At 42.1% G+C, this 144,179-nt stretch overlaps 4 long non-coding RNA genes and 3 pseudogenes across 7 annotated transcripts; 4 read left to right on the top strand and 3 right to left on the bottom strand.

Moving 5' to 3' along the window:
• Nucleotides 1-28,218: 28,218 nt before the first annotated feature.
• On the top strand, nucleotides 28,219-98,061 carry LOC139175799 (uncharacterized). 3 transcript variants are annotated; one of them, XR_011560576.1, is made up of 3 exons: nucleotides 28,219-28,386; nucleotides 87,043-87,107; nucleotides 97,921-98,061. It is a non-coding gene; the product is annotated as an uncharacterized lncRNA (long non-coding RNA). The 3 variants fall into 3 exon arrangements; XR_011560574.1 differs by lacking the exon at nucleotides 28,219-28,386 and adding an exon at nucleotides 30,030-30,072 and having other exon boundaries at nucleotides 97,927-98,061; XR_011560575.1 differs by lacking the exon at nucleotides 28,219-28,386 and adding an exon at nucleotides 30,030-30,072.
• On the bottom strand, nucleotides 32,942-34,103 carry LOC139153096 (serine/threonine-protein kinase DCLK1 pseudogene; annotated as a pseudogene).
• On the bottom strand, nucleotides 34,994-35,595 carry LOC139153095 (serine/threonine-protein kinase DCLK1 pseudogene; annotated as a pseudogene).
• A 2-nt stretch (nucleotides 98,062-98,063) lies between the features above and the next one.
• Nucleotides 98,064-116,643, top strand: LOC139175802 (uncharacterized). The gene is made up of 3 exons (XR_011560578.1): nucleotides 98,064-98,166; nucleotides 102,273-102,334; nucleotides 116,096-116,643. It is a non-coding gene; the product is annotated as an uncharacterized lncRNA (long non-coding RNA).
• LOC139175798 (uncharacterized) lies at nucleotides 111,403-122,312 on the bottom strand. Of its 2 annotated transcripts, XR_011560573.1 has the most exons (4): nucleotides 122,032-122,312; nucleotides 118,431-118,920; nucleotides 113,494-113,745; nucleotides 111,403-111,647 (listed from the first exon to the last, which is right to left on the bottom strand). It is a non-coding gene; the product is annotated as an uncharacterized lncRNA (long non-coding RNA). The 2 variants fall into 2 exon arrangements; XR_011560572.1 differs by lacking the exon at nucleotides 111,403-111,647 and having other exon boundaries at nucleotides 113,404-113,745.
• Nucleotides 116,649-118,917, top strand: LOC139175801 (uncharacterized). The gene is made up of 3 exons (XR_011560577.1): nucleotides 116,649-116,783; nucleotides 117,343-117,407; nucleotides 118,474-118,917. It is a non-coding gene; the product is annotated as an uncharacterized lncRNA (long non-coding RNA).
• A 4,441-nt stretch (nucleotides 122,313-126,753) lies between the features above and the next one.
• LOC139153799 (kelch-like protein 25) lies at nucleotides 126,754-129,105 on the top strand (annotated as a pseudogene).
• The last annotated feature ends 15,074 nt before the right edge of the window (nucleotides 129,106-144,179 follow it).

Genomic DNA, 144,179 nt, shown 5'->3' with positions numbered 1-144,179 from the left:
TTAATTTAATCTGAGAAATAGCTTCAACACCATCCAAAAAATGTCAAAAGATTCTCTGCGGTTTAACCTCTGAATAGTTTGCCTTAATTATCTAATCAGCTTAATGAAATAATGGAGATTAGGAAACAAGCCGTAAGGCTATTGATGTGCAAATTTAAAGATCCTTAAACCTGAAGTACAAATCATGTTTTCACTTCGAGACAGAGCATTATTATCACCATCACCAGGTTGATCAGGTGTAAAATCACACAAAAAAAATGTTCAGTGAATCAAATTCTCCATTGTTACATGGCAAAAAAAAAATTAAGAGAGCAAATAAGACATAGCTTTACCTTTTTGAAACTTTCCATAAATAAATAGCATATAAGGAACAATAATATTCATATTGTCAAAGTGAATAAAAATAATATTCATAAAGTAGGTAGTGTAGAATGAAAATTCTTGTTCATGGATGATATAAAAAGTGTTCTAAAACCCTGGGATTCTTTTTCAATAGACAATATTAAACTAGATGGCTAGTCCAAATGATTCCATCCTTGAAGAGGAGAAAGGCAGAAATGAAAACAAGCCATTTTATTATACTTTAGGAATTCTCTAGGCACTGGAACCCATTTCATAAGCTGCATAATTTTTTTCTCAAGAAGTGAGCAGGCATCACACTGCATTTGTGGTGGATTCTCATAAGAGGATCCACTCCAGTCAGAAGCCATATAAGTACATTGAGTGTGAAAAAGGATAAAAGGATAAAAGGATCCATGCTTGGGAAAAACTATATAGCCATAAAAATTCCACTTAATTTTTTTAAAAATATGAATCTTTATTGAAACTAGCAAACTTGAGATTATAATTCTTTTGCTACCATCACTGAAGCAATATCCTTTAGACCCTGGCTCATAGTCTACAAATTTAAGTTTCCTTGCCTTTTGTTGTCCTTTTTCCTTATTGCCTTGATATTTTTTCCTTATTGTAGTACTACCAGATGTTCTTAAATGAGGCAAAGATGGCTTTCTCCCATATAGTAACATCAATCTAGTTCTTGGGCTCTGGGACTCTGTTCACTGGAAACTATTTCACCATCTCTGGACATGCATCGCTGAGTGAAGAGGCCAAATTGCATGGGCCTCAGTACCGTGCCCAAAATGTTGAACTCATATTTGTCACAGAGTCGCATAGGCTCTGGGGTTACTGTGAGGACTACTCTGCCCTAAAAATGCTGATTCTCCTCACTGCACCTAGTATATCAATAAGTAAGGTGGTAGGAAATGTTGAATCCTATGTAAATAGTTGCTCCTATGTAAAAAATGCTGTCTCTATGCAAGCTGTATAAAAATAGAAGTCGCGCCTGATTGGCTCAGACGCTGACAGTTCTCTTTTGGCGGGAGCCGCAAAAGTATAAAAGGAGCGCCTTTCCTCTGTTAAAGTTAGACGCGTTCCAGCTGAATGTCACTTGTCTTAAAGAGCTGAAATAAAGGAACCGTCTTGTTAGCCTCCTGTCTCTGGACTCTTCACTGGCGACGTCGGACGGAAGAACCACGCTCTCACCATGAACAACCTTCCAGTTGGCCGGGCTCCTGAGTTCTTCGATCCGGAGAAATCCTCCTGGGACGCCTACATGGCCAAGTTCGAGATCTTCCTCGAAGCTGCCGGGATGAGGGACGCTGACACCAAACGGAAGCGGGCAATCTTCCTGAACTACTGCGGCTCAGAGATATTCGATCTCGCCCAGACCCTAACCAATCCGCTACCGGCCAACTCCGTCGCTTGGGACGTCCTGAAAACCAAGCTCGCCGCCCACTTCAAGCCCACGAAGCCAGCCGTCGTATTCCGGCACCAGTTTTCCAGAATGGGCCAGCTCGAATCTGAGTCAATAAACCAATTCACTACGCGTCTTCGTACGGTGCTGTCAAAATGTAAATTTGACAACCCAGAAGCTCGCCTCACCGATGCCCTCATTTTCGGCATGAAAAATGCTACGGTCCGCAACAAGCTCCTCACAGAAGACGAGCCTTCTCTCCGAGCTGTAATCAAGCTGGCACAAACCGCAGAAATCGCCGACGCTGCTGCCAAGGAGTTAAAGAAACATGACAAGCAGGAAGTCGTCACCCAGATCGACTCCAAAGCTTCCCGCGCCGAGGCCCCAGACGACCTCAGCTCACCTGCCTTCACCGAGGACAGCTGTTTCCTGCTGCAACAGGACCAGTCGAGACAACCCAGATACCCTCGCCCCGTCACCCCCTGCTCCGGCTGCCGAGGGAACCATCCGCGCCAACGCTGCCCTTTCCGGGACGCCATCTGCCGCCGCTGCAACCGCCGGGGCCATATCGCCGAAGCCTGCAGAGCCCCCTTGCCAGAAGACTCTTTTTCCACCCCGCGACCTCCTCGCTTCCAGACCCAAACAGTTCAACCGAGCGAAAACAGACTTCCTCGGTTTTCCGGCCACAGAAACTACTCAACCGTCAACTGCGGCTACGCAAGAGGTAAAACACATTTTTCCGTAAATAGCACGGCAACAAAAAACAGGAGCAAAATCATAATTTCGCTGCTCCTAAACAACAAGCTGTGCAACATGGAACTGGACACGAGGTCTAAGTATACCATTATGCCATGGAAAAAGCTCAAATTGTACATGCCTAGTCTCTCAAAATCTGCTCTTATGCATACTGCTTTAGTAATTAAGGATTTCCGGGGGGAATAATACCAGTATTGGGGAAGGTAAATGTACCAATTATGTTCAAGAATGTCAAATGTAACCTTCCTTTGATTGTTGTTGCAGGGGCTAGGCACTCTCTTCTGGGATTGGCATGGATGGATCCTTTGGGTATTGAAATATCTGGTCTTTGTAATGTCAAATCTGATGACATTCCCAACTTCTTGCAGGAATTCCCTGAGGTCTTCAGCTCCACTTTGGGGTCTTACAATGGGCCACCTATCTCGTTCTCTATTGACCCTAAGGTCCCCCCTGTCAGGCTCAAACCACGTAGGGTTCCCCTACCGCTTCTTCCAAAGCTTGATCTACAGCTTGACAAGCTTATAGGCCAGGGCATTTTAGTCCCCGTGGATCAAGGGCCTTGGGAAACACCCATAGTCACGCCTTTAAAGCCTGATGGCTCTTTGAGGGTTTGCGCTGACTATAAGTCAACGCTTAATAAGGCCCTCCAACATCACCCGTACCCCATTCCAGTGGTGCAACAACTTCTTCACTCCCTGGGGGAAGGGAAAGTGTTCGCCAAATCGATTTGGCGCAAGCTTATCAACAGCTCCCTGTCGATGAGCCTACCGCACTCGCGCAAACTATTGTCACTCACAGGGGGGCGTTTAAATGTACCAGATTGCAATTTGGGGTAAGCATAGCCCCTGGGATTTTTCAAAGCATAATGGAACGCTTGTTGTCAGGAATTAAGGGCACTATTCCCTATTTTGATGACATATTAATTTCAGGAGAAAACCAATCTCAACTCAACCAGAGAATCAGGGAGGTATTACATAGACTGCAAGCTAAAGGTTTAAGAATCAAACCAGACAAGTGTGTTTGGGGAACTAGCAGTGTGGAATTCTTAGGGTATAGGATTGATGGCGAAGGCATCCATCCCACTACTGAAAAATTAAAAGCCATTAGAGAAGCCCCAGAGCCACAAAACAAGACAGAATTGCAGGCATTCTTAGGCCTTCTAAATTTTTATTCTGTTTTTTTAAAGCAGAAGGCAACAGCAGCAGAACCTCTACACCGGCTGCTTCAGAAGGGAACTCCTTGGACATGGGGGAGAACTGAGCACGAAGCCTTTTCCCAAATAAAGCAGTTGTTATCTTCCAAAAGTGTGGTAGTTCAGTACAGCACTTTGCTACCCGTCAGGCTTACATGCGATGCGTCCCCGTATGGGGTCGGGGGGGGGGGTCTTGGCCCATGTCTTGCCAAATAATACAGAAGCCCCAATTGCTTTCTTTTCCAGGACAATGACTAGTACAGAGAGAAATTACAGCCAGCTAGATAAAGAGGCTCTAGCTATAGTGGCTGGGGTGAAAAAGTTCCATAACTACATTTTGGCAGGAAATTTGAGTTAGTCACTGACCACAAACCCTTGCTAGGCCTGCTAGCCCCTAACAAACCAACACCTCCGTTTATGTCTCCTAGACTAATCAGATGGGCATTGTTTCTTTCAGGTTACCAGTATGAGTTTATTCATAAAGGAGGTAAAGCCATCAACCACGCAGATGGTTTAAGTAGGTGCCCCATGGCAGAAATAGTTGAGGACCCAGCCCCATCTGCTGATGTTTTAATTCTAGAGCTTGAGGATAACCCCCTAACAACAGCAAAAGAGGTTGCTGACCACACTCAGCAAGATCAGATTTTACAAAAGGTGGTAAATTGTGTACTCAAGGGATGGCATAACGACTCTTTAGAAGCAAACTTAATTGAGTTTAAAAACAAAAGACTGGAACTGTCATATGTAAAGGGTTGTCTGTTGTGGGGTGATAGAGTAATTATTCCTGAAAGTCTAAGGACTAAAGTACTCACTATGTTACATGTGGGCCATCCTGGTATTGTAAGGATGGAGGGCTTAGCTAGGGGGCACTTATGGTGGCCGGGTCTGGATGCAGACATTGGGTAGCCAAGTGTGACCCATGCCAAGAGTCATGGCCAAATCCCCCCAAAACAGCTCCAGTTGAGTGGGAGCAACCTGCAGGGCCTTGGTCCAGGGTCCATATTGATTTTGCAGGGCCAGTGGGCTCTCAATATTTCTTGATAGTGGTAGATGCGTTTTCAAGGTGGGTTGAAATTATTGCAATGAATAATATAACCACTAGTGCTACCATTAAGGTTCTGCGCCATTTGTTTGCCACCCATGGCTGTCCTGACATCTTAGTGTCAGACAATGGGCCCCAATTGACAGCCAGGCAATTTGAATTGTTCTTGGACAACTTGGGGGTCAGACATGCTCTCATCTCGCCTTACTCGTCATGGGCTAACGGGTTGGCAGAACGGTACGTTCGGGTGGCAAAAGAGGCATTGCGCAGGTCAGGCCCTGGGGATGTACAACAGCATCTGGACCAATTTTTGTTAACACAACATATTACACCAAACTCCCACACACACAAAAGTCCTGCTGAAATCCTAATGGGAAGGAAACTTAGATCCCCACTGGATAGATTACACCCAAGGTATTGTACTCATAATTCTATGTATGTAAATCCTGAAAGACAATTGTACTTGGGTCAAAGTATTTTTGCAAAAAATTTTGATGGGGGGTTAAATTGGATGAAGGGAACAATTGTACAGCAAACAGCCCCTAAAACTTATGTGGTAAAATTGGATGATGGCCGAGTGTGGAGGAGGCACATCGATCATTTACGAAGGCGCATTGAGGCCTCCCCGGTACAAACCGCTAATACAGACTCTTCCCCCCTACTAGACTTTAACGCGCAACCCGACTTAATGGACATACAAATGGACTTACCAAGACAGGAAAGGTCCTCCAGCGATGTCGAGCCATCTTCGTCCTCAGAGGTCGGTGTTGTGCCTGCCCACTCAACACAGCAGGCCGGAACTCAGCCTCAGCCCCAACCGCACTGTGGAGGTACAAGCGAACCGACCTCCACCGTTGAAAGCGAGGACTCGAATGAATTGCGCAGGTCAGAAAGAACTCTGTGTAGGCCTATCCGATTGGAGGACTTTGTCACATGGCTGGCTGATTGACTTGTCTCTAACTAAGGAGGGAGGGGTGTTGAATCCTATGTAAATAGTTGCTCCTATGTAAAAAATGCTGTCTCTATGCAAGCTGTATAAAAATAGAAGTCGCGCCTGATTGGCTCAGACGCTGACAGTTCTCTTTTGGCGGGAGCCGCAAAAGTATAAAAGGAGCGCCTTTTCTCTGTTAAAGGTAGACGCGTTCCAGCTGAATGTCACTTGTCTTAAAGAGCTGAAATAAAGGAACCGTCTTGTTAGCCTCCTGTCTCTGGACTCTTCAGGAAAAGTATGGAGGCTTCTTGAAGTGGCATAATTTGTCAGGCCAATCCTAGTACAGCTCACCTGTTTGGAACCCACATTGCATATCTGACATCAACACAATTGAGAGAAAAATTGAGAAATATTTCACAAGAAGAGTCCTTCACTTCTCTTCCGACAACAAAATATCTTACTCCGCCAGACTTGAAACTCTTTGATTAGACAACTTACAACTCCATCATCTACCTTCTGAAACGATAGTTCATAAAACCATACACCAAAATGTCCTACCTGCTAGAGACTACTTCACCTTCAACCGCAAAAACACACGAGCACGTAATAAATTTAAATATCAACCACTTCAAACTAGACTGCAGAAAATACAACTTCAGCAATAGAGTAATAGCTCTCCCCCTTTCTAAGAGGTCTATAAGGGGCATGCATAAGCGCACCATTGTGCCTACCATCCCTCTTCTATTATCTTCTATCATTACTTTTTATCATTACTTATATAATGTTTTATTTATACAAATTACCATCCTATAATTGTTCGACACATAAAAATAGTAAATAGATAGATAGATAGATAGATAGATAGATAGATAGATAGATAGATAGATAGATAGATAGATAGATAGATAGATAGATAGATAGATAGATAGATCGATCGGAAGAAAGTTTAATTAAAAATCTTATCCAAATTATCAGCTCTTGGATCTGAATAGTTAATGATATGCTCAAACTAGGGGGTGATAACAGTAACTTCTTTGAGAATTTTAAAAACAGAACATTTTCAGTTCTGATGATTAACCTTGGAGGGTTTTTTTAATTTAAAAATTAAAATCTTTTAAGGAAAACTAAAAGCTGGATACTTCTGAAAAACAAATTATTACTAAATTCTACATAATTAGTAAGCTGCTAAAATTACATTCAGGGTTATTTTTGGAGCTGGACACAATGAGCCACAGAAAACCATGTTGCTGCCAATGACACATATGTGCTGGATTATGTACTTGTGTCCTGAAACTACATCACATATGTGTTTTTATGTGATCACTTTTTTGTTGTAGGTACCCACAACAATGGATAGCAGCCCCAAATCCTATAATACAAAGATTATGATTTTTTTAAAAATCTCAAACAAATAAAGGTTTTTTTAACTGACTTTTAATTTTAATTGCACTTTAGTATATATTTGATGCTGGGGAATATTTGGCTTTTCATCAGTGTGAATAAAAATGATGTGGATATAAAGTGGGTGAAGCTTTGAAAAAAGAACCTTTTTTAACATAATCTGAGACCCCTGCCAAATATGACACTTGTTACTAGGCTATAGCTGTACGGTTTCTGTTTAATCTGAATTATCTCTTGCATGTACCAGCCCATTCCAATTTGGCATGGTCTGCTGTTATCAAATTTCAAACACTATAATCTGCATCTAGGACAGCCTTTGGTTGTACCATCTGGAAATTATGAAAGCTGAAATCCAAAGTATATAGGCAGCACTCATTTGCCAGGGAGTTTGGGAGGAGAAAAAAAATCATCAAAGAAGCAGCCAACCACATAGTCCACAGTCTGTTCTTAGCCCACAGGTTCTTCCAGATCATATTTTAGCTCTTGTTTCTGCATAATGAAATTCTCCCAGTGCTAAACTGTACAGCTTTCTCAATTTCCAAGGTAATAAGATCCACAAATTGGGTAACTAATGAAAAACTGGATTTTATATTTGACTGACATATTGAGAGATAAAAAAAAATACTTTACTGCGACTGGAAGCAACAAGAATGGCAGTATATTGCATACACATTATACAGATATATTATTTATATATAAAGATTGTCAATAACCAAAGATTATATCGTATAATCATCTTTTATTATTCTTTTTTTCAAATATACAGCTTATACTGATTGAATAACCCCATAATTCCAGTTAGCAGGGCTTAAGGCTGTTACATGGAAAACAATTCTGTGTTTGAAAAATTATTTTCTTAAAGAAAAATAAATGAAATTAGTATATCAAAACATACATCTATATATAAACCCACAAAATGCATACACAGAGTGCTTATATACAAAGAGAAACATACAAAAGAGAACCCCTCCCCAAAAAACACATGAACATGCAAAATTGTTCCATACTTTATATTGTTTATCAAAGCAAATATTGTTTATTAAAACAAAAGATTTGTTTTTTTTAGTTTTTTTTAGTTTCATGTTTATACCTTGTGTTACAGTGACGTTTAACAATAGTGTAATTCTTTAAATTACTCAAATTAAGTCAAACACTATGGAAAATAGATTCACAGAAACTCCATGTATATTCTATTTATACGCCCATATATATGTATGTTTATATTATATTGCATTGTATTAGTTATATTTTGTTTTGTATGTGTTTTATTTGATAGTCTTTCAATGTGACGTCTAACAAATTCAAAACGATTAAAAGTATTAGACTATCAACAATTTTTTTCTCTGTTTACAGCCAACAACAACTGACCTGTCAAATACTGGTAGGCTCCTAGAGTGATTCAAAGCATAGCTGTGATTCAACTACTTGTGAGACAACTTGCCTTTATCAAATTTTCCATTTTTTAATGCATACAACGTAATCTACCAAGTATGGCAAAAAAGAGTTAAGATATATATACTAAAATAAATATAGTATCAATGGCAATATTGCAGCCGTTCTGTTGATTTCTTGGACCACACTAAGTGAATATGAGAAGACTGTACATCCCTATAGGCATATGTCTGGACATATTTTTGTCCAGTCACCCAAGAAGCTTTCACTGCCTTTTGCTGAATTACATTGGGAAGCTGTTTGGAAAAAATTAGGATTAGTAGTGGTCTAAAAAAAATAGGATTAGTATTTTCATTCTGTCAGGGTTTCAGGTAACAAGATGAAAGAAGATTCTGAGGCTAAGCATTCCTCAAAGTTCCATTTTATTAGAGATGTCATCTTGGCATAGCTAGGAAAACCTGAATTTGAAAGCTTCCAGGTTTTCCCAACTCAAAAGAAAGTCCAAGTCCCTGCCCCAGCCCCCACATGTCCATCTCAATCAGTATACCCAATCAATGCACCGTCCCAAATGGAGATGCCTCCCAATCATACCCCACCAGGTGCAGGGCAGAGTGGCCTTGACTCTCGAAGAAAGAAATGTTGTATGGCTATATATCTCCTCAACTCTACACAATGTGCACTGTATTAAATGTGGCAGGCATGAAGATCCAACACCCAAGATGGTTTCGGTTATGTTTGCAAGTTGTTAGAATAAATGTGATCGCTGATTGGAACAGGCGTGACCAATAAGAAGCCCGCAAGCGCAACCAATGGGAAGCCGAGGCGTGACCAATAAGGAACCTCTGGGCGCAACTAATAGGAAGCCCCGGCGCGAAGTCTTGAAACATTGTCACCAATCCCAGCACTGGTAACAAAGTATATAAGGTGCGGTTTTGGCCGCTTGTTTTTCAAATCACTACCTGCCTGCGAGCTGGTCACTTTAAATGTTCCTGATTATTAAATAAAGAGCTGTTATCCTCTTCATCGGCCTCCAGCCTCTGAGTTAACAGTTTCCAGCCCTGACATATTCCTCCAAATACTTAAATTATTAAATATTGATAACTTTCTTTTTTTTCTTTTCTGTTCCACTCTCACAAACTGCTCCTCCCTTCACATAGAAATACAAAATACATAAAAGAATCTTTGAATACAATCTGGAGTATATTGCCCTCCAGTAGAATGGAGAATATATCTGGTTCCAGTTTACAGAGACGAGAGGGGAGAAGCGAGAGCTCCGTAACCGGCTATGGCTCTAGTTCCATCAAGTACATCAGAAAGATGAAATTTCATTGCAGGACTTACCTCCTGTCTTTGTAAGCATATTGGCTTTTCTTTTCTTTTTGTATTTTTTAAAGTAATCTTTATTAAATATATACATTAAAATAATAGAAGGAAAAGGAGGAAAGAAAAAAGAAAAAAAACAAAGTATAGACAGGTAACATTTGAACAAACATATTGGCTTTTCATTGCCGTTGCTGGTGGAGCCCTGGGTATGTGGAGAGAGCTGCAAAGAGTCACGGCTGCCAAAGATTAGATGCAGTAGAAAAAAGATGACGACGAGAACTTGAGATACTAACAAGTGAGCCGAACGTATTGGAGCGGGCGAGCTGAGTGACAAGGGCCAGGGACCCCTGGAAAGCATCAGGAATAGAGAGAATCATTGAAAGCCTCCTGGGAGTTATTTCGAAAGTCTGAAAAGACCACTGGAAGACACTGGAAATTAGAGAGCAGTGAGAAGCCAAATAAACATCTGACAGCTGGAGCCCTGATTGGACAGTAGCCAGAGACAACCAGGGAGGAGGGGAGGACCACCGGGATGACCAAGAAACACCCCCTGCAGGGAAGTGGAATCGACTAGGTTATTCCATTCCAGGTGCCTAATGGATTGAGCTGGGTTTCAGAGGGTACTTGCACACATTCTAGTGGAGTCTCTGGTAATAGTTGCCCTGAGTCTGTGGAGAAAGGCAGCATAGAAATCAAATAAATATATAAATAAACGGCCTAGGCCTCAACTAGGGCTCTGGACCAGATTGCACCTTTGGCAGTAGATCCCTGAGAGTGAACCAAGAAGCTCTGGGAAATGAAATGCTAAAAGAGACAATAGAGCAGCATTGAAGATCCAGTAAATCTGAATCTGACTGACAACTGGTAAGAGCCTACGTTAAATTTAGGTGGCAAAATCTGTGCAGCTTATTGCCCTAATGACATCCACCGGATCTCACCCAGCCATCCAGTTTAGGGTGACTTTCTCCCTCCTTGACACAGGGGGAATTGATGAGCCCTTGAGGGATAGGCTGAGGAATTTAGTCAGTTCCTGGCAGATAAAGTCACTTAGATTTGGAAAGACTGGGTCTCTGACTTGGCAGTATCGACATAGATGACTGGGGCAATCTTAGTCCTGTTATATGGGAAGAGTTTGATTTGGCGACATCCGATGAAGTGGACAAGGCCATTAGAGCTGTGAGTTTTTCCATCTGTTTATTGGACCCATGCCCCTCCTGGCTGGTTTCAGCTAGCAGGGAGGTTGCACGAGGCTGATCCAGGCAGTGACCAATGCTTCCTTGAGGGAGGGGTCCTTTCCAGCTCCAGTAAAGGGACTTTCAATCCTGGGCCTAGAAAGTTTAGAACTAAGACGCCTTAAACAAGATCTAAGTATTGCCCACAAGATCATATGCTGCAACGTCCTGCCTGTCGGCGACTACTTCAGCTTCAACCACAACAACACAAGAGCACACAACAGATTTAAACTTAATATTAACCGCTCCAAACTTGACTGTAAAAAATATGACTTCAGTAACCGAGTTGTCGAAGCGTGGAACTCATTACCGGACTTCATAGTGTCATCCCCAAACCCCCAACACTTTACCCTTAGATTATCTACGGTTGACCTATCCAGATTCCTAAGAGGTCAGTAAGGGGCAAGTACAAGTGCACTAGAGTGCCTTCCGTCCCCTGTCCTATTGCTCTCCTATATCTCCTATACCTTTCTTCTATTCCTATATCTCTTCTTCTGTTCTTTCATTGATATGTTCTATTACTATATCTTCTTTTCTATTCTTTCATAGATATATATTTACTATGAGTATCTCCTCTATAACCTTCTTCATGTATTTTACTATGTGTATATTGATATATACCCACTGAAACCCTCATTGTGTATTGGACAAAATAAATAAATAAATAAAATAAAATAAAGAAGCCTCCCCTGGATCTGGCTATTTTGAACAACTTTTGTCCTGTCACCAACCTCCCCCTTTTAGAGAAAGTTGTTGAGAAGCTGGTGCTAATACCTCCTCCTGGTCCCCTCAGCTAAACAATGCCAGCTGGCAGGACCACGGGGAGGGCCTTCTCTGTAGTGGCTTCGGCACTCTGGAACCAGCTTCCCCTGGAGATTCATACTGCCCCCACTCTCTTGGCACTCCAAAAAGGCCCTACAAACACGGCTCTGCCGGCAGACCTGGGAAGACCATTGAGCACCGAAATCTTGCTCCAGCCTGACTGTTGTATAATTGTGAGGTGAATATTTTTGTGGTTTAACTTTTTGTATTGTATTTTATTGAGTACACTAGATGAGTGGCATATAAATGTAATCAAATCAAATCAAATCAAAGTCAATACAGGCTCCATGCACATAGAGGCAGACTAGTTTTTTCTTTCAAAGTTGTGATCTCACAACAATAATAATAACAATATGACAATGTAACAAATCTAATATTTTAAAAAAACATCTAAAAAACCCCCGTCATTAAAACCATACAACGCAAGCATACCATACATAAGTCAGAACAAGCAAATAAATTCCAGCAAAACTACTTTCCCAGGATTAGAAAACAGCCCTATCAGAAAACAAATACTCATAAATATGAAACAAAGAAAGAAAAATGCCACACTTTCATGAGAGCTGTGTCATTTAATCAAAATTACATGTAAAAGAACAAATTGCTATAGGAAGTGTAGCTGTACTATTAAATCAACCTTGTAAACTCGAGATTTCAGAAGATTGGTGTGATGGAATGTGTACCTGAAGGGTGAGGGGGGAGATTTCTGGCAACATAGAGCTTTTCCAGAATAAGAGATTGCACAGTCCTGAACTGGACTTTGGGGAAGGAGGGGAAGAAGTAGACTATTCAATGTCATTATTAAGATAGAGAGTTATAGCTTTATTTGGCAAGATTCTGTCCATTAGATATAAGCAAATAAAATATTGAATTTGATTGATCAACAGATAAGAAATTTTAAAATGAAATATAAAACCACACACCTAGAGTAAAAAGAGGATACTAATGGAAATAACAGTCCTAGTATCCTTATACACATCTATGCCAGCAGGCATGAGACTGTTGAACGTGGTTACTTTGTGACAGCCTCTATTATTGTCTGACTGTTGAAGATATGACACAGTTGTATGAGGTGGGCTGTCTGTCAGATGTTTTAAGTTAGGGTTTTTTTTTTAAACAGTGATATTTTATAGTGTTGTTTTATTTAATTTCAATTTCTCAGCTGCCCTGAGTCTCAGGAGAAGGCAGTCTAGAAATTGAATAAATAAATAAATAAATACATACAGCTAGTCATATTTATATAACAATCCTGATATTAATAGATATTAATATTTCAGTGCAATGGAAATGGAAATGCTTTGTTTATAGAAATGTTCCATCAATCTAGTTCTTATATAGAGAGCTAGTCATTATTTATTTATTTATTTATTTATTTATTGTTTGTTTGTTTGTCAAACATGTATAAGATAGTAGTAGTTTGCATAAACATAAGTAAAATAAGTAACAATAAACGAGGACGATGGAATAGTAAGATAGAGATGGTAGGCACAGTGGTCCACTTATGCATTCCTCCTAAAGCAGAGGTCCCCAACCGCCGGTCCGCGGACCGGGACCGGGCCGTTGGGGCTTTTCAGCCGGTCCGCGGCGCCAGGGCCCCCTCGGCCTTTCTGCACCACCAGCAGCGCTCCCCCCGCCAGCCAGCCAAGCCCCGCGCCCGCCGGAACCGGCTCCTCGCTCTCCCCCCGCCGCCCGCCGCGTTTGCAGGAGGTGGGGAGGGTTGGGCGGCCCGCCAAGGCCAGGAGGGACGCCGCTGCCCCCCCTTCCCTCTCTCCGCCCGCCGCTGCGCCTCCTTGACGCCGAGAGGAAATGCCGGCAAAGGCTTTCCTCAGCGGAGGCCGGCGAAGGTGGTATTGAATGTCGGGGGAGAACGAGCGGTTGCACGCGCTCCCTATCTCCCTGCTAGCCCACTCGGAATATTCAAAATAAGAAAAGCCTTTGCCGGCGAAGGCTTTTCTTATTTTGAATATTCCGAGTGGGCTAGCAGGGGGATAGGGAGCGCGTGCAACCGCTCGTTCTCCCCCGACATTCAATATCACCTTCGCCGGCCCCGCCTCTCCTGCAAACCCCCTTGCTGAGAGCCCGGGGCTAAAGTGCTCTCGCAAAGGTGAGGCGGGCAGGGCGTGCGCGCGTCATCGCTGAGAAGAACGGAGAAGGAGAGTGAGTGATAGCAACAGACAGCAAGATAGAGAGAAAGTGAGAAAGAGAGAGTGAGAAAGGGGGGGAGAGAAAGAGAGAGAACAAGAGAGAGAAAGAGCGTGAGAAAGAAAACAAGAAAGAGTGAGAGAGAGAGAAAGCAAAAGAGACAGAAAGAAAACAAGAGAGAGAAAGTGAGAAGAAGAGAGAGAAAGAGGGGGAGAGAGAGAGAAAGAGAGAGGGGGGAGAGAGAGAAAGAGAGGGAGAGGGAGAAAGAGAGAGGGAGAGGGGGGAGAGATAGCAAGAGAGGGAGAGAGGGAAAGGGGAGAGAGGGAAAGGGGGAGAGAGGGGGGAGAGAAAGAGAGAGGGAGAGAGAGAGGAGATAAAGGAAGAGGAGAGAGAGAAAGGAAGAGAAAGAAAGAAAGAGGGATAGAAAGAGAGAGAGAGTGAGAGATGCTCAGTGAGCCTTTCTTTGAAGTTGCCTTTCTTTCTTTCTCTTTCTTGCTTTGTTTCTTGCTCTTTTTCTTTCTCTCTTTTACCTTCCCTTCCTCTATTTCTTCTTTTCTTTCTCCTTCCTACCTTCTTCCCTTACTCTCCCCTTTCATAAGTTTCCTTGCTTCCTTCCTCTGTTCCTGTCCCTTCCCCCTTTCTTTCTTTCTTTCTTTCTTTCTTTCTTTCTTTCTTTCCTTCCTTTCCTCCCTCCATTTCTTGCTTTCCTTTTCCTTCCTCCCTTCTTTCCTCCCTCATTCCCTTCTTTCACTCCTTCCTCTCTTACTCTCCCCTTTCACACCTTTCCTTGCTTCCTTTGCACCCTTCTTTTGTTCCTGTCCCTTCCCTCTTTCCTTCCTTCCTTCCCACCCTCCGTCCATTCATTCACCCATTCCTCTCTTGATCGCCCCTTTTACGGCGCCGCTGACAGCTAGCTCCCCCCCCCACCGGGCCATGGAAAACTGGTCTAGCTTAAAGCCGGTCCCTGGTGCAAAAAAGGTTGGGGACCTCTGTCCTAAAGATCTCTTAGAAATGGGGAGAGGTCGACTGTAAACAGTATAAGGTTAAAATTTTTGGGGTGAAACCACAGAGGCAGGAGTGCATTCCAGGTATTGATCACTCTATTGCTGAAGTCGTATTTTCTGCAGTCAGGTTTGGAGGGGTTTACTTTTAGTCTGAATCTATTACGTGATTGTGTATTGCTGTGTTCAAGCTGATATCAGTGAAGTGCTAATGCTGTAGGTATCCTAGCAGACAGCTAGACTAAGTCTATGGAGAACGCCTATTTCAAATGGCTCTGTGTTGAACTTTACAGCTGCCATCAGCCTAAAATTAGCATGGATCATTCTTTTTTCTGCTGTGAGGAATATTATCCTCACAGTTTTACCTAAAATAGCTTGTGGGTAAAGCTTAAGAAGAATTAACACATCACTAGCATATGTATAATGAAATATAGTCTAAGTAGCCTATAGCAAGGGACAAAGATCTGAACATCTGAGTTTTCACTATAATTTGAATTTGAATATTGATGCCTACTTTCAGCTAATAGGTTTAACTTCTTTATACCACCCAAGATTCATTTTTCATTTCTTTAGAGTAGACAAAACAATTCAACACTTGTAAACACCTAATTTTTCAAGCATTTCTCTCTAAAGCAACAGTTTCAGAAAAAAAGAACAGATTTTAAACTAAATTCTTTATTGTGACTACAAGCAATTCATTAAAAATTGAATTTTAATGCATATTGCATAATGAAAAGATCTAGTCCTTTAGAGACTAGATGTTATGCGTTGCAGAACCTTTTCCTATTTATCCTACTCCTCTTATCTATACTTGAAATCACAAGCATATCAGTGAAAATACTAAGAAAGGACTGAGGAAACTCAGAGTCCAATGTTGTGTTTGGAAACTCATAGGTTGCCATTATGACAATAAAACAATTGGAGAGTCACTTTCTGTTCTTAAAGGAAAGTCAGGTTGTAAATTTAACAACAACAAAAAAGCGAAGAGTTTTTGAGTTTCTGCAAGATAGATTAGCATAATTCATTACATGGATTTTTTTTTCTGAGTATTTTGTATGGTTAGGAATGTAGGAAATTCCATAAATTCCATAAATTACATCAATGATCTCCTTAAGGATTGTCAATTATGAAAGATTGAGGTCAAAACTCAAATATTCAGCTGTCTGGATTTTCTGTAAGATACCTTTCAGAGATGTTTGTATATAAACTGAAGGAACATAGCAAGTCTTTGCAGGTGGCTTTAAATGTTAAAAAGAGAGGAAGAAATATCTTTGAGATAAAATTGTTCCATTCACATTTCCCAAACAATCCCTAAATGAAACCAAACATTCCTAAATTGAAATTATCAGGTGTTGGTTATTACCCTTAAAGCCCTACCTGGCTTAGGGCCAGACTATCTTTGAGACTGCCTCCTATCGCATAGTTCCCATTAACCGATAAGGGCCCATAGAGTTGGTTTTCTCCAGGTCCCATCAGCTAAACAGTGTCATCTGGCAGGCCCGCGGGGAGGGCCTTCTCTGTGGCAGCTCTGTCTCTTTGGAACCAGCTACACTCTTAGATCTGGACTGCCTCCACCCTATTAGGCTTCTGCAAAGCTGTAGAGACCCTGCTTTTCTGACAAGTCTGGGGTTGTTGATCAGATGGTATTTGATCAGGAAACATATATTTGGTTTTTAGCTGTTGTGAGTGTTCATTGTGGGTTTTAAATTATTCTTTGCTGATTTTAAGGGGTTTTATTTTGTACTGTTTTTAGGAGTCTTATATTTCATATTTAAGGGCTATTTATATCTTTGTATTTGGTTGTAAGCTGCCCAGAGTCCTTCAGGAGTGAGGTGGAATATGAACAAACAAGCAAACAAACAGAGAGTATTCAAGCTGTCTAATTGTAACATAGGTATGATTAATTTTTTTCTGACTATCAAATATAGAAAAACAATAATATTTCCTGCTTGGGCAGGAGGTTGGACTAAATTACCTACACGGTCCTTTCTAATGTTGTTAATCTGATCTGATTACAAGTGGGGGTGTTATTTGGCTAATTTGGTTCTTTCTACAAACTGGTTGTTAAAGTCAAAGCCACATTTTTCTCCATTCTGCCTGACAAAATTACCATTTTTCTAACTATAAGAGCATGAAAACAATTAAGCCAAATTTTTCTGTCCTTTTATGTCAGAAACTGAGATCCATCTAAAAGAAATCTCTTTACATACATACAGTAAGATTTTTTCCCCCAGTCTTACATTCCAAAAATGCAGCACTTCTTAAGAATTTTTATGTAACTTCCAGAATTTGGGATATCAAGATGCCTGGGAAAGTCAAGGCTATTTATCAAAGCTCCTGAAAGATTGAAAATTCCAATGGGGTCCTAGCTGATGCTGCTATGATTCACTACTTTTTTAAAACTTTGTTTACAAAATACAGCTTTTTAATATTTATTATTCTGAAGGACTAGTATGATGTATTTTTGGCATTAGTTGCTGCCTAATTCACAGACAATTTTAGACCAGCAGTAGTCTGCGTATTGCTGCAATTACATATTGAACCAGCTTGTTTGCTCTTGAACTTTCATTTCAGTTAATTTGCAACAACAAAAGAGTTTACCTTATGTCAGCCAAGCAAATAGTTTCAAAACCATAATTCAATGGTTTATGTTCTTACCATTCTCATATTATTATTATTGTTGTTGTTGTTGTTATTGTTATTATTTATTAGATTTGTATACCGCCCCTCTCCGCAGACTCATAGATCTGATGTTGTTTTTAAATTTTTCAATAAGTATTTGATAAATACATTAGCAGAATTATTTTAACAAACAGAATATTTGACATAAGAATTAGTTGTAGTTGAATATTATACAGTCCAATTTCCTATTAGGTCTTATTTAAAGCAATGTATAGATATTCTAACATTCTATAATTGTAAAATATCTAGGAAAAAGGCTTATCTATCAGATCAGTGTGTTTCCCGCCATACTCCAATATGTACTAATACAAATGTAATTTCCACAGGTTATTTACACAATCATGCACATTTTATTTTTGTTTGCTTGCACTACTTATTTTTCATTCCCAGGAAGGTAAAAAAAATACAACATTAATATCAAGTTGTAAAGGCCTGGTTTAATATTTGCAACATGCAAAATGCTGACAAAAACGTGTTTGCTTCCAGCTGCTCGAATATTATTAAGCAGTCCACTTTTCTATCTATCTATTTTAATGTATGCACATATAATTGTAACAATTTGGCTAGTTTTTCTTGTAGGCATAATTACAGCACTAAAACTTGTACTTAATCATGAGATAAGGTCAAGTAGAATGATAACAACAGTCATGCATTTTTCATTATCTTCTTATTTTCATTATAGTACATTTTCAATAACTTACTGTTCAAATTCATTTTCTAAGTTAATAGTGATGTTTCACTTATTCCAGCATTAGAAACCTTTTGATTATAGAGCAATTAACTAGTTATATTTAACTCCTTTTAGTTCAATTTTTATTAAGGAATTTTAGGTGTTATAGCAATAGCATTTAGACTTATATACTTCTTCACAGTGCTTTATAGCCCTCTCTAAGCGGTTTATAGAGAGTAAGCATATTGCCCCTCATTTTATCGACCTTGGGAGGATGGAAAGCTGAGTCTCGACAGCTGATCAGCACCCATTCGCCTAGCTACCCAGCCTGAGGCGGGGGCAACCCAGGAAGGAGACCGCGGGAAACACGAAGCAAATTGTCACCCCAGAAAGCGACACTGGTGAGGTTGTAAGTCAAGGACTTAAGAGTTCACTTGAATGATGATGACCATTCAAGCCACTCCCACCTGGTCACATGGCTGGCAAGCCACTCCTACCCAGTCACATGACCATCAAGCCACACACACAAAATAAGCCACACCCACACTGTGGCAGTAAAACTTTTGGCTGCTCATTACTGATTATAAGGATATATTGCTAACATTCACATCCTTTCCTCATACTAGCCCCTGGGAAGCTAGTTCAACTTCTGGTAAATGGATGTGGTATATCATAGAAACATAGAAACATAGAAGTCTGACGGCAGAAAAAGACCTCATGGTCCATCTAGTCTGCCCTTACACTATTTCCTGTATTTTATCTTACAATGGATATATGTTTATCCCAGGCATGTTTAAATTCAGTTACTGTGGATTTACCAACCACGTCTGCTGGAAGTTTGTTCCAAGGATCTACTACTCTTTTAGTGAAATAATATTTTCTCACGTTGTTTTTGATCTTTCCCCCAACTAACTTCAGATTGTGTCCCCTTGTTCTTGTGTCCTATTAAAAACACTTCCCTCCTGAACGTTCTTTAACCCTTTAACATATTTAAATGTTTCAATCATGTCCCCCCTTTTCCCTCTGTCCTCCAGACTATACAGATTGAGTTCATTAAGTCTTTCCTGATACGTTTTATGCTTAAGACCTTCCACCATTCTTGTAGCCCGTCTTTGGACCCGTTCAATTTTGTCAATATCTTTTTGTAGGTGAGGTCTCCAGAACTGAACACAGTACATTCCAAATGTGGTCTCACCAGCGCTCTATATAAGGGGATCACAATCTCCCTCTTCCTGCTTGTTATACCTCTAGCTATGCAGCCAAGCATCCGACTTGCTTTTCCTACTGCCCGACCACACTGCTCACCCATTTTGAGACTGTCAGAAATCAGTACCCCTAAATCCTTCTCTTCTGAAGTTTTTGCTAACACAGAACTGCCAATGCAATACTCAGATTGAGGATTCCTTTTCCCCAAGTGCATTATTTTACATTATTTTACATTTGGAAACATATCTAGCTATGTCCCAGCAAGGCTCCCACATTAAGGCTCAGCCATGACATAGTATAAAGGGCCCAAAGAGCTGCATGCGTCATCAGAGCCACAGGTTACTGATCCCTGTTTTAGTCCAACCCTTTGCTTCAGCAGGAGGTTTTTACAGAATCTTAGAATAGCAGGGTTAGAAGGGACCTTGAAAGAGATCCAGCCCAACCTCCTGCTCCAGCAGGAAACCTTCTATCGTATGGATTATTTGGGTGCCTCTAATAGAGAGGAAAATTGCTAGAAAAGATAATGAGTTTACTAAGACTATGCTGCCACCAGAAAAGAGAATGAGTTTACTAAGACAAGGCTGCCATGCAGAAGAAGGCAGAGATAAGGATTAGACTAGATGACTGTGAGATGTCTTCCAGCCCTAAATTGCTGTGCTGTTTCAAAGTGTCTTCTGAAGCCATGTCTAGTGGCAGGTTTGCAATGCTGCCTTCAGCGAAGGGCTCCACTCACTTTTCCCTACCGGTACAGGATCCTGAAGCCAGCGCAGGTGTGCCCAACATATGTGCATGCACCCCCATGTGAGATTTTGCTTTTGCGCATGTGCCCCAAATAATATCTTGTGCGGATGAGATTTTAGCAATTTTTGCCCTTTTTTTTTTGCTTCTGTGCAGAAGTGGAATCTCTCACGGAGGCTTGTGTACACGAGTGTGGTCGGCCCAGCCTCTGGAACCCATAAAAAACTGCTAACGGATTGCCTATCCCATCCATAACAGATGGTGCCCATCACTGACTTCCTTCCTCTTCTTCCTTTCTCTCTCCTTCCTTCCTTCCTTTCTCTTTCTCTGCTTTTCTTTCTTACTCTATTTCTTTCCAGACAGATGAGCAGTAGTCTGTTTTCCGAATTCTACCAGTTGTGCTGCTGAAGCAACAGGAACCAAATAGTACCAACTCTGTCAGATCCCAAGGGAAGGGCAGAAATCATATATGAAGAGGTGATCTTCTCTCTCTCATTTCTCTCTTGTGTGGGTATGCATGCCCAAGCAGGATACCCTCCTGGGCCAGAATGAGAGCGGCAGTGGGGACGTCAACTCCTCCTGCTGCTCCTGCTGCCACCACTGCACATTGAGGTGAATAGTGGGCCAAGCTGTGCAGAGCAGGAGACTCCAACTGTGCAGGTGGCAGCTCAGCACCACCCACAGTCTCTTTCATGTCAGCTCAGGAAAGAGGGGAACAGGCAGCAGCAGTCACTGCTGTTAGATACAGGAAGGGAACAGCTCCAGCTCTTTCCTATGCAGCTCAGTCTGCTTCCAGCTGGAGCTCTTCTCTCCCTCGGTATTCCTCCCCTTCTTATTTATTTTATTTTACTTATTTATTTGTCAAAAAAGTATAGTATTATAGTACATACTAACATAACATAACATAACATAAGTAGAACATAGTAATCAAAAGGATAATAAGACAGTAGGACAGGGGCTTTAGGCACATCAGTGCACTTATGCACGCCCCTTACAGACCTCTTAGAAAAGGGGAGAGGTCAATTGTTGATAATGTGCAGAATGTGCAGAAATGTCCAAGCTAACAAAACAAGGATGGGACAGATTTCTATAAAGCATGGGACAAATGGTACCATTGGTTAAAAGAATTACTTAAAAATTATACATCAAGAAAAATGTCCAACTAAAACAACATGTAAAACCAGTAAACAACGACATGAATCATAATACCAAATTGAAACGATAACATGTAAACATCGATCGACACAACTACAAGGAAACTGAATAAATAAATTTATAAATCACTGATAAATGATGGCACTAGCAACTACGTCAAATACATATGGATAAAACTTCAGGAAAATCTACACCACCTATAGGCTTAAACCACAGGGCGCAAAACATAGAAGCCCCAGCTCTAACGCTGGCCCCCCACACTCTTCTTACTACTCTTTTCTTGCTTTATTTTTCTATTCGTCCTCCTCTTGTATTTCTTTCCCTTCTTTCTAAATCCCTTTCCCTTTCTTTCCCTCTCCTTCTCCAATCACGCATGCTATATAAGTAAACTATAATTGCTAGAATGTACATTATATATATTCCCTTTATTTTTCTGTATCCTGTTTTTAATGTATATAACCAATATATATATATATATATATATATATATATATATATATATATATATATATATATATATATATATATATATAAAAAAAATAATGTAAGGTTGAAGATTTTGGGGTTGGGGGAAGCAACAACAGAGTCAGGTAATAAGTTCCAGGCGGTGACCACGCTATTGCTGAAATCATATTTTCTGCAGTAAAGTTTGGAGCGATTTACATTCAGTTTGTATCTATTACGTGCTCTTGTGTTGTTGTTGTTAAAGGTGAAGTAGTCACTGACATGGAGTATATTATGATGCATGATTTTATGAACAACAGTTAAATCAGTTCGGAGACGACGTAGTTGTAAATTTTCTAGATTTAGTATTTGAAGTCTGGAGGAGTAGGGTAATTTGTTACGTGAGGCGGAGTGAAGGACTCTTCTTGTGAAGTATTTCAGGACTCCTTCAATTGTATTAATGTCTGATATACATTGTGGATTCCACAGCGGGTGATGGTGGACATCTCAGTTTTCCCTCTAATGCCCTTCCTGGCTGAAAAGCACCCCTTCTTAGAAACAGAAACATAGAAGACTGACGGCAGAAAAAGACCTCATGGTCCATCTAGTCTGCCCTTATACTATTTCCTGTATTTTATCTCACAATGGATATATGTTTATCCCAGGCATGTTTAAATTCAGGTACTGTGGATATACCAACCACGTCTGCTGGAAGTTTGTTCCAAAGATCTACTACGCTTTCAGTAAAATAATATTTTCTCATGTTGCTTTTGATCTTTCCCCCAACTAAATTCAGATTGTGTTCCCTTTTCTTGTGTTCACTTTCCTATTAAAAACACTTCCCTCCTGAACCTTATTTAACCTTTTTAACATATTTAAATGTTTCGATCATGTCCCCCCTTTTCCTTCTGTCCTCCAGACCAGTGATTTTCAACCAGTGTGCCGGGGCACACTAGTGTGCCGTGAAACATGGTCAGTTGTGCCGTGGGGAAATTAAACATGGGTCCCGAAACTACGGCCTGCGTGTTGGATATGGTCCGCAGAGGCCATTTATTGGGCCCGCCTCCAGCCGCCTCCAGCCGAACATAAACATTCCCCTCACAATCCCTCCAGCTGTCTATCAGCGACAGGAAGATTGGAGGCATAGGGAACACTCACTGACCAATCACCTTCTAGGATTCATCCCGACCACTAGCGAGGAACCAATAGCAGGCTGCCTCTCATCCACACCCAGAAAGGTCCCAGCTGGGGCTGCTGTGCACTTGTCATTGTGTGGCCGCGCTGAGGCTGCTACTCCTCCCCATGGTCCTGATTTCTAATCCTGGTCAGGACTGGAGGTAAATGTTGCCACCACTAGATGAAGCCTCAGCCTCAGCTGGTTATGTTTCTCCTAATGTTGTATATTATTAACTATATGTATAATATGTACTGTGTTAGAGTGTCATTTTGTGTCATTTTGGCTGGTGGTGTGCCCCAGGATTTTGTAAATGTAAAAAATGTGCCGCAGCTTTAAAAAGGTTGAAAATCACTGCTCCAGACTATACAGATTGAGTTCATTAAGTCTTTCCTAATACGTTTTATGCTTAAGATCTTCCACCATTCTTGTAGCCCGTCTTTGGACCCGTTAAATTTTGTCAATATCTTTTTGTAGGTGAGGTCTCCAGAACTGAACACAGTATTCCAAATGTGGTCTCACCAGTGCTCTATATAAGGGGATCACAATCTCCCTCTTCCTGCTTGTTATACCTCTAGCTATGCAGCCAAGCATCCTACTTGCTTTTCCTACCGCCCGACCACACTGCTCACCCATTTTGAGACTTTCAGAAATCACTACCCCTAAATCCTTCTCTTCTGAAGTTTTTGCTAACACAGAACTGACAATGCAATACTCAGATTGAGGATTCCTTTTCCCCAAGTGCATTATTTTACATTTGGAAACATCAAACTGCAGTTTCCATTGCTTTGAGCTTTCTTGCCTGTTAAATCCTTCCCCACAGCCGGAGATGCTGGCCGGACGTGGGAGCCTTTTAACCACCATGCAAAGGTTTCCCTCTCCCCTCCATCCCTGTAGCCTTTGGAAGATGAGGGCTGGTGTTGAAAAGCTTCAAACAACCATGGGGGGGAGTCAAAAACAAGATGGTGATGTATGTTCAGTGCTGGAAACTCGGCTTCTGCAGATGTGCAGAAGAAAAAACCCCAGAAAGAAATGCAAAAGAAACCCGCCTCCCATTTTTTAAAAATGATAATGGCACCCATGGACTGGCACTGACTAATCTGGTTCAGTGATGTTATTGTGACATCACCAGAGGGTCACTACCAGTTTGGGCAAACCAATCCAAACTAGGAGGAATACTTGGTGTCTCTCTCTGTGTGTAAATACACATACAGTATTTTTTATTTATTTATTTTATTCGATTTATATGCCACCCTTCTCCTTAGACTCAGGGAAGCTTACAACATGTTAGCAATAGCACTTTTTAACAGAGCCAGCATATTGCCCCCACAAACCGGGCCCTCATTTTACCCACCTCGGAAGGATGGAAGGCTGAGTCAACCTTGAGCTGGTGATGAGATCTGAACCCCTGACCTGCAGATCTACACTCAGCTTCAGTGGCCTGCAGTACAGCACTCTACCCGGAAAATAATGTATCTTTTTGTCCTACATACACTATATTGCATACACTATACCAGTGATGGCAAACCTTTTTTTCCTTGGGTGTCAAAAGAGTATGTGCCCACGCTATTATGCCTGCACGAGTGCCCACGCCCATAATTCAATGCCTGGGAGGGTGAAAACACCTGCCCCCACTCTCTCAGAGGCCCTCTGGATGCCGGAAACGACCTGTTTCCCAACTTCTGATGGGCCCAGTTGGCTCGTGTTTTACCCTCCCCAGTCTCCAAAGGCTTCCCAGGAGCTGGGGGAGGGTAAAAACGCCCTCCTCCATCCATCCAGAGGTTCTCTGGAAGCCAAAAACACCCTCCAAGAGCCTCTGTGTAAGGCAAAAATCAGCTGGCGGGCAACTACATGCATGTTGGAGCTGAAATAGGGCAACAGCTCCTGTGCCAGCAGATATGGCTCCATGTGCCACCTGTGGCACCTGTGCCAAAGGGTTTGCCATCACTGCATTATACTATGTAGCATGTATGTACATATATGGCATATATACATAGGATTAAATAGCATATGTTGGATGTTCAGTAGTAGTAAATAAATACACAGGGAAATTGTATCTGGTTGAGGCCTTTGAGGCCAGGAGCAGCCAGGAAAGGCACCCCTTGGTGTGAGTGACGTCAAGTTGGCCATGCCCACCCACTCACATAACCATCCAGCTAGGCTCACCTAGCCATGACCACTCAGCCATGCCCACCCAATTACATGACCACCAAGCCACGGCCACAAAACCAGTACTAAAAAAAATGGAATCCTACCACTGCTTTAGAATGGATATAGAATATAAAATTATTAAATCAAATGTATTTGAATGAAGTAATTATTTTCTTACTGAATGTATCATATGCAACAGAATCTCAATTTGGACAGATTCTTATCCAAACAGCTATTACTCTGAATCAGTGGTGCATTCTAAATAATTTGGTCACTGGTTTTGTGCCTGTGCATGCGATGCTCCTGCAAATGCACAGAAGCATGATGGTGGAGCCTCCCACCACCAATACTACCCGTTCTAAGAACAGACCCAAACTGGGGGCAATCCACCACTGCTTTGAATGTAACTTTAAGCAGTTAACCAAATTTAAAAGCTACATGTTTAATTGTTAATCTAGCCAAACAGGAGGGTTGCTAAATGTCAGCAATATTCTTTGAATGGTTTGCAAATCTGGAATTCCCTCAATGTTATTTTTATTAATCATATTTGAACTGAATTATATAGAAAAAGCAGAAATATAAATCTTTTTTATAACATAAAAGCAGAAAAAGCTTTTATAAAGATTACCATTAATACTGATATATTTAATGTTAGTACCTTAATGAGCAATGCCATACTTAAAGCAATACAGTGGAACCCCGACATAAGAGCTGCTCTACTTAAGAGCAACTCGAGATAAGAGCTGGGAGGGGAGAGATATTTTTGTTCTACTTACAAGCCCAAATTCGAGATACAAGTGCCAAGGAGCTCTCTCCTGAAGCCAAACGCTAACTTCCGCGTTCGGCTTCAGGAGACAGCTGCGAAGCGGCGCGCATGTTTTAAAAGGTTGCAGCCGGCCTGGGGGGCTCGGGGGGGTGCTTGCAGCTTTCTTTCTTGCTCTTTTTCTTTCTCTCTTTTACCTTCCCTTCCTCTATTTCTTCTTTTCTTTCTCCTTCCCACCTTCTTCCCTCCCTCCCTCCCTTCACTCATTCCTCTCTTACTCTCCCCTTTCATAAGTTTCCTTGCTTCCTTCCTCTGTTCCTGTCCCTTCCCTCTTTCCTTCCTTCCTTCCCACCCTCCGTCCATTCATTCACCCATTCCTCTCTTGATCGCTTAAAGCCGGTCCCTGGTGCAAAAAGGGTTGGGGACCTCTGTCCTACAGGATTGGGTGGCAGAGAAGTTGAACATATGTAAATTTAAAAGTTTAAGAAAGTTTACAAGTTAAGTGAAAGAAACTTCATTATTCATTTATATGTACATGTACATTTCTTCATTAAAAACATGTCTTTCTGCATAATTTAGACTAACTTTGTGAGTTTTTTGAGGGCTGGAACCAATTAAAATTATTTACATTAATTCCTATGGGGAAAAGTCGTTCGAGATAAGAGCTGCTCGACTTAAGAGCCCAGGTCCGGAACGAATTAAACTCGTATCTCGAGGTACCACTGTATTATCCTTTATTATAAAGGAATGAAAATAATTAGAAAAGCATTTGTTTAAATATTTGCATCTTGTTTGTTAAATTGTTTTCCTACACAGCAATGCATTTTAAAATTCAATGAAAGTTCAATGAATGGGAAAGAGGTAAACATAGGAAAGCCAAAGAAATACGGAATGAAAAGTTACCATGTGGCTAATTAGACCTAGAAGTGTCTGTCTTCTTTCCCTCTTGGGATGGGGGTGGGGTGGAAGTGTGCATAATATTGAGTTCTGATTTTTAAAAAGGTTAAACCATGGTTAGCTTATCTGTTCTAGAATTCTAAAAATGTAGCCTTTGCATCACAGTAGATCCTAGTTAAAAATCTGATTCCAGAAAAGCCAAATGAAGTAAAAAATCCTTTCCAGCTTCTTTTTTTATCTTCCATAAATCTCAAGTTTATAGTTTGTTGAAATATAAGGTGCTGGTATTTAAAACAATTTATGGTCAGGTGTAATTTTCCAAGTTTTATTTGTAAAAGGGACAGGTAGCTTATAAACCAAGTCATAACCTTCGGAGCACAGGAAGACTCAAAACTTAAAGGTTATAAAACATAGTTATGTGTCTTTAAATAATATTTGTCTGAATATAAGGTAGAAAAATTCATCTAGGTTATTAGGAAATATTTCATTCTATGCATGTAAGCCAGCATCAGTACTTTAGCTGTGATTGGGATGATTGACCTCTATTATTTATAAAGATCTACATATTATCAAAAGCTCTCAAAGTTCCCTTATTTTGTTTTTGCTGTTTTTGTCATACCAACATCCCCAAACATAAAGGACTATAGGACATTAGCACCTCCTACAGGATTGAAATGTTTTAGAAAATATTAAAAAGGCAGAATATTCTATTTTTCTGGATGATAAAATGGAGAAATATGCTTTAGGCAGGAAAAAGACTCACTCCTAGTAGCAACTACTTTGTCAATGGTCCGTTAAGGAATGGGCTCCGCTCACACCTTTATCAATGGTCACTCTATTCTAACAAGCATCTACAGGAAGAACCATAACACCAATCCCAAAGCAATCTCGCCTGAAAAGATTACATCAGCTAAGCCTGGTAGGACACTTAGCCTTAAAGATAGCTAAGACCCCACCCCCTGGGAGTCTGACAGCCAATGGGATAAATTCTTTAAACAGGAACTGTTCTTACAGGAAACTATAAGAGTGGGGCCCAATAGAGGCAGTCTCAGTATCTCAGCCCTTCTCTTCTTCAACATATTTGAAGAAATGTAAGAAACTAGGCAAGAAATCATTATAATTATAATTACAATAGCAAACCTGAGGAAAGAAAACAAGGCTAATTAAGCAGAAACAGAAATGTTGAAATCCAAATATATCTAGGAGAGAAAAAAACGTTTCCTCACAAAACAACTTGCTCCTGGAGTCTTAAACCTACTTATTGCCAAAACTCAAATCATAGTTTTAAATATTCCAAAAAATTCAAGAACTCTGAACTCAAGAAATCTAAGTAAAAGCTCAGGTAGTGCTTGAATAACAGCCCGTGGTCTCGCTGTGAGAAATAGCTACTCAGAAATTTGCCAGCACCTGTGTGGCTTTTGTCTCTTTAACCACTCCCCACAGTCGTCATGGCAACCCTGGCTATAAAAGTTCTTCTGTGAAGCAGCTAGAATTGTGGCAAGGCAGAGAAAGAGAAAAGGTAATTTAGGGTGCGTTTGTGTATAGAAGCAAAGCAGCCAAAAAGTTTTGCTAGCAATGTTCAAACAGTAAAGGTAGAATATTTACAAGGAGAATGAGTTGGAGTAGTTGTAGCTGTGGGGAATAGTGGGTAAATGCTATGAGTATGCAAGGACTTGTGTGTATTGTCTATGTGGCAGTTGGTTCATTTGTTTCTTGAGCCTACAAAATTGGATACAGTTAAAATAAAATCTGATAAGTGGTGGCAGTAATGAAATATATAAAACAAAGTGCCATATTCAAAAAGGATAGCAAAGCCTCGGTGGCATCTGCACAAGTGGGACTGGATTCAAGGAATTATGTTTCTCTGTAAAATACAAAAATAAGTTTTATCTGCAAAAGGAAATGAATTTGGTCCTTGCAGAATTCAGATTTTAAGGCAATAATCCACTATCATAGTTGCAAAAGCTAGGTCACTCACTGGGACCTACACCAAACAAACCTGGATGAAAAGGCAGAAGGGGGAGATTCCCCTTTAAATGTAGAATAAACGTACTACTTTGTACAGTCTTGCATGCTGCATATGCCTGTAATAACACTAAAGTAGGTAAACCATCCAGAAATGGAGCTAAACCCAGATACTTGGGCAAATATCTTTATAGAAATGTTGAATCAAAAGTCAGTAAAAAAAAAAGCTTTCTTTTCTTAAAGAGTGGTTTGTGGGGGAGGAGACAGATAAAGATAAGCTGTAAAAGACTGAAGGAGTTTATATAAAAATCCAGTTAGTCGGAAAAAGATGTAAAAAAAGCCGTTAGCTTCTCCCCAAATGAAAGTAAGGCATTGATAGACTCCTTAGTTTTTATAACTGTGAAGAAAGTAGACATTTGTGAAAAAAATTGTAGAAGCCAGATGAAAAAAGGAATGTTTGCAATGTGTAAGCGCCACTGAATGGAATTTGCTCCCAACAAAATTAATGTTGCTGTAGAAGCCTAGTACATACTGAAAGTAAATTAGCCACCTGTGTGGCTTTTGTCTCTTAGCACTCTCCACTGCCGGCAAGCCAACATTGGTTATAAAAGCTGTTCTCTGAAGCAGATAGAGTTCTGGGTGGGCGGAGAAAGGGAAAACGTAATGTAGGGTGCGTTTGTCTATAGAAGCAAAGCAGCTACAAAGTTTTTCTAGCAATATTCAAACAGTAAAGGTAGAATATTCACAAGGACAATGAATAGTGAGTAAACGCTATGAGTATGCAAGGACTTGTGTGTATTGTCTATGTAAAAAAAAAGCTTTCTTTTCTTAAAAGAGTGGTTTGTGGGGGAGGAGACAGATAAAGATAAGTTGGAAAAGACTGAAGGATTTTATATAAAGATCCAGTTAGTCGGAGAAAGATGTAAAAAAGCCTTTAGCTTCTCCCCAAATGAAAGGAAGACATTGATAGACTCCTTAGTTTTTATAACTATGAAGAAAGTAGACATTTGTGAAAAAAATTGTAGAAGCCACCTGTGTGGTATTAATTGATTCAGCTTAATTTGAGAGCTATTACAGCTTTTGTCTCCAAAGCTGTTCTGTGAAGCAGATAGTGTTCTGGGTGGGCAGAGAAAGGGAAAACGTAATATAGGGTGCGTTTGTGTATGGAAGCAAAGCAGCTACAAAGTTTTTCTACAATATTCAAACAGTAAAGGTAGAATATTCACAAGGACAATGAATAGTGAGTAAACGCTATGAGTATGCAAGGACTTGTGTGTATTGTCTATGTGGCAGTTGGTTCATTTGTTTCTTGAGCCTACAAAATTGGATGCAGTTAAAATAAAATCTGACAAGTGGTGGCAGTAGTGAAATATACAAAACAAAGTGCCATATTCAAAAAGGATAGCAAAGCCTCGGATGGCATCTGCACAAGTGGAACTGGATTCAAGGAATTAAGTTTCTCTGTAAAATACAAAAATAAGTTTTATCTGCAAAAGGAAGTGAATTTAGCCCTTGCAGAATTCAGATTTTAAGGCAATAATCCACTATCATAGTTGCAAAAGCTAGGTCACTCATTGGGACCTACACCAAACAAACCTGAATGAAAAGGCAGAAGGGGGAGATTCCCCTTTAAATGTAGAATAAACTTACTACTTTGTTCAGTCTTGCATGCTGCATATGCCTGTTGTAAAACCAAAGTAGGTAAACCATCCAGAAATGGAGCTAAACCCAGATACTTGGGCAAAAATCTTTATAGAAAGGTTGAATCAAAAGCTGGTTAAAAAAAACCCTTTCTTTTCTTAAAGAGTGATTTGTGGGGGAGGAGACAGATAAAGATAAGCTGGAAAAGATTGAAGGAGTTTATATAAAAATCCAGTTAGTCGGAGAAAGATGTAAAATGGCCTTTAACTTTGCCACAAATGAAAGGAAGGCATTGATAGACTCCTTGGTTTTTATAACTGTGAAGAAAGTAGACATTTGTGAAAAAAATTGTAGAAGCCAGTTGAAAAAAGGAATGTTTGCAATGTATAAGCACCACTGAGAGGAATTTCCTCCCAACAAAATTAATGTTATTGTAGAGGCTTGGTAGATACTGAAAGTAAATTAACATTAATAGATCCTCATTTAGTAAAATAAATAAATAATTCAGCATCTATGGAAAAGAAACCATTACCATTGTTTGAGTAGACTGATGTTGGTTAAATCCAGGCTATTGAAACAGGGCACTACACAGGTGATAATAGTTGTCTAATTTAACACGTAATCAAGGTTTTCCACTTACTGGTGTTTGGACCCAGATAAAAATATTCAAAAAGGATGCTAATATAATGGGAGTAACCACAAGAGCCCAGACTAGGGCAAATATGAGGCTAGAGCAGAAGCAGAAATGGAAGATAATTGGGATCTTTCCCTGCCATACTGACCTAGTAGAAGAAATAGGATATTATAAAGCTGACAGGATTGGAGGGAAACGTACAGGGATAGCCCACTCCTAAATAGAAAATTCACTTAGGACTCTTACAAAAGGAAGGCTCAACATTAAAAATATTGTTGGTTAGCAGCAGAACAGGAAGGAAATGACATCCACATTCCAAATAAAATCAAGATTGCGGTTGCAAATTCATCCATATATACAAAAACAAATCAAACAAATAGTTCCTCAGAAATATTGCAATAGTGTTATATTAGAGTTTACTGGGTAGGCATTTGTAAAAGTGTACCCCATCATTGCACTGTTAATCAGTGAAACCAACAAAACAGGACATAATAAAGTTCCAACAGAGAGAATGCCTGTGATCCCTAGATTTCACTTTGGAATGACTTTGCTTGCATCTGAAAGACAGTTAACCAGAATTGTTGAACCAAGCTTGTGATGCAATCCTGCATCCACATCCCAAGGAAATGTACATATTTTGCAGTAAAACAAAGTAAAACAGTAAAAGAAAAATATACAAACTATGTTATGAGGTTGTAAATGTATGTTCACTGTACCACCAACTTTATCTGCTTAGTTGGAACATAGAATATGAATATGAAATTGCATAGCATCCCTATAGGATTCTTGTACAATTAAAAGAAGTGTTTAGAATTGAAAGAGAAAGTGGGAGGAGATTCTTATTATTTATTATTTATGATCTCGATATCAGTAATGAATCATATAGGGAAGGGGAGATAGTTAATTGTCGGATTACACGTAAGCCAAATTCAATAATATCCAGCCTTGTTTTGGCCAAGAAAGGCATTTGATCAATAACAAAATGCTTTAACTTCATTCATTTACTTCAAGCAATATTTCCCTGCTGAGACCAGAATCTAGTTTGGAAGTGCTGATGAAGCACTCCCTGGAAGGAAGATTATGGATCGACAAGGCTCTTGATAGAAAAAAAAAAAGTGCCTTGGATTTGCATCAATAATGTGTTAATGCTTTGATTTGAAAATGGAAATAAGTCATACCATCCTGGATAATTCCTGAAGGCAGACAAGTTGAACTAATATACATCCATATAGAAAAATTTGAAATTTGCCCAAAGGGGGCAGGGTACATGTAATATGTGTTGCAGACAAATTGGAATATCAACATTCCTTTATATGCTTCATATAGTAATTCCTCACATCCTGGGACAGTGTATCAGGCTTGTCAGTAATTTGATATAGTAATGGAATAATATTAGTGCAGTTTAATATTCATATATGATGTCAGCATGCATGAACTTTAATAATCAAATCCTCATAAAATATGAACTGTCAACTAAGCTTCCAAGATTAAAATTCTTGTTTGATTAATCTGCTTGACTGATCCCTGGTCCTTAAAAAGCAAAAGTTTGATGAAAACTTATTTTCTTCTGTGGATTAGATTTTTAGATCAGACACCCAAAGACCATTAAGTGTACTTAGGAGTAACTCTCAAAAGACTTCAGTAAATCTTATTCCAAGAGAAATATAATTAAAGATCAAAACTGATCCTATATAACTGTGCAGAAATGCAGAACACAGTATAAAATATTCCAAGCTTTGTCCAAGGATTCTTGCACAATTAAAAGAAGTGTTTAGAATTGAAAGAGAAGGTGGGAGGAGATTTATTATTATTATTATTATTTATGATCTCGATATCAGTAACGCTTAACTACTCCTGAATCAAGTTTGACGGCATCAGCAATATCAGTGAGAACCTGCTCAAATGAATGTGCTGTTATTTTTGTTAAACAGAATCCGAACTGCTTTGCGGGGCTTCTCACCAGTCCTGACAATTGTGACCAGTTTAGGTCTAATGAAATCCTTGTTCTCCTTTGACTCTGAAGGGCTTCCTTTGGCCATGGCTAGAGAGGGCACTGAACGGGAAGTTGAGGTGTCTTAACATTTACAGACCAATTTGGATTTACATTCTTTGTGTACTCCAGCTTCTTAAAAGGCTCTATTGAACCACATACATAGCTCTCTCCTTCCACAAGTTGGTCTAAAGTGGTGATCTTCTTTGCTCCATCTATAGTGTAGATGGTTCTCACACCCTGGGGCAGATTGACATTATCAGACAAAGTTCAGGTCAGGTCAGCCAACAAGGCTTTATAAGATCTAAAGTGATCAGGAGATATGGCATATACAATCCTTTTGAAATATCGGTCCCTGTTGTGATAGAAATTGACTTTTTTGGCTTTCTTCTTAGAACTGAGGGTGTGTATTTATTTATTTATTTATTTATTTTATTAATCAGATTTGTATGCCGCCCCTGTCCGCAGACTCGGGGCGGCTCACAGCAACAATAACACAATGTAAACAAATCTAATATTTAGTTAACTTTAAAAAAAACCAATTTACAACCAATCATACATACTAGCATACCATACATAAATTTTATAAGCCTAGGGGGAGGGAAAATGTCAATTCCCCCATGCCTGACAACAGAGGTGGGTTTTAAGGAGCTTACGAAAGGCTAGGAGGGTGGGGGCAACTCTGATATCTGGGGGGAGTTGGTTCCAAAGGGTCGGGGCCGCCACAGAGAAGGCTCTTCCCCTGGGTCCCGCCAAACGACATTGTTTAGTTGATGGGACCCGGAGAAGGCCAACTCTGTGGGACCTAACTGGTCGCTGGGATTCGTGCGGCAGAAGGCGGTCCCGGAGATATTCTGAGATATTGTAGGGTGCGGGTTCGGTAGAAACTGCAATAGGCACTATGGGTCAGGCTAGGGAGCCCATTCACCCGTGACCCTCGGCTGTACCGTTGTGCTTTATCACGCTCATCAAAGTGTTCCACCTCCATATCTCTCCCAAAGAACATTTTTAGAATTAATCTGTGCCTGGAGAATCTCAAGTCTTCAGCTACTGCAAGCAAGTGGACTTGTTTGCTGCAAAGGGGGTTGGTACCTCCAAAGACAAAGCCCAGCTTCCACTGCCACCAAGCCTGTCCTATGCTCCTCAGTTTAGCAAGCGAGGCTGCCCAGGGAAGAAAGCTTTTTAAGTGGCTTAGGCTTTGTTGTGCGACTTCGCCTGTCTCCTTCCCTCCCCCTCCGCCTGCTCTGAATTTGCTGCTGAGCCTTTTTTTTTATGAAGCCCTATTTCAGGAAGCCACCAGGGAATCAGCTGGACTGTGGGGAAAAGTGTCAAATATTTCCCCAAGCTCTGTCTGGAACACTTCAGGTTCCATTAAGTGTCGGGTGCAGAAACACCTAATCCTCTCTGCCACCTTGTGATGGAGGATTGATGTCTTATAGTCCAGCCTGCTGGGGCATGACAAGTGACAATGTGTTCTTTCATTTGTTCCAATTTAACAGGTTCTTAAACTGTATAGGTGCTCAGAACCTCCTACCCCTCCTTCTTATGTGAGACACATGTTTCCATTCCGTTGCTTCTAGTGCTGTACTAGGATTTTCTTTCTCTTCATGAAACAGATGGGGCTCTTCTGTTTGGACCTCTGCATCCCTAATGAGTTTCAGAGTGGGCACTCTCTCCTTGAGATTTCACACCTTTTCCTCCAACAGCGACACAAGCTTGCATTTGTGGCAGGTGAAGTGTTGACTTCTCTTCTGGCATGACTGTAAACATATTACATTCACTGCAGAAGACCATGTCACCACTCTTCTCTTCCATGTTGCTGTTATCTTCTGTGCTATCCCCTTATCCTTCAACTCTGGGTGATCACTGAGGGGCAAAGGCATCATAAGGTATTTGTTAAGGTCCACAGGCCATCACACCAGTCCTGACGATTGTGACCAGTTTAGGTCTAATGAAAGCCTTGTTCTCCTTTGACTCTGAAGGGCTTCCTTTGGCCACGGCTAGAGAGGGCACTGAACATGAAGTTGAGCTGCCTTAACATGTACAGACCAATTCAGATTTACATTCTTTGCGTACTCCAGCTTAATAAAAGGCTCTGTTGAACCTCATACATAGCTCTCTCCTTCCATAAGTTGGTTTAAAGTGGTGATCTTCTTTGCTCCATCTACAGTGTAGATGGTTCTCACACCCTGGGGCAGATTGACATTATCAGACAAAGTTTGGGTCAGGTCAGCCAACAAGGCTTCATAAGATCTAAACCGATCAGGAGATATGGCATATACAATCCCTTTGAAATATCGGTCCCTGTTGCAATAGAAATGGACATTTTTGGCTTTCTTCTTAGAGCTGAGGGTTTGTATGGTGCGGGTTCGGTAGAAACTGCAATGGGCACTATGGGTCAGTCTAGGGAGCCCATTCACCCGTGACCCTCGGCTGTACTGTTGTGCTTTATCACGCTCATCAAAGTGTTCCACCTCCATATCTCTCCCAAAGGACATTTTTAGAATTAATCTGTGCCTGGAGAATCTCAAGACTTCGGCTACTGCAAGCAAGTGGACTTGTTTACTGCAAAGGGGGTGGGTACCTCAAAAGACAAAGCCAGGCTTCCACTGCCACCAAGCCTGTCCTATGCTCCTCAGTTTATCAAGCGAGGCTCTCCAGGGAAGAAAGCTTTTTAAGTGGCTTAGGCTTTGTTGTGTGACTACGCCTGTCTCCTCCACCCCCTTCCGCCGGCTCTGAATTTGCTGCTGAGCCTTTTTTTTGATGAAGCCCTATTTTAGGAAACCACCAGGGAATCAGCTGGACTGTGGGCAAGAGAGTCAAATATTTCCCCAAGCTCTGTCTGGAACACTTCAGGTTCCATTAAGTGTCGGGTGCAGAAATACCTAATCATCTCTGCCACCTTGTGATGGAGGATTGATGTCTTATAATCCAGCCTGCTGGGGTATGACAAGTGACATCTTTACCCCTTAACATCAGATATAACTTCACTGCCCCGAGAGGAACTCTAGGTCAAGTGTGTGTGTCCCCCTATGAGTCAGACCCTGAACTACTTGGGCCATGAATTCCTGCACTGCATCCGAAACCACAATAAATTATTACAAGGCATATAAAAAACATGTATAAGAATCATTCAGGCCAGTAAAGGTTTGTCCTTTCTCTTTGGTGTCAAGAGAATCAGTAGTGTACCAGAATTTGTTCTTTCTCCTAAATGTCCCTGTTATTAATATACAGTGGTACCTCGGTTCTCGACCACAATTCGTTCTGGAAGTGTGGTTGAGAACCGATTTGGTTGAGAACCGAAACAATTTAAAATAAATTCCCCTCCTCAGTTGTCTCTCCCTCTAGCTTGCCTGCTTCTGTCCCCATGTGTGTGTGTGTGTCTCTCTCTCTGTAGCTTGCCGTCTTCCGTCTTCAGTTCTCTTGCTCGCCCCTGGCTCTCTCTCTCTGTAGCTTGCCGGCTTCCATCTTCAGTTCTCTTGCTCACCCCTGGCTCTCTCTCTCTTTCTCTCTCTGTAGCTTGCCGGCTTCCGGCTTCAGTTCTCTTGCTTGCCCCTGGCTCTCTCTCTCTCTCTCTCTCTGTAGCTTGCCGGCTTCTGTCTTCAGCTCTCTCGAGTGTTCGAGTTCCAAATATTTGTTCGGATTTCAGGGCAAAAGTTTCTTTAATTTCCTGGTCGAATACCAATTTGTTCGAACTGAGAAGCGTTCGAAAACCGAGGTACCACTGTACTTGCATTGGGAGAACAACTAACTGCCATATCTTCCAGATGTCATGTGCTCCATGAGCAATGAAAGCCAACAGTTGGCTGTCCCAAGTGAGCACTCAGTGGCTGATCATGTCTCTGAAGGCAAGGAATGGACAGACTGGTTCCTTCTTTTAATTGTAGCCAGCTATGCTAGTTCTGCATAGCTGCTTTATGCCAGCAGCAGAAAAGCCATTCAACATGGCAGTATCCCTGATGAGCTGCCCATAGAGGATTACCTTAGTCATGTCTTTTTTGGTGCCTCTTCCATGTTCATAGCACAATCCCTGTGGTATTGGGCTTTCCTATAGCTTTGATCTGCAGCCATTTTGAAACAGGAAAAAAACATTTTGTACTGTTAAGCTTGCATGTTTTAAAGTCCAGGGATTTTGGATATCTAATAGGGAAGAATCTGATTCAAAGCTGGTACTAGATGGGAAGACAAAATTGCCTATTTCTTAACATAGTTGATTTTTTTGCCCCAAAACAATTGCTAGAAGATAAATATTTTAGTGCACTGCTAGAGTCCAGTCCCAAGAATGGTTGGCCCCTTCTCTGGTACAAGGAAACAGAACTGATGTTGGGACAAATCAGCACCCAATGGCTCTGACTGACAAACTTTAGTGTTTCTTCCATCTGAACAGAAAGTATCCAGTAGGCCTGTTTGGTTAATGCTAAAGCAAGAACAAGCCTTTACAGGTAAAGGCTTCTAATGGAGTATAGCAGTAGAAATTCCTGTATACAAAGGATTTATGCTGATGATGCTTGCCATACCAGCTGTTATCTGTCTGCATACTCCAGGACGAGAAGGATTCCCCCTTTTGAAGACACGAGCGGAAAAGGCTGGCAAGCACTCCTCCACATGAAATCATTCCGTAGTTGAAACTCTACAGCCAATGCAATAACATTTTTTCTTTGAGAAAACGTTTCTTACCTTCTCATGAGAAGATGACATTAGACTTGGCATTGGGAATAGGGAATCCCCCACAACCACCACTCTCCTTTTCTTCTTCTTTGGGGCTTTTCGTTTCCTCAGTTCAAGAGGTTTCTGAGTGTTAACTGGACTGCTCCTCATGGGTGATCCAGATGTTTAATTCTGCTCCTCTTCATTGTTTTTGTGCATGAGAACCTGGAATAGATTCTGTTATGTACCCATGTAAATAAGTATATGTAAATAGTTTGTGCTAAAATCTGTTTAAACCTGCTCATCTGCATACCCGGCCGCTGATTGGCTAAACAGCGAGTGGGAAAATCCAAATGGCTATCAAAGCCACGCCTATAGTAAGAAAGCTCTTTAAATCGTGAAACCGCACTGCGCGCCTTGTCTATTTGTTGTGAACTTCAATTGTGTTACTTCTAGTGGTCACATTGTCACACAGGCCAGTTCCTAATAAAAAATGAACCAGGCGACTATGTGTCCTTTCATTTGTTCCAATCTAACAGGTTCTTAAACTGTATAGGTACTGAGAGCCTCCTACCCCTCCTTCTTATGTGAGACACATGTTTCCATTCCGTTGCTTCTAGTGCTATACTAGGATTTTCTTTCTCTTCATGAAACAGATGGCACTCTTCTGTTTGGACCTCTGCATCCCTAATGAGTTTCAGAGTGGGCACTCTCTCCTTGAGATTTCACACCTTTTCCTCCAACAGCGACACAAGCTTGCATTTGTGGCAGGTGAAGTGTTGACTTCTCTTCTGGCATTACTGTAAACATATTACATTCACTGCAGAAGACCATGTCACCACTCCTCTCTTCCATGTTGCTGTTGTCTTCTGTGCTATCCCCTTATCCTTCAACTCTGGGTGATCACTGAGGGGCAAATGCATCATAAGGTATTTATTAAGGTCCACAGTCCATCATTTGTATTTTTATCCATGCATTGTTATGATATTTAATTTGTCCTCCTAACATAGTCACACTCTTGGGTGTGGGGCAGTTCGAATATCCGGGCGGAGTTGATTCCAGAGGACCATTGGGACATTAATCAGAATTAGGTCCTGGATCCATGCAAAGAGTGACATCATTGAGACAAAGTTTCTTACTTTCCATTGAGAAAAGGACATTAGGCCTTCCATTAGAATATACCAAACTGTCATTTTCTAATTTACGTTTGAGGAATCATTGTTGTTTTTGGAAAGATAATTGAATTTTTCAGAATTGTTTCTTCACTACAATTGCTTCGACTATTGCTAAAGAAATAGTTGCTAACTTGTCAGGAGTGTGTAAGAGTTGCTGCTTGTTGCTGATGATTTTGAATGAGTGCATTGCAAAAAAACAGTGAGTATTTTATGGCTGACCAGGTCCAAGGATTTTGGAGGCCACTGACGTGTTGGTTTGCATTTCAGAGCTTGAGCTTCCTAAATTATTTCATCCACTGACTCTCCCTCAAATCCAATAGGGAACAATCTGACTCAAGACTGCTACCACAAAGGAAGACAAAATTCCCAGTTTTCAAACAAAGTTGATTTTTCTTGCCAAAGAGCTCCCCGAAGACATATTGTTCAGTGCATTACTAGAGTCCTGTCCCAATAATTATTTGTCCTATTCTCTGGTGGAAGGAGATTCAACTGTATGGGCCTCTGCATCCCTAATGAGTTTCAGAGTGGACACTCCCTCCTTGAGACTTTGCACCTTTTCCTCCAAGAGAGACACAAACTTGCATTTGTGGCATGTGAAGTTTGTCTTCTCTTCTGGCAGTACTGTAAACATATTACATTCACTGCGGAAGACCATGTGGTCACTCTTGCCTTCCATGTTGCTCTCACCATCGGCCAGTTCGCAGGCCTGCCCGATCGATCTCTACCCGCAGCTTCTGATGACGTTCCGCTTGATTTTCACCAGCTGGATGTTTTTTCCCATGTCCAGACATTCTGATCTGCTTATTTTACTATCTGGAGTACAGCCAAATGCCTCCTTCTTCCTTAAGGAAGATTTTCCCTGACGATTTCATCCCCTGGCTCTACCTCAAATCCAATAGGAAAGTATCTGTTTCAAAGCTGGTACTGCATAATACGTTTCAGAGTGGACATTCTCTCCTTAAGACTTCGCACCATTTCCTCCAACAGTGACACAAGCTTGCATTTGTGGCAGGTGAAGTTTGACGTCTCTTCTGGCGGTACTGTAAACATATTACATTCACTGCGGAAGACCATGTGGTCACTCTTGCCTTCCACGTTGCTCTCGTCATTGGCCAGTTCCCAGGTCTGCCCGATCGATCTCTACCCGCAGCTTCTGATGACGTTCCGCTCAATTTTCACCAGCTGGATGTTTTTTCCCATGTCCAGACATTCTGATCTGCTTATTTTACTATCTGGAGTACAGCCAAATGCCTCCTTCTTCCTTACGGAAGATTTTCCCTGACGATTTCATCCCCTGGCTCTACCTCAAATCCAATAGGAAAGTATACCAAACTGTCATTTTCTAGTTGTTAACTTGTCAGGAGTGTGTAAGAGTTGCTGCTTGTTGCTGATGATTTTGAATGAGTGCATTGCAAAAAAAAACAGTGAGCATTTTATGGCTGACCAAGTCCATGGATTTTGGAGGCCACTGACGTATTGGTTTGCACTTCAGAGCTTGAGCTTTCTTATTTATTTCATCCACTGCCTCTCCCTCAAACGCAATAGGGAACAATCTGACTCAAGGCTGCTACCACAAAGGAAGACAAAATTCCCTGTTTTCAAACAAAGTTAATTTTTCTTGCTACAAGACATATTTTTCAGTGCATTACTAGAGTCCTGTCCCAATAATTGTTTGTCTTATTCCCTGGTGCAAGGAGATTCAACTGGGTCTCTGCATCCCTAATGAGTTTCAGAGTGGACACTCTCTCCTCGAGACTTCACACCATTTCCTCCAACAGCGACACAAGCTTGCATTTGTGACAGGTGAAGTTTGTCTTCTCTTCTGGCAGTACTGTAAACATATTACATTTACTGCAGAAGACCATGAGATCACGCTTCTCTTCCATGATGGTCTCGTCTTCATTTTCCACTTTCCTTTTAACAAATAATTGTTGTTTTGGATAAGTCAGTGAAAATGATTAGAAATGTTTCTTCATTGCAATTGTTTTGACTCTTGCTAAAGAAATAGTTGTTAACTTTTTGGGAGTGTGTCCTATCTTTTAAAACACCAACTCTTTTGGACACCAATAAAATACTGGCTTGTACTTGAGAGCTTGACATTATTTATTTATTTTTGATTTGATTTGATTTGATTTGATTTGATTTCATTTCATTTCATTTCATTTCATTTGCATGCCGCCCCTCTCGGTAGACTCGGGGCGGCTAACAGCAATAAAAAAACAGCTTATGACTTTTGATGGGCGAACCGAACTAGCACAATTTGGGTCCATGCCAAATTCTACGGTGTACGGTATCCCGAACCCGAACCCGAATTTTAAAAGAATCTGTGCCAAAGTTCAGGTTTGGTTCGGGCAGCGTGGCGAAGCGGCGCTGCCATGTGGTCTCTGGACATCAAGGTATATGAAAGGCTGGGATTGGACATCTGTCCTGCTGATTATTCATTGGCCATCAGTATTCATGGCTTGCATTGGTCCCCAAGGACATCTGACCTGCCTCTTGCTATCCAGCTCCATTGTAAGAGATACTAGCTAGCGAGGGAATGTCTGTGTTACTGGGGAACTTCCAGTCTTGCAAAACTACATCTACTATCAGGGCAAATGCCATTTCCTGTATCCAGAGGTAGGGGGGCTCCTATTCCTGTCTGAAGAAAAGGTCTCCAGTGCGATCTGGGGAACGTCCAGTCTTGCAAAGCAACACCTGCTTGCAGGGCAACCGCCATTTCCTGTTTCCAGAGGGAGGGGGGCTCCTGTTCCTGTCTGAAGAAAAGGTCGCCAGTGGGGTCGGGGGAACTTCGAGTCTTGCAAAGCCACACCTGCTTGTATGGAAAATGCCATTTCCTTTATCCAGAGGGAGGGGGGCTCCTGTTCCTGTCTGAAGAAAAGGTCTCCAGTGCTGGCCAGATCAATTGCATTTGTTGATCCACTCCTTTAATGGCGGGAGCTGAGGCTTCTCCTATGGCACAAGAATCAAAAAGGGCTCACATCTATGGGCACCAGATGATGGTGCACATAGTTCTACTAGGAGGTTTTGGGGGCCCGTGAGTTAACTTATCAAGAGCATGTCATCAGATTCGCTGTTGCGAATCAAAGGCCAGATCAATTGCACTTGTTGATCCCTCTTTTAATAGAAGGATCCAAAGCTTCTCCTATGGCACCAGAATCCAAATGGACCATCATCTTCTCCTGGACACAAGATGATGGTGCACATAGTTCTACAGGGAATTTGAGGGGGTCTGTGGGTTGACTTAGCAGGGGGATGTCATCAGATTAGCTGTTGCTGTCCCCTGGGGTGGTCACAGGCCAGATCAATTGCACTTGTTGATCCACTCCTTTAATGGGGCTGAGGCTTCTCCTATGGCACAAGAATCAAAAAGGGCCCACGTCTATGGGCACCAGATGATGGTGCACATAGTTCTACTAGGAGGTTGTGGGGGCCGGTGGGTTAACTTATCTTTTTTTTTTCCCAAATATTTTTATTGATTTTTCATAAAATAGACAAACAAACATACAAACATTAAACACAAAGTGGGGATACTTTTTCCCCGCTTATCTTGAAAGTATAGATTCAAATACAGAAAAAGAATACATAATTAGATATATATTGAATGTTAAAAATTTGCTAAATTTAGGTTAAAGTTTTTCACATTTTTACTGATATATGTATAAAACCAAAATTCTTACTATATTACTTATATATAAACTAATTCTTATATATAAACTAGCCGGTGGGTTAACTTATCAAGGGCATGTAATCAGATTCAATGTTGCAAATCAAAGGCCAGATCAATTGCACTTGTTGATCCCTCTTTTAATGGAGGGATCCGAAGCTTCTCCTATGGCACCCAAATCCAAATGGGCCAGCATCTTCTCCTGGGCACAAGATGATGGTGCGCATAGTTCTACTTGGAGGTTGTGGGAGCCTGTGGGTTAACTTATCAGGGGGGTGTTATCAGATTCACTGTTGCTGACGCCTGGGGTGATCACAGGCCAGATCAATTGCACTGGTTGATCCACTCCTTTAATGGAGGGATCTGAGACTTCTTTTATGCCAGCAGAATCCAAATGGAGCCAGCATGTTCACCTGGGCACCACACGGTGGTTCCAGCTCCTGCCAACTTCTGTGTGACCTCAACAACTTCCAAAGCTTTTCTTTGTGTGTTAAATCATTGCTTTCTTAGAGTGCTCCGGTGACTCTTTTTTTTAGAGAATCCTTTTATTTTGATTTAAATCTCCAATATAGAAGTTGAACGTCATCTCACACAGTTCCAATCCTCTGTCCACAAACTACTCCAGCTCATAATTTTGTTACCCATAAATAGCCAGGCCCTAAGCCATATAGGGCTTTATAGGTCATATAAAGGTTGATATTTTTTAAAATAAGCTGGACTCAGGGATGGCTCTTTGAGGAAGGGCCTAGCAGCCTCCTTCAGCAGCTGCAGGAATAACCCCTCACTCAAAGAAGCGTGGACCCAGCCTCATGTAACCACCCTACTGGCTGAAACCAGCATAGATCCAGGAAACAAGTGCAGGGGCTCATCGCTCCCATGGCCTTGTCCACTTCATCTGGTGTCAGAGGTTCAAATTCATCCCACACAACAGGACTAGTAGCAGTCCCTCAAAGTTTTGGCTGAATACCCATGGATATAGATTATCAGCTTGCAAAACCCTCTTGTGTATTCAGTCACTGATCTCCCCCCATGGGTGAGGATTTTCATCCAAGCTCTAGCCTCATGTTCAGCCGGGGGTCATCAAAATGCACTCGGGAGACAGCCATAAAAGCATCTTAATCCCTCATCATTGGGGAATGCTCATTATTGAGGCCCAACATCCACTCAGTTGCAGTACCTTCCAGGTTCATGGTAACACATTGCACTTTTGTCATCTCAGTAGGGAAATCCTTCCCATATTCTTGTATGTGATTCCACACCTGGGTCAGGAAAAATACCAAAGCTTTAGGATTCCCATTAAAACTTACTTCCAGTGGAGGAACCTTTCAATACCTCCAGTGAATCACACACACCCATGCAGTGGGTGCATGGGTTTTACTGCTGCTGGTGTTCCTGCTGCCCCTGCTTGGCCTGGCTGGATTCCTGAGTATTCTATTTGTGACCCTACTAATTCTTATAGCCAACTGGGTATTCCCCTCCCCCCGATATTTCTTTTATTCTGCGCACAACACAGAACCACCATGTATGAAAGAAGATACCTTCCTTTTTTTCCCACAATAGTGGGTTTAAATTTAGATGCTTCTTCATGATCCTTGAAGGGGGCAAATGCCACTGATAGAACATTTGATTCTTGTTCTGTTTTGACACCATATTTTTATCTAGTAATTTGGTTGTTTTATTAATTCTAAGGCCTGCTACCACTCCATATTTTTTATTTCCCTTATTAAGGCCAGTCTTGTGTTCTGTGGGTCTTCTATAAAAATACCAGGTGATCAGTGTATTTTATATTCTTCCTTTCTAATTTTGGTTTCTTTAATAGCTGGGTTTGATTTAATTTTAATAGTGTCTCTAAAGGCAAAATAAAAAGTAAATGTGACAATGGGCATCCCTGATGAATTACTTCAATTATTTGAAATGGCCTTGTGATTATTATTATTATTATTATTATTATTATTATTATTATTATGTCAATACAATGCAGCAAACGAGACCACTATGCTGGATTTCGTATTTCATCACCAGTCGGGTGCTTCCCAAGCACCTAGGACGGTGTGATGTAGCGGCGAATTATGTTTGCAGATCCCAGTAAAGCAGCCTTTTGCAATTGACAGATGGAGATTTTGTCAATTCCAATGGTTTTCAAATTTCCGCTGAGATCCTTTGGCACTGCGCCCAGTGTGCCAAGTACCACTGGGACCACCTTCACTGGCTTATGCCAGAGTCGTTGCAGCTCAATTTTTAGATCTTTGTATTTCACTAATTTCTCTAGCTGCTTCTCCTCAATTCTGCTGTCCCCTGAGATTGCGATGTCGATGATCCATACTTTCTTTTTTTCCACAATCAGGATGTCTGGTGTGTTATGCTTCAGAATTCGGTCAGTCTGAAGTCAGAAGTCCCACAGTAGTTTTGCTTGCTCATTTTTGACCACTTTTTCGGGCTTATGATCCCACCAGTTCTTTGCCACTGGTAAATGGTAGTTCCGGCACAAGTTCGAGTGGATCATCTGTGCCACAGCATCATGTCTATGCTTGTAGTCAGTCTGTATGATCTTTTTGCAGCAGCTGAGTATGTGATCGATTGTTTCATCTGTTTCTTTACAGAGTCTGAACTTTGGATCGTCTGTTGATTTTTCAATTCTGGCTTTGACAGCATTTGTTCTAATGGCCTGTTCTTGTGCCGCCAGTATTAGTACTTCTGTCTCCTTTTTGAGTGTTCCACTTGTAAGCCATGACCAGGTCTTTTCTTTATCTACTTTGCCTTCAATTTTCTCCAAGAACTGGCCATGCAATGCTTTGTTCTGCCAACTGTCCATACGACATTGAGTTACAGTTTTTCTATACTGGTTCTTGGTTTGCTTCACCTTGAGAAGTTCGCCTTTGGCGTTTGGCTTCAGGACTCAGCTGGGAAGCGGCGCGGCTGTTTTAAAAGGTCGCAGCCAGCCTGGGGGGCTTCCCAGCACCCCCCCGAACCTGGGTTGGAGGTTCGGGGGGGGCTGGGAAGCCCCCCAAGCCGGCTGCGACCTTTTAAAACAGCCGCGCCGCTTCCCAGCTGAGTCCTGAAGCCAAACGCGGAAGTTTGCCTTTGGCATTTGGCTTCAGGACTCAGCTGGGAAGCCCCCCAGGCCGGCTGCGACCTTTTAAAACAGCCGCGCCGCTTCCCAGCTGAGTCCTGAAGCCAAACGCGGAAGTTCGCCTTTGGCGTTTGGCTTCAGGACTCAGCTGGGAAGCGGCGCGGCTGTTTTAAAAGGTCGCAGCCGGCCTGGGGGGCTTTGGGGGGGGGTGCTGGGAAGCCCCCCAGGCCGGCTGCGACCTTTTAAAACAGCCATGCCGCTTCCCAGCTGACTCTCGAAGCCAAACCCGGAAGTGGGGTTTTTTTTAATTAATATTTTTTTAAAAAATCGCGATATAGCGTTTCGCAAAGCTCGAGATCGCGAAACTCGAGGGATCACTGTATTAGATTTGTTACATTGTATCATTATTGCTGTGAGCCGGCCCGAGTCTGCGGAGAGGGGCGGCATACAAATCTGATAGATAAATAAATAAATAAATAAATAAATACTCTTTGCTGATCACAATTTTCACATGGCTTGGTATTATCCAGTTGCAAGATGGCCAAGTATCTGTAGGCTTCTGGCTGGTGGCACTTGATGTTTTGACCATTTGGCATTTCAATACCCTCACCTTCAGTGAATTCCCCCTTGTTCAGTGCCACTATGGCACATGTATCCAGGCCAAACTCCATGCTGATGTCATTGCTGAAGATTTGCACAGTGTTGGTTAGTGACTGTATCTCAGTTTGTATCTCTAGACAATCATTATCATTATCATCATCATCATCATCATCATCATTATCATTTCATTATCATCATTTTATTATCATTATTATCATTAATCTCCATTTATTATTATATTGGCTTTCTGGGAAGAATATATTATTTCAATCATTTGTTCAAATTCATCTCCAATTTTAATTTCTTTGATTTGCTGAATCATTTACATTGTCAAATGCAAAAACAAGCAACTCACAGGTCAGATCAATTGCACTTGTTTAATCCACTCCTTTAATGAAGGAATCTGAGGCTTCTCCTGTGGCACCAGTCTCAATCCCATTTTCTTCACCATCTCAGGGCTAATTAATATTTAGTACAGCCAGAATCCAAAAGGGCTAGCATCTTCCCCTGGGCTCCCCATAGTTCTACTGGGAGGTTGATTGAGCCCATGGGTTGACTTATCAGGTACTGTTCTCTCCCCTTGGGTGAGGGTTTTCAACCTTGTTCTAGCCTTGCATTCATCCAGGGGGTCATCAAAACGTACTCAGATGGCAACCATAAAAGCATCATAATACCTAATTACTGGGGAATCCTCATTATGGAGTCCCACCATCCACTTTGCCGCCATACCTTCCAGGGCCAAGGTAACGCATTTCACTTTTGCCCTCTCAGTAGGAAAATCCTTCCCCTATTCTGGCATGTGATTCCACACCTGGGTCAGAAAAAATCCCAAAGCTTTTCTTTGTGTGTTAAATCATTGCTTTCTTAGAGTGCTTTGGCGATACTTAAAAAATAAAGAATCCTTTTATTTGGATTTATATCTCCAATATAGAAGTTGAACGTCATCTCACACAAATGCCTCCTCTGTCCACAAACTGTTCCAGCTCATAATTTTCTTACCCGTAAATAGTCAGGCCCTAAGCCATATAGGGCTTTATAGGTGATATAATGGTTGGTAATTTTTTTAATTAGCTGGACTCAGGAATGGCTTTTTGAGGAGGGGCCTCCTTCAGCAGTTGCAGGAATAACCCCTCACTCAAAGAAGTGGGGATCCAGCCTCGTGTCACCACCCTACTGGCTGAAACCAGCCAAGAGGGGCAGAGATCCAGGAAACAAGTGCAAGGGCTCATTGCTTCCGTGGCCTTGTCTACTTCATCTGGTGTCAGAGGTTCAAATTCATCCCACACAACAGGACTAAGACTTGCTTCTATCACCTCAGTTGATCCTGCCCAATCAGAGTCCAAGTCCATCCGAATCTGAGTGACTGTCCACAAGAAACTGTACAAATTCCTCAGCTCTACCCTGTAATGGCTCCATCACTCCTTCCACACGTAGAAGAGAGCAGATGCAATAGAAGCAGAAAAAATGTAAACATTTTGCCACCCGTATCACCACTAGATAATAAAGGCTCTTAGAAGTGTCTGATCAGATTCAGATTCAGATTGCTTTCCTTCCAGCTCTAGACATCTCTTTTGCACTTCATCTCCCAGAGCTCCTTGGTAAACCAAGGAGCTCTCTTGAGTCCACTCCTTGAAGAGATCTCATAGGCACAATGTGTTCCACTGTCCCCAATGCAACCTTATTCCAGGCTATCACCAGGGACTCCACCAGATTGTGGGCAAGGGAGTCAGGTAATTCCCGAAGAACCCTCTGAAACCTTTCCAGGTGCATTAGGTGTCTGGGGCAGTAACACCTAATTGGTTCCACCTCCCTACAGTGGAGAGAGTCCAGCCTTAACAGGAAATGATCTTACCATGTAAAGGGAAAGATATCCATATACCTTAATATCAAATCAGTGCTCCACTGTCCTGAGAGAAAATCCAAGCATTTGTCCTCCCTCTTGCGTTGGACCCTGTACTATTTGGTTCAGGTCCATGGTTGTCATGGACTCCATAGACTCCTGCACCACTTCAGAGGATTCACCAAGTGATGGTAAGTTGAAGTTCCCCAGGACTATAAGCCTGGAGAATTCCACTAGCAACCTGGCTACTAGATATGGGAGGACCTAGTAGCTGGGACTAGCTCTTGCCACAAGGTGAATCTGGCCTACAAAGCTGTCTAGGTTTCCAGCCAATAGGAATATGGCAGGTATTATTTATATGTGAATAGACCTGCCAATACTGGACTCTACCAATCAGCAAAAGTTCTTAAGTATTTCTGCTGATAGAAAATCTTCACCTTTATTGCTCTTTAGACATTTAATAATAGGCTGTAAGTTTCATCCACTGGGGTGGAAGATCGTCCCCCGGGAGAGGAAGGATTCTGATATTGGAAAGTGCCATGGAGGCAAGACAGACAGTGTTATTAAGTCTGCAAACCATGCTCCATGGGGCCAATAAGATTGGATGATTTCTGCCCCCTCACTGATTAGTTTGCAAATCACCCTTGGGATCAGGGCGGAGAGGTGGAGTGCATAAAGCAGTCCTGTTGGCTAGGGCATGTGAAGGGCATCCATCCCCTCTGCCCCCTGACAGCAGAACCAGAAAAAATGGAGTGGCTGTGTATTTTGCTGGTTGGCAAAGGGATCCACCTATTTCAGATCTGGAGGAACCTCTGATTGATGGAGGTTAAACCCAGCCAGTCCGCCTGGACGTTGGATTCCCCCATGATGTACTTCACTGAGATGTATAGGAGGGGGCATCCCACCCATGTGCAGAGAGCTCTGGCCTCTTCCATAAGGGCCAGGGTTGGCCTGTTGATATGGGCCTTGGCTGCAGTGGTGTTGGTCAAGAGTAAGATGTGCTTCCCCACCATCAGCTGTCCAGTTCCTGGAGCGCATTGTGGATTGCATGAAGCTCCAGCAGATTTATCAGAAGAGCGGCCTCCTGCTCCAACCACAGTCCTTGAGCATCCATTGTTAGGGTAAGTCAGGACAGCTCTGAGAAGAGGGACCCTTTGCTCAGGGGAAAAAGGAGTCCACAAGAGGAGAGGTTGATGGACCTTCTAAGGGAGCAGGATCTTTGTAAGAGAGGTACCCAGCCAGATTTCTGGAAAGGTAAAAGGAACCATTGCAAGCCCCTGGAATGTAAGTGTGCCCAAGAGACAATATTGATGGCTGAAATTAATTTTTCCAGGAGTGTTGAAAGGGGTCTCAGGGTGACCCTATGTTGTCACATGACTATAAGTATTAGATCCAAAATGCTGTCACTCCTGGAATAGCAACACCCTATACTCCAGGAGTCCACAACAGCTCCCAGATGGCAGATTCAATTAGAAGGGGAGATGTGGATCCAGATAACAGTGGATAGGCATGGGGAGAGTCCTCAATGTTGCCAAGGCTCCAAGCACCTTGATTTATTTATTTATTTATTTATTTATTTATTTATTATTTGGATTTGTATGCCGCCCCTCTCCGAAGACTCGGGGCAGCTCACAACAAGTGAAAAACAGTCCAATACATAATCCAATCAACTAAAATATTCAAAAATGTAAAAAAACCCCATATACCAACATACACACACACAAGCATACCATGTATAAATTCAACGTGCCCAGGGGGAGATGTTTAGTTTCCCCATGCCTGACGGCAAAGGTGGGTTTTGAGGAGTTTACGGAAGGCAGGAAGAGTAGGGGCAGTTCTGATCTCCGGGGGGAGTTGGTTCCAGAGAGTCTGTGCCGCCACAGAGAAGGCTCTCCCCCTGGGGCCCGCCATCCGACATTGTTTAGTTGACGGGACCCGGAGGAGGCCCACTCTGTGGGACCTAATCGGTCGCTGGGATTCGTGCGGCAGAAGGCGGTCTCGGAGATATTCTGGTCCGATGCCATGAAGGGCTTTAAAGGTCATAACCAACACTTTGAATTGTGACCGGAAACTGATCGGCAGCCAGTGCAGACTGCGGAGTGATGGTGAAACATGGGCATACCTGGGTAAGCCCATGACTGCTCTCGCAGCTGCATTCTGCACGATCTGAAGTTTCCGAACACTTTTCAAAGGTAGCCCCATGTAGAGAGCATTACAGTAGTCGAACCTCGAGGTGATGAGGGCATGAGTGACTGTGAGCAATGAGTCCCGGTCCAGATAGGGCCGCAACTGGTGCACCAGGCGAACCTGGGCAAACGCCCCCCTCGCCACAGCTGAAAGATGGTTCTCTAATGTGAGCTGTGGATCGAGGAGGACGCCCAAGTTGCGGACCCTCTCTGAGGGGGGTCAATAATTCCCCCCCCAGGGTAATGGACGGACAGATGGGATTGTCCTTGGGAGGCAAAACCCACAGCCACTCCGTCTTATCCGGGTTGAGCTTGAGTCTGTTGACACCCATCCAGGCCCCAACAGCCTCCAGGCACCGGCACATCACTTCTACCGCTTCGTTGACTGGGCATGGGGTGGAGATGTAAAGCTGGGTATCATCAGCATATTGATGATACCTCACCCCATGTCCTTGGATGATCTCGCCCAGCGGTTTCATGTAGATGTTAAATAGCAAGGGGGAGAGGACCGACCCCTGAGGTACTCCACAAGGGAGAGACCTCGGAGTCGACCTCTGACCCCCCCCACTGACTGCGACCGGCCAGAGAGGTAGGAGGAGAACCACTGAAGCACAGTGCCTCCCACCCCCAACCCCTCCAACCGGTGCAGAAGGATACCATGGTCGATGGTATCGAAAGCCGCTGAGAGATCAAGGAGCACCAGGACAGAGGATAAACCCCTGTCCCGGGCCCGCCAGAGATCATCCATCAACGCGACCAAAGCGGTTTCCGTGCTCTAACCGAGCCTGAAGCCCGACTGCTGGAGACCTAGATAATTGGCTTCTTCCAAGGACCGCTGGAGCTGGAGTGCCACCACCTTCTCGACAACCTTCCCCATAAAGGGAAGTTTGGAGACTGGACGATAGTTGTTCAGTACGACTGGGTCCAGGGAAGGCTTCTTGAGGAGGGGGCGCACAAGCGCTTCTTTATAGAGCATTGGAAAAACTCCCCTCCCCAAGGAAGCATTGGTAATCTCCTGGGCCCAGCTCCGTGTCACCTCCCTGCTGGCCGAGGGACACGGATCCAGTAGACAGGTGGCGGAACTCACAGCTCCAATGGCCTTGTCCACTTCATCAGGTGTCACCAGATCAAACTCTTCCCAGACAGGTGGACAAGTACGTGCCCCAGTCACCTCGACTGACTCATTGTCAGTCGACTCTGTTTTACAATTGGAGTCGAGGTCGGCCTGGATCTGAGCGACTTTATCAGCGAAAAACGTGTTAAACTCCTCGGCACTACTCTGCAAGGGCTCCCCAACTCCCCCCTGGTTAAGAAGGGAGCGGGTCACCCTAAACAGAACGGCCGGGCGGGATTCCGCTGATGCAATCAAGGCGGCATGGTACGCGCATCTTGCCGCCCTGAGCGCCACTTTGTAAGTCTTAATAAAAGCTCTTACAAGTGTTCGATCAGATTCAGACCTACTCTTCCTCCATCGCTTCTCTAGACGTCTCTTTTGGCATTTCAACTCCCGGAGCTCCTCGTTGAACCATGGGGCTCTACGGAGTCTAGCGCCACGGAGAGGTCGCAAAGGCGCAATCCGGTCGAGAGCCTCCGCAGCAGCTGTATTCCAGGCCTCCGCAAGAGACTCCGCCAAACTGTGGATGAGTGCCTCTGGAATAACCCCAAGCGCCGTCTGAAAGCCCTCTGGGTCCATCAGGCGTCTGGGGCGGAACATGATGAACACTCTGGGGACTGAGGAGAGTTCAAAGGCAGGGACCCATACTGATAGTGGATGCTCCCATAGAAAAATCTGAGGTATTGCTGGAAATCAGGGAATATGGAGGTAGGCCTCCATTAAGTCTATAGAAGCCAAGAGGTCACCCCTCTGAATGCACAGCAAGATGGACTGAAGTGAGTGCATCTGGAATCACCGGTATCGAATATGACAGTTCAGTCTTTCAAGGTCCAGAATGGCTCTCCACCCCCACCCCCTGAAGATTTCAGAACTACAAAAATAATGGAATAGAACAGAATAGAAGTCTTACCTGGCTTGCTATTCTGGCACCTGCTGGATTGCAGGTGATCCCCAGCAGGTGATCAACTGCCTCTCACATGAGACACCTTTTTGTAGGGTCGTTTGACGCCAGGCATTGGAGGAGGAGTGGAGAGAAATTCTAGGCCAAATTTTGCCATCTCCCTGACCCACATATCAGAGGTGATCTTCCCGCACCAGTCGACAAATAGAGAAAGTCACCTGCCAATGGGAGGGTCTCCGTCTTCTGTGAGCTCACTTTGTGCATTGAACTGGACAGCCTCCTCTCCCTTGAAAGGGCTGTTTGTTTGTTTTACCCCTGGAGTAACGTTCTTGGTAGAACCACTGCCTCTCCCAATACTAATTTTGGAGCTTGGGATTTGACAGTGCCTATACAGATGGAGGTAGGGTCTCCTGGGCAAGAGAGAAGGATAGTGTTCCCTCAGTGAGTAGTCGCAGGTAGAATCTTACATTTGTCCTTATCCTTGATAAGGAGAGGATCCAGCGAAGCGCCAAAGAAGTGCAGACCATCAAATGGAGATGAGGCTAGTTTCCACTTGTGGCAGATGTTGGCCTGCCAAGACCACAGCCAGTGGAGCCAGCGGACCACCATCGATGTGTCAATCTTGCAGGAAGTGAAATGGGCTGCTTGTAAGGAAGCATCCGCTGTGAAACAGGCTGCAGCCAGCATCTTACTAATGTCCTGTTAGAGCCAGACATCCACTACTGGTACACATTCCTGGAGCCCCTTGAGCTAGATAAGGCTAGCTTGCATGAAAAAGGACATGGAGGTAGCAGCGCTCATGGCCCAGGTAGCTGCTTTATGGTTCTTAAGGAGAATCTGTTCAAACTTATTTTTTTCTGGGTGCAGGAGCATTGATGCGTCCCCCAGAAGGTTGGTGAGGGAATGAAGGGCCGCTACTGGTGGATCAGCTGCAGGCAGATTAAGGAACTTTGCCAGTTCCAGATCTATGTTGAACTGATTTCTGTCATTGGTAGAAGGTAAGGGGCCTGCACCTGGTTTATGCCGCTGGCCCAGCATGCCTCGACAAAGAGAGGAGGGCATGGAACCGCTTGAGTTTCTGGGGTAAGCTGAGAAAAAAGTAGGTTCAGGGGGTTCCCGGCTGACATAGAAGGATTGATAGCTCCTATATTGGCTGCATTACGTGCCTTGTACAGAAGGGAATGGAAATGTGAAGGGTGAAAGAGCGCTGCAGTCGCAGGTGGCTCAGGAGGAATCTCTTCATCATCTGATAGGTCTAAATCTGGTCCTCCCTGCTCTTCCAGTTGACCACCCCGATATCTGCCCCCTGGGCTTGCTGGGGTGCAGTCTGCCATGCTAAGCCTTGCCCTTGGACCCCTGCTGCTAGTATCTGATTAACCTGGGGAAGAGGTTGGCTAGGCAAAGCTTGCCCCCTTAGAGTCTCAATGCACTGCAATACCCCTTGTTTAATTGCAGCAGATATCATGGCTTGCATGCCAGTGGGGTCTTGCATATATATTCCAGCTGGGAAGGCCTGAGCAGGACCTGGTAGAACAATGGGAACTTGAGGAACCACAGAAGGGAAGAGAAAGGGGGCAGGAAAGGACACAACAGAAGGTTGAGCAAAGGTGGTAGCCGGAGGTTGCCATATATCAGAGTTAGGCAGAGGTTCATTAGAGGCTCATAATAGAATAGAGTGTTATAAGCTGGATCAGGCATCTGGGCTTCATTGTTTACAGCCTGGGATGTAGAAGCCTTTTCACACAGCTTGGTTAAAGCCTTGTGACACATATGAAGGGAAGGTTGGAGACTGGATGATAGTTATTGAATACAGCTGCGTCCAGGTAAAGCTTCTTGAAGAGGGGGTGCAACCAACATGGCATTCCAACTGCATTATATAAGGCTCGTATCAACACATACCTCAATTTTTCCTATTAATGATAATTGTAATTTTCCCCACTGTTCCAGATCTTTTATAGTCTTTTGCATAAGCTTTTTATAATTATCCTTCTTTATTGATGAACATCTTTTACTGAACCAAATTCCCAAATACTTAACTTTTTTCATTGTTTGCATACCAATTTTCTGTCAATTCTTTTTCTTGCTTACTCGTAAGATTTTTAGTTAGCATTTTACCTCTATTTATTTTGAGACCTGTGTCTTTGCCAAATTCTTCTATTTTATTTAGTAATTTTATCCCAGATATCATTGGGTCTTCTATAAAAAAAAAACCTATGCTGTTTGAGCCGGGAGCCTCTCCCAGTAGCTAAACCCCATGTGATGATTTTATCCCAGAATATGTTTATTTATCTGGTATGTTCATATCAATTTATGAAATTCCTCAGACCTGTGTACACAATCTATGTCATCACAAATATAAAAAAGGAATGCTCTTCCCCACTTTTGATTACTGTTCATATGTTTGCTTCTTGGTTACAAAACTAAAATGCTCGCTGATGAGCAAGGCATATCACCAGGGTTAGCCCTGGTGAGCTTGATGGTCCAAAATCACAGAAGTGGTCATATGTAATACTACATTGTCCAAAGTGCAATCTAACTACAATTCCCTGATGACAATGTCGCGAAGAAACATCCCCTAAATCAAGCTAACTCTTTCTGTCTATTGTGACAGCATATTCCTGCCTGGAATTTTTTTTAAAATGTACTAATTAACTTTGTCACCAAATCCGGTGTTCTTTTGCCTCGCGGTGAGTTTTTAAGTTTTTTCCCACCATGCACCAGGAATATACAAATTAGCCCACCAAAGCTCAGATGTCATTGCTATCAAGGTATGGGTTTTAGAATAGGCTTTTTAGCTTTTAGGCATTCAAATTCCACAGAGTAGACATTTTGTTGCACACTCTGTAGGATCTCTCTCTCTGCTTGGAGGTGGTTTTCTGGGAAGTTGCTCTGTGACACAGGAAGTGTATGAGCACTGCCACGCCTCATACAATAGATTTCCATTTAGAGAAATTATTTTTTTAGGTATTAAATTTTCTTTATTTTTTTCTCCAACATACAGTAAAAACAACATGAGCAGTAAAAAAAAACACACCACATAATCAGTGCCTAAAATAATAATAAATGATATTTCTTTGATACATTAAACATTCAGAGGAAAAAATGCTAATAATTTTAATATTATTATTATTATCGTTATCATTAATCATTATCATTATTATTTATTATTAGATTTCTTTGCCACCCTTCTCCAAAGACTCAGGGTGGCTCACAGGATACAATATAAAACAATGCATACAACAAATCTAATTAATTAAAAACTACAAGCTAAAATCCCAATACAGTGGTACCTCAATTAGCAACCACAATCCATTCCGGAAGATTGGCTGTTACCTGAAATGGTCGTTATCCGAAACAATTTTCCACATAGGAAGTAATGGAAATGGAGTTTGCTGGTCCCGGTGGCGGCTTCTCTTTGAGGACACCGGCGGCAGTGGCTTCTTTTAGGGGACAGCAACAGGGGGGCTGGGGGTTCCAGCAGCTTCCTTTCAAGGAACAGCAGCGCTGGGGACATTACATCCATGCCCAGGCCCCCAGGCCCCTACCGCCGCCACTGTCCTGAAAAGAAGCCACTGCCGCAGCCACCGCTGGTGTCCTCAAAAAGAAGCTGCTGCCAGGACCAGCAGACTCAGTACCTGCCTTGTAATATTTGAAGCGATGCTATACTGCTCCCCTAGCAAGGGGATGAAGGCTGAGAGGCAAGAGGTAAAGAGGTAAGGAGGGGGGAGTGAGGGACAATTGGGGTAAGGGGTAAAGAGGTAAGGAGAGGGGTTGGGAGTGAGGGACAATGGATGTAAGATTTCAAATAATAACCAAACATTTCTGTTCGGTATCTGGATTTTTGATCGGTATCCAAAGCAAATTTTTGCCCAAATTTTTGGTTGCTGTCCGACAAGTACACTAACCAAGGTGTTCGTTAACCGAGGTACAACTGTATATTAAAATCAGTCAACCAATTCAGTCACAACCACACGTCACATTTTGTAAATGGGGAGGCTTGATCTAATTGCCCCATGCCTGGTGACATAAGTGAGTTTTGAGACACTTGCAGTAGGCAAGGAGGGCGGGGGCAGTTCGAATCTCTGGAGGGAGCTGATTCCAGAGGGCTGGGGCTGCCCCAAAGAAGGCTCTTTCCCAAATATTTATATATTTTTCCAATTACTCTGTTATGATTTTTAGTGATTAACTCACTTAACAGGTTTTTACTTCTGCTAAATATGTAGAGTATACTATCTTTCTGGTATCTGGATCTAATCTGTGCATAATGCCACCAATCAATTTGTATCCCTTCATCTTGTAATTTAATTCTAGATTTCAATTTCATTTGATTGTCTAACAAGTCTTTATATCTTATATTTCTTGTATCATTAATGGAATTTGGGTGTATTATTGCATCCAAGGGGGTAACCCAATCTGGAATTGTTAAAAAGTGGTTTTTCTTTATATCTTTCCAGACATCGAGTAAGTATTTTCTCAGCGTGTGTCTTTTAAAGTAAGAATGATTTTTATCTTTATCATACCACACAAATGCATGCCAGCCAAGCATGAGGTCATGTCCTTCTAATATTGATGTTCTCATGTTCTCTAAAGTTATCCAATTTTTGATCCATGTTAAAGCGGCTGCCTGATAATATAATTTCCAATTTGGGAGCGCAAAACCCCCCCTCTCTTTTATGTCTTCTAACATATTTATCTTAATTCTTGCCTTTTTCCCTTGCCATAAAAAATTTTTAACCACATTTGTTAAGTCTTTAAAAAAATTGGCCCCTGGATTAATTGGGATCACTTGAAATAAAAATAATACCTTAGGTAAAATATTCATCTTGATCGTGGCAATTCTTCCCAAGAATGATATTTTTAAATTGTTCCATATTTCTAGATCCTTTTTAATTTCATTAATTAATTTTATATAATTATCATTTTTTAATGTTCTTGTTTTGGCTGTTAGCCATATTCCCAAATATTTTACTTTTTTAACTATTTGCATTCCAGTAATACTTTCTAAATTACTTTCTAGTATTTTACTCATGTTTTTAGTTATAATTTTTGTTTTATTTTTATTTATTTTCAAACCTGCCACCTTACCATATTGTTCTATTGTTTGGATTAATCTTGGTGCTGTGACTAACGGATCTTCCATTATAAAAGTCAAATCATCTGCGAAGGCCTGGACTTTGTATATCTCTTTTCTAACTGTTAAACCTTTTATCTTTGGGTCTGATCTTATTTTTATTAAGAGTGCTTCTAAAGTCATAATGAAAAGAAGAGGTGATATGGGACATCCTTGCCGCACTCCTTTATTTATTTTAAACGCTTCTAATTGTTCATTGTTTAATATAATTTTTGTCGTTTGTTCTGAGTAAATAGCGTCTATTAAATTAACAAATTTGGGGCCGAATCTCATTTTATTTAATTGCATCTTTATAAATGTCCAATTCACGTTATCAAAAGCTTTTTGAGCGTCTAGGAACATTAAAGATAATGTTTTATCTGAATGTTGCTCATAGTACTCTAATACATTAATAATTGTTCTAAGATTATTTTTAATTTGTCTACCTGGAAGGAAACCATTTTGGTCTGAATGAATTTTGCTATTTATCACATTTTTCAGTCTATCTGCATATATTGCTATAAAAATTTTGTAGTCTACATTCAATAAAGATATTGGTCTATAGTTTTTAATTTTTTCTTTTGGTGTATCTGGTTTGTGAATTAAAGTTATCAAGGATTCCGACCATGATTTGGGAATTTTACCATCTACTCTACATTCATTAAAAATTTGGAGCATATTATTTCTTAATACTTCATTTTCTATTTTATACCACTCTGCTGGAATAGCGTCCGGTCCCGTGGCTTTGTTGTTTTTCTGCTTTTTAATAACTATAAGGAGTTCTTCCATTGTTATTGGACTCTCCATCTTTTCTTGTTGCTCTTCTGTTATTTGTGGTAACTCTGCACTCTCTAGGTATTTAAATACGACTTCTTCTTCAATATTATCATCTTTGTACAATTCTTTAAAAAAGTTTTGAACTATATTTGCTTTTCCCTCTGGGTCATATTTTATTATTCCATCTTTATCTTCTAATTGTCTAATTAATTTAGATTGTCTCTGTTTTCTCAGTTTATATGCTAACCATCTACCTGATTTATTGGCATGTTCAAAATATTGTTGCTTAGCTTTCTTTATTTTTTCCAGTATCTGATTTTGTTCTTGTAATCTAATTTTGTGTTTGATTAAATTTATTTTTTCCCCCAAGTCTTTATTTTTCACATTTTGTTGTGATAGAAACTCTAGTTGTTTTAATTCATTTATTAATTGTTCATATTTTCTTTTTCTTTCTTTATTATATTTTGCAGTATAGGATATTGTTAATCCTCTTATGTATGCTTTAGTTGCATCCCACAAGTTCTGAGGGGTGGTGTCTGTATTTTTATTGATTTCAAAAAATATTTTTTATTCCTTTTCAATCCATTCTTTATATTCTTTCTCTTTCAAAATATTTCTATTCATTTGCCAATTACGATGTTTTTTAATATTTCTCATATAGACTATAACTGGATTATGGTCTGCCCAAGTATTAACATCTATTTCTACTTCTTGTATATACTCTGCTGTTGTTTTGGGGGCCCACACCATATCTATTCTAGTCCAAATTTTGTGGGGGTTTGAGTAAAAAGTATATTGCCTTCTATGAGGATGTCTTTCCCTCCATATATCATTCAATAGCAATTCTGCTTTCATTTTTTGAAAAGTTGAGGGCAATAAATTCTTTTTTTTCTTTTTACAACTTTTCTTCACCCCCGAATGGTCTAATTGTCTATTTGTTATGGCATTAAAATCTCCAATAATTAACATATTTTCCAAATTTAATTCTAAAATTTTTTGATGTAATTTTTCATAAAATGCAATTTGGTCATCATTTGGGGCATATATAGAAACAATAGCAAGCGATTTGGGTTCAATATCAATCTGGACAATCAAAATTCTACCTTCATCATCACTATATAGTTGTTTGGAATTTATAGAACTCTCAACATACATTGCCACTCCTCTTTTCCTTTGGTCTGCTAATGCAGCATACATCTTTCCAATTTTATTATTTAACAATAAATTCCGATTACTCTTTTTTATATGTACTTCTTGGAGTATCACAATTTGAGCTTTTTGATTCTTAATTTTGGAAAACATTTGTTTTCTCTTTTTTGGTTCATTAAGTCCATTGACATTTACTGAAAAGATTTTTAAATCTCTCAATGTGGTCATTTGTTGTATTTCTTGGTTTCGCGTTGAGGTTGCTTTCTTCTGGCCCCTTGGTCCTGCTCCTCCACTTGAGCAAATGCCCCCATGGCTTCGGCCTGCATTGCTTCCAGTTCTTTTGTTATCTGTTCCATTTCGCATATTCCACTGTTTTCATAGAAATCTCTTGCTTGGTCTAGATTCTCCAATTTATATCTCGTTGATTTCCATGTCAATGATAGACCTTGTGGAATAAGCCAACGAAAAGTTATATTTTCTTTAATCAGAAGTTTGGTCAAGAAATGATAGTCTCTTCTAGTCTCTCGAACACGTCTCGGAATTTGTTTTAATATTTTTATTTCTTTACCTTGGTGTTGTAATTGAATTAACATTAAAAGATAGTATGATACATTGGTGTAGAAACATAGGTAAAGAAATTGATTTAGATACATGGGAGAAAGTTTGGATGTGTAACTGGAGGATGACAAAATCAGTTTCTTTGAAAGAGAACCAAATTAAAATGTTTTATAGATGGCATCTCCCACCAAGTAGATTAGCAAAAATGTTCCCAAAGACATCACCTTTGTGCTGGAAATGTAAGAAAGAAATAGGATCCTACTACCATCAATGGTGGACATGTAATAAAGCTAAAATGTACTGGAAAATGATAGAAAAAATGACAAAAGAAATTACAAAGCAGAAAATAGATTTCACCCCGGAGTTTTGTTTGCTAGGAATTACTAACCAAAATTATAAAAAAGAGATTTTGTATTTGATTATACATATTTTTACAGCGGCAAGGATTACATACGCGCAAAATTGGAAAGGGGAAGATATCCCCAAAGAAGAGGGAGTTATTGCAAAAATATTAGACTGCGCGGAAATGGACATGATGACAAGACGCTTGAATGAACAGGAAGAAACCAAATTTTACGCAACATGGAACAATGTTTATGAATGGATAGATAAGAATAAAAAAATAAAGAAAGAAGAGTAGCAATAAGTATAGATATTTTAGATGATTTTTTCTTATTAAGATTTATATTAGATCTAGCTTATATAGATAGAATAGAAATTTGTTTTTCCTAAAGAATTTTTTTGACTTGAAATTAATTAGAAATTCTTATATGACACTAAATTTTCTTATTAGATATTTTTTGTATTAGTAGTATTGAATTAGATATTCAATTGTGTATTCCTTTTTCTGTATCTGCAATTATACTTTTGAGAAGAGCAGGGATGATACATCCCTACATTGTATGTTAAATGTTTGTAAGTTTGTATGTCATTTTAAAGAAAATTAATAAAAATATTGGTAAAAAAAAAAAAAGAAGGCTCTTTCCCTAGGCCTGCTAGATGACATTGTCTGGTTGATGGGATCTGGAGAAGGCTAACTCTATGGGACCTAACTGCTCGCTGAGACTCATACGGCAGAAGGCGGTCCTGCAAGTAATCTGGCCTGATGCCACGTAGGGTTTTATACATCATTATCAACACTTTGAATTGTGTATGGAAACCAATTGGCAGCCAATGAAGTCCGCAGAGTGTTGGAGAAATATGGGCATATCTAGGAAGGTCTATGACTGCTTGCACGGCTGACATCCTGATGTCTGAAACCTAAATTCTATCTCTACCCCATAATTTCTTGGAAGCTGAGAAGCGATAATAGTTGCAACAACAAAAACAGCCTTTGAAGCTTGAGAGTGGCTTTTGGCATAGCTGCCCTTTTGGGAAATAAGACCCCAAGAGAGAAATACTTTCTGGTCACTGATGGAAAGTTTTTTCTTGACATTGATCATGTGTAATAAGGAGCATGTCTTTTCGTTTTCACCATTTCATCAATCATGGTCATCAGTTTGGCCACCTGAGCCTCCCGTTCTTTCCCTTCGGCCTTGTTGTTGAAAACCAGGTATCGGTTTCCACATTCAGCAATATATTCTTTCAGGTTTTTATCTCTGAAAGATATAACATTTTCTAGAGATTCACCTTCCAGCTTATCTGTGCAGGTAAACAAAAGGATTGTGTAATCATTGGCTTTCAGGCCCAAAGCCTCTTTAATCCAATAGTAAAATCCATTCTGATCTGTATGTATAAATTCATTTAAATATCTTTTAACTCTATTTGCAATAATTGATGCAAAAATCTTATAGTCAACATTTAGCAAAGATATTGGCCTGTAGTTCTTTACTTTTTGTGTATCAGTCCCTTCTTTCGATATCAGAGATATAAAGGTTTCTGTCCAAGTATCTAGGATTTTAGCTTTTATAAATATTTCATTTATCAAATGCAAAAAAGTAAGTCCAAATACCTCTTCAAATACCTTATAAACCTCATCTGGTAATCCATCAGGTTCTGGAGCTTTACCATTCTTTTGTTTCTTAATAGCTTCTGACAATTCCATCATTGTTATTTTAGCATCCAATGTCTCCCTAATAGTTTCTGGAATTTTAGGTAAATTTGCCTTTTTAAAGTATTGACATATTTTCTCATTCTCAATAATACCTTGCTTATATAATTTTATGATTGTCATTTGGTGCATAAATTGCTACCAATAGTATATTTTGATTATTCATCTTTATTTCAATCATTAAAATTCTGCCTCCTTGATCGGAGTATATATCTTTAGATTCTACATTGTTGTTAACATACATTACCACTCCTCTTTTACTCTGATCAATTAGTGAAACATACAATTCTCCTAGAGATTTATTTTCCAAAATCTTTTTATGTTGATTTTTTATATGTACTTCCTGTAAGCAAATTATGTCCATATTTATTTATTTAAGTTTAGTAAATATTTTATTCCTCTTATTTGGTGCATTAAGTCCATTAACATTCAATGGTATCCATTTAATCTGTTGATCCATATTTGTTTATTTTTTATTTTTCCTATCTTATGGCTTTTGCCACTCTGTTGCTGATCTCATCATAACTCTTTCTCTCTGTTCCTTAGCCGCTAGTTGTTTTTCAAATTCTTCTGCGATTGCAATATTCTCAAGTGGTAGTGGTAGTTTTGGTTCTATGCCCCCTGCTGCTAGGCCCAATAAATGTTCTTCAGTCAGTTCCAATAATCCTCCCTCTGCTGGTGGTGCTTGAGTTGTTTCTGTTCCCTTTATTTTTACTTGTGGCTCTCTCTCACCTCGTCTATCCAGACCCTAACAGCCTCCAGACACTGGCACATTACTTCCACTGCTTCACTGAGTGGACAAAGGGTGGAGATGTATAGCTGAGTGTCATCAGTATACTGATGGTAACTCACCCCATGCCCTCGGATGATCTCACCCAGTGGTTAAATAAAGTAAGCCATATTGAAAAGGGTCTAGATAATCTGTTTCATCCAATGACCATAGGGGCTGGAGCGCCATCACTTTCTCTACAACCTTTCCCACAAAGGATAGTTTGGAGACTGGATGAAAGTTTTTCAATTCAGCTGGATCCAGGGAAGGTTTCTTCAGGGGGGACTTTAGAACCACTTCCTTTAAAGGTTGCAGAAAAGGAGATGTTGACCAGAGCCTGGAGCCAGCCTCGTGTCACCTACTTGCTTGCTGAAACCAGCCAGGAGTCGCAAGGGTCCAATAAACAAGTGGAAGAGTTCACAGCTCCCACATCCTTGCCAACATCCTCAGGAGTCATAGGATCAAATTCTTTCCACACAATAGGCCTAAGACCTATCCCTGTCATCTTGGTCAGAATTGCCCAATCAGAGTCCAGGTCCATCCCAATTTGGGCAACTTTATCCACCAGAAACTGAACAAATTCCACAGCTCTACGTTGCAAGGGCTCCTCCACTCCTTCTACATTAAAAAGGGAGCAGGTGGCTGGTCACGAATCCACAGATGTAATAAGTGCAGAAAGATGTGGACATTTTGCCACTCATATCACCACTAGGTAAGTCCTGACAAAGGCTCTTAGTAGTGTTCAATCAGATTCAGAATTACTGGTTCTCCAACGTCGCTCTAAACATCCCTTCTGGTGTTTTATCTCGGGGTGTTCCTCAGTAAACTAAGGAGTTCTCCTGGATCCACTGCCACAAAGAGGTCACAACGGTGCAATCTGGTCTAATGCACCTGATGTTGCCCTATTCCAGGCAACCACCAGGGACTCAGCTGGATTGTGGACAAGAAAGTCCAGCATTTGTTTGTTTGTTTGTTTGTTTGTTTGTTTATTTATTTATTTATTTATTTATTTATTTATTTATTTATTTATTTATTATGATTTGATTTGATTTGATTTGATTTGATTTGTATGCCGCCCCTCTCCGCAGACACGGGGCGGCTAAGAACAATAATAAAAACAGCATGTAACAATCCAATACTAAAACAACTAAAAAACCCTTATTATAAAACCAAACATACATACAAACATACCATGCATAAAATTGTAAAGACCTAGGGGGAAAGAATATCTCAGTTCCCCCATGCCTGGCGGCAGAGGTGGGTTTTAAGAAGCTTACGAAAAGCAAGGAGTGTGGGGGCAATTCTAATCTCTGGGGGGAGTTGGTTCCAGAAGGCCGGGGCCACCACAGAGAAGGCTCTTCTCTTGGGTCCCGCCGAACTACATTGTTTAGTTGACGGGACCCGGAGAAGGTCACTGGGATTCGGCAAGCAGAAGGCGGTCCCTGAGATAATCTGGTCTGGTGCCATGAAGGGCTTTATAGGTCATAACCAACACTTTGAATTGTGACCGGAAACTGATCGGCAACCAATGCAGACTGCGGAGTGTTGGTGTAACATGGGTTAAATAAATCATATTTGGGAAAGCCTATGATTGCTCTCACAGCTGCATTCTGCACGATCTGAAGTTTCCGAACACTTTTCAAAGGTAGCCCCATGTAGAGAGCTTTACAGTAGTCGAGCCTCAAGGTGATGAGGGCATGAGTGACTGTGAGCAGTGACTTCCGGTCCAAATAGGGTTGCAACTGGTGCACCAGGCGAACCTGGGCGAACGCCCCCCTCACCACAGCTGAAAGGTGTTTCTCTAATGTGAGCTGTGGATCGAGGAAGATGCCCAAGTTGCAAACCCTCTCTGAGGGGGTCAATTATTCTCCCCCCCAGGGTAATGGACAGACAGATGGAATTGTCCTTGGAAGGCAAGACCCACAGCCACTCCGTCTTGTCTGGGTTGAGTTTGAGTTTGTTGACACCCATCCAGGCCCCAACAGCCTCCAGGCACCGGCACATCATATATTGAAAGGGGACATACCATATCTAGAAAGTAGTGTTCCACTCATCCCCTACTCTATGTGGACCAGGTTGTACTTTCCCCTCAAGTCCAGTTTTGTGAACATTGATTTGTAGTTCAGAGATTAAGGGAAAGGGCTAGCTGTCAGCTGGTTCTCTGGCATCGGGGTCTGCAGCATACTTACTCTCAGCATAAAAATGGGGAGGGGGACATGGCCATTTGGGATGGGGAAGCGAGCTGGTGGTTAGTAGCCCCATGAGAACTGAAAGCAAGGTTTGCACTTATGAATTATGGCATTGCTGAGTTGAATTGTTTATACTCCATCAAAGTCAACCATCCTGAAACTCCCAATTTGAGAAATATCTGCAGAGGAGTTTTCTCATAATATCATACTGGATATTGATTGGACTCTCAATGCTAGACCCTCAGGAAAGGGATTTTGGGTGACTTTCAATGTGCAACTTTCACACATTTTGGCTCAGATCTTGCCTTGCTTTCGCTGCTCTTATTTCAGGCTTTGTAAAAGTACCCCTCTTTAATCTAATGGAGTTGGGGGTTACAGTATTTATTTTTAATATTTAATATACCAAAATCCATTCCAAGATCATTCACTCCAAACCAAGCATATGAACATAAGTCCCTATTAATCCAAAATATTGTTCCAGTCCAAAGCTTTAAAAGAGGCTACAAGCTCCTCATAATCACATGCCTCCATAATACCAAAGTGAGAGTTCACAGTTCCTTATAACAATCTGACTGTTAGAAAAATCAGTGTAATCAGCCTATTAAAATTTCTCCTTTTAGGTAGAATTTATTCCAAAACTTTCAGTTCAAATAGATGGTAAAAATATCTCTAATAGAACTAGCAAATTGCTCAAATCTTATATTCTCCCAGACTATCAAAATAGTTCTCATTCAAGGCCAGCAGATGTTAAAGTAACCATTCATTATATCAGGGATCGACAAACCCAGGCGCCTGGTCGCCAGTGGCGCCTAGAAAATGTTGTCTGGCGCCTAGAAAATGTTGCCTGCTGTACTGTATGTATACAGCAGTGTTTTTCAACCGGTGCCGCGAGGTGGCTCCTGCAAGTGGGAGCTCCAGGGCTGAGGCTTCAGCCCTGGAGCTCCCACTTGCAGAAGCCGCCCCCCGGCTATTGCCCGCCGCCGCCGCCGCTACTCGCGCACCCCAAAATACCCCCCCTGCGTGCCCTTTTCCATGGGCGCGCAGTCCCCATTCCCCTGCCTGCCTGGGGGGGGGGGCGGGGAGGCGCCGGCAGTAGAAGGCGCTGCCCCCGCCCGCCCGATCCGCTCCCTCTCCTCCTCTTCCGCTGAAAGAAACGCGCGGAAGCTGCCTGCTTGAGCCTCGCGTTGCTCCACCCCGCTTCGTCCTGCTTGTCATCCTCCGTTGCCAGGAAAGCCGGGTTTGTTTTCCGTGAAAGCAGCGCGCCTTTTAACACGCTGCTTTCCTGCACCAGCGACGTTTGGCTGCCGGGGGGGGCGGGGAGGAGAAAATCCTCCCCCCCCCCAGGAGCAGCAAAAGCCTAAGCGGCGGGGTGCGCCGTTTGCCTTCCGGCTCAGTCGCAGAGGCTTTTGCTGCTTGTGGAGGGGGGGGGGGGGGTTGGCGGTGCCGATGCCAAATGCTTTCCCTCCGCGGTGGGGGGTGCAGGGCAGGCGCAGTCAGCCCCAGGAGACAAAGATGGAATGAGAGAAAGGAAAGAGAGAGAAAGGGAGGGAGAGAAAGAAAAAGTGAGAGATAGAAAGGAGAGAGAGAAAGGGAATGAGAGAAAGGAAAGAGAGAGAAAGAGAGGGGGAGAAGGAAAGAGTGAGAGATAGAAAGGATAGAGAGAAAGAGGGAATGGAAAGAGAGAGAAAGGGAGGGAGAGAAGGAAAGAGTGAGAGATAGAAAGGATAGAGAGAAAGAGGGAATGAGAGAAAGGAAAGAGAGAGAGAGAAAATAAGAGAGAGAGAGCAACAGAGAGAGAAAGAACAAGAGAGAGAAAGCATGAGAGAGAGAAAGAACAAGAGAGAGAGAGAGAAAATAAGAGAACAAGAGAGAGAAAAAGATAGCAAGAGAGAGAGAAAGCAAGACAGATAGGGAGAGGAAAGGAGAGTGAGAGAAATGAGAACAAAAAGGGGAGAAAAAAGGAGAAATGAGAAAATGATTGAGGCAGAGAATGAGAGGAGAGTGAAACAAAAGAGAGAGAGAGGTGATTCTTGAAGCATATGGTAAAAAGCATCCAAATAATAAGAAACCCCCCCCCAGCCCACACCTGTTTTTGAAAAGGATAAAAGAGAAAAAAAACCCAGCCCTCAACTGGTTTTGGAAATGGTTGGAGTGTGTATACATACACACACATAAGGGGGGGAGAGAGACAGGGATGGAAAAAGAGGAGAAGTGAGAGGGAGAAGGAATGAGGGAAAAAGGGAGGAAGAGAGAGAAATGAGAAACATGAGAGAGAAAAGGGGGAAAGACAGGAGAAGTACCCAGAAATGAGACAGTGGTATAAATTTCAGGAGGGATGATTGATGATTGACTGTATTTATAAGGGGATGTTACATGGGATTGTATATATGAGGGGGTTATTTATGTATGTATGTATGTATGTATGTATGTATGTATGTATGTATTTATTTATTTATTATTTATTTATTTATTAGATTTGTGTCATTTTGGTTGGTGGTGTGCCCCAGGATTTTGTAAATGTAAAAAATGTGCCGCGGCTCAAAAAAGGTTGAAAATCACTGGTATACAGTATATTTTTCCCGCCTTGTGTTTACGCCCAGAAATGGTACATCTTGGCTTCCGTAGCTCCGCCCATCAACCTCGGAGCGAGCTGCTTTCCCAGCGTCCCCTGCGCTTGCGTGCGTCTCTCCCTCCCCCCCTTGCCTCCATTCCGCCTCCTACTCGAACCCCTTCACTCCCCCCCACCGCACACAGACGCTCCGATCTTGGCCGCTCACCCGCCTTCGGAGAGAAGCGGAAGCCCCTCCCCTCCCGGCGTGAGGTTTTGTTCATTCCTCCTCCGGCCGCGTGCGCGGTGACTTCCGACCAGTAACCCCTCCTCCCCCCTCCCCCCCTCACCCGCGTCCCCGGCCCGGTCTCCCTTTCCTTCTTCTCTGTTTCGGTTTCTGACTAACGGTCTCCCCTCGGATCCCGACGGGAGTACAGCAGAGCCGGCTCGGCGGAGCCAGGCCTGCGCCGGGGGGGAGGGGGTGAAAGCGATGTCAGGTGGAGACTCGGCAGCTGCCGCGGCCTCCCCTCAGCCGTTGCCCTTCTCGCTGCCCAAGCCTCCCCCCCTGATGCAACTGAACCCCGGCGAAGGCGTGCGTCCTGTGGGACCTCCCGGGCCGGAACAGTCGCCGAAAAGCGCTCGCATGGGTGGCCGGCCGGACTGGCCTGCCGGGAAACCCGTCAGTCTTCTGGCGCCTCTCCTTCCGCCGCGCGGGGAACCCGAACCGCTCCTTCCCTTCGGGCCAGTAATCTCAACCACACCGGACTACGGTGTGGTTGAGATTACTGCATTGGCTCATCATTTTCGTAAACAGCTATCTCCACCTGAAAGTGATGACCAATGCATTCACTCACTCCTCAATGAGTGGTATGAGTTTAAGGTCCTTGGAAAAGGAAAGAAACTGTGTGAGCTTCTGGATTTGGCACTCTCCAACACCGAGAGATTTCCAGTTCTGGGAAACCTGTTGTCGATTGTAGCGGTGCTCCCTGTCTCAACCTCATGTTGTGAAAGAGGATTTAGTTTGATGAACATGGTCAAAAATAAATTCAGATCAAGGATGCAAGAAGAAAGTTTAAGTGACTTGTTTATGATCACCATGAATGGGCCATCTGTGAAGGCGTTTGATCCTGCCAAGGCTGTGGACCACTGGTACTTCAGCTCTAAAATCACAAGGCATGTTCATGGCCACAAAACGCAAAGTGAAAAACACTAGAATGTTGCCTAAAATCTAAAATATCAAAATATAATATTTATTATCTTTAAAAGTAAAATGTTGTTTATAACGTTTGTAATGTTTTTTTTGTTAAATTAAAAACCAAGTTTGCTTAAAAAAAATTCTGGCTCCTAAATTTTTTGGCTGGCTCCTAGATTCTGAACAACTTTGTCGACCCCTGCATTATATTAAGATAATTCCTACCAAGAGCAGGTGGTGCTCTTCATTGCTCTCGCAAGTCTTTTCCTTTATTCACCATATACTTAAATGTTTTAAATCAACTCAAATAAATCAAAATATTATGGAAAATATTAACTGGAAACTGCAGTTTAATGTTTCCAAATGTAAAATAATGCACTTGGGGAACAGGAATCCTCAATCAGAGTATTGTATTGGCAGTTCTGTGTTAGCAAAAACTTCAGAAGAGAAGGATTTAGGGGTAGTGATTTCTGACAGTCTCAAAATGGGAGAGCAGTGTGGTCGGGCGGTAGGAAAAGGAAGTAGGATGCTTGGGTTGCATAGCTAGAGGTATAATAAGCAGGAAGAGGGAGAAATCTTCACATCCCTTGCTGAAGTCAAGAAAAGAGGAGTAGTACTATACATTAAACCTAAACTTAACCCTAAACTAATTTACACAGACGACAACGGGCAGATATTAATAGTACAAATTACATCAGGAACAAAAAAAATACATATAATCGCAATCTATGCTCCCACAATAAATCAATCCACTTTTTATGCAAAGCTACATCAAAAAATCACGGAATTAAACTTAACAAATATAATAATAACAGGCGACTTCAATGCAATATTAGACAGGAAAAAGGATCATAAAAGCACTAAGCAAATGAAAAAGAGAAAACAACTACCGACAACTTTTAAACAACTTACAACTGAATTAGCACTAAAAGACATATGGCATCACTTTAATCCAAACAATAGACAATACACTTTTTTCTCTTTTCCTCACAAGTCATGGTCCCGCATTGATATGGCCTGGGCTGATTTAGAATTTATCAATGAAGTAACAGACATACAAATACTTCCAAACTCCTGGGCAGATCATAACCCCATATTGTTGAAATGGAGAGATTCAACTAATAACCATTCAAGACGATGGACTATGAACCAAACAATATTTAAAGAAGAAAACTTTCAAAAAATGTTAAAACAACAATTGGGTGAGTTTCTCCAAATTAACAATGATGGTAACACTTCCACACAAAACCTATGGGACACAATGAAAGCCTATGTGCGAGGAACCTATATTGCATACCAAAATAAAAAGAAAAAACAGAAACAAAACAGCCTATCCACACTAAAAATAAAACTTCAGAACCTTGAAAGAACCCTACAAATGAAACCAGACAACGCCGAAATTTTAGGAGAATTGAATATTACAAAACATTACATAAACCTGCAAACCCAAGAAGAACTCTCACATAAATTAAGGATTGCCAAACAAAAGTACTTTGAATTTGCAAACAAACCTGGGCGATGGTTAGCCTCAAAACTCGCTCACCAAAAAGCAGATAAAATTATAGAGGCATTATATGATCATACAGATGCTTTAAAAACAACACTCAGCGATAAAAAACAAATAATTAAATCTTTCTTTGAGGAATTATGTAAAAAAGATGACGTAAATGAACAACTAATAAATAACCTATTCAAGAACTTAGAAAATACAGAAAAAATAAATAAGGAAGATCAGGATATGCTAAATGATAAAATAACATCAATGGAACTAACTAATGCAATTACAAAACAAAAAAATAATAAAACCCCAGGCACAGACGGTATACCTGCCGAATTTTACATACAATTTCAAGAAATTCTGGAGCCTATAATGTTACCCCTTGTTAATGAAATTCTCGAGGGTTCAAAACTTCCTTCCTCATGGAACGAGGCCTACATAACTTTAATACCTAAAGATACACAAAATAGAGCTTACATTCAAAATTATCGCCCAATATCCCTGCTTAACTCAGATTATAAAATCTTTGCATCCATCATAGCCGAAAGATTTAAACGAATATTAACTGTTAGAATAGATACAGACCAAAATGGCTTCCTTCCGGCAAGAAACATAACAACAAACACAAGGATTATTTTGGACTCTTTAGAATACTACGATAAAAACATAGATAAACCAGTAGCATTCCTATTCGTAGATCTACAGAAAGCTTTTGATAGTTTATACTGGCAATTCTTTACAACACAAATAGCGTCAATGCAATTTGGTAATAAATTTACAGAACTCATTAAAACTATATACTCAATACAAACAGCCAAAATACTGATAAACAATGATATGACAGAAACAATAAATATAAAAAAAGGAGTGAGGCAGGGCTGTCCCTTAGCCCCCCTGATCTTTATCTTTGCACTAGAAGTTCTACTAAATAAAATAAGACACAACAAGGAAATCCAAGGATTAAAAATTAAAAATGAACACTATAAACTTCAAGCTTTTGCTGATGACATGGTGTTCATTGTACAAGACCCCTTAAAATCTGCACCTATCCTAATTAATGAAATAAATAAATTTGGAGAGATTGCTGGATTAAAAATTAATAGAGAAAAAACAAAAATGATAACAAAAAATATGACAAAACAGCAGATATCGAAATTAGAAGAATCCACTAAAATAAAAACCGCCAAAAAAGTTAAATACTTATGATTATGGATTACCGCAAATTGCAGCACTATCAAGAAAGACAATTATGATAAACTAATCAATGAAATGGACAAAGATTTTTGCAGATAGTCGAAACTCCCACTCTCTATAATGGGGAAAATTGCTGTAATTAAAAGCAATATACTTCCTAGATTTCTATACCTTTTCCAAACTGCACCCATTAAACTAAACAGGACCTTTTTCAAAAACTTACACAAAAAAATTCGTAAATTCATATGGACAAAAAAAAAGGCCAGGATAAAACTTAAGGACCTACAAGACCATAGGTCAAGGGGTGGATTTGGGTTACCAAACATGGAACTATACTACCATGCCTCAATTGTAAACCTACTGAAAGAATGGATAATACTTAAAAATTCTAGAATATTAACACTTGAAGGCTATGACCTTCAATCCGGGTGGCACAAGTTTCTGATGACAGACATAGATAAAATACCAACATATTTCAGATCACACTACATCCGAAAAACCTTAATTAACACCTGGCACTTCATTAAAAAACCCCACTACCTCTGCATCCCAAAATGGATTTCACCAACAGAAGCCATTATATACCCGAATGCATTAACCCCTGATAAAATTATAACATACGACCAACTACTAAACGAAAATAATGAACTAATCCCTAAGCAAAAACTCATGGAAAAAGGTATTAAAGTAGATTGGTTACACTACCTACAAATAAAATCAAAATATAATGAAGATAAGAACAAATCAGACTTCCAAAAAAATAACCCCCTCGATAAAATAATTTTTGGTCCACAAAAAAAGCAAATATCAAATATATACAATATCCTCATTCAACACGATACTGTTGAAGAAATAGTTAAAGGAACTATGATAGCGTGGTCACAAAACTTTGGGTACACAATTTATTTAAACGAATGGGAAAAAATTTGGACTGCTAACTATAAACTAACGATGGCAACCTCATATAAGGAAAACCATTATAAAATGTTCTACAGATGGCACTTGCCACCTGCTAGACTTGCAAAAATGTATCCAAATCTATCACCATTATGTTGGAAATGCAGGGAAAAACCAGGTACATATTACCACATCTGGTGGACATGTGAAACCACCCAAAAATATTGGGAAAAAATTAAAACTATACTAGAACAAATTACTTCTCAGACTATCCATGCGAAACCCGAACTATTTCTACTAGGAATCACAAGACAAAATTTTAGTAAAGAAAACAGATATATTATAATCCATATTATTACAGCCGCACGGATTTTATATGCACAATTTTGGAAGCAAGAAAAAAACCCAACTACCCTATCACTCTTGATTAAAATAATGGAATGCGCAGAAATGTCCAAACTAACAATGGAACTGCAAAACAAGGATGAGACAGATTTCTACAAAGCTTGGGATAAATGGTACCTCTGGTTAAAAAAAAAGAATTATCTAAAAATTATTCATCAAGAAAAATATCCAACAAAAACAACTTGAAAAAATAGCAATTTACACCACAAATCATAACATCAAATTGAAACAACAAACTGTAAACATCGATTGACACGAACTCCAACTTTACAAGGAAAATAAACCCCTAAATCAATTATACATATTGGCACTAAAAACTACATACAAAACATATTGTTAAGCCTTAGGGTAAAACACACCAACTACGAGCTCAAACTACAGGCCGCAAATCATGAAAGACCCAGCTCTAACGCTGGTTTTCGCTTCTCTATCCCCCCCTCCTTCTTTTCCCTATCCCCCTTCCTTCTATATCTACTTCCCTCCCTTCACAACCCCCTTCTCCCACTCCCCAATTACTACATAAGTAGAGTGTAAATGTTAAAATGTACAATATGTATATCTCTTTTGTCTTTCTGTATTTGGTTTTTATTGTATATATTTAATAAATTTATTTTCAAAAAAAAAAATAAGCAGGAAGAGGGAGATTGTGATCCCGCTGTATAGAGCGCTGGTGAGACCACATTTGGAATACTGTGTTCAGTTCTGGTTTTTAACCCTTTTGTTCCCCTTTAAAATTTAAAAAAATTCCAAAAGTTTCTTCTGGCAATGCAGCTTACAAGTTCAAGTTTCCACTCTTCTCTCCAGTACAATCTCTTGAATCCTCTTACCAAGATGGCATCCAATCATCCACAATAAACATCCATGGCCTGTACGACTGCAAGAGTAGATTTTGAGCACCACCGGTTGTGGGGTCTATGCCAGGGTGGTTCTGAACTGGTTCCAATGTAACCAGATCCCCCAGACGATGTGGATATCAGGAAACTCCATGTTGCCACAGCGTGTGGCCATGCCCCTCTTCCTAGGCCACTGAGCAAACCAGCAGCAATGACAACTGGAACCCACCCCTATATAGCATGATGCCAAAATGAGGCAGAGGAAAGAAGGCCAAGCAGAGGAATTTTGCATTTTATCTACTTTGCACAACTGTTCTGTCTTTCCACAGATGTTTATGTATTTGCTTCATAGTGAAATAAAATGTGTTTTAAAAAAAATTGGTTAAAGGGTGTGGGAACGCGGGAACTAGTGTCTTGGAATGTGCGTGCGAAAAACATAGACCTTGAGCATGACACGTAGGATGACCCAGTTTCCCTAGCAACATTCTCCTTCCCAGCACTCTTATCTTGCCTTCTTTGCTGCTAGCCTAAGAAATGTGCAACATTATATATCATGAGGTGGGCTGATGGGGCCTTTCTCTCACTCTCGCTTTCTTTTTCTCATGCATCAGCACTTTGAAATGTAGCACAAGTTGTGTGATTTTCATTGGTTATATTTTGTATGCTTAATACGTTATGAGTTTGAATTGGTGTGAAATGTAGCATCACAGAAGCCTGCCTTTCTTTGTTTGCTTTCAATAAAAGGGTCATCCTGGATTTAATCTAGGTTGTCTCACCAAAGAGAAAAAGTTGTTTTCAAGTTTCTTGTCCGAGGTTTTTTCTCTCAATTGGATTTGTGAGTAACCCGCAGTCAGTTGCCAGCTGCGAGCCTCCCTAACCCGATAAAAGGGCATGCAAGGCTGGTTTCAGAAACAGCTATTGCAGTTCCAGAACACAGAAAATTATGCTATTATGTATCATGAGAGAAATTAGTTACCATGGAGAACAAAACATTGTCATCACCAACTGAATCCTCCAAATCTACCTGCTAATCAGAATGAAGCAGAAGGCCATGTTAATTACAAAACAAATTATCTACCCTGTCAGTTCAGTAAAATGTAATGAAAAATGCAATGCATTAGATAAATAATAACTCTTAGGAAGTTAAATAGATTCTGTATTAACAAAGAAATCATTTAGTTGCAAAGAACCCATTACATTATTTAGATGATAGACAATCTGGCATCCTGATGAAACTTTGGATGTTATTTTAAGGTCATTGAGAGGCTACAATTAATAAGAATTCAAACTATTAGAAAGCCATTTTGATGCTTAAATTAAAATCTTCTATGAATCAAGCTTGATTCCTAGTAACTTCTCTATCGGCATATCTAAAAATTCCACAGATTATCATGACGACCAGGTCATAAAGAGGCCCCAGACAGTAACCAGTAACTTCACTTCTGTCCTTTGCTAAGAGGATGCTACCTAGCTCTCTCTCTCCCACCCCTCTTTTGTGAGGACCAAACTGATTGACTTCCCAAATTAGCTTTTTAAGGATTAGCATGTTGTGAGACAGTTCCACCAGCCAATTTTCCAGCCCAGAAATCCTGCTTGTGAAGAGGGTTCGACTAGAACTAGATGGTCTCTGAGGTCCCTTCCATCTCTATCATTCTGTTTCAATCTCCTGCTTGAGCTGGAGGTCAGACTTGATGGGCTCTGAAATCCCCTCCATCTCTATCATTCTGGAACAGTCTCCTGAATGAGAAGGGGGTCAGACTAGAACTGGTGTGTGTGTATATATATATGAAAGAGCTCCCAAGGCCCCCTCCCTCCATTTTTGGGGACCTTCAAGGTGAACTGGTGTGTGTGTGGGGGGGGGGGGTTTGTGGGTGTGAAAGAGCTCCCAAAGGCCACTCTCCCACTTTGGGGACCCACAACATGAACAGAGGAGGCGGTAAAAAAGGCATGGAATTGTCTAGATGCCCAGAGCATGAACAGACCTCTCTCTCTGCAAACAGGGAGGAATCATTAGCCCTCCAACTCTTTTTCCCCAAAGGGGGTCAGACTAGATGGCCTCTGAGGTTCCCTTCCATCTCCATTATTCTGTATCAGTCTCCTGCTTGAGCAAGGGGTCAGACTAGATGGCCTCTGAGATCCCTTCCATCTCTATGATTCTGTATCAGTCTTCTGCTTGAGCAAGGGGTCAGACTAGATGGCCTCTGAGATCCCTTCCATCTCTATTATTCTGTATCAGTCTCCTGCTTGAGCAAGGGGTCAGACTAGATGGCCTCTGAGATCCCTTCCATTTCTATGATTCTGTATCAGTCTCCTGCTTGAGCAAGGGTTCAGACTAGATGGCCTCTGAGATCCCTTCCATTTCTATGATTCTGTATCAGTCTCCTGCTTGAGCAGGGGGTCAGACTAGATGGCCTCTGAGATCCCTTCCATCTCTATGATTCTGTATCAGTCTTCTGCTTGAGCAAGGGGTCAGACTAGATGGCCTCTGAGATCCCTTCCATCTCTATTATTCTGTATCAGTCTCCTGCTTGAGCAAGGGGTCAGACTAGATGGCCTCTGAGATCCCTTCCATTTCTATGATTCTGTATCAGTCTCCTGCTTGAGCAAGGGTTCAGACTAGATGGCCTCTGAGATCCCTTCCATTTCTATGATTCTGTATCAGTCTCCTGCTTGAGCAGGGGGTCATACTAGATGGCCTCTGAGGTCCCTTCCATCTCTATTATTCTGTATCAGTCTCCTGCTTGAGCAGGGGGTCAGACTAGATGGCCTCTGAGATACTTTCCATCTCTATGATTCTGTATCAGTCTCCTGCTTGAGCAGGGGGTCAGACTAGATGGCCTCTGAGATCCCTTCCATCTCTATGATTCTGTATCAGTCTCCTGCTTGTGCCGGGGGTCAGACTAGATGGCCTCTGAGATACTTTCCATCTCTATGAATCAGTCTCATGAATGAGAAGGGGTCAGACTAGAACTGGTGTGTGTGTGTGTGTGTGTGTGTGTGTGTGTGTGGAATAGCCCCCAAAGCCCCCTCCCCCATTTTGGGGGACCCTCAAGATGTACTGGTGTGTGTGTATGAAAGAGTGAACTGTCCCATTCTTTCCTTCCCAAAGTAGCATTTTGCTAGGAGCGTTCTGATTGGATGGTGGCAAAGTGTCCCATGTGGCCAAAAGGCTGTGGCTGAATGTGGATTTTTGTGATGAAAGGGCTGGGGCGAATAGCTAGGTACCTTTTGGCGAGGGAGATAATGCAGCGGCCTATCAGCTGCTGTGGAAGAAAGCTTCATCCAACTGCCTTCTGGCACTTCAGTAGTCCTGAAGGAGAAAAAACTCTGTCCACAAATAGGATTCAACAAACTTTACTTAGAGAAAGATTCACTTAAAGCAACAACTTTACTATTTTCCCAGACTGATTAATTTTAAAAATTACAGTACATAAACAGTACTTCTTGATGTTTCTGTTTCTGTTCTATAGCCAGGTCTGGATTCTCCAACATTCTGTGGTAAGAGTAGTTCTCTCATCTAAAATGATAAGCTTCTAACCCTTGCTTGCAAAGGAGAAAAATTAAACCAAAATGGAGGCCAGAGTGCATGGTTAGTAAGCCAGCCCCCTACATGCTGGTATTCTCTTAAAGAGACAGGTGCCCAATTCTCCTCCCCAGAATCTAATACAGTGGTACCCCTACCTACGAGTGCCTCTAGTTATGAACTTTTCTAAATAAGAACCAATTTTTTTGCCTCTTCTCAAGAACCATTTTCCACTTACAAACCCCAGCCTCCAAAACTATAACCAGAAAAGGCAGGGAGAAACCTCCGTGGGGCCTCTCTAGGAATCTCCTGGGAGGAAACAGCCAGAAAAGGTGGGAAGATGCCTCCATGGGGCCTCTCTAGGAATCTCCTGGGAGGATACAGGGCCTTCACCCTCTCTGTGGTTTCCCCAATTGCACACATTATTTGCTTTTACATTCTTATGTAAAAAATTGCTTCTACTTATAAACTTTTCTACCTAAGAACCTGGTCACGGAACGAATTAACTTCATTAGTAGAGGTACCACTGTACACTGATATACTACAGGGCTGCAGTTACACAGGAAAGTGCCACTGAAGGCAGGACAGGAGACAGCTGTATTAGTGGCAGGAGATTAAGAGGAAACTGGCAGCATCTTTTCCAATTAGCAAACTTTATTAAAAGGCATAAACCTTTATGAGCTGCAGCTCATTTCATTGTATACATCTTATGAAATACATACAGATATTGTAAAGAAATTTCTCTTTACCAAAAGTAGGTGAAGTGTGCAGCTGCTTTGTGAATTCAATTATATTCTTCAATTAGTGGTATCGTTCTCTCTGCAAATCTACTTTCCACTCAAAGATGTAGTTTACTAAATCAATTTTAACCTCCATTAATTTCAATATTGCTTTTCTCTGATACTTATTTTCTCTTTTTAATCTGAGGTTTTGCAGCTTGTACTGCTCAGTCTTTCTTATAAAATATCTTATCAATTTATGGATTATGGGATTACATATTTTATGACCAAGTATATTAAGGTATATCCTCTGATACTTTTGATATAATCCTTGAGATATAACATTGTTCTTGGCTATAACATTGCAATGGTGCCTTCCCCTTATAGTCACATGTTGTGATGGCCATTAATGAAATATCTCACTTAACCATTCCCCATCCCTGTCTCTCCAAAGCAATTGTTAAATAAACTTGCAAATTGATAAGTGGAGCATTGGTTGCCTCAGTGATGGGGGAGACCCTTGAAGAACAGAATAAAATTGCTGACCTTCTTGTTCTATCGGGCTCTCTGGTAGAATCCTCCCAAAAATTCTCAGGTACAAATTTCAGACACACACACGTTTGAAAATTCAAAACAATGTTCTTTATAATGAAAATTCACTTAAACCAAGCCCTCTTTTGGTATAGCAAAGAACACTCGTCTCCAAACAAACTGGTAATTTGTACAAGTCCTTTATCAGTTCTGTGATACTTAGCCTGCAGCTGTGAGGCAATTCACAGTCCTTCTTTCACAAAGTGAAACACACTTTGCTCTGGTTTAGTTTCAAAGCGGGGAAAAATCAGCACACAAAGGTCAAAGTCAGCAAAGCAGGCACAAAACACAATGATCAGATAATCCTCCACAATGGCCAAACCCACAGACTGCTCTTTATAGCAGCCTCACTAATTACCACAGCCCCACCCAACCACAGGTGGCCTCATTTTCTTTGATAATAGTCTCTCAGTTGTTGTTGCCTATGCATCGCTCTCCGCATGTGTGGCTGTATCATTAACTCTTGTTCTGAATCCAAGGAGGAGCTAGATAATTGATCTCCTTCTGAGCTGTCTGCCACACTCTCCTCCTCCCTGTCACTCATGTCTTCTTGGTCAGAGGAGCCTTCATCAGCAGATTCCATCGGGGGCAAAACAGGCCTGCAGCATGTGGATGTCTCCCCCACGTCCACAGTCCTTGGGGCAGGAGCAGGGCCAGAGCTAACCACAACACCTTCTGAAATAGATTGTCTAATTTTAAAAAGTATTTGATTCAGTTCTTATAAAAAAGAATCAGTAATTCTGATCTGTTTAGTTAGTTCAAGGCAAGCTGTTTTTTAATTCAAGGCAAGCTGTCAAGAAAAAACGGTGCTGTCTCTATAGTGACTCATCATAAAGTCAATCTGAGGTGATTTTGCTCAATTAAATGAAGCACATATTTCACATTTGGTTCCTCAGAGAACTCTTCTTTGATCTGTTCAGTTTCACCTGCCTTGGTCCATTTCATGTCAAATAATGCTTGACAGCACAATGCCTGAATAATTGGAATATGTAACTCGTTGCTTCATCTGTCTCACTCTTGCATTGCCTAATTTCATCTAGTTCATCTGGGCAATAAATTCTAACACAAACTGCCTTCTCAAAAAAAAGCTTAAAACTGATTTCCTATCTTGTTGTTGCAAATTTGCAGTAATTTATACCATCATTCCATTTCTGATACAAAACTACAAAACCATCCAATACTGTCACCTCTATAATTTGTTCTACATTCTTAGTTGCTCCCCTCATCTTCCTATTGAGAGTGATAATTGAAGTGAAGATTTTTACCCAATATTTCTAATTCTGGAATGACATTTTCGCATAGCATTCTGGAAGATAAACAGAACAAATATGTATCAAACAATGTTGTATAAAGAATGTGATAGCCAATCCATCCACAAATGTGTACATTCTAAGATTAAGCTGATGGGAATAATTTAGTAGTTTTTTATGTGGTAAAGACAATCAGGCATGAAGACAATAAGTATGTTTGGCCAGGCAGATGGTATTTGCAAATGTACAACATGCTAAAGATTTTCACACATTTACATAATGTAATATACACATACTGTATACATAGGAATAAAATACTTAAAACAATATTTTCTTGAATGTAATACAGATGGGCAATAATGTAATATACATAAGGATATTGTATACATAGGAATAAAAACAATACTTTCTTCGGTATAATAGAGATGGGCAATAATGTAATATACATAAGGATATTGTATACATAGGAATAAAATACTTTAAACAATACTTTCTTCAGTATAATAGAGATTGGCAATAATGTAATATACATAAGGATATTGTATACATAGGAATAAAATACTTTAAACAATACTTTCTTCAGTATAATAGAGATGGGCAATAATGTAATATACATAACGATATTGTATACACAGGAATAAAATTGCTGCGAGAGCAATCATGGGCTTCCCTAAATTTGCCCATGTCACACCAACTCTCCGCAGTCTGCATTGGTTGCTGATCAGTTTCCGGTCACAATTCAAAGTGTTGGTTATGACGATATAAAGCCCTTCATGGCACCGGACCAGATTATCTCAGGGACCGCCTTCTGCCGCACGAATCCCAGCGGCCAGTTAGGTCCCACAGAGTGGGTCTTCTCCGGGTCCCGTCAACTAAACAATGCCACTTGGCGGGACCCAGGGGAAGAGCCTTCTCTGTGGCGGCCCTGGCCCTCTGGAACCAACTCCCCCCAGAGATTAGAATTGCCCCCACCCTCCTTGCCTTTCGTAAGCTACTTAAAACCCACCTCTGCCGTCAGGCATGGGGGAATTAAGACTTCTTTTCCCCCTAGGCCGTTACAACTGTATACATGGTATGTTTGTATGTATGTTTGGTTTTTATATATTAAGGGGTTTTAATTTGCTTTTAGTATTGGATTTTATTGTATATTGTTCATGATTGTTGTTAGCCGCCCCGAGTTTTCGGAGAGGGGCGGCATATAAATCCAATAAAACTTGAAACTTGAAAATACTTTCTTCAGTATGATAGAGACAGACGATGAAACCTATGCAACCCTTAAAAGCCTTTTAGCCACCTGAGGTCGTATTGTTGGATGAGTTAGTTTTTTGGGTTAGGTATTTGTCAATGAAAGAGCACAGTTTTAAATTCTCTAGGGGTCGGCTTAGGTATCTTAGCTCCAGCTAAATTTTCAATGGTGCTGTCCATGAATCTGTGATGGGGAATCTCATCTGACCCTTTCTTACTAAATACATCCCTCAGGTCTCTGTACTCTTTGGTTCAGTGGCAAAGGTGGTAGGGATGCTCCCTGCAACAGAATTGTCCCGCTGAGCCGCAAGTCCACCAATGCTCTTTGCAATAGGGCAACACTCATCACTGCCTCCAGGTCATTGTCCCCAATGTGTAAAACTAACCAACTAGGCACCTTGCTGACAGTGCTGCTGTCAAAAATTAATGGGAGAAGCCCATCCCATTTCATGCCTGTCTTTCCCAGCCATCACATGCTGGCTCACTGGCTCAGCCCCAGTTGTGTTTCAAAAGCCGACCTTGCAGCTCTCCTTCCGGCCCGGAGGACGATGCTGTGGCCGCAGATCACAACCCCGGGCTTCTCCCCCTCAAAGCCATCTAAAAAAAAACAGAATAGTGTTGTTGTTGTTTTAAAAAATACTTTATTAAATATGTACATTAAAAAAGAAAGAAAACAAAGAAAAAACAAAACAACAATACAACATTTGATATATATACATATAACATACAACAAAAAATAAAGCGTCATGCTTTATACATGGATTATTTGATATCGTAGCTTAGTATTAACACCTGCTTAAAAAGCAGTGTAATTGGTTTGCAGCTCATTCATTTATAATAATATTTTCCCTTTATTGGTTATTACACATATATACATCTTGTTAATTTTCCTATTAATATGTCCATTTTTTTGTTTCATTTTCTCAATGGTATAATAGTGCCGTATATTGATAATATTTCCTCTTAATATCAATTTGATTTTTCTCTCAAAATTTAATATTTTAAATAATTTTATCGTTATTGCGAAAAACAAAAGAAAAGAAAAATGGGAAAACAGAGTAGTGTTAACAACCCCGTCATGGTGTACCTATTAATTCCTGGAGTAGACATATGTTTTAAACATACAGGATCTCCATCGGCCCACTGTTTGGATCTTTTCAATATTAAACCCGGCCGCTGCTGTGGTGGTGGCCACACCTATTCTAAATGAATGAGTGCCAAATTCCCTTGGGTCCAGGCCTACGCAACTAACGGCCCTGCTATCCAGTGCCCCAAACCATGGAGACAGAACAAGTACCCTGGTCCCCTCTCCTCTTGGTCATGTATGCTAACAGGGCAAGCATAGGGCATATCCTCAGATCCAGTGCTCTGGCTAGGTTAATTATTGCCCTCTCCCTCGCTGATTGGTTTTGGATCTTCGCAGCCTTAGCTGCAGCCCCACCCTGGTTTAACTACAGATCATTGACCATAAAGGCCCTATGTGACCTGTCACCCTTGGCTACTGCAAAGACTTCGGTGATCCTGAATGCCCCAAAGAATAGAGTCACCACCACTGCGTGGAATAATGCAGCCTCATAGAGAAAGTGGCATTGTTCCCCAAAGTCTCTAAGCTGGCTGATGGATAGGGGGCACCGGCTGTCACCACCTGTTTGTAACCCCTCCCTCAGCCAGACTTCCAATATCTTCCATACTCTAAAATCTGTGGATGAATTTTTCAATCACCTGGATTTGGCAATGAAAGCTAAGTCTGCCAGCTTACTTCTTATGGTGTGGGTTGACAAACCCCCATAATGATTAGCCATACAAAATTCTAGTAAGTGTTCCACCAGAATAGGCCACTGTTGTTTGTAACCCCATTGCTGACAAAAGGCCTAGAATTTCCTACCTGCCCTCTGATACACAGTCCTGGTACTTGCAGCAACTGACATGTCCAAGGCCCCGTTTACCTCGGATTTCCAAGCCTCCACAGGTGCCGAGGGACATCTGCCACTTGTTCCTTCGCCTGTGGAGCAAGCAGCCAGAACCTAGCCCATTGCCCACGGGACAGCATGTCGGCCATGCCATTCTCAATGCCTGGTACGTGTCTTTCCAGAAACAAGACATTTAGCTCCAAGCACCTGCTCACAAAGTACCTCACCAAATGCATCACCCTCACACTCTTGGAAGACAAGGTGTTGATCACATGAACCACCACCTCGTTGTGAAAAGTAGACAGTCTTACCTTCAAATTGCTCTCCCCATATTTCCACCACTACTACAATAGGAAAGCATTCTAAAAAGGTCAGATCCTTACATATGTCCAAACTCAACTAACTCCGGTCATTAGGAATAGCACCACTCTTCCCCTAAAACTATGCCAATCCCAAATGTATCCACTGCATCTGACTTGACCTGTAGCTCTGCCTCCAGCAACCTGTCCTACCGCCAGAAGGAAACCCATAGGTTGTTTTGCATTCTTCTCTGGTGGGAGAGATCCTGGGCTGGTTCCATGGTGCTTCTTTCTTTTTCCCATGCCTTCTTAGTCCACAACAACCAAAGCTTTGTCTGTCTCCATGAAGTAATATTTAAATAAAAATATCCAATGGGGGTACTAAAAATTGTTTAAAAGATTGTTAAAATAAAATAAAAAATGCAGTGTAATTTATAATAAAACCAAGAGGAACTGCTGCAAACACACACCACCCAGTCTAGATTTTAAAAAGTTAAAAGAGTTAAAACTATAAAATATTTTGTTAAAATGTTTAAATGTAAAAATAGAATTAAACATTTAAAAATAAATTGAAAATATAAATATAAATGAGTTAAAAAGAAAGCCTATTTACTTCTGGAGGAGCTCTTTAGAGCCAGTGGTGCCTGTCCTCCATTTAGCTCCATCCCTTGACTCCTGGACCTGTTAAATAAGTGACTTTGCATCTCTAGGTTCTTGCCATTGTCCCTTGAACTGAACAGCATTTTAATATTCCAAGACAAACAAACACACTGACAGCTTCTCCATTTAGTAATTAAATTCAAAAGAAAGTGAGGCCAGTTGTTCTGTGGCTGATAATATACAAGAGATTGAGAAAGACAGGCGGAATGATAAATCAGTGATGAGAACTGAGAGTAAAAAAAGCCAATACTCAATGGAGAGGTGTTGATGGACAAGTCCATTACCAAAATCTAGGATCATTCTGACAGCTAGAAAATTGGTTATGATGAACTAGGGAACAAATAAGAGCAAAAGATTGGAGCAATTAGTATAAAAATAAAAAATCTGCTATAACAAAAGACAACCCAAACAATGGGAAGAATGTAAACATATTTGTATATTTATTCTGTTTCTGTACTGCCAGTTTAGACCAATTTGTAACAGCTTACACAAGGAGTCCCTGTGAGTTTTTACTCCAATACTTTAGGGTGTGATTCTCATCTCCATTTCCAGGTCATTGAGCCTGTGCTGTCTGAAAACATTTTCCCAGTCATGAGTCAATATGACATCACATCACACTGTAGAACTGCAGTGAAATATGAAATGCTATTACCTTTGCACCAAGTAGTATCTATTTATTTATTTGCATTTACATGCCTTCAAACTGTCAAGTTGGCAGGAGCAGAGGCAAGTGATGGCAACTCCGCCATACAGTGGTTGGATTTGACCTTCCAGAGCGCAACCTTTCTCCAATGCCTTTTAAGCCTACGGGGCCACTGAACCTGTCAGATTTACCATTTTCAGCTTCTTTGATTCTCTAGCATCCTGCAATAAAATGTAGGTGTGGGGGAAGAAATTAGGGCTAATAAAATTCAGGCATGAGAATGGGAAGACAAATTGTGGCAGGGGAGACAAGTTGACAAGAAACAGAGGTGCCAAAGGGAATAAACCAAGGACATCTGGTCTGGGAACAGAATGCAAAATTACATCAAAAGATAACAAGAATTCAAGTTATTCCTAAAACATAAAAACAGCATGCTCTTGGTCTCTGAAAGGGCCAGGAAAAGGGGGAAAGTGTATTCTTTGCATGGTAATACCCAGACTATACATACATTCATATTATACTAAAAGCTACTTCTATCCACTCTTCATTGAGAAATGGACAGCATAATCAACAACAAAACAATTGGTTAAACAAAAACCACTTGCAAGGTTAAAAATGTTATTGAATAAGAGAAACATATTGGGGCCATATTTAATATACCACAGAAGCCTGGGAGATATCTATGAATGATCTATCTTCTACAATGAAATTGCTTAAATATAAATATTTGGTCATTTTGCTCTGTTTTGAAAAATGCATTTCTATGTAATTTATTTTATTAATTATGACAAAGCATGTAAGAATCTTCAAGAAATTTCATTGGAAGAAAAAAACTGTATTGGTTGTTAATGATGAAAAATTGGAAAGGTTCTGGTAACTACTTTTGTAAGTAACACAAGTTATGAAATGTATGATTTATTAATCATATCATGACGGGACCCTGAGAAGGCCAACTCTGTGGGACATAATCGGTCGCTGTGCCCATACCTATAATTCCATGCACTCCCCCCCCACATGCACATGTGGAACCAATCCCCCCCTGCTCCCAACACACAATGCTGTGCCTGTTTTTCACTCTCCCCAGGCTTCAGAACCTTTCTAGGAGTCCGAGGGGGAAAAAATGGTCTTCCCCACTCCCCAGAGGCCCTCCGGAGGCAGAAAATGGCCTCTTTGCTGACTTCAGGTTGAACCGGATGTTCCGTTCTTTTGCTTCAGAGCCTTTCTAGGAGAGCAAAAACAGTCTTCCCCAATCCCCCAGAGGCCTTCCGGAAGCCAGAAATGACCTGTTTCCCAACTTGAAATAGGGTATTTCTGGCCTCTAGGGGGCCTCTGGTGTGTGAGGAAGGCCATTTTCATCCTCCCCAGGCTCCTAGAAAGGCTCTGGTGCTTGGAGAGTGCAAAAAACAGTCCTTCCCCAACCCTTCCAGAGGCTGGAAAAAGCCTGTTTCCGACTCCCAGTGGGGCCAGAAGACCTGAAAATCATCTGGCCAGTATGTGCTTGCATTACTGTGTTACTGTGTCCATGTCAAGTAGCCTTATGAAGTGGCTGATGGTCAAAGTCAGAGTAGGACAGTGATGGCGAACCTATGGTGAGGGTGCCATATCTGCTGGCACACGAGCTGTTGCCCGAGCTCAGCTCCAACATGCATGTGTATGCTGGCCAGCTGATTTTTGGCTCCCACAGAGGCTCTGGGAGGGCGTTTATGCTTTACCTCTTTCTCTTGACATATTATTTATCATTTATGTTTATTTATTCAATTTTTATGCCGCCCTTCTCCTTAGATTCAGGGCAGCTTACAACATGTTAGCAATAGCACTTTTTTTAACAGAGCAAGGCTATTGCCCCCACAATCCGGGTCCTCATTTTACCCACCTCAGAAGGATGGAAGGCTGAGTCAACCTTGAGCCGGTGATGAGATTTGAACCGCTGACCTTCAGATCTACAAGTCAGCTTCAGTGGCCTGCAGTACAGAACTCTACCTGCTGTGCCCCCCCCCCCGGCTAGAGGGGTGATTTTGGAAGTGATTTGGGGTGGCATAGGAAGCCTGTGATATTTAAACATCTCATTTTTATGGCTTCTTCTGATGCTCATTGGCAGAGTTACTATGTTTAACCATTTTAGGAAAGCTGCATATATACTGGTTACCCCTTAAAATGTCAGTGTTGGCTGATGTTTTAAATTATTATTATTATACTTTTTTTTTGTTGATGCTGGGGATATTTTAAAGCTGTTGATTCCTTTAGCCTGTGCTTAGATAAACGTGCATTTCAAACCAAAGTAGATCTTTACTAATAACTGCTAATAATAAAAGCAAAGCTTGTTGAATACAAAATCACAAAATAATTAAAAACAATGATATATTTTTTTTTAGAAAGGTAGGCTTCAGTTGTACAGATAGCTGCTCTATGGCCTCAACCCACTCCAGCCAGGGCTGGTGGCATGGCAGTTGCAATTTAGAACACAACTCAAGGTTCCGATTCCATAGGAGTTTCAGTTGCCTTGCGATGATTTGAAATATCGTGTGTAGGCAATTGCTGATTGCTGCTTCATGTAGACACAGTAAGTTCTCTCTGTGTGTGTATATTCTGTGTTTATTCTTTAATTAATTGTGTGTGTGTATGTGTGCAAGTGATTGGGTGGGTGGGTGTTTAAGGTTGCCCTCTCTGCTTTTAACACTGATGGCACTGGAGCAATGATGAAAAGATGTGAAGTTTTGTCTCTCTTTTTTCCTGCAGATTCCCTCGAAATGAAAGTTGAACTAGAAATGGATGTAGCTGAGAACATTGTGTCTGAAGGAACGGTAAGGCTTCTTCCACCACCACATCTTCCATCACTGAGCTTCAGCCATTGATTAAGGAACAAAAAATGTGCATGATCCCCTCACAAAACTAATTGCCTTCTATTTATTTTGATGTATTTATTTTGGTCTTTAATCACAAGAAAGCAGCTCTTCCTTTTTAAAAATTCTCTCTTGGATTTATTTTCTGAAATTATTGCTTTCTGAACCATCTCTTTGCATGCCTAGAGTTCCTTTCCATAGCATGATGGCCACGAAGATAGTCTGTCCTGGTTCTTAGTTTGGGACTTTTCTGCAATCGGTTTGCAGGAAGAAGGGACTGTCTTTCTACTTGAGGATGGGTGTCATCACTACTTGAGAAAATTCTCTGGTGATTCCCCTTTCTCTTTCTTTTTTTTTCATACGCTTTCATTGATTTTTAAAAAGAAAACAAAAAAAAGAAGATATCTCACATATACATTGTAGAACAGATCATACTCCTTTTCTGTTACATCGTACATTGCTATTTCTTATACTTAATATTATACTAACCTATATACATTCACATACAAAAACCAAGTATAAATATTTTTGCTTTTATACAGAGTATTTTTATATTCTCTTTCTTGGCAACTTTGTGAACTGAATGACTGAGCAAATGACTGCTCCAACCTGCTCTATGAATGAGACAGATAATTCTTTCACATGGATGAATGAATGAATAAACCTTCACCATTTGGGAAAGTTATTCCACATTGGCTTGAAAGACTTTAAGCATCTTGAATTCCTTGAAGCATCCATGCACGTTGTTATTATTATGGTTTGTGGTACAGTCAGCCAGATGGTCAGACAGGGTTTGTGATTTTTGTCTACCTGTCCCAGAGATCTTCAAACTTGGCAACTTTAAGACTTGTGGACTTCAACTCTCACTGGCTGGAGAATTCTGGGAGATGAAGTCCAGAAGTCTTTAAAGTTGTCAAGTTTGGGAGCCCCTGCCCTATCTGGTTCTCTCCAGGGATCTGGGATAGGCAGATGTTTTGATAATGTTACAGATATCTTTGCAGGATGGAAGCTGTTCTGAATACAGTACAGCTGGTTTCGCAATAGACTGAGGGCGAGTTTGTCAATGCCTATGGTGTTCAAGTAATGGTCCAATAGTTTTGGGTTTGTACCCAGAGGGCCTATCATTGTTTATTTGTTTGTTTGTTTGTTTATATGTATATGAATAAGTTTCAAGTCTATTGTTTCAAGGTTTTGTTGTTTTTTTTTGAAAAATAATTTTTATTGATTTACAAAAGAGATTATGTACAAAGGGAGAAAGATACATCTTGATTAACAACATTGTGATAACCTGACATATACTTGCTGTTATGCCATGATTACTCCATTCAATTATTTTGCTAAACCAATACATATCATAACCTATTGTGGTTAACATAATACATCTCTATAGTTCGTTATCTTTTGAGTCTTTTGGATCTTCCTCCCAACCCCTCCCCCCCATTGAACTGTAATAGTTCTAAAAGGTCTAAATTGTTTATTTGGGCGGCATATGGAAGCCGCGGTTTCGTTAATGTAGTATTTATATCAATATATATTTACATTTGAGAAGAAATCGTGTTGGATTGATCAAGGTATTCTTAGTAGTCCGATATTATCCTTCAGAATTCTAGAGTTTTTCTACAGTCATTTCTACGCTTTCCACTAATATTTTAATATTTTAGTATTTTAATATATCCACGTTTTGTAGTATTTTGTTATATTTTCCCCCTTTCTTCATTTATTTCTTTTCTTAATTTTTACCCAATTGTAAAATTTTTCCCAGTTTTTGTAGAATTTCGAATCTTCTTTATTTTTGAGTTTTTGAGTAAGCCTATCCATTTCTGCACAGTCATAGATTTTTTTGATGATTTCTCTTTCAGTTGGTATAGTATCTCTTTTCCAGTTTTGTGCTATTGTTATTCTGGTAGCTGTGATTATATGGTGTATTAGGTACGTGTCTTCTTTCTTGTTTTTCAAATCAATTATGCTCAAGAGGAATATTTCTGGTGTAAGTTTTAAGGAAATTGTTGTGATTTGTTGTATCCATGTTTGGATTTTTTTCCATAGTTTTTTGATGAGAGGGCAAGTCCACCATAAATGAAAAAATGTTCCAATTTTGCTATTGCACCTCCAACAATTTGGTTTTATGGTAGGATAGATCTTGGCCAGTCTCGTTGGTGATAGATGCCATCTATAAAACATTTTTTGTAGGTTCTCTTTGTATGGAACTGATTTAGTAATTTTCAGGTTTCTCCACATTTGTTCCCATTGTTCAATGTAAATGGAATGCCCTATGTTTTTGGCCCAGGTAATCATATTTTCTTTTACTAATTCAGTTTCCATAGAGTACCCCATTATATAATTATACATTTTGGTTATAAATTTTTTCGGATATCCTAATAGTATTTTATCGATTATACTTTCTTTTTCTTGGATCCCTTCTTTTTTTTTGTCTCTATTCCATTTCGTCAAAATTTGAGCGTAGGACCACCAGTCAATATCGATATTTTGATTTCTTAGTTGCTGTCTGGATTTTATATCTCCTTTCTCATCTAATATGTGGTTGTAGTTCAATATTTTTAGTGTTTGAAATAAGTTTGGGTGTCTGAGCGCTTCAAGACTGGAGTACCATTTTGGGATTTTGTGGTAATGTTCTTTTTTAGTTTTTAACCACACATTTATTAAGGAGTCCCTGATCATGTGACATCTGAAGTATACTGGCGTTTTCCCTTTTTCGCTCCATAGGAAACTGTGCCATCCTTGGAAAATGTTATGGCCCTCCAAGGCCAAAAGTCTTTGATCTTGGAGGGTTATCCACTCTTTAACCCATAAAAGGACCGATGCTTCGTAATAGGCTTGGAAGGTTGGTAATCCAAATCCACCTTGTGTTACTCTGTCTTGTAGGGCTTTAAATCTCACCCTTGGTTTTTTCCCCGCCCAGATAAATTTTGAAATGGTTGTATTTATTTTGCTGAAAAATTTTTGGTTTAATTTTATTGGGATCGTCTGGAATAAATATAAAAATTTCGGTAGTATAGACATTTTAATTGTGGCTATCCTCCCAGATAATGAGATATGAATTTTATTCCACCTAATTAACTGTTGTTCTGTTTTTTTAATGAGGGAATCGTAATTATCTTTTTGTATTGTACCACATCTGTTCGTTAGTGTTATGCCCAGGTATTTAACTTTTTTGACAGTTTGGATTCCTAATAATGTCTCTAATTCATGTTCTTGTTTAGTGTCCATATTTTTAGTTATAATTTTAGTTTTTTGTTTATTGATTTTTAGGCCGGCCACTTCTCCATACCGTTGTATCTCTCTCAGCAGGTGTTCCCCTGTTTCTATTGGATCCTCCAAAATGAATGCTAGGTCATCTGCATAAGCCTGAACTTTAAATTCGTGTTTTTTTGTTCTAAGACCTATAATTTCCGTGTTGGATCTTATTTGATTAAGAAGTGTTTCTACTGCCAAGATGTATAGAAGTGGAGATAAAGGACATCCTTGTCTAACACCTTTTGCAGTTTGAAAAGATCTTGTTAGTTCCCCATTAAATATAATTTGAGCCGATTGTGTATTGTATATAGTTTGGATCATGTTTATCTTTTTTGGGCCGAATTGCATTTTTTTAATTAGTTCAAGAATAAACTCCCACCTTAAATTGTCGAAAGCTTTTTGGGCGTCCAAGAATATTAATGCTAATTGTTTTTCGGAGTGTGTCTCATAGTATTCTAGGGTGTTAAGAATTATTCTTGTATTATTCCTTATGTATCTGCCTGGGAGAAAACCATTTTGATCTTCCTTTATTGTTTTGTTTAAAATTGGTTTAAATCTTTCTGCTATTATTGTCATGAATATTTTATAATCGACATTGAGGAGGGATATGGGCCGATAGTTTTGTATATGTTTTTTTTTTCCCGGGTCTTTCGGGATTAGACTTATCAAGGCTTGTGTCCAGGATGTTGGTAGCAAGCCTTTTTCCAATACTTCATTAAATATTATTACTAGGATTTCTAATAAATAGTCTTTTAGTTCTTTATAGAATTCGGCCGGTATCCCGTCTGTACCTGGGGTTTTGCTGTTCTTTTGTTTGGTTATTGCGTATTCCACTTCTAGTTTAGTTATTTCTTTGTTTAGTATGGTTTCATCTGATTCTGATATCTTTTGTATTTCCGCTTCCTCAAGATATTTATTTAATTGGGATTGGTTTGTTTCTTCCTTTTGATATAAATGAGCATAATATTCAGTTACTATATTCTTTTTTTCCCCCAGTGTATGTTGTAGTTCCCCATTTTTATCTTCTAAGGTTTGTATGTATCGTTCTTCTTCTTGCTTTTTTAATTTATAAGCAAGCCATCTGCCTATTTTATTCGCATTTTCAAATTGATATTGATTGGTCTTCCTTAGTTTTGTGACAATTTCATCTTGTATTATTAAATTGATATTGTGTTTTATTGCATCTATCTCTTCTCTTATTTTTCCGTTTTGGAGGTCTTTTTGGGCTTCTAATTCTGCGTGTTTTAATTTGGTCTTGAGTTCGTTTAATTTCCTATCTTTCTGTTTCTTTTTTTTTGCTAGATAAGCTATTGTTATGCCTCTCATAAATGCTTTTGTTGTGTCCCAAATATTCTGAATAGTGGTATCAGTATTCCAATTGTCTCTTAAAAATAATTTTAATTCTTGTTTGATATGTTTGATATAATCCTGATCTTGAAATAACAGTTGGTTTATGGACCACCGGTGTTGACCTGGGGTCGGTATTTTAATTTTCATCAATATTGGTTGGTGGTCTGCCCAAATATTTGGACCTATTTCAATTTCATAGATTAACTTCCCAAAATTTTGGTCTGTCCAAATCATATCAATTCGGGACCATGACTTTTGCGGTGATGAGTAGAAGGTATATTCCCGTGCAGATGGGTGCCTTTCTCTCCAGATATCTGCCAGTCTATATTCCCTTGCTATTTCCTGGAATTCTGGTGGTAGTGCTTTCCTGTCTTTTAGTTTTTTCTTTGCAGATTTAAAGTCTTTTTTGGGGTCGTTCACTGCATTATAGTCTCCAATAATACAGATGTCCCCTTTTTGTACCTGTGCTAGTTGTTCAGCTAATTTTTGATAGAATTGTTTCTGTTTTGTGTTTGTGGCGTAGATCGCCACTATCGCTATTTCTCTATAACCTATTTTAATTTTTACAATTAGAATTCTGCCATCTTCATCTGAATAGATTTTTTCCGGTTGGTAAATGTCCTTAATGTACAAAGCAATCCCTCTCTTTTTTGAGTCTGATAGGGCTGTAAATAATTTACCTAATTTTTTATTTTCTAAAAGTTTACAATCTTGCTTCCTAATGTGTACTTCCTGAAGACATGATATATCTGAATTTTGTTTTAATAATTTTGTCATTATCTGTTTTCTTTTTATCGGAGAATTCAATCCGTTGATGTTTACAGAGATCAACTCAAGTGTCTTTCGCGTCATTTTCCTCCCTCTCCTCTCCGGTTACCTTCTCTTCCTTTATTGACGTTTAGCCGCCGCTCTTGTTGTTACCCTTTGTTCTTTTTGTTGTCTTTCCCCACCTTGTTCTTCCTCTCCTCTATCCTCCCTCCGTCTCTCCTCCTGTGATAGTTCCTCTATGGTCTGACGAATCTCTGTGTCTTGCTCTAAATTGTTTTGAATAAAATAGTCCGCTTTCTCGAACGAGTCTATTTTAATTTTTTTTCCGTTCCATGTTACCAGAAGGCCATCCGGAATTAGCCATCGGTATGGGATTCCCCTTCTCAGTAGTTTTGCCGTAAAGAAGTGGAATTCTCTTCTTTTCTCCCTTATTCTTTTCGGAATTTGTTTGAGTATTATAATTTCTTTTTCTTGGTACATAATTTTCCCACTTCTTGTTGATTTATATATTTCATCCCTAATGGATTTTTTGGTAAATTTTACGTGGACCTCTCTGGGTAATCTGTGGTTCTTGGCATAGTTTGTTTGTATTCTATAAATTTCGTCAATGTGGTCCTTGACCTCCTCTAGTTCGATCTGTGTGTTGTCGGTAATCAGCTGGGCTAATTTGTTAAATAGATCTTCGTCTGTATTTTCCGGAATGTTTTGGAAGCGAAGAAAATAAGCTGCTTTCTCCATCTCCAGGATTGCGATTGAATTTCCGAGCTCATTATTGGCCGCGATTAATCTTCTTTCTGATTCAATTCTTCTTTCATCGATTCTTTTTGTGTCTGTTTCAATATTTTGTATCCTCTGCTCATGGTTAATTATGATTTCTTGTATACCTTCGAGTTGATTTTCCAGGCCTTCCATCTTTCCAGACATCTTTTCAAAGTTTTGTTTTGTTTCCTCGTGGTTTTGCCTTATGGTTTCTTGAGTAACTGTAGCTGCCTCTTGGCTGCGGACCATAAACTCTTGAATCAAACTTAGTGAGGCCTGAATCGATTGCAAAGAAGTTTTGTCAGTGGTTGCCATTTCTGTGTTTGGTTTTACAGTTTGCATCGTCGGAGTTCCTGGTGTAGCTTTTTTTTGGTATTTAGAGAAATTAGTTGTCATACTCCCTAACCAGACGAAGATAGTTGACAAATTGTCCAAATTGTCCAAATTATCCCAAAGTAGTGACCTTTCCACGTGTTCAATTGAGTCGTAAAGATAGGGATGTTATTTAAGTCACAGTTCAAGAATAGTCTTATTTGGGAAATTAGAATAGTTAGATTCGTTCTAACGCAGCTGAATTCTCCAATATTAGTAGAGAAAGAAGTCAAATACAGAGTGCAAAATTTCTGATTTCTACTCTCTAATTAATTATATCTATGTCTATCACTTAATTGTTCACTTATTGGCAGTTAGTCAATTACAACAGTGTTCAATCAGAATATAAGTAGAGTTTAGATAGAAATAAGATTTAAATACAGTTTAAGATAAATAGTTAATCCTTCATAAAAACTATACTCTAATATTAATATTAATAGTAATCAAGATTGTGTAAGTTAATTAAGTCTTGGTTAACAGTTAATAAAAGATAATAAATAGTATAGATATTATAAATATAAATATTATAAATACTATAAATAGTATAGGTCTACCTTAAGTTAATTCAAGCTTAGTCTTAAAAAGCCTTACAACGTTCTATAAGTACTGTTATAAACACTATATGTAATAATTATTAATTAATCCTTAATAGTATTGTTTAATATCAGCTGTCAAGTACCAATTAATTTAAGGTTCTTGGTATAACCCCTAAGCCAACAATCAATTAATCACAATTAGTCACAGTTAATCATTTTTGATTGTTAAACCGAGGGAAATCAAGAAAGGAATAAGGTTTCTTAATCTTAGTTAGAGGAGGAGGAGGGGAGGAGGGGAGGAGAGAGAGAGATTAAATTAGGGAGAGCACATGGGCATAAGGAAGGACAAGAAAAGGAATGTAAAAAGAGAAGGAAGACAGGCAAAAATAAATCAGCAAAAAAAAAAGAAGAAAGAAAAAAAACAAAAGAAAGAGTGGGGGAAAAACAACACAAAACTAACAGTTACAATGATCAATATTAATAATAGTAAAAGTGATAGTAATAATGTTAATAAAATGCACTAAGAAAATAAGTAACTAATATAAGTAACTAACATAAGTAACATAAGTGATTATAAATACGACACGTTTCAATCGGCTCCAAATTTGCAGCGTTGGTTTCAATTAGGCGTCCGCAGTTCAGTCAGTAATTCACCAGAGCACGAGGTATCTTAAATGTCGACAACGATTCTCCCACTAGGCATACAGAAGAGAGGGACGTCTTCTCTTCTCTCTGTTCTTCTCCTTCTTTCAGACAGCTTAAATTTTATAACCCCCCACAGACCATACTGAAGCAACAAGCTTTTAGCTTTTAGCCCTCCTTCACCCTCTTCCGCCTCTTCTCTGTCGTCTCTATCGCCTCCCAGCCGAGTTTCTTTAATGGTGGTTGGTTCTCTGAACTCGCTGGAGGGGAGGAGGGGCAAATAACGCAAACGGCGGTTGTCTCAGCTCTCAAACCTCTCGCAACTCTCGAAACTCCTCTCGCCGTTCTTGCTTGTCTCTTGCTTGTTTCCTTCGAGGTGATAGATGGCTGTAGAGGAATCTTCTCAATCCAGCAGCACTGCGTCCCCAACGTTCCAAGTCTCCCGTCTCGTTAACCGTTCCCCGGTCTCACTCCAACTCGTTGCAACGCTTGCACACTTTTCCACCACGCCGGCCTTACAACTCTGGCCCTTCTAGGCTCTCCGTCCCGCTCTCCGCTCTCTGTCACGGGCCTTCAATCTATAAGCTCTCCAGCCAGCTGCAACCACTTCCGCCCACCATCAGCGACTTACTTTTCCCTCAGACAATAACGCGCTCCACTCTCTTCAATCGCCACTTCTTGATTGCAGGAGACTATATCGTTGTTTTCCACCTCTGAATCTTCCTGGGTAAGTATTATTAATGTTGTTGTAGATATATATATAAAAAGAAGAATTTTTTTTTTTCAAAACCGCTGGTGCCGCCGCCGCTCGGTTTTTTTGCTTACTTGATGACAGTTTAGCAAGCCAGGCCTTCGGGCTGGGGACAAAACCCCGGCTTTTTTCCCCGCCAAAACACGGGGTTTTCCCACCCGCTAGGGGGGGGAGTTGCGGACCCCCCGATAGCTGGATGCTTCCCCTCACTGTAATTCTTCCCACCAAGAAGAATTAACACCACTAATTGGTTTTTTAACGGGAAATCTCGAGTACAAACCAGGAGCTTCTGACTTGCACGTCGCTTCAGCCTGGCTCCACCCCCGGAAGTCTATTGTTTCAAGTTTTATTGGATTTATATGCCGCCCCTCTCCAAAAACTCGGGGCGTCTAACAGCAATCATAGACAATATACAATAATAATCCAATACTAAGAGCAAATTAAAACCCCTTAATATAGAAAACCAAACACATAAGGCCAAAATAGCCCTATCCTAGTCTCCCTTAATTTTAAAAATTCAGCAAAAACATGGTTTTTTGTGTCGAATCAACCAGGTATATTAAAGGAGCATCACAACTTCCTTTTTGTCTGCAAGTTCAAATCCCAGTGAGGGAATGGCTAGCTGATGAGGCCAGAACAAGGCTGAAATAGATCTATCCTAGTCTCCCTTAACTTTCAAATTCAGCTAAAACATGTCTCTCTCTCTCTCTCTCTCTCTGTGTCACACACACACACACACACACACACACACACAAAGTCCTATTAAGGGTATGCATGTGTTCAGCCTCTGATGGGCCTTGGCCATCAGCTGAGAGAAAAAACAAGAGAAAGAATGAGCGATCTTATTTACCAGTTTACCTGTATTTGCGTGTAATACCCAGGGGACTCCAAGCCTTTCTTCATGATACGAATTGCAACAGCTGTCATCTTTTTTTATATATCCTTGCCATCTTCAACTATCCTGATATTAAAATACTGACTGCTATTTTTGCCACGTGTTCGTTTGTTTATATTTATTTATTTAGACTTCTATGCTGACCAATACCTCGGTACACAGGGTAGCTTACAGCAAGTAAAATACAATACAACAGCAATAATAAGAAGTGTTGGTTATGACTTATAAAGCCCTACATGGCATCGGACCAGAATGCCTATGGGACCACCTGCTGCCGCCCGAATCCCAGCGACCAATTAGGTCCCACAGAGTTGGCCTTCTCCGGGTCCCATCGACGAAACAATGCCGTCTGGCAGGACCCAGGGGAAGAGCCTTCTCTGTGGCGGCCCCAGCCCTCTGGAATCAGCTCCCCCCAGAGATTAGGACTGCCCCCACCCTCCTTGCCTTTCACAAACTTTTGAAAACTCATCTGTCGCCAGGCATGGAGGAATTGATATATCCTTAGCTGCTTTTGATTTTATGGATGGTGTGTTTGACTGTTTTTAATAAGGGGTTTTTAAAGACTGTTTTAACATTGGATTTGTATATGATGTTTTATTGTTGTGAGCCGCTCCGAGACCTCATAGAGGGGCGGCATACAAATCTAATAAATTATTATAAATTATTATTATTATTATTATTATTATTATTATTATTATTATTATTAATAAATAACAAATTATTTTTTTTAAAAAAACCCATTTTAAAACCATTATAAAACCCCATTATAAACCCACTATGAATCCTATCACACATACGCATACCAATCAACCTATTTGGGCCGTGGCTGATGTTAATGTTCGCGGCCCACAGGTCTTTGCGGCTTTCCAGAAGGCCAGTAGGGTGAGAGCAGTACGGACATCAGAGGTGAGTTGGTTCCATAGAGGCAGGGCATCCACAGAGAAGGGCTCTCCCCTGCGGCCCCACCAACCTGCATTGGTTAACTGACAGGATTTGAAGAAGACCAATCCTGTGGGATCTTATTGGTCTCTTGGAGGTATGCGGCAGGAGACAGTTAGTATATATGTGGGGGTGAGGAGTATACACTCACAAACACATAAACACAAAAACTTAGGAAGGACATGTAAAGAAGGGAGACTAGTAGAGATCTATTTCAAGCTATTTGGCTCTCATCAGCTAGCCATAGCCTTCTATGACTCAAACCTGGAGTGCTTGCCTTGCTACGCAGTGCTTAACATGGCTAGCTGATGAGAGCTAAATAGTCTGAAATGGATCTTTATTTCAAATAGTCTCCCTTTATTTCTTTATCGATTCTTTGTAAGTTTAACAGTTAGAAAACTCCCACTTAAAATGGAACAATCAATCAGAAGAACACATTCAAATTTGAACTTGTGGTAACTACATCATTCTATTTACATATTCAACACCCCTCCCCTCCTGGTTCAGTTACAGGTCACTCAGAGAGCCAGGTGACGAAATCCTCCAGTCAGCTGGGTCTGCGCACCATCCTCTCTGACCTGGACATATCAGTTGAGTCATGGAAACAGGAGGAGGAGGAGGTCGGCTCATCTGCGACTTCGCAGAGTACTCCTGGTCTTGCCAGCGGGGTGCATCCATGTGTTGAGTCCACCCAACCACTGCCCTCCTCCTCGGGAAACACTCTCACAATGCTGGAATGCCACCAGGGATCCTGTAAGTATAATTCAATGTCTATATTGTCTGTTGCGGTGCGACTTTGTTGCTGTTGTGGCTGCATCGGGCTCCCTGTAGGGAGTGAAGTGTCGCAGTCCAAATTAGTTGTTTGTTTTTGTCCTTGTTGAAGGCTGGCCAATTCCAGGTGCCTCCGTAAATGGTCAATATGTCTCTTCCAAGTCCGGCCGTCCTCTAAAAGGACGGAATATGTCTTAGGAACCATTTTTTCCATAATTGTCCCTTTACACCAGTTTAGCCCTCCATCAAAGTTCTTTACAAATACAGCTTGACCCACAGATAAAGACCTTTCAGGAGATACATGCGTGATCTTTTGGGGTTCAGAGTATGAAGGGTGTAACCTATCAAGGGGAGACCTCAGTTTCCTTCCCATTAACAATTCAGCAGGACTTTTATTAGTCACAGAGCTGGGGGTGATGTGTTGGGTAAGTAAGATTTGGTCTAGGCATTCTTGGATGTCACATGGTTCTTATTGCTTCCTTAGCCACTCACACTTTACGTTCTGCTTGACCATTAGACCAAGGGGATTAAGATGAACTTGTGGTAACTATTTACATCATTCTATTTACATTCAACATTCTTGCCTGTGTCCATTCAGAAAATTGAAACTCTCCCAGGAGCTGCTGATAATTTTACAGAAGAATTATTGAGTCTCATTACTTGTACTTCTCTAACGATTAGGCTTGGTAAAGCAACCAAAACAGGACAAGGCAGATTTCAACGGATAGTTTTGAACTGCAGAAAAAACAATTGCAACCATCCTGCCTTCTATAGAAGACATGTATATAGTGCGGGTCAGAAGGGTGGGGTGGGGGCTGAGAGAATATCTTCAGACTCCTCACATCCTGGACATAAACTGTTTCAGCTCTTCCCCTCGAGATGGCACTACAGGGCATTGCAGGCCAAAGCAACTAGACACAACAATGCCCCCCCCCCAAAATAGAATAGAGTAAGGCAAATATCGACAAACCCAGGCGCCTGGTCGCCAGTGGCGCCTAGAAAATGTTGTCTGGCGCCTAGAAAATGTTGCCTGCTGTACTGTATGTATACAGTATATTTTTCCCGCCTTGTGTTTATGCCCAGAAATGGTACATCTTGGCTTCCGTAGCTCCGCCCATCAACCTCGGAGCGAGCTGCTTTCCCAGCGTCCCCTGCGCTTGCGTGCGTCTCTCCCTCCCCCCCTTGCCTCCATTCCGCCTCCTACTCGAACCCCTTCACTCCCCCCCACCGCACACAGACGCTCCGATCTTGGCCGCTCACCCGCCTTCGGAGAGAAGCGGAAGCCCCTCCCCTCCCGGCGTGAGGTTTTGTTCATTCCTCCTCCGGCCGCGTGCGCGGTGACTTCCGACCAGTAACCCCTCCTCCCCCCTCCCCCCCTCCCCCGCGTCCCCGGCCCGGTCTCCCTTTCCTTCTTCTCTGTTTCGGTTTCTGACTAACGGTCTCCCCTCGGATCCCGACGGGAGTACAGCAGAGCCGGCTCGGCGGAGCCAGGCCTGCGCCGGGGGGGAGGGGGTGAAAGCGATGTCAGGTGGAGACTCGGCAAAAAACCAAGTTTGCTTAAAAAAAATTCTGGCTCCTAAATTTTTTGGCTGGCTCCTAGATTCTGAACAACTTTGTCGACCCCTGGAGTAAGGTAGAATAGAATTTTATTGGACAAGTGTGATTAGTCATACAAGAAATTTGTCTTGGTGCATATGCTGTCAGTGTACATAAAAGAAAAGCTCATAAAGAATCATGATGATTGTCATAGGATACAAATAAGAAATCAAATCATATTAGGAACTAGTCAATATAAATTGTAAGGATACAAGCAAAAAACTTAGTCATACAGTCATTTGTGGGAGGAAATGGGTGATGGGAAAGATGAGAATATTGATAGTACTGCAGACTTAGTAGATAGTTTGACAGTATTGAGGGAATTATTTGTTTAGCAGAGTGATGGCGTTTGGGAAAAAAATGTTGTCTCTGGTTGTCTTGACGTGCTGTGCTCTATAGCGACGTTTTGAGGGTAGCAGTTGAACAGCTTATGTCCAGGATACCAGGGGTCAGTCAATATTTTCACCACCCTTTTTGACTCGGGCAGTATACAGGTCCTCAAAGGAAGGCAGATTGGCAGCAATTGTTTTTTCTGCAATTTTGATTCTCCTCTGAAGTCTGTTGGTCTTGTTGGGTTGCAGAACCAAACCAGACAGTTACAGAGGTGCAGATGACAGACTGCTTTTTTCAAGAGGCACCTGGCCTTTCTGGTTTTTTTTCTTTAAAGGCCTTTCGCTTCTCATCCAAGAAGCTTCTCCAGCCTTTAAAGAAAAAACAGAAAGTCCAGTTGCTTCTTGGAAAACAAAAGCACCTTTGAAACAACTATGACCTGGATGATTAAGAATCTCCATAGACATTTAGACGAAAGGATGGGTTTCCCCCCTACCCATGCTGCTGAACACATTCTCATAATATTGCCTAATATCAATAGAATAGAATAGAATAGAATAGAATAGAATTCTTTATTGGCCAAATGTGATTGGACACACTAGGATTTTATCTTTGGTGCATATGCTTTCATAAAAGAAAATATACATTTGTCAAGAATCATGAAGTACAACACTTAATGATTGTCATAGGGGTCAAATAAGCAACGAAGAAACAATATTAATGTTGTGGTTGGCTCTGGCCCAGCTCCTGCCCCAAGGAATGTGGAGGTGGATGCAGGGGAAACATCAACATGTCATAGGCCTGTTTTATTGCCGACAGAGGCAGGTAGTGAAGTTTCCTCGGGAGAAGCAGAAGGTGGGGGTGACTTGGAAGAGGGGAGTTTGGCAGACAGCACAGGAGATCAATCATCCTTATCATCCCTGGATTCAGAACAAGAATTTATGACACATCCACACATGCGTAGAGTGATGCATAGGAGACAACAACTGAAGGATTATTACAGGAGATAAATTAGGCCACCTGTGGTTGGGTGGGGCTGCTGTAATTAGTGCTACAGATAAAAGAGCAGCCTGCTGTTTTAGCCTCATGGCAGTTTATCTGATTCATAGTTTCGTCAAGATCGTGGCTTTTGCTATTCAAGATTGTGTGTGGACTTTCTGGACTTTAGAATTGGACTCAATTTCCCAGTTATTGGGTGAGAATTTGGATTGCATTTAACCTGTGCCTTGTGTATACCAGAAAATCCCTTTGACATTTAAAAAGGGAGCTATTTGTTTTTCTGTTAATAGACTTTTGGGGTTTCCTTCTATCATGTGGTGCATGTCTTTCTGGACTAATTACCCTGTAATTATGGGCGGTTGAGACACACCGGCAGAATAGAATAAACTGCCATCAACCCCCAAACACATACCGTTCCAGGGTGAAATGTGTTGGATTGTTTGCTTCTCTTTTTTCTGGCATTTATCTGATCATGGCTGCTGGTATGGCAGAAATGCAAACAGTCTTAGAGGCTTTGAGGATGGAAATCCAAGCGTTAACGCAGACAATGCTGCAGTTACAGAACCAGGTGGATATATTATCACAGCAGCCTGTCATTCCACAGGTGCAGCCAGCAGCTCCTGCCCCACAGCCACTACCAAGGAGGAAATGCTTTGTGGCTCTGCCTGAAAAATTCTGGGGTGACAGACGCATGTTTGCAGCTTTCCTCAGTCAAGTGCAGTTGTTTACTAATGCACAACTGCATCATTTGTGTCTTTCTGGACTAATTACCCTGTAATTATCGGTGGTTGAGACACACTGATAGAACAATTAATAACTATCTTAATATACAAGCAACAAGGTTACATTCATACAGTCATAAGTGGGAGGAGATGGGTGATAGGAATAATGAGGAAAAAATAGTAGTGCAGACTTAGTAAATAATTTGACAGTGTTGAGGGATTTTTATCCATGTAGTACGACTGCAGTAATATTATTTATTCTTCTTATCTTCTTTACTACTTCCTCTTATTGGGATGATGATGATGAAGTAGAAAAATATGACGATACTGAATTCTGTTGCTTGCAGCAAGGATTACCTTGCATTGTCTTATCTTACTTGGCCAAATAAAGTATCTAATTCAATTCAATCTTTTTTTTTTTCTTCCCTCCCCACCCTTAAGATGCCGTTCGGTATTGCATTAGAGTTGATGATAGTTCTGCGGCAGGAAAAACGTCTGTTAAGGTAAGAGGAAAAAGGAAACCCACCAGACTATAGCACTCCTGGTGCACCAGTTCCGGCCCTATTTGGACAGGGAGTCTCTGCTCAGTCACTCATGCCCTTATCGCCTTGAGGTTTGACTACTGCAATGCTCTCCACATAGGGCTACCTCTGAAGAGTGTTGGTAAACTTCCAATTGTGCAGAATGCAGATGCGCAAGCGGTCATGGGTCTTCCCAGATACACCCATGTCTCTCCAACACTCCGCGGAATGCACTGGTTGCCGATTGGTTTCCAGACACAATTCAAAGTGTTGGTGATGACCTATAAAGCCGTACATGGTATCGGACCAGATTACTTACGGGACCGCCTTCTACCGCATTAATCCTAGCAACCTGTTAGGTCCCACAGAGTTGGCCTTCTCCAGGTCCCATCAGCTAGACCAGTGTTTCCCAACCGGTGTGCCACGGCACACTGGTGTGCCGCGAGACATGGTCAGGTGTGCCGCGAAGAAAGCAGCTCAGCTTCTGGTCTCGAAACTTTTTGCGAAGAGCAAAAAGTTGTGAGAACGGAAGCTGAGCTTCCTTCTTAGCGCCTTCCAAGTTTTCTGGCAACTGCAGTGCCTCGCCCGGCTGGAGCTTCCCTGGCGGCTGCAGCAGGTGAGCTTTGGGTCCTGGTGGGAGGGTAGCGGCAGCGGAAGGGCAGCGCGCAGTGGGAGGGTGATGGCGGCGGCAGCCGCAGCGGGTAGTAGCCGTGGGGCAGCGGCAGAGTGGTCAGCTGTGAGGCGGAGCTCCGGAACAGGGGCACCGACGGCGGCTGGACATGCTAGAATTGCATGGCTGGCACTTGCCTGCTGTCTGGGCCGGGATGGAGGCTCCACCCCACGTCCATGCCCAGCGCAACGCCAGCATGTACGGCGTCTAGCAACACGTCTAGCCGCCATCGGTGCCTCCGTTCCGGAGCTCCGCCTCACAGCTGACGATCTTGCCGCCGCCCCACGGCTACTGCCCAAAGCCGCTGCTGAGAGAAAGAGAGAGGGAGAGAGGGGGGAGAGAAAGAGATAGCAAGAGAGGGAGAGAGGGGGGAGAGAAAGAGAGGGAGAGAGGGGGGAGAGAAAGAGATAGCAAGAGAGGGAAAGAGAGAGGGAGAGAGGGGGGAGAGAAAGAGATAGCAAGAGAGGGAGAGGGAGAAAGAGAGAGGGAAAGGGGGGAAAGAGATAGCAAGAGAGGGAGAGAGACATTTACTTACTTACTTACCGTATATACTCGAGTATAAGTCGCTCCGACTATAAGTCGCGGCGCCCACTTTTGCCACAAAAACTGGGAAAATTTATAAACCCCTGTATAAGTCGAGGGTGGAAATTGCAGCGGCTACTGGTAACTTATAAAAATGGAAACCAATAAAATTACATCAATTGAGGCATCAGTAGATTAAATATTTTAGAATATTTATTTCAAAGAAAGCCAGTAAACTAGCTCTGTAAGTTTAAAAGAGGGTAAACAGGTATATATCCCCCAAGGCAGGTATAGGCAAAAAAAATGCAAGTACCTAGGTACTTACCTCAATCCCCTGCTCCTGCTGGTTTGGGTTAGGGTTAGGATACTTGACCTCTCCTTGCCTCAAAGAGATACAATTTCCCTCTATATTTACAATTACTGAACATCCAAAATATACTTAATTCTATGTATATATGCCATATGTGTAAATAAATATTACACACAGGCACACAAAAATATACTGTACATTATCTACTATATAAACTGTATGTGTATATACAGAGAGAGAAAGAGAGAGAGCTCTTGTAAAATTATATATGGTACATTCAACCTCACTTACTGTAATAGGAAAACAAACCCAGAGTCCACTTTCTGCCACACAGTTAACCATAACTAGAACATTACACATGTCTTCAGATGTACCGGTACTTCCCTAGCTTGCACATCACTGTTAGAGCTAGGAAATGTCATGGATTGAGTAAAATGTGGTGATTTTCACTTAACAATGCTTTTGCTTAACAACAAATTTTGAGCTCAATTGTGGTCATAGGTCTCTGTCTGTCTGTCTTCCTTTCCTGTCTGTCTGTGCCCCCCTCCTGTCCCCTCCCCGGGTAAATTACAGAGTCAATACTGTATTGTTTTTTTATTTAAGGTTACAAAGCAAATGAAGAATCATTTTGAGTATTCTTTAAAATTTCTTCAGTGAGATCCATAGCTAATCTGGCAAAAAAAAATTTCACCTGGCAAAACTTTTTATTGTTGACATTAGGCACAGCCAGAGAGATGTCTTAAAAGGCAAACAAACTGTCAAAAAAGTATGTTTTTTAAAAAATATAATATTTTGGTTGTTGAATTTAATTCTGCCTTGGCGCAGGGCAGCCCCCGCAGATGGGTGGCTGGCGAGGACCACGCATTCCCATCTTTGTGTCCGCTGGGGTTAAAGGAAAGTTTAGGGACCCCCGCCCCTTGGAGAAATGCCTCGTTGGTGACATTCTGAGCGTTTTTGTCTCCCCACTCCAAAAACCCCACTTCTCGGCAGCTTGCCGAGGCTGAGAGGAGAGTGATTTTAAAAGGCACTCTCAGCTTGGGGTTTTCTCCCCGCTGAAATGTTGCTCGCCCGCCGCCCTCAACACCCGCTTTGTCCTCGACCCGGCAGAAGAAAACTGCGTCCTTTCCTGTTGCTCTCTTCCCGAGAGGTGGGGTGAGGGGGTGTTGAGAAGACAGAAGCAAGAATCCACACCGCCTCCCACACACACCTCATCGGCTTTCCCCCCCTCTAGCGCGGCATTGGAGTGTTTGGCTGGCTCCTTTTCTTGCGGGGAGAGGGGGGAAAAGCTGGGGGGGGGGTGGATTCTTGCTTCTATCTTCTCGCCACCCCCCCACCACACCTCACCGGCTTAGGAATGTCGTTGCCTCCCACAGCCACTTCCCCACGCGCTTCAGATGTGCCTGCCTTTCCTACAGCGAAGATAGGCGGCACCTTCCCGAAGGGCTCAGCTAAGCGGGTGGGGGAAGGGCTGGCCATTTGCCGCCTCTCTCCGCTGTAGGAGAGGCAGGCGCAAGCAAAGCAACGTTCCAAAGCGGTCTCCGGGAAGCAACCGAGGGAAAGGCAGTTGTCTGCCTTTCCTTCAGCTCAAAAGAGGAGGCAAATGCCCTGCCTTCTCCCAGCCGGTTAACCGAGCGCTTCAAGTTAACCGGCTGGGGGAAGGCAGGGCATTTGCCTCCTCTTTCGGGCTGAAGGAAAGGCAGACGATTGCCTTTCCCTCCGTTGCTTCCCGGAGACCGCTTTGGGACATCGCTTTGGGAGAGGGGGCAACTGCTCCCAGTTTAAGAAACAAGAATCCCCCCCCCAGCCAAACGGCTTTTTTCTTGTTTAGCGCGGCGTTCGAGTGGTTGGTAGGTTCCTTTGCTTGCACGCAAGAGCCAACCACTAGAACGCCGCGCTAAACAAGAAAAAAGCCATTTGGCTAGGGGGGGGGGATTCTTGCTTCTTAACTGGGAGCAGTTGCCCCCTCTCCCAAAGCGATGTCCCAAAGCGGTCTCCGGGAAGCGACCGAGGAAAAGGCAATCGTCTGCCTTTGCTTCAGCTCCAAAGAAGCTCTGGGAGAGGGGGCAACTGCCCGGTTAAGAAGCAAGAATCCCCCCCTAGCCAAACGGCCTTTTTCTTGTTTAGCGCGGCGTTCGAGTGGTTGGCAGGTTCCTTTGCTTGCACGCAAGAGCCAACCACTCGAACGCCGCGCTAAACAAGAAAAAAGCCGTTTGGCTAGGGGGGGGGATTCTTGCTTCTTAACTGGGAGCAGTTGCCCCCTCTCCCAAAGCGATGTCCCAAAGCGGTCTCCGGGAAGCGACCGAGGAAAAGGCAATCGTCTGCCTTTGCTTCAGCTCCAAATAAGCTCTGGGAGAGGGGGCAACTGCCCGGTTAAGAAGCAAGAATCCCCCCCCTAGCCAAACGGCTTTTTTCTTGTTTAGTGCGGCGTTCGAGTGGTTGGGTCTTGCGTGCCAGCAAAGGAACCTGCCAACCACTCGAACGCCGCGCTAAACAAGAAAAAAGCCGTTTGGCTAGGGGGGGGGGGATTCTTGCTTCTTAACCGGGCAGTTGCCCCCTCTCCCAGAGCGATATCTTTAGCGGTCTCCAGGAAACGTCTTAGGGAAAGACAGACGTCTGCCTTTGCTTCAGCTCCAAAGAAGCTCTGGGAGAAGGGGCAACTGCCCGGTTAAGAAGCAAGAATCTACCCCCTAGCCAAAGGCTTTTTTCTTGTTTAGCGCGGCGTTCGAGTGGTTGGCTCTTGCGTGCAAGCAAAGGAACCTGCCAACCACTCGAACGCCGCGCTAAACAAGAAAAAAGCCGTTTGGCTAGGGGGTGGATTCTTGCTTCTTGACCGGGCAGTTGCCGCTTCTTTCTAGCTGAAGCAAAGGCAGACGGCTGTCTTTCCCTCAGCCGCTTGCGCCCTCTTGTGGTGACATGTTAGTCACCCGAGTATAAGTCGAGGTCGGGTTTTTCAGCCCATTTTTTGGGCTAAAAAACTCGACTTATACTGGAGTATATACGGTACTTACTTACTTACTTGGATTTCTAGGCCACTCTTCACCAAAAGGACTCAGGGTGGCTTACATAGTAAAAACAATACAAAGTACAAAACTTAAAAAACCGAAGTAACCTAGACTAAAACCCGAACAATTTAAAAGCCATTCAACTGCAGACATTCCCCCGCTCCTAGTGGGTCACCTCGGGGGTCTCCAAATCAGAAGGCACAGACATGAATTTGTTCAAGGTGAGACGACCCTGACCAAGGTCAGGGGAGTTCCTTTTATTATAAACAGACATCTAGAGGATAGGATACATGTGACAAGCCAGGTCCAAAACAAAACGATTGCACAATACTGCAGCAAAGTTCATCCAATTGGAAAGGTACAACTCAACAGGTGAGAGAGTGAGGAATTTGCTGAACCATGCCTTTTATGGAATGTGCTTATGTGAGGGGAAAACAACAGGATTTGGACTTTAGCATAAGTTAAACCTGAGTGCGGCCCTTCAGCTATACACAGGCATTTCCATCTGCTAAAAGTCAAACAGGGGGCAACAATATGCGTCTTACAGCAGTAACCTGGACACTATTTTGCAACATTTCCTCTGTTTTTTATTTTTTTTAAAGGCAGATTCTTCCTCCTCATTGATCATTAAGAATGGTTGTTTTTTCCTGTATAAACGATAAGTCATCCTTTAACAGAGGGTACTACATTTCATTGTTAATCACCAATGCCTGTTTCTCATTTCTCGGCATAGCTGAAATAACGGACTTGACAGTACTCTGGATTAAATTACAAAGTAAAGGAATCATGCCTGGAAGCATAATAATATGCAATATAATTCCTATCATGAAAGCAGCTTGTTTCCAATTTCTGAAAATACCACCAAGAAACCCTTGGTCATCCAAGATTTCTGTCCATTTTTGCACTGGCATGTGCACCACTTTCCGGAGCCCAGCAGTGAGGTTGGATACTACTTTGCCAACTTCATTAATTTGCAAACAATTTGTCAAGTTGAATTTCCCACAAACTCCACCCTCAGCTGTTCTGAGTTTATCTTGTTAAGTGGCAATAATATTTAAGGCTTTGTCAATTCTGCTTCCCGCAATTTCCATTACGGCCTGAACCTGATTATTCTGTTTAACATGTAGATTGGAGTACGATACCCCCAACTTCCATTCACAGCCCAAATGGCAGGATCATAAGAAATGATTCTCTCAGGGGGCCACTCATCTGCTCCCCATTTGCCCACTTGGATTCCTCCGATACTAGTAGAAATGTCCCGGCGTTTACATGAAGATTTCCAAGCATCATAAACAGGAATACCAAGGTGTTGCTGATTCTTCAGAGGTATTAGAAAAAATGAAGGTTTGATCCATCCCAAAACACAGGTGCCTTACCAATTGGCCGGTAAATACTCATACCCTGTGTTTCCACAAATCCAATACATATTTTTCAGGGTAGTCCAATGACTATGAGTGTCATTTTTTAAAATGCCTGTAAAATCACGTGGGGTAACTGAGAAGTTGGATTCACTAATCCATTCACCTTTCTCCCAGAAGCCCAACCATAATAAATCTACTACCATGACACTATTTGTATGATTATGTTTGTAACAAGCCTTGTCAATTAAATTAGTGGTCAGGGCCCATTTCCTTTCTGAATACAGTTCATCCCCAATCCTTTTTGATATATTATCTTGGGAGATCAGATTGGTCAATTTTTCTGCATTTGCTTCCAAAGCTTCCCATGGCCAAACTACTCCCATGTTAGTACCTCCACAAACAAAGCGATTTTTACACCTAATGATTTAGCAACATTTTCTGAAAATTCAATAAAGAGGTTCCTAGCTACATCAGTGACAATGGGTTGTTTTCCAGTTTTCTTTAAAGTGTCATATACTGACCATTCTATATCAATAACATTTGAAGTCCATGTTTGTTTAAAAGTTATATAAGAGGTAGAATCAGTTCCTTTACCATCTATCCCAACTCCCATAGATTGGACTTCTCCTTCTTTAATGTTCCATGTGAGACGTACCTGGTTCCCATTCAAATGGTGTGATAAATTTGCAATGGTCTCCTTACGGCAACGTGTGTGTTTTGGGGTGACTGTGTATTGGCAAACATTTTCCCAAGTGCCACCACAAGGGGTCCATTTGTGTTCACTAATTCTCCCTGCTAGTGCATTGAATGTATCAGAATATACTTCATTATCATTGTAGCAGAGATATTTTTCATTATTTTTATACATCTCTATCCATTGTCGGGATCCACAGGTGTATGTGGAAGAGGAGTCTTTATAAGAGTGCAAGCAGCAAAATCCAAAACAATTTGAGTAACCTGTTCTGTGTAAGCAAAAACTGGTGTAGTTAATAAAAACAAGTTGGGTTTTCTTAAACCATTTCTTTATGCTTTTATGGCCTCCATGTACTGATAGTTAAACTTGTTTCGGGGGCCTTGGATTAGAGCACCAGTATTTATTTTTTGAGTCTTTATAAATATCATATTGCTGCTGTTGGAAAATACAAGTTCCTTTTTTTACAGCTTTCAATGGTGGAATTTTTGCGTGCAAGAGTTTTTATGGTTTTAGAACCATAAGTAGTGATAGTCACACAGATGCTACAATAAATACTTGTAGTATGTACTAAGGAGCAAGGGGATCTAGTATAACTATGTTCAGGAGTGACAAAAATGTGCTATATGAGGGAAGGGTTTGTGTGTTATTATTTTGGTTCTTAGCCAAGTCTGCATTATTACTTACAATAATAGCCATAAAATATGCAATATTCCTAAAACTAAAAACAAAGCCATAATAAAAAAATGAAAAAGATTTTACATGAGGTAGACATTATAAGCTTTTCCCATAGAAAATAAGGATATTCTGGCAATCTTTTACCAAGAACAGGACATCCTATTGGTAGAAGAGATGATGGAGAAGGTACAAAGTTGTCTTCTATTTCTTCATGTGGTGGAGGGTGTCCCATCCCATGTTCCTGGTCCGGGAGGGATACAGCCTCAGATGTGTGCACTGGCATCTGATGTGGCTTTATTATCACAGTATATGTCTTTAGTCCCTCCTTTTATATTTTGTTTAGGCAAGTAAGGTCTTACGTTTCTTCCCGGTACCCAAAGTACATGATCGTCCAGTTGAATGGCAGCGTAACCTCGCCCCCAAGTAATGAGGTCAGCTGAACCACACCAAGTCGGATCAGACAGTTCTTGATAGTAGACTGGTGGTCGAACTGGGGAGGGTGAGGGAGCTGAAAAATGATGATAAGCTGCAGACAATGGAGGTGTTCCGGAAAGATTCAAAAAATTTGACGTGAACCAAGAAATGTTAATAATGTCTTGCACCACCGGGAGGCTGGGGGGACCTTTACCCCTTAATCCAGATTGCTTTGTCAGTTTTGAGTTCTTTTAAGCGTCCCAATGATGCAAAAGTCCGAATGCAATGATTAATGACATGCTTAGTGGCCTCACCCCTTTGGGGGGGGGGGGTGGCCATAACAAATCCTGAAAAAGTATCAATAGTAACATGAATATATTTCCAGGGGGGAAATGAAGGATATTGCATTACATCCATTTGCCAAATTTGACAGGCATTGATACCTCGAGGGTTAACCCCCATTGGAATAGAATTTGTCTGTTGACTACAGGTAGGGCATTGTTGAACTATGGCAGCTGCTTCAGCTGCAGTGATATGAAACTGCTTTGCAAGAGATTTTGAATTTTGGTGAAAATAGGACTGGCTCTCCCAAGGAGTGGGAGCCACTAAAAACCATTCATGAACAGGAGCTGCAGCAGCAGACGCTGCAGCATCTGCAACATCATTTCCTTCTTGCAAAGGACGAGGGAATGGTTGATGACTTCTAATTTGAGAAACAGAAAATGGATGTTGGCGTTCATTAATAAATTTCTGAAGGGTCAAAAACAAGGATAAAAGTGCAGGTTCAATGGAAGGGGAAAGATAGGCCTGATAGATAGTCTGAATAATTTGAGTGACATACAAACTATCCAAAATTAAATTAAAAGGTTGATGGGAAAAAGTAGAGAAGGCCAAAATGGATGCAGCCAATTCAGCACGTTGGGCAGATTTTTGTGGGGTTGTGATTAAGGTTTTCCATTGGCCCTGCTCCATCCAGACACAAGTTCCATGTGTTTTATTGCCATCTGCAAAAACTGTGAGTGCATCTGGCAGAGGTTGAGGGGAGCAGGGAAGTTGCCATTTTGCAGGAACCATTTTTATCAAAGACAATCTAGGATCTGAGGTTAGGTGATACAATACTTGACCTGGCCAATAGGCCAAGGCAAATTGGAGATCTTCTGAGAATTCAAATAAAATTTCCCATATACTCAAGGGACAAGGAACAAAAAGTTGAAAAGTTTCCATGCCAATCAAGAGTCTACAACGCTTGTGTCCCTTAGTAATCAAAGTGGCAAAAAGCAATGGTTTTTGAGAAATGGTTTTTGAACCAATTCAGCAAGAGCAGCCAATGTTTTTGCTGTTAATGGCCACTGATCCACCCACACAGGGGTATCATTTAAAAGAGTTAAAGAAAGAGGAGTAACAGACATGACAAAGAGTGGAAAAATTACTGTAAAATCAAACGTGCCACAAATTTAAATGGAGTGGCAAAATAACAGGTTTGATATGGGCCGTTACTTTTGAATCTGGGGAGGTTACCGGAAGCCACTTCTTACTGATCTTTGCTTCATGAATACCCCCAACCACCTCTTACAGTTGGAGATGAATCTGTGGGCCAGGTAGAAGGCCAATCCTGCTCCTGGATCACTGAGACGTCAGCTCCAGTATCTAAAATACCAGGAAAAGGACATCCTTTAATATTAAAGGTGATCACGGGTCTTTTTTCTTTAACAGCTGTATCAATTGCCATGACATTAAATTTAGGAGGTGGTACTTCATGGATGTCATTATAATCAGAGGTATCACATTCTAAAGCAACAGGGATAGCAGTAGCAACGTCTCCCTCTTTAACAATCAATGGAGTATCCACAATACATAGAGCAAGAGTAAATCAAGAAAGGTGAGGCAAGAACGCCAAGTGAAATAAGATCACGATGTGGATAGACTAACAAAGGCAAAGTTGAAGGAAAATTAGGACTGCTAGAATGATCAATAGGAAGAAAATAAGTTGAACCTGGAATTTGCATGTCCACAGTTTCTTTAGCAAAAAGTTCCATTGAAATCACAAAAGGAGAGTGGAAAAAGTTTCCAACCTTTGTAGCGGGGTTGGCTGATTGCCCCCTAGTTTCCCTGCAGCTGTTGTTGCTGCTGTGGGAGGGGATTCACACGACACTGATTTGCCCAATAAAAGCCTTTTTTACAGCGAGGGCATAAAGTTCTAGGTTTAATATTGAATGGGCTTATGGCCACCCCTCCTCCTGGCGCAAGGCATTGATTCTTATAATGACGTTTTTTTCCACAGTTATAGCAATTACCAAATTTTTTGGAGAGCCATAGCCAAAGATTCCACATTATAAGCATTAGTCCCAACAATACGGCAAGCACGAAGGTAATCAGCCAAGCCCACGTCCAGGCAAGACAAAAGAGGTTGCAAAACCCGCTGACAATCCTCATTTGCATTCTCAAAGGCTAATTTCTTAAGTAACTCCTGTCGTGCAACTGAATGTTGGACTTCTCTCTCAAGGGCTTTTTGGAGCAAATCTATAAATTCTGAATAATCTTGGTTTGCTCCTTGAAATATTTTAGCAAAGGAACTTCTCCCTGAAGAAGAAGGATCATCAACCAATTGAAGCGCTTTTGGAGCAACCATGCTACAATTAGTAAAAATTATGGCAGGGAGTTGCGCTTGGGCAGCAAAAAGAGAAAAGGCTCCCTGACCTAAAATTTGTTCTAAAGTAAAGGCATTGTTAGAAACTTGAACCAATCTCTCTGCCTCTCTCCTCCATTCTGATTCCCAAACTACATACTGTGTCTCAGTAAAAATCATCCGGCAAAGATCCCTCCAATTATCTGTGGCAAAAGTATATGTCCCAGTAATACTATGAATTAGACCTAAAACATAATGGCTTTGAATGCAATAGAGAGTAACGGCTTGTTTCAGGTCTCTAAGAATTTTAACAGGCAATGGCTCTATTGTTACCTGCCCTTGATTAGTTATAACAACCGGAGCAAAAAAAGAGGATTCATCCTCAAGAATGTCTCCTATTCTTCTAGCTTGCTCCAGCCCTTGGGCTATAGCACCTTTTATTTCAATTCTGGAGCAGAAGAAATTACAGGATAAACTTTGGAAGTCTCTGTTTCCACTTTTTGTGGCAATTTATTGTCTGATTCATATGGCGGGGGAGGATCCATACCCCCCTTCATTACATTATCATGAATTTGAAGACATTCCATAACAATCCGCCATGTGGAGAGTATTTTCGGGGGTGCTCTTGGCACCTTATGACAATAAGCTCACAATTTTATCCAAATTAAACATTTTAGCGTGCCCTTTTCCGGATAGGTGAGACAATTTTGATAAATATTATTATTATTTATTAGACTTGTATGCCACCCCTATACTTTAAAAGATTAATTAGGTCCTTTTAAGCAGGCAAAGGCAAATTTTTACCATTAAGAATCAAAATGGATGACAGGCAGTTAGAGACTTAGAAAATTGAGATCCCATACTCACAAAAATGGGTACTCCGTTCACAAACGGCCGGCCATGGCGAATTCAGATGTCTTCTCCATTGGTGAGTAAAGGACATACCAAGAATTGTGTCCTTTACATAGATCACATCAGGGTCACCAGTTGCAGACATTCCTCCGCTCCTAGTGGGTCGCCTCGGGGGGTCTCCAAATCAGAAGGCACAGACATGAATTTGTTCAAGGTGAGACGACCCTGACCACAGTCAGGGGACTTCCTTTTATTATAAACAGACATCTAGAGGATAGGATACATGTGACAAGCCAGGTCCAATACAAAATGATTGCACAATACTGCAGCAAAGTTCATCCAATTGGAAAGGTACAACTCAACAGGTGAGTGAGTGAGGAATTTGCTGAACCATGCCTTTTATGGAATGTGCTTATGTGAGGGAAAAACATCAGGGTTTTGACTTTAGCATAGGTTAAACCTGAGTACGGCCCTTCAGCTATACACAGGCATTTCCATCTGCTAAAAGTCAAACAGGGGGCCACAATATGTGTCTTACAGCAGTAGCCTGGACACTGTTGTAACATTCAACCTGTTCCATTCAAACACAATCATATCATCAGTCAGAGCAGAATAGCAACATTCAACGGCCCATGCCTGCCAGCTAAGGTGCGTTTTTAAAACCTTTCGAAAAGCCAGGAGAAAGGAGGGTACGAATCTTTGGGGGGAGCTGCTTCCATAGAACCGGAGCCACCACAGAGAAGAGCCTTCCCCTAGGTTCTGCCAGGTGACATTGCTTGGCTTATGGGACCTGGAGAAGGCCAACTCTGAGGGATCTAACCAGCCGCTGGGATACATGAGGCAGGAGACGGTCCCGTAAGTAATCTGGTCTTAATCCAGTGATGGCAAACCTTTTATCCTTTGGGTGCCGAAAGACTCTGGGCGTGCACTGTTGCGCATGCAGGAGTGCCCAAACAGGGGACGAGGCGTTGCAGAAATTTAAGGTTATGGCTCTATGCAATGTTCTCCTATAAGAATTCTCCTCTTCTGCTTTCCCCCCATTTCTGTTGTCCTTCCCATTCCCCTGCCCCACTTTTCTTTCAGGTATTCCTCCTCCTCCTCCTCCTGTCCGTCCCCTATTCTCCTTCTCTTTCATATATTCCTATTCTTCCTCCTCCTTCTCTTGTCATTCCCCATCTCTTCATGTATACCTCCCCTCTGCCCATGTTCTCCACCTCCTCCACCTCCTCCCAATGGTCCCACCTTTCTAGCAGGGCAAGAAGGGTCTCTTCTTCTTTACTGTCCGGACAAGATTCAGACCAAGCCGGGCACACTTTGCTCATCTTAGGCGGGCAGACATTCATGTGTGACAAAGTCTACCAAGTCGACCACAAAGCCAAAGAGATTGTCTCTAAATCAGACTGGCCCAGCCCACGGGATGAGTTCAGCGAGCAGCGGCCAAAATGGCACGTCGGAGCTCTCCGCAGCCACCCCATTTCGTTGCCACTTTCCCCTCTAGCCCTCCGCTTTCTCCGCTCTCTGCAGTCGCCCTATCCTTCTGCCAAAATCCCCCCTCCAGAGGCTTCCTACAATGCCCCAAATTGCTTCCAAAATCACCTCTCTAGCTGCTTCCTACCCTGCCCCAAATCACTTCAAAAATCATCCCAATAGCTGCTTCCTACACCGCCCCAAATTGCTTCTAAAATCTCCTCTCTAGCTGCTTTTGGAAGCCATTTCGGGCAGCATAGGAAGCCTGTGATATTTAAACATCTCATTTTTATTGGCAGAGTTACTATGTTTGACCATTTTAGGAAAGCTGCATATATACTGGTTACCCCTTAAAATATCAGTGTTGGCTGATGTTTTAAATTATTATTATAATGTTTATTGTTGATGCTGGGGATATTTTAAAGCTGTTGATACCTTTGGCCTGTCCTTAGATAAAAGTGCATTTCAAACCAAAGTAGATCTTTACTAATAACTGCAAATAATAAGCAATAAACAAAATTGGACTAACAAAGATAAATACACATTGCCCTATTATAAGTACACATTTTTATTGTGAGATCATTTTCTTTTGCATACGTATCATATTAGTTAAGCATATTTACAACGATTGATTCGTATTTAATTACATAACTACCTTTCTTTAAAAAAATCATTTTTATTTTGTATTATTTTCTGATTTTGTATTCATCTTTGTTAGTCCAATTTTGTTTGTTGTATTTTAATTCAAATATTTAATAAAGATTATTTTTTTTAAAAAGAAAGTAAAAATATAATATTTCCTGGGCTTCAGTTTTATAAGATAGCTGCTTTGTGGCCTCAACCCACTCTAGCCAGGGCTGGTGGCATGGCAGTTGCAATTTAGAACACAATTCCATGGGAGTTTCAGTTGCCTTGCAATGATTTGAAATATCGCGTGCAGGCAGTCGCTGATGGCTGCTTCATGTAGACACAGTAAGTTCCCTCTGTGTGTGTATATTCTGTGTTTATTCTTTAATTAATTGTGTGTGTGTGTATGTGTGCAAGTGATTGGGTGGGTGGGTGTTTAAAGTTGCCCTCTCTACTTTTAACACTGATGGCACTGGAGCAATGATGAAAAGATGTGAAGTTTTGTCTCTCTTTTTTCCTGCAGATTCCCTCAAAATGGAAATTGAAGTAGAAATGTATGTAGCTGAGAACATTGTTTCTGAAGGAATGGTAAGGCTTCTTTCACCACCACCACCACCACATCTTCCATCACTGAGCTTCAGCCATTGATTAAGGAACAAAAAAATGTGCATGACCCCCTCACAAAACTAATTTCTTTCTATTTATTTTAGTTTTTAATCACAAGGAAGCAGCTCTTCCTTTTTAAAAATTCTCTCTTGGTTTTATTTTCTGAAATTATTGCTTTCTGGGCTTCAGTTGTACAGATAGCTGCTCTATGGCCTCAACCCGCTCCAGCCAGGGCTGGTGGCATGGCAGTTGCAATTTAGAACACAACTCAAAGTTCCGATTCCATGGGAGTTTCAGTTGCCTTGCGGTGATTTGAAATATTGCGTGTAGGCAGTTGCTGATGGCTGCTTCATGTAGACACAGTAAGTTCTCTCTCTGTGTGTATATTCTGTGTTTATTCTTTAATTAATTGTGTGTGTGCGTATGTGTGCAAGTGATTGGGTGGGTGGGTGTTTAAAGTTGCCCTCTCTACTTTTAACACTGATGGCACTGGAGCAACGATGAAAAGATGTGAAGTTTTGTCTCTCTTTTTTCCTGCAGATTCCCTCAAAATGGAAATTGAAGTAGAAATGGATGTAGCTGAGAACATTGTTTCTGAAGGAACGGTAAAGCTTCTTCCACCACCACCACCACCACCACCACATCTTCCATCACTGAGCTTCAGCCATTGATTAAGGAACAAAAAATGTGCATGACCCCCTCACAAAACTAATTTCCTTCTATTTATTTTGGTCTTTAATCACAAGGAAGCAGCTCTTCCTTTTTAAAAATTCTCTCTTGGTTTTATTTTCTGAAATTATTGCTTTCTGGGCTTCAGTTGTACAGATAGCTGCTCTATGGCCTCAACCCACTCCAGCCAGGGCTGGTGGCATGGCAGTTGCAATTTAGAACACAACTCAAAGTTCCGATTCCATGGGAGTTTCAGTTGCCTTGCGGTGATTTGAAATATCGCGTGTAGGCAGTTGCTGATTGCTGCTTCATGTAGACACAGTAAGTTCTGTGTCTGTGTGTATATTCTGTGTTTATTCTTTAATTAATTGTGTGTGTGTGTGTGTGCAAGTGATTGGGTGGGTGGGTGTTTAAGGTTGCCCTCTGCTTTTAACACTGATGGCACTGGAGCAATGATGAAAAGACGTGAAGTTTTGTCTCTCTTTTTTCTTGCAGATTCCCTGGAAATTGAAATTGAAGAAGAAATGGACGTATCTGAGAACATTGTTTCTGAAGGAACGGTAAGGCTTCTTCCACCACCACCACCACATCTTCCATCACTGAGCTTCAGCCATTGATTAAGGAACAAAAAATGTGCATGACCCCCTCACAAAACTAATTTCCTTCTATTTATTTTGGTCTTTAATCACAAAGAAGCAGCTCTTCCTTTTTAAAAATTTCTCTCTTGGTTTTATTTTCTGAAATTATTGCTTTCTGAACCATCTCTTTGCATGCCTAGAGTTCCTTTCCATAGCATGATGGCCAGGAAGATAGTCTGATTTGGTTAATTCTTAGTTTGGGACTTTTCTGCAATCGGTTTGCAGGAAGAAGGGACTGTCTTTCTACTTGAGGATGGGTGTCATCACTACTTGAGAAAATTCTCTGGTGATTCCCCTTTCTCGTTCTTTTCATACGTTTTTATTGATTTTTAAAAAGAAAACAAAAAGAAGAAGTTACCTCACATATACCTTGTAGAACAGATCATACTCCTTTTCTGTTACATCTTACATTGCTATTTCTTATACTTAATATTATACTAATCTATATACATTCACATACAAGAACCAAGTATAAATATTTTTTCTTTTATACAGAGTAGCAATTCAAGATAGTTGCTTCATTAGTCTATGCATTTTTGTATTTTTATATTCTCTTTCTTAGCAACTTTGTGAACTGAATGGCTGAGCAAATAAATGACTGTCCAAGTCTCAAAAGGTAAAAAAAAATGCCTCCCTGATTCATCATATGCTTGTTTCCTATTACTGATATTCTTAGGAGATGGAGCAAATTTAACATAACCTACTGAGGGTGTGTGTGTCTTTGTGTGCAGAACCATAAATGAGCTACTCCTCTGAATTCTGCACTGCACTTGGAAGGAGAGTCCAACATGGGTAATTCACCAATCCTATTGGTAGAGACTGAGTTTAATTAACATATTAGCTAGGCACCGCCTCCAAGTGCCCCCATGAGCTCAGTTTTTAAAAACTCATTCCCTAGTGTAGAGACTGCTGAGTTTAGCTCTGATAATAAAGAACTGTTTTTACCTTGTTATTAATGAATTTCTTTCTTTTCCCTTTTGTCTTTCAGAGAAGAAGATGCTCAGATGGGGTCTCTGCCCTCCGCGGTCACCACGTCCTGAGCGGTTGGCCAAAAGGCAGACTCGGTGAGGGGAGGGTAAACTCCTCAGCCCCATTTTGGAACATCCTGAATTTCCCGCGGATGCCATTTTGGAGGGTGGGAAGTGCCTTACCGGTCCATCTGATTGACGGAACAGGGGAAACAACACCAAACGCGCATGCGAGGGGCAAGGCAAGGCAAGGCAAGGTCACCATTTGTTGCTTGCAAGAGCATCGGCATAGTCAGAACATATCCATGATCCAAGCCCAGATAGGACTAGGTGTGATGAGTGATGGAGAGCCAGGGTGTAAAAATTTCAGAGGCCTTTCTGCTAAATACAAGGCAAAAATAAAAACTGAACCACATCCAAGGCACCGCTGCAGCACTTAAGATGTAGGCAAATAAATCTTCAAAGCGCTAAAAAAAGATAAATAAATAAATATAAATAAATATAAATCTTTATCTTATTTTGATATTTTTTCTCTTAAAATCTTATATATTTAATTTCAAATAACCATATTGAATTGTGCAAAATAAAGACAGGATATAAATCTAACCATTAATGCATAATGTTCATGAATTAAAGCGATTTTTAAGTTCAGTTAACTCTAGAACACCTTTACAGGCCAAGCACGCTCAAGCATAATAGAGCATTTTGGTTCACAGTCAAAAAAGTCACAGCTCAGTTTTGCAGATTTCAAAGAACAAAACCAGAAAAATAAAAACTTTTAAAGCAAGACACACTTAAGAGTATAACATTTCTCTAACGCAAACAAAAGAGCCACCCCAATTTCACTTTTGGAAGAACTTTTAAGCATCTAAAACAACAGCCATCACTTAATAACGATTTCTCAGTTTTAAACAGGACTCCGCAAGCTGGCATTGCTTCTGAATCCGAATATTTGGACTGCTGTTATTCCAGGGCTTCAGACTGACTCTGCCTTCCTTTCTGGAGCTCCGCCCTACGCTACGTGCAACTTTCCCTGTGTGCATGGCTTTAAAGCAAGAGAGAGCTGCCTTCCCTCCGCTCCCCAGAGGCCTTAGTTAAAGCTAGCTCTTTAACTTCATGGAAGATGCTGCTTGCTTTCGACTTAAGTACCACAATGGAGAATCCTTAATTCAGTGAAGCACGTGGCACCTTTCCTGTGCACAATACCAAGAAACCCCACTGCAGCTGGATTCCTTAGGAAGCAGCAATTCTGCAGTGGCATAAAATATTTTCTGCTTTGTCCCAAGTACAGTATTTGCAGAAAGGCACTGATACTAGCTGTTCTCCCTGAGCTCAATCAATTCACTTTTGGGGGATGAGAAAGACATATGCTGGGAGTTTTAAGGGTAAATCTTTGTAGTCAAGGCAATTTTTAAAGGTGGTTTTATTTATGTTTCACTTCAATATAAACAGAGAAGGAAGATTTGTACAAATTACCCCAGAGCTTTAGTAGGAAATATCACAAGTCAATTTTTGTTGCAATTCAGGTATTTGGATGCTTGCAATAATGTTTGTCAGTTTTGCACAAATCCAAAGCGCAAGCTGTACACAGATTTATCATTTATGTGTGTTTTTATTAGATGTGTTCTAGTTAAGTGTGTGTATTGCTGTCTGTCTCTGTTAGTTGTATATGGCTTGCTGTTATGCCCTTTGTTAATAAATAAACATTTATTATTATTCTTTCTCTTTCCTGAAATCTGCAATCTAAGTGTGCCTTTAACACACCTCGATCAATTTTGGAAATATGAGTCTGTAAGATACATCCACAATAGCTACCATAAGTTGTTACAGGTGCTGATTTAAAAAAAAAATTGGGAGGAGTGGAGAGGGTACCCCTGTTGTAGAAAGTTGATTTAGCCTAGTGAGTCCACAGTACAGGCCTTAACCTGAGAATTCTTAAAAGACAGAATCAAGCAGTCACAATCTTCAAAATTGTACTTTATGAGTTGCTACCGAAATGCTAAATTAGATAAGGAACAACACTAAATGCCGCAATGCTACAGGTGTTTGTTAACATTCCATTTTCCTAACAAAGGAAATGGGTGGCTCCTTATTTGAAAAAAAAAAAGGTTTTCTTAAGCATCATGCCTGTAGGCGCTAAGATTTGAAGGGACCAATCTTTAAGCTATTTGCAGTTTCTCTTTTTCTTAAAAGACAGTAACAAATAAATAAGACCACTACTCGGAAAGCCAAGTGGAACACATGATCAGAACAAGCTCTGGCACCACCAGAACTTTTGATCAACAGTAATTAATGGATTATTAGTATGAAATTCTTATTATTTGTCTCCCAAAATTCACGTAGCAGGAGAGTAAGGTACCAGACTGGGAAAAAGGTGGGGGTAAAGCACGCTTGCCATAAGTTGGTTGAGGAAACCTTCCTCAGATGTGGGACATTCTCACATTTGTTCCCCACCCACCCACAAAAAAAATCTCATCTTGCAACCCAAGAGGAGTCTAGAAAGCTGATATGGCACTTTAATTGGCAGCAATTCCCATGCTATTTTCTTAATTGGAAATATCAAGATTTAAGAGGCAGCAGCAAAGGTCTACTAGACAAAATTCTCTAGTGCTCCACCATTATGCACAGTCATTTCCTCCTTCTGAGTAAAGAGCATTGCATCACATTACTACCATCTGCCATATTAATTAAAATTTAGTCTTTAGGAACATTGGGAGGACTTGGGAGATGGGGGTGGGCGTAAACCTGATCTCTCATGAAAATTTGGAAAGCTGTGTCTTCTGAACAGCACAGCCAAAGTTTGTTCTTAGCAGGGGAGGGGGGGTAGGAAGATCCAAAATCTGGTGGAATGAAGCATCTCCCCATCTCCCCAGGTTCTTTGTCCCAGAATCCCACCAGGTGATCTTTAAAAAGAATGAATGCTTTGAAGACCCTCAACTCAATTGGGGGAAGATTGCTATTTAACTGAGGTATAATTCTGCACTGAGCTCGGTACCTTTAAAATAAATACATTTAGATTTTCTGCTTGTTTTGTCCTGGGAGGGTGGGGTAGGAAAGCACAACAGGACCAATTTGTGCAGCATCACAAAAGATTTTGGAATGAAACTGGCAAGAGTAAACAATAGCAAAATGAGCTGGGGAGAATCCAACTTTACTTCTGACAATGGAAGGTAGCAATTTCCTTTTTTAAAAAATTAAGAGTGATGTATCCCCTAAGGTAGTTTTGTGCACTACCTACCTTAATCTCGTACCTTCCTGGATGACACTACAACCTCTATAATCCTCAACCACCTTGCCCTGCATTTGGAGCCCTGAAGGCACCAAACAGAAACCTGTTTTACCACTAGCAAGTATTTTTAAGCTAATATTCTGAGTGCATCTGGACCAGCTTTTTTTGTTCCTTTGAAAAATGTTGCCCTGAGGCTGCAGCATCCAAATTCCACCTACCCACCTAACCAAACAAATATAAAAGGGGAATTGACTGCCAGTTTAGAAATTAGAAAACAATTTAGTTATGCACAAGGCATTTTTCGAGGCATAAAGGCAAGATGCAAATATTAGTGAAAGTGATTCATTACCTTTGTACGCATCTGGAAGCATGCGGGAACAAGGAAAGTCATGTCAGGAAATGCCACATCAGGGCCAAAACGGCAGAGCACCTAAAGGAGAGCATGCTCACCTTCACAAAGGGCTAATAAAAGACTTTCAAAAATGGGGAAAGCAACACCCACCCTTGAAGAGAACAAGGATGGGGGAAAGATCAAAAGCAACATGAGAAAATATTATTTTACTGAAAGAGTAGTAGATCCTTGGAACAAACTTCCAGCAGACGTGGTAGATAAATCCACAGTAACTGAATTTAAACATGCCTGGGATAAACATATATCCATCCTAAGATAAAATACAGAAAATAGTATAAGGCAGGTATCGACAAACCCAGGCGCCTGGTCGCCAGTGGCGCCTAGAAAATGTTGTCTGGCGCCTAGAAAATGTTGCCTGCTGTACTGTATGTATACAGTATATTTTCCCCGCCTTGTGTTTACGCCCAGAAATGGTACATCTTGGCTTCCGTAGCTCCGCCCATCAACCTCGGAGTGAGCTGCTTTCCCAGCGTCCCCTGCGCTTGCGTGCGTCTCTCCCTCCCCCCCTTGCCTCCATTCCGCCTCCTACTCGAACCCCTTCACTCCCCCCCACCGCACACAGACGCTCCGATCTTGGCCGCTCACCCGCCTTCGGAGAGAAGCGGAAGCCCCTCCCCTCCCGGCGTGAGGTTTTGTTCATTCCTCCTCCGGCCGCGTGCGCGGTGACTTCCGACGGTTAAAAACCAAGTTTGCTTAAAAAAAATTCTGGCTCCTAAATTTTTTGGCTGGCTCCTAGATTCTGAACAACTTTGTCGACCCCTGGTATAAGGGCAGACTAGATGGACCAGGAGGTCTTTTTCTGCCATCAGACTTCTATGTTTCTATGTCAAATCTATGCCTGCTTCATGGAGCTGAGCAAGTGTGTGTGTGTGTGTGTGTGTGTGTGTGACATATTTTTGCTGATAATGAAAAGAGAGGGAGATTACTATAGTTTAGTTTAGTTTATTTAGATTTGTATGGCGCCCCTTTCCGAAGATCTATGTTGGGCTTATTTGCAATAGATCTTTGAAACAGATCTATAGTAAAATACCCCCGCACACTCACACAAACATATATATATATATATATACACTGCTCAAAAAAATAAAGAGAACACTTATTTTACAACACAAGACAATATAACTCCAAGTAAATTAAACTTCTGTGAAATCAAACTGTCCACTTAGGAAGCAACACGGATTGAAAATCAATTTCACATGCTGTGGTGCACATTCAACTTTGTACAGAAAAAAGTATTCAATGAGAATATTTCAATTAATCAATGAATCTATCAATCAATCAATCATTTATGGAGCAGGGCATATATACATACATACACGCACATACACAGTATAAATAAATATATACATATATATAACTGTCACATGTTTTTTGCTGAATTTGAAAATTAAGGGAGACTTAAAGGGAGACTCCATAAAGCAGGCATAGATCTATGTATATTAAAAAAAAACCGTCTGTCTGCCTTGATTTATGATCTGGTTCTTTGCCTCTCCAGATCCTTTCTGGGGGGGGGCAGGTCAGAGGAAGCAAAGTGCAACCAGATCTCTCCTGCCCCATCTCCCTTCCTCCTTGTGGCAGAGAACCAAAAGCTCCTGGAATGGCAGCCAGGCCAACCCCAGCCTTCTGTGCTCCCGCCCCCCCCCCCCCCGATTTCTGGCCTTGGGCACCACTTTTTTTGAGAAATGGGGGGAAGAGCAACAGCAAGAAGACTTATACACCGCTTCACAGTGCTTTTACAGCCCACTCTTAAGCGGTTTACAGAATCTGCATATTTGCAGAGACCACCTCTCGTTTCCGGAGCTGGGGAGGCGGTTGCCCCGGACAAACAGCCGCGCGCCAAACCGCTCCCTTCACGGCCCATGCCCGGTGGGGAGCGGGGACGCGCAGCTCCCCTCGGGAGTCGGAAAGGCTGCTTCCCGGCTCTCTCCCCCTTTTTTGCAAGCTTCAGATCCGTTTCCTATTCGGGGTTGCTGAGTGACAGTTTATCTTACAAGGGGGAGGGGGAGCCCGTTCGCATGTGTCTGCACGCGAAACCCGGACGGGAGGGGCCGCTGGATAGGAAATATAACGGGGGTGCAAACGAGGTGGGATGATTGGCAGCATCTCCCTTGCAAAGCCCCCCCCCAACTTCCCTCGGCACCTTGCGCCTTTTTTCCTGTCACAACCTCCCCCCCCCCCGCCCAAACACGCGCAGTTGCAATTGCTCCTCCGCAGGGGACGCGGGAGAGAAGCCGCGTTCCTGGCAGGGGATGATGGGACCGGGAGTCGGAGGGTTGGGCAACGCGAGACGAGGCTGTTGCAGCTCGTCGCCCGCCCACCCCTCCCTTCCACACCTACCCGGCTTCCAAAGATCAGTTCCATCGGAGAGTCCCGTCTTCTTTGAGCGGCGGAGGCTGGCGCGGCGCAGCCTGAAGTTGATTCGCGGAGTCCCCGCCTGCACAAACCCCTCCGTCGCCCGTCGCTCTGTCCCCTTTCCAATCTCGGCAGCGTCCCCCTCCCTCCGGAGGCGGGGCCTCGGCCCTTTTTTTTTTTTCAGCCGTGCCGGCCCGGAGGGATCGGAACCTCGTCGCTACAATCGCCTCAAAATCGGTCTCTCTATCTCTCTCCCCTTCTCCCATGGAGCCTGTCTGCTTTCCCGAAGCCCATTATCCACAGCCTGCCGAAAGGAGGGCATGTAGGAGGTCGGATCGCCTCAGAATCAGTCTCTCTCCCCCCCCCCCTTTTCGCTCTATGGTTCCGCCTGCCTTCCTAAAGCCCATCATTGTGAGCCGCTCCGAGTCTCCGGAGAGGGGCAGCATACAAATCTAATTAATCATCATCATCATCATCCACAGCCGGCCGAAAGGAGGGCATGTAGGAGGTCAAGGCTGCGAGAGGAGCCTTGGCAACCACCTTAGAATCAGTCTCTCTTTCTCCCCCCCCCCCACCCTTTCTATGGTTCTGCCTGCCTTCCCAAAGCCCATCATCCACAGCCGGCCAAAAGGAGGGCGGTCGGGGCTGCGAAAGGAGCCTTGCCGGGCAGCAGCATCTCTCATTGGAGGCTTTGGGACCCAGAAGGAGGGCAGGACGGTGGAGGGGAGGAATAGAGAGAGGAGAGGCTGGGCCAGGAGGTGGAAAATTCCCTGGGAGAAGAGACTGGACTGCCAGTTTCCTGGATTGGTATAGGAACGCGATAGTGAACCTTTTTTTGGTTCACATGTCAAAAGGGGGGAGCAAGGGAAGGATCATGCCCACACCTATAATTCCCCAAGTTCCAGAGCCTTTCTAGCAGACCGAAAACAGTCTTCCCCAATCTCCCAGAGGCCTTCTGGAGGCCAGAAATGACCTTTTTCCCAACTTGAAACAGGGCATTTCTGGCCTCTAGAGGGCCTCTGGTGGGGTGGGGAAGGCCATTTTCCTCCTCCCCAGGCTCCTAGAAAGGCTCTAGTGCTTGGGGAGTACAAAAAACGGGCCTTTCCCACCCCCTCCAGACGCTAGAAAAAGCCTGTTTCCAACTCCCAGTGGGCCCAGAAGATCTGAAAATCATCTGGCTAGTATGTGCATGCATTACTGTGTTACTGTGTCCATGTCAAGTAGCCTTATGAAGTGGCTGATGGTCAAAGTCAGAGTAGGGCAGTGACGGCGAACCTATGGCGCAGGTGCCACAGGTGGCACACGGAGCCATATCTGCTGGCACACAAGCGTTGCCCGAGCTCAGCTCCAACATGCATGTGTGTGCTGGCCAGCTGATTTTTGGCTCACACAGAGGATCTGGGAGGGTGTTCTTGCCTTTCAGAGAGCCTCTTGGGGGATGGGGGAGGGAGTTTTTATCCTCCCCCGATTCCAGGGAAGTATTTGGAGCCTGGGGAGGGTGAAACACAAGCCTACTGGACCCACCAGAAGTTGGGGGAAAAACCATTTCCAGTCTCCAGAGGGCCTCCGAGGAGCAAGGAAAGCTGTTTTCGCTCTCCACAGGCATTGAATTATGAGTGTGGGCACTGGCAAATGCCCTTTCGGCACCCGAGAAGAAAAAGGTTCGTCATTACTGCCCTAGTATGTACTCTTGGCTGAGAATTATGATGAAACACAAGGTCACATTAGATTTCACTCTGAGTCTCCCCAGTGTTCAACCCCACCGTCTCGGTTTTCTCGACCACAATTACTTGAAAATAAGGATGTTTCTTCTTCCCACAGGTCACTCTCCAGGAACCATGTTAGTCAGCATCCATGAGAACCATAAATCCAGGACCAGCACCCACTCAATGAATATCTTGCTGCTCCACAAAGCCTCTCATTCTACACCATTACTCTACTAAACAAATAATTCCCTCAACACTGTCAAACTATTTACTAAGTCTGCACTTCTATTTCTACTAGTTTTTTCTCATCTTTCCTATCATCCTTTTCCTCCCACTTAGGACTGTATTACTGTATCTTGTTGCTTGTATCCTAAGATTTTTATTAATATTGATTGTTTCTTCATTGCTTATTTGACCCCTATAACAATCATTAAGTGTTATACCACATGATTCTTTACAAATGTATCTTTTATGTACACTGAGAGCATAGGCACCACGAAAAATCCCTTGTGTGTCCAATCACACTTGGCCAATAAATAATTCTATTCTATTCTACTCTATTCTACTCTATTCTATTCTGACTGCATCTTATCTCAATTCTATGAGAAAGCATTGCAAGTTCACAGATGTTACACTCTCTGCTGGGAACAAATCCTTTTTGTGCCACCGGGCTGTGTTAGCTGCTTCCAGTAGATATTTTGAAGCTATGTTCAGCAACGGCCTTTGTGAGAGCTTAGGGGACAAATTTCCACGACAGCCTCTATCCAGAGGTGTTGGAGCTGCTATTTGACTATGCTTATTCCTCCAAGATCATCATCAATGAAGAGAATGCAGAGTCCCTCCTGGAAGCTAGAGGCATGTTGCAGTTTCACGACGTCCGAGACACAGCGGCAGAATTCCTTGAGAAGAACCTTTGCACTTCCAATTGCTTAGGGATGATGGTCCTGTCAGATGCTCACCAGTGCAAGAGGCTTTACGAGTTCTCTTGGAGGATGTGCTTGGTCAACTCTGAGAACCCACACGACCAATGAATTTAACAACCTCTCCAAGGATACGCTGCTGGACTTGATTTCCAGCGATGGGCTAGAAATTGAGGACGAGGAGAATGTCTTCAAGGCAGTGATCCATTGGGTGAAGTATGACTTGGACAGAAGGAAGCCTTTTCTCCCGGAGCTTCTAAAGAACGTGCGGTGGGCAAGGCTGCCTTCTGAATGCCTCAAAGAAGCCATGGCTTACAAGGAGCTGATCACCAAAGAGGAGGAGAACAAAGAGATCATGGGAGAAGCTCTTTGATGCAAGAAGAAAATCCTGCAGAACGATGAAGTGGTCACCAGTCATTGCGCCAAGCCCCGCAAACCGGGCACACGTTGCTCATCTTAGGTGGGAAGACATTCATGTGTGACAAAGTCTACCAAGTCGACCACAAAGCCAAAGAGATTGTCTCTAAATCAGACCAGCCCATCCCGCGGGAAGAGTTCAGCATGTGTGCCATTGGCTGCTAAGAGGTGTTCAGGAAACAGGGTGTCCAAGGATGTCTGGGTCTATGACAAAGTCAACGAAGAGTGGTCCAAAGATGCTCCCATGCTGATTGCTCAATTTGGACACGGTTCAGCCGAGCTCCAGAACTGCCTCTATGTAGTGGGTGGACACACTACATAAGACACACAAAGATTTCAAAGAGGTAAGTAAGGGAAAAGGTTTTTGTCATCCATGGGCCCTAGGAACCTCCCAAACCCTCTGTGAACCCTGTCTTTGTGAAAAACAGGCCCATTTTATGTAAAAATGGTATGTTTTATGCAAATATGGTATGTTTTGAACTTTGTTTAGCTTTTTTTAATAGAATCTAGATTTAAAGTGTGAAGGACAGTAATATGTCAAGAGAATGATGTAAAGCAGCAAATAAAAATATGCTACTTAAAATAATCTGGGCAACAATAAAAACACAATATATGAACGCCTATACTTACGGACTTTTTGAGATACAAAATGTGTATTCAAGACTTCTTTGCCTCTACTCATAAAACACTTTCTACTTATGAACCCTCGCTTCTCTCCCGGCTGCTGTTGCGGCTGCGAGCAGTGGCCAAAATGGCGCGTCGGAGCTCTCCACAGCCACCCCATTTCGTTGCCATTTTCCCCTCTAGCCATCCGCTTTCTCCACTCACCACAGCCGCCCTAACCTGCTGCCAAAATCCCCCCTCCTCTTTACAATGCCCCAAATTGCTTCCAAAATCACCTCTCTAGCTGCTTCCTGCCCTGCCCCAAATCATTCAAAAATCATCCCTCTAGCCGCTTCCTACACCGCCCCAAATTGCTTCTAAAATCTCCTCTCTAGCTGCTTCCTATACCACCCCAAATCACTTCCAAAATCATCCCTCTAGTCGCTTCCTATGCTGCCCCAAATTGCTTCCAAAATCACCCCTCTAGCTGCTTCCTATGCCGCCCCAAATCACTTCCAAAATCACCCCTCCAGACGCTTCCTGTGCCGCTCCAAATCGCTTCCAAAATTATCCCTCCAGACACTTCCTATGCCGCCCCAAATTGCTTCCAAAATCATCCCTCTAGCTGCTTCCTATGCCACCTCAAATCACTTCCAAAATCACCCATCCAGACACTTCCTGTGCCACCCCAAATCACTTCTAAAATCTTCCAAAATCACCTCCTTTCAAAATTCCTTGCTTCTCCTCACTACCTTTCTTCTCTCCATAATATGATATATATGCAAAAGAAAATGATCTCACAATAAAAATGTGTACTTATAATAGGACAGTGTGTGTTTATATGTTTGTTAGTCCAATTTTGTTTGTTATATTTTAATTCAAATATTTAATAAAGATTATTTTTAAAAAAAAGAAAGTAAAAATATAATATTTCCTGGGCTTCAGTTGTACAGATAGCTGCTCTATGGCCTCAACCCACTCCAGCCAGGGCTGGTGGCATGACAGTTGCAATTTAGAACACAACTCAAAGTTCTGATTCCATGGGAGTTTCAGTTGCCTTGCGATGATTTGAAATATCGCGTGTAGGCAGTTGCTGATTGCTGCTTCATGTAGACACAGTAAGTTCTCTCTCTCTCTGTGTATATTCTGTGTTTATTCTTTAATTAATTGTGTGTGTGTATGTGTGCAAGTGATTGGGTGGGTGGGTGTTTAAGGTTGCCCTCTCTGCTTTTAACACTGATGGCACTGGAGCAATGATGAAAAGATGTGAAGTTTTGTGTGTCTTTTTTCCTGCAGATTCCCTCGAAATGGAAATTGAAGTAGAAATGGATGTAGTTGAGAACATTGTTTCTGAAGGAACGGTAAAGCTTCTTCCATCACCACCACTACCACCACATCTTCCATCACTGAGCTTCAGCCATTGATTAAGGAACAAAAAATGTGCATGACCCCCTCACAAAAATAATTTCCTTCTATTTATTTTGGTCTTTAATCACAAGGAAGCAGCTCTTCCTTTTTAAAAATTCTCTCTTGGTTTTATTTTCTGAAATTATTGCTTTCTGAACCATCTCTTTGCATGCCTAGAGTTCCTTTCCATAGCATGATGGCCAGGAAGATAGTCTGTCCTGGTTAATTCTTAGTTTGGGACTTTTCTGCAATCGGTTTGCAGGAAGAAGGGACTGTCTATCTAGTTGAGGATGGGTGTCATCACTACTTGAGAAAATTATATGGTGATTCCCCTTTCTCTTTCTTTTTTTTCATACATTTTTATTGATTTTTAAAAAGAAAACAAAAAAAAGAAGATATCTCACATATACATTGTAGAACAGATCATACTCCTTTTCTGTTACATCTTACATTGCTATTTCTTATACTTAATATTATACTAACCTATATACATTCACATACAAGAACCAAATATAAATATTTTTGCTTTTATACAGAGTAGCAATTCAAGAGAGATAGTTGTTTCATTAGTCTATGCATTTTTGTATTTTTATATTCTCTTTCTTGGCAACTTTGTGAACTGAATGACCGAGCAAATGACTGCTCCAATCTGCTCTATGAATGAGACAGATAATTCTTTCAGTTGGATGAATGAATGAATAAACCTTTACCATTTGGGAAAGTTATCCCACATTGGCTTGAAAGACTTTAAGCATCTTGAATTCCTTGAAGCATCCGTGCACGTTGTCATTGTTATTTTATTATTATTATTATTATCATTATTATTATCATTATTATTATTATTATCAAGATGGCGATCCATGCAGATGCTTAATCACATCGCTAGTTAAAAAAAGTTTTAAAAAAGTTAAAATAACTCAAGTATAGATATAGCAAAATCAGCAAACCAGTTTCAACTTAACAATAAGGAGTGACGAGACACAACAAGCAGCTCAAACAACCTCTCCAACTTCGTAAGACTACAAAGCAGCAAACGGAGGTACGTTCCAGAGTGGAGGGAGGGAGAAAAAACAGAGGGAGCATGTTACCAGAGAGAGAGAGAGAGAGAGAGAGAGAGAGAGAGAGAAGGAAAACCGAAAAATACCTAATAGGGAGTACAGGAAGTTCGGGTCTGGCGTTCGGCTTCGGGAGACAGCTGGGAAGCCGCGCGGCTGTTTTAAAAGGTCACAGTCGGGCTGGGGGGCTTCCCAGCACCCCCCCGAACCCCAAACTTTTGCCAAACTTCCGGGTTCGGGGTTCAGGAGGTTGCTGGGAAGCCCCCCAGCTCGGCTGTCACCTTTTAAAACAGCCGCGCGGCTTCCCAGCAGTCTCTGAACGCCGAACGCGGAAGTTTGGGTTTGGCGTTCGGCTTCGGGAGACAGCTGGGAAGCCGCGCGGCTGTTTTAAAAGGTCACAGCCAGGCTGGGGGGCTTCCCAGCAACCTCCTGAACCTCAAACCCGGAAGTTCGGCAAAAGTTTGGCGTTCGGAGGCTGCTGGGAAGCCCCGCCGCCCGGCTGTCACCTTTTAAAACAGCCTGGGGGCTTCTCGGCGGCCTCCCGAACGCCTTACCCGAAAGTTCGGGTTTGGCGTTCGGTGTTCGGGAGGTCGCTGAGAAGCCCCCAGGCTGTTTTAAAAGGTGACAGCCGGGCAGCAGCGGTTTTTTTTGCGGGGGGGGGGGGGGTTTGGTTGCACGGATTAATTGACTTTACATTGTTTCCTATGGGAAACAATGTTTCGTCTTACGAACCTTTCGTCTTACGAACCTCCCCCTGGAACCAATTAGGTTCGTAAGACGAGGTATGACTGTATAGGGGGTCACTGCAAGCTACGTTTTCTCCCACCTTAACCTCTGAAACCCGGTTCCCATTCGTAAAAACTAATCTAGAATATTCTCCCCTCTAGTTAGTGTCTTAACCAGCTGTGCCAGAGCTGCTCCTGTAAGAGCCTCTACTATATTCTTACTTTTGCATGTAAGAGCACTAGGGATATTACACTTAACATCAGGAATGTTGAAATCACCCATAATCACAATATCTCCCTTTACTGCCATTTGGGTAATTTCATCTACCATCTTGTTGTCATAATCCTCAGATTGCCCTGGAGGCCTATAGATCACCCCAAATCTAATCACAAAACCCTCTTTAGTTTGCATGCAAACCCAGGGAGTCTCCAGCTCCTTACGTGTATTTTGAATTAGGGTTGCTTTTAGACTTTCCTTAACATAAATGGCTAATCTACCTCCCCTTCTCTCTACTCTATCCTTCCTATACAATGTATATCCTGGTGTGGATATTTCCTATTCATTGAAGTCCTTAAACCATGTCTCAGTTATGGCAACCAGATCCAAATTATCTCTAGATATTATAGCCATTAACTCACAGAGCTTGTTCAAGCATTTGTGCACATTACCCGAAGAACATTATTATCATTATTTGTTTGTCAATAACTATGTCTATTCCATTTACAGCTCCCTTTTCATAAACTTCAACAAACTGATTTATTCTTGTTGGCTGGGGACAGAAATCATCCACATTGGTTACAATCAGTGATGGGCTCCTACGTGTATGGTCAGGTACGCAGTACTGGTTGCAAAATTTTGTCAGATACACAGTACCGGTAGCAAAATTTTGATTTTTTTCCCCCCTTTTTTTCCCTTCTGGGCTCTGCGTATATTTTTCCTATCGCAATAAATGAGTTTGAATGTGTATAATTTTAGAAGACCTGTGCATGCATGTATGTACATACACTTTATATAATAGGTAATCAGGGGCGGGCTACTGCCCAGATGGGGGAGAATGCAGTGGGGTAGCGAAAATGGAGCTCTAGAGCAGTGTTTTTCAACCAGTGTGCCGTGGCACACTAGTGTGCCGCGAGACATGGTCAGGTGTGCCGCGAGACATGGTCAGGTGTGCCGCGAAGCTCAGAGAAAAAGAAAGCAAGAGAGAAAGAAAGCAAGTGAGAGAGAGAAAGAGAACAAGAGAGAAAGAAAGCAAGAGAGAGAGAAAGAAAGCGAGAGAAAGTAAGCAAGAGAGAGAAAGAGCGAGAGAGAGAAAGAAAGCAAGAGAGAGAAAGAGAGGGAGGGAAGGAGAGAGAGAGAAAGACAGAGGGAGGTAGGGAGGGAGAGAGAAAGAGAGCAAAAAGAGAGGAAGGAAGGAAGAGAAAGAAAGGGGGATGGAGAGAGAGAAAGAAAGAGGAAGGAAGGGAGAGAAAGATGGAGGGAGAAAGAAATAGAGTGAAGGGGAGGAAGAGAGAGAGAGAGAATTTTTTTGTCCAAACTTTTTTTACCCCCCCCCCCCCGCTCAATGTGCCCCAGGGTTTTGTAAATGTAAAAAATGTGCCGCGGCTCAAAAAAGGTTGAAAATCACTGCTCTAGAGCACCCAATTTGCACTGAAAGATATTGAAACAAAATGCATAAGCCATGCCCACACTTTTGGTAGCCCATCACTGCTTACAATGTTCCCTCCAATGTGCACAGCTCACTGGGGTGCAGGCAAATACCAAACATGGCACAGCATTTTCCAAGCCCATGCAGTGAAGCCGGTGCCATTTCTCCCCACCGACAGCTGATTTGCCCCTCCAAAGCTGTCTGCGGGGGAGAAACCCCTGGCTTCTCCAGCTCTGCCTGGGACTGCCGTCGAGAGCGCCCACCTCCTCTGCAACCTCCTGAAGGCAGAAGATTCAGGTGGGGGCTGATGGAAGCCAGCCCCCTCGCACTGATCAAGGCTGCCCTGCAGGCTTTCTCAAACGTCTGGATACACAGAGTGCCGTGGGGTGCTTTTCCGCTTCCCCTCAGCTGCCGCTGCATGCTCCATATCACTTGCCTAGCAAAGGTGTGCCTGCCAGCACCACCCCCAGTTTGGATGGGGGCGGCTAGCCACCACGGGCATCCGAAATGGGGGCGCTGCCAGCAGGGACCCCGCGAGAAACACCTGCTGCTGGGCAAGTGACACAGGGTGCACAGCAGCAGCTGAGGAAAAGCAGGCATGCGTTGGCGCTCTGTGTATCCAGATGCTCGAGAAAGCCTGCAGGTCGGCCTTGATCAGTGTGAGGGCTCCATCAGCCATCACCCCAACCCTGCAGCCCAAGAGAAAAACAGAAATGAAGGTGAGAGAAATGAGAGCAAAAAGGGAGGAGAAACAAATGAGGGAGAGAAGGGGGAAAGGAGAAGTACACAGAAATGAAAGAGACCTGGAAGGAAAGAAAAAGAGAGGGAAAAGAGAGAGAGACAGAAATGGATAGAAAGAAAGAAAAGGGAAAAAGAGGGAGGGAAAGAAATAAGTGGGGAGGAAGGAAGGAGGGAGGGAAGGAATGAGAAATGGAGGGAAGAAGGAAGGAAGGAAGGAAGGAAAGAAGGAAAGAAAAGGAGAAATGGATAGAACAAGTAAGGAAGAAAGGAGGAAGAATGAAATGAATGGAGGGTCAGAGGAAGGAAAGACTTTTTGGGGGGGGTGATTTTTTTTCCTGTCAAAATACATTCAAACAATACAGTGTACCATATAATTTTCCATAAATAAAATGCAGTACTGTATTTTGTTAGTAACTAATATCAATCATCAAAAATGTTGCAAAAGTTTTTTTTTCTAATTTTGTCACCCAGTTACATACATTTTCTTTTAATTAAATTCCCTCCTTAATGTTCCTTCAAAAAGTACAACATCAATTATATTTCTAACTTATTAACCATTATGCCAAAGTGCTTCCTTCTTTCTTTATACATTTTTCTGTAGACCAAAAAAACCTTATGCAGCCAAACAGATGTTAACAAAAGAAAATTAAAAACAAAACATAAACACATACAAATTTCAGACTTCTTCCCCCCTCTAAATAGTACATTTACCTAATCCCAAATTTAAAAATTATTTCAGCCATCTAACATTTAGCCAATTAATACTTATCTACATTTCTTACTTAATTGTTAATCTTAAATTTCAGTCAATTTGAGAAAAGAAAAAAAGGGAAAAAATTCTAAATATTCTCTATTTTCAATCAATTAAAAATCATTAATATTAATCTCCCCAATTCTAAATTCCATTCCATTCCAAATCAGTACCACCTACTACATATCTTATTATAATCAACACTTCTAACTTTATTAAAACAGATCAGCAATTCCTAAATTCATATATATAAATAGAAAAAATAATTAAAGTTAAAAAAGAGCAAACAAAACAATACACCAAGCTTAATCAACCCTTCTCAAACTCCAATTTCTTTAATCTGAGCAGAACTTTGAACCACATTTTTCTTTTTTTGTATCCCCATTGAATTCCCTTTTCAATTTTATTCTTTCTATTCTTCCTTCTAAGAAGGAAGGATTTTGTTAGAAAAATAAAGGGGTTATTGGATCAAACTTTCTGCACTTGACAATGTAGTTATGATGGTGGCAATGCCCCAGGGTTATGTGAACATCTTTTGGGATCTTCTGACAAGCAGCTGCAGGGATTCACTTAACGACTGTGGCAAGAAAGGTGGTAAAGTGAGGCAGAACTCACTTAATAACCATCTTACTCAGGAGATAGAAACGTTGGCCTCCATTTAGGTCAGAACAGAAGTCAAGGATTATCTGTCTGACCAGTGCACTCTTTTAGAAGTAGATCAGCAGATCAGGAGTCCATTTTGAAGCTCCACAGAAAACATCTAGGGGGGAAGGCAGGTTGTCCTCGACTTACAATGATTCATTTACTGACCGTTCAAAGTCGCAACAGCCCTGGATTCTCTATGGGGTTCAGGTCAGGCAAGTTTGGTGGACAATAAAGGACAGTAATCCCATGGTTATTGAAGCAGGTTTTGGTGCTTTAGGCCAGAGGTCCCCAACCGCCGGTCCGCGGACCGGGACCGGGCCGTTGGGGTTTTCCAGCCGGTCCGCGGCGCCGCTGCCCTCCCGGCAGAGGACATTATGCAGGACAGGGTGGGGCGTCGGGCAGGGCGGGGAGAATCAGGAGGCTCCTTTGGCGGCTGGGGGCTGCCTGGCTTTGTGATTTTGGCTGGGGGGGAGTTAGGAAGGTCCTACTTCTCCCCCCCCCAGCCAAAAACTCAAAGCCTATCTGCTGGATACGGACGATGAGCGGGACGAGCGGCGCCGAAGCCGGTGGCTGTGGCAGCTGCTGCAAGAGGCTTCCGCGCCGCTCTGTCCCACTCATCGCCCGTATCCAGCAGATAGGCTTTGAGTTTTTGGCTGGGGGGGGACTTAGGAAGGTCCTACTTCTCCCCCCCCAGCCAAAAACTCAAAGCCTATCTGCTGGATACGGGCGATGAGCGGGACGAGCGGTGCCGAAGCCGGTGGCTGTGGCAGCTGCTGCAAGAGGCTTCCGGGCCGCTCTGTCCCACTCATCGCCCGTATCCAGCAGATAGGCTTTGAATTTTTGGCTGGGGGGGGGAGAAGTAGGACCTTCCTAACTCCCCCCCCCAGCCAAAATCACAAAGCCAGGCAGCCCCCAGCCGCCAAAGGAGCCTCCTGATTCTCCCCGCCCTGTGGAGAAGTGTGGAGGGCTGCGTCACTAAGCTCCACCCCTCCATAACCCCACCCCCATTTGACCAAAGCCCCCCCCCCCGGGCCGTGGAAAACTGGTCTAGCTTAAAGCCAGTCCCTGGTGCAAAAAAGGTTGGGGACCTCTGCTTTAGGCAGTGTGGGCAGGCGACAAGTCCTGCTGGAAAATTTAAGTCAGCATCCCCATAAAGCTCATCTGAGGAAGGAAGCATGAAATACTCCAAAATCTCCTAGTAGGCGGCTAGGTTGACCCTGGACTTAATGAAGCACAATGGACGAATACCAGCAGATGACATGGCTCCCTAAATCAACATAGACTGCAGAATACTTTGCATGTCATTTGGAAACCAAAGACCCAAAGTATGGAGGACCAATGGAGAGGCACATAATGCGAGATGCTTGAGGTCCAGTGTAACGTTTCTACAGTCTGTGTTGATTTGATCTTCCATAACACCTCAGCAGTGCCAAAGGCTAATATCATCCATGCTACGCTGCATTGAGGCAGTAATTGCTGCAGTAGGGGTCCAAACGAAGTACTGAATACATATGCATTCTTATACTTTTCAGAAGTCTGATATTGTTCTATGAACAATCCTTGTTTATTGATCGCATGTAATATTCTAATTTTCTGAGATGTGGGATTTGGGATTTTCATAAGCTGTACACCATAATCATCCCAATTATGACAAATCACAGCTTGAACTATCTTGTCTTGTGTGTTATGAATATCTCCCATATATTAAGTTTCACCTTTTAAGTTACACTATTGAAATAAATGAATGTTTGCACGATATTCTAATGTTTTGAGTTTCACCTGTAGAGCTAGAAAGATCTGCTGTTTAGCTAGCTTTCTTTAACTTCACATTAACACATTTTTAATTTGTGTATTGCAGCTTGTCTTTTTCTCAATGGGGAGCCTTTATGAAATATTCCATTAAGAGAAACTATTCTGGAAAAGTGGAGGGAGGAAAGAGCATTTAGAAAAAACTTCCCAAAGGACTATCAAATGTCTAGAAGTAAAACTTTTTATCATACTTGGGGGCAAGGAGAGGGCACAAAAGCGCTGAAGCAATTTACTCTTAAGAGATGCTCAAGAGGAGATAAAAACCTTGAAAAGAGAATTGCTCTCTCTTGGCTGTGAAATGGAAAACAGAATTATGGACATTATTTACATTTATATTATACCTTCTTGCCTAGTTCTTACAACATGAACAATTTTATATATCTATTTTCTACCTACTTACAAGTGGAATATTCTCCAAGGCTCAAAACTTTCAAAATCCTTTCAAATCTCCATGATTCTTCCTCTTTATTTTAAAGGAATGAAAAAATTAGACCAATGTCTAATTCTTAGCTACTTGAATGGTTTATCTCATCTTCATTAATTTTCCATTTTGGTTTTCCAAATTTCTTATATTACCTATCAAGACTACTTTTCATAAAGTAAAGAATCATTGGTTGAATCAATAGATATAATATATTTCTGAATGGGGACATTCTCAAAATGTGACTGAATTTTGTCTTGTGCAGGGTGATAAATGTAAAGATAAAATCTCCCTCTAATCTCCTTATAGAATAACAGAGTTAAAAGGGACCTTGGAGGTCTTCTAGTCCAATCCCCTATTTAAACATAAAACCCTATTCCACTTCAGAGAAATGGTTATCCAACATCTTTTTAAAAACTTCCTGTGTTGAATGGAGTATTCACAACTTCTGGAGACAAGTTAGTCCACTGATTAATTATTCTGTCAGGAAATTTCTCCTTAGTTCTAAATTGCTTCTCTCCTTGATTAGTTTCCACCCATTGCTTCTTCTGCTCTCAGGTGTTTTAGAGAATAGCTTGACTCCCTCTTCTTTGTGGCAGCCCCTGAGATATTGGAACACTGCTATCATGTTACCTCTGGTCGTTCTTTTCATCTAACTAGACATGTATACCCAATTCCAGCAACCATTCTTCATATATTTTAGCCTCCAGACCCCTAATCATCTTTGTTCCTCTTCTCTGCATTTTTTCTAGAGTTTCAATATCTTTTTTACATTGTGGGTACCAAAACTGAATGCAATATTCCAAGTATGGCCTTACCAGGGCATTATAAAATGGTATTAACATTTCATGTGATCTTGATTCTATCCTATCCTGTTTATGCAGTCTAGAACTGTGTTGGCTTTTTTGGCAACTGCAACACACAGCTGGTTCATACTTAAATGATTGTCCACTAGAACTCCAAGATACCTCTCACAGTTACTACTATTGAGGGAGGTACCACATGTACTATATGAGCCAGGAATGCACAGCAGGTAGAGTACTGTACTGCAAGCCACTGAAGCTGACTGTAGATCTGTTGGTCAGCGGTTCAAATCTCCTCACCGGCTCAAGGTTGACTCAGCCTTCCATCCTTCCAAGGTGGGTAAAATGAGGACCTGGCTGGCTCTGTTAAAAAAGTGCTATTGCTAACATGTTGTAAGCCGCCCGGAGTCTAAGGAGAAGGGCGGCATAAAAATAGAATTAATAAATAATAATAAATAAATACTGTACCTGTATATTTTGTTTTTCTTACCTAAATGTAGAACCTATTTTCACAATTGAATTTCATTTTGTTAGATAGAGTTAGTGCCCAATGTTAGTCTGTTTAGATCGATCTGTTTCTTCTGAAGTGTTGGCTTTTTGTACTAGCTTAGTGTACTAGCTTAGTGTTATCTGAAAAATTTTATTATTGTTGTTGTTATTGTTATTGCTGTTGTTGTACAGTTTTCTTGGATTGCATAGAGCTTCATTAAGACTCTGGGCCAAAGCCCAGGCCACATCCGCGACCCCATGGAAGAGGCCTAGGATGTCCCCCAGGGCCTGGGTAGATGCCCAGCTTGGGGCAGCTAATCTGGGGAGAAGGCCTGGGGCAATCCCCTCTGGGGTTAGGGCGATGGATGAGACCTCAAGAGCCTCACCAATGAGAAAGGCTGGGGAAACTAATCCTGGGTGGCAATCTCTTGGACCAGGGGGCAGAGGGCAGAGGGACTCGGGAACAAGACGTGGAAGTTCCTACCCATCTTCTTTCTGCTCTTTTAGCTCACTTGGATGCAGTGGAAGCAGGGAACATACCCACAGCCAACCCGGCAGTCCTGAGGGTGAGGATGGCTGCGCTGCAAGAAAGGGAGCAACAGCCTTCGAGTGGTCAGACAGAGCGATGCCAGTGGGAACCTGCCCAAGCCAGGTGGAGGAGGATGGCCTCAGCAACAAGCACACAACATACAAGGAGTGGTGAAGAGAATGCCTTGGCGTGGGGTGAATGCCCAGTTACAGCATAACAATGGTCAAACACATGTGAGTGTATGTGTGTGGTGGTAATGGAGGAAGAAAGGGACATGTTTGGGGGATGCATGGTTGGGTACGGGACATCGCAACCCAGGTTTTGGCTGGGCGCCCGACTTGCGCCTCCTAAACACTTAAGGGGCACCACATCACAGACTTCAGGGCTGGGGAAGGGGACAGTGGCTAGGACATCTACAGGGACCCAGATCCATACAACACAGGTGGCTAGGGACAATTTTGCATCAATTAGTGCAGAGGCTGTACCATTCGGAAAGGTTGACTCGCCTATGAATTACCATTTGGTCTCGGGTATGGGGTATACATTGACATATTTTCCCTACTGCACAGAGAGCACCTAAGGAAGACATGGATGAAGACAAGCAGCAGGATGGCACGAAACCGCCCAAGGTGGAGAAATGCATGGCGACGTGGCTTTATGCCTTTTGGATTTAATAATAATAATAATAATAATAATAATAATAATAATAATAATAATAATAATAATAATAAATAATAATTATTATTATTTATTAGATTTGTATGCCACCCCTCTCCGAAGATTTACCATGCGGTGGTAGTGGAGAAAGATATAAATAGGACTCATTATTTATTTATTTATTTATTATTTATTTATTTATTTATTTAATTTGTTAATTGGACTTATAGAATAGAATAGAATAGAATTTTATTGGCCAAGTGTGATTCGACACACAAGGAATTTGTCTTGGTGCATATGCTCTCAGCGTACATAAAATAAAATATACATTTGTCAAGAATCATGTGGTACAACAATGATTGTCATAGGGGTCAAATAAGCAATGAAGAAGCAATATTAATAATTATATGCCGCCCCTCTCTGTGGTATTTAATTAAATACCAAGATATTATCATGACCTATCACGAGTTCAGTGGAACTGTGTGGTTACAATATGATGAGGTTTTCAGGATTCATGCAGCAGTAAAGAAGTCATTGTCATGGGGAGAGACAGCAGGATCTATGATTGCAGGCCACACAGTTATCTAACATGTTGTGGGGGGGGGGGGGGCAAAATGGCCAGTGGCCACCTTGTAATTTCCAAGGTGAACATCCCCCATCTTCTGTGACCTGGGGTGGGCACAGCTCAGTCAGTGCCAGCACCCTGCAGTGGCATTTGGCACTGGTTTCGTTCTGCCTGCTTTATTTTGAATTCAGGTCGAGGAGGATCTGCTCAAGATCCCAGTATAAGTTTCGCCACAGGTGTGCTTGTTGCAGGGCCAGTCACGCATCGCGTTATATCGATCGGGTGTTGCTGATGGGATTTTCCATATCATGCTCACTGTTTGAGCTCTTCAGCTCCTTCTTGGTGTGGGCACACAAACAGGACACAGGTCAAAATCTGTGGTGCACTATTTAGATGATTTCCTGTTTGCAGGGCCAGCCATGAGCAAATACTGTAGGGAGAGAATGGAGGCGTTTCAGGCTTTGTGCAGAGATTTGGGAATCCCTCTGGCCCTCAACCAAAATCACCTTCTTAGGCACCGAGCCGGGCACCCGCTCAGTCACCTGCCATTGGGCTCCACGGGCAGCACCTTCCCAGCATCGCCCCTGCGCTGGTTTCCCATTAAAGAGCGGCCGGACAGGTTGCTGGAGACAGAGCTACAGGTCAAGTCGGATGCAGTGGGTACATCTGGGTTTGGCATAGTTTTAGGGGAAGAGTGGTGCTATTCCCGATGGCCGGAGGGTTGGTTGATGTCGGACATATGGAAGGATCTGACCTTCTTAGAGTTCTTTCTGATTGTAGTAGTGGTGGAACTATGTGGAGAACAATTTGAAGGTAAGACTGTTCACTTTTGGTGTGACAACTGGCTGTGGTTCACACGATCAACACCTTGTCTTCCAAGAGTGTGAGGGTGATGCATTTGGTGAGGTACTTTATGAGCAGGTGCTTGGAGCTAAATGTCTTGTTTCTGGCAAGACATGTACCGGGCATTGAGAATGGCATGGCCGACACGCTGTCCTGTGGGCAGTGGGCTAGGTTCTGGCTGCTTGCTCCACAGGCAAGGGAACAGCGGATGTCCCTTGGCACCTGTGGAGGCTTGGAAATCCGAGGTAAACAGGGCATTGGACATGTCAGTTGCTGCAAGTACCAGGACTCCGTATCAGAGGCCAGGTAGGGAATTCTGGGCCTTCCATCAGCAATGGTGTTACAAACAACAGTGGCCTATTCCGGGGGAACACCTACTAGAATTCTGTGTGGCCAATCATCATGGGGGTTTGTCAGCCCGCACCATAAGAGATAAGCTGGCAGGCTTAGCTTTCATTGCCAAATCCAGGGGAATTCAAAGATTCATCCACAGATTTTAGAGTAAGGAGGATATTGGAAGGCTAGCTGAGGGAAGTGGGACAAGCAGGTGGTGACAGACAGCACCCCCTGTCCATCAGCAAGCTTAGAGACTTTGGGGAACAATGGCTGGGTCTATGCCACTCTCCCTACAAGGCTGTGTTATTCCACACAGTGGCAGTGACTCTATTCTTTGGGGCATTCAGGATCAGCGAAGTCTTGGCAGCAGCCAAGGATGACAGGTCACAAAGGGGCTTTATAGTCAATGACCTGTAGTTAAGCCGGGCGGTGAGGGGAGATAAAACCGATCAGAAGGGGGAGGGGAGATAATTAGCTTAGCCAGAGCACCGGATGTGAGAGTATGCCCTATGCTTGCCCTGTCAGCATACATGGTCATGAGAGGAGGTGGTCCAGGGTACTTGTTCTGCCACAAGAATGGTTCTCCATTGTCAAGGTACCAATTTTGGGCAATGGCTAGCAGGGCCCTCAGTTGCGTAGGACTGGACCCAAGGAAATTTGGTACCCATTTGTTCAGAATAGGTGTAGTTACCACCGCAGCAGCGGCCAGGTTTAACACTGAACAGATCCAAACAGTAGGCAGATGGAGATCCCATGCATTTAAAACATATGTCCACTCCAGGGAGTATTGGGGCACCATGGCGGGGTTGTTAACACTATTTTGCTTCTTTTTAGATGGCTTTGAGGGGGAGAAGCCCGGGGTCCTGATCTGCGGCCACAGCATAGTCCTCTGGACTGGAAGGAGAGCTGCAAGGTCGGCTTTCAGAACACAACTGGGGCTGAGCCAGTGGGCCAGCGTGTGAAAGCTTGGAAAGAAAGGCATGAAATGGGATGGGCTTCTCCCATTGCTTTTCGACAGTGGTGCTGTCAGCAAGGTTCCTAGCTGGCTAGTTTTGCACATTGGGTGCAATGATTTGAGAGCAGTGAAGAGTGTCGCCCTATTTCAAAGGGCGTTGACAGACCTACAGGCCATAAAAATTTGTTGGCCGGCTACTCAGCTAGTGTGGTCCAATGCGATACTCCAGTTTGCATGACGGTGCACCAAGGGCCTCAAAGCGGTGAACAGAGGCAGAAAAAGGATGAACGGAGTGGTGGCAAAGATGGTGATATCCCTCAGCGTGATAGTTGTCTCTCACCCGCATATTCACGTGTCACACGAAGGGGTGTGCAGGGGAGACGAGGTCCATTTAACAGATAAGAGCAATGACATTTTCTTATCAGACTTACAGAGGTGCCTGTAACAATGTGTGCCGGAGGGGAGTCAGGACAACAAAATTAAAAATTTGACCCCCTGCTGTTGTGGGTAGGGGTGGAAAGGGGGCATTAGCCCCCCCCCCCCCACTGTGTGATCTCCTTTAGGGCACAGTTTGGACGGTGATGGGCTTCCCCTCTCCAGGATCTCTGGGCAGATTTTGACTGAGTAATGGAGAGGGGATGCCCTTGAGGCTCGCTGACCAGGGCCTCCCAGGGGCTGGGGGTGAGCCTTCCCACATGCCAAGGAGCGTGGCATGGGGGTAAGGGAAGCTTTCACCCATTAGTTACTTAGAAATGTTACTGGCAGGGATATTTCTGCCCTTCTGGCTTCACCTCTGCAGTTGTCTGTTTATTATTGCCATACATTAATAAAGTGACCCATAAAACCCCCATGGTTGTCCTTGTGTCATTCCGCCTTCGCCACAATTCCCCCCCTTTACATTGACCCACTGCATTCAAGGCAGTTTTCGTCATTGTTGTGCTCCTTTGTAGAGTTGTAGTTATTTCTTAGACTGGAAATAATCAGACTGGAATTAGTAATTTTAGCAGAAAAAGATGCATCTGTATCAATCTGATATTTGGCTGCTATTACAAAGTGGGTGTTACTGTTTCCAGCTGTCCAAGCAAGATTGATAGCAGTTTCTAATTTTTCAGCCGTTTCATATGTCAGCTGTCCTTTGGAGTACAGTGATCTCTCGATTAGCGCGGGGGTTACGTTCCAAGACCTCCCGCGCTAATCGATTTCCGCGTTATAGTGGTGCGGAAGTAAAAAACACCATCTACGCATGCGCGCCATTTTTTTCATGGCCGCACATGCGCAGATGGTGGAGTTTGCGTGTGGGCGGCGGGGAAGACCAAGGGAAGATTCCTTCAGCCGCCCAACAGCTGATCTGCTCCGCAGCGCGGAAGCAGCGAGGAGCCGAAGATGGGGTAAAGGCAAAGGGGAAACCCCATCTTCGGCTCCTCGCTGCTGCCGCGCTGCAGAGCGGATCAGGTGTTGGGCGGCTGAAGGAACCTTCCCTTGGTCTTCCCGCCGCCCAGGCAAAGGGGAAACCCCAAGATCGCTTGCCGCTTGCCGCTTGCCGTATTGCAGCTTGGAGCCTTGCTTCGCCTCCTTCGCTGCAATACGGCAAGCGGCAAGCGATCTTGGGGTTTCCCCTTTGCCTGGGCGGTGCTGGGGCCATGCGGAGCCGCTCATCTAGGGGGGCGTGGACCGGCAAGGTGCCCTCCGCTCTCTCTCTTTCTCCCCCTG

This window comes from Erythrolamprus reginae, chromosome Z, assembly GCF_031021105.1.
Source record: "Erythrolamprus reginae isolate rEryReg1 chromosome Z, rEryReg1.hap1, whole genome shotgun sequence".
Taxonomy (NCBI): Eukaryota; Metazoa; Chordata; class Lepidosauria; order Squamata; family Dipsadidae; genus Erythrolamprus; species Erythrolamprus reginae.
Note: the sequence above shows the minus strand (reverse complement) of the source record. Positions and strands in the feature narration are given on the sequence as shown.